The 140,784-nt window shown below is 50.9% G+C and overlaps 4 protein-coding genes across 4 annotated transcripts; 2 read left to right on the top strand and 2 right to left on the bottom strand.

Moving 5' to 3' along the window:
• Positions 1–28,863: 28,863 nt before the first annotated feature.
• LOC135309331 (zinc finger protein 239-like) lies at positions 28,864–38,547 on the top strand. The gene is made up of 3 exons (XM_064435482.1): positions 28,864–29,151; positions 29,306–30,169; positions 38,504–38,547. The coding sequence occupies exons 2-3, from the start codon at positions 29,320–29,322 to the stop codon at positions 38,545–38,547; spliced, it is 894 nt and encodes a 297-aa protein (XP_064291552.1). The 5' UTR covers positions 28,864–29,151; positions 29,306–29,319.
• A 3,410-nt stretch (positions 38,548–41,957) lies between these two features.
• LOC135308417 (neurofilament heavy polypeptide-like) lies at positions 41,958–56,937 on the bottom strand. Its single transcript, XM_064433327.1, has 11 exons — positions 56,616–56,937; positions 55,264–55,487; positions 53,274–53,341; positions 50,903–51,135; positions 50,006–50,106; positions 48,625–48,760; positions 48,014–48,178; positions 47,045–47,136; positions 46,370–46,532; positions 44,850–45,076; positions 41,958–42,987 (listed from the first exon to the last, which is right to left on the bottom strand). The coding sequence occupies exons 4-11, from the start codon at positions 51,065–51,067 to the stop codon at positions 42,147–42,149; spliced, it is 1,890 nt and encodes a 629-aa protein (XP_064289397.1). The 5' UTR covers positions 51,068–51,135; positions 53,274–53,341; positions 55,264–55,487; positions 56,616–56,937; the 3' UTR covers positions 41,958–42,146.
• Positions 56,938–59,065: 2,128 nt separating this feature from the next.
• LOC135309330 (uncharacterized) lies at positions 59,066–139,471 on the bottom strand. Its single transcript, XM_064435481.1, has 32 exons — positions 139,415–139,471; positions 138,985–139,056; positions 138,558–138,614; positions 138,285–138,356; positions 138,096–138,197; positions 137,829–137,936; positions 137,114–137,176; positions 136,954–137,025; positions 136,765–136,854; positions 136,219–136,335; positions 135,829–135,900; positions 135,669–135,740; positions 135,480–135,581; positions 134,914–135,021; positions 134,189–134,257; positions 134,020–134,100; positions 133,831–133,932; positions 133,292–133,408; positions 132,901–132,972; positions 132,741–132,812; positions 132,552–132,653; positions 131,997–132,104; positions 75,087–75,158; positions 74,927–74,998; positions 74,738–74,839; positions 74,193–74,309; positions 73,802–73,873; positions 73,642–73,713; positions 73,453–73,554; positions 64,710–64,843; positions 62,924–63,123; positions 59,066–59,326 (listed from the first exon to the last, which is right to left on the bottom strand). Exons 2-32 carry the CDS (start codon positions 139,040–139,042, stop codon positions 59,128–59,130), a joined length of 2,958 nt encoding a protein of 985 aa, XP_064291551.1. The 5' UTR covers positions 139,043–139,056; positions 139,415–139,471; the 3' UTR covers positions 59,066–59,127.
• Positions 78,883–84,549, top strand: LOC135308416 (uncharacterized). Its single transcript, XM_064433326.1, has 3 exons — positions 78,883–79,001; positions 79,163–79,257; positions 82,614–84,549. The coding sequence occupies exon 3, from the start codon at positions 82,624–82,626 to the stop codon at positions 83,992–83,994; it is 1,371 nt and encodes a 456-aa protein (XP_064289396.1). The 5' UTR covers positions 78,883–79,001; positions 79,163–79,257; positions 82,614–82,623; the 3' UTR covers positions 83,995–84,549.
• Positions 139,472–140,784: the final 1,313 nt, after the last annotated feature.

Here is a 140,784-nt window from a genome sequence, read left to right as displayed (position 1 = left end):
GGCTGACAGTGCCCAGCCTGGCTGGAGCTGTGCCAGGAGGCCCCAGGGCCTCAGGACAAGGTGTCTCCTCCCAGCCCTTGGTGGCACAGACTCTGCTGTGCCCCAGGCCACCAAGACTTGGCTTCTCTTTGTTCCCACCTGTCATCAGTGCCTCCAGTTCTCTGCTCTGCCTGGGGCCTGGGAACACTTTCTCAGTTGTGTCCCACAGTGGGACCCATTAAAAGTCCAAGAAACTTTGGATTTGGATTCTGACTTGCAGTCCTGGAGAGGATTCTTCAGCTGCCTCTGAGGGACTGATGTTCAGGGCCTGAGCACAAAGCCCCAGAGGGTCATTAAAGTCCTGGTGCTGTGTCTGGGCTGCTGAGCTGGGCTGGGCTCCTGGCACAGAGGCAGCTCCTGGTAAGCAAGAAGAGCTTCAAAAGCACATTTCTGTTGATGAGCAGCTCTTCTGCCAGCCCAGCAGGGCTGGGGCACTGCCTGCAGCCACCTGGACACAGCCCAGAGGCACAGAGGGGTTAAACTCAGCCTGGGCTGGGAGCACAGAGCAGAGCTCACTCAGGGCTCACTAGAGCAGAAATCATCCTGGGTTTCAAACAGTCATTCTCTGGCTGTGGAAGAGAAGCTGCAGTTCCTGCAGGGATCTCCTGGAGCTGGCACATCCCACAGCTTTTAGGAGCTTTCAGGAGCACTCTCAGAGCTGCTCCAGGGTAGGGATGTGGCCCCAGGGAAGGGCTGGCTTTCCCTGCTGCCCCAGCCGAGGCACAGCCCAGGGCAGCTCCTGTTGCCAGGCTCTGCTGCAGGGCTGAGCAGCCGCAGGTGCAGCCAGGGGTGCCCAGGGCTGTCCTGCAGAGCAGGCTCCTGCAGCCCAGGGCGCTGTGCTGGGGCAGGGACTCTGCTGCCTGCCAGGGACAGCTCTCAGCCGGCCCAGGAGCTGCTCCCAGCGCTGAGGAGAAGCTGTGGGGGGAAGGAGCCACCCTGAGCAGGGCAGGTGCTGCTGCTGAGAGGGGCTGGGCGGGGCAGGGCTGCTCCCAGCTCCAGAGCAGCCTGGGCACAGCTCCGAAGGACACTTCCCAATGAAGGTAAGCCTGGCATTGCTGGAAAGATCAGGAGCTTTCCTGAGAGTGTTTTCAATTTCCTGCTTGAAGAAGGATGGGAAAACTGGGGTGATGTGAAAAAGATTTTTGCTTTTTATACATTTTTCATATATTTGTAGCCTTGTAAACTACTATTATAAAGTTATAAAACTATAATCCTTACTTAACTCTATTAAACACTTAATTAACTCAATTAAACTACTATTATATGCTTATATAACCATAATCCTTAATTAACTCTGGTAGGTTTCCTAAATTTTTTCTCAGATTTTAGAACAATAACCTGACTTTCTAAATACATTCCTGAAATACTCTATAGTCTTATTATAAGGAAGAGGATCTACAAGACAAATGTTTTGGATTTTGACCAGAATGTGAGCAGTCATAGCAAAAAGTGAAGGCAAAGAAACCCTTGGACCTACTCCAATGGGATGAGCCAGGGGTGTGTAACTGGGCTAACTGAATGTCCTATTGGATGTTCCTGTTAAATACCCTAATTAATCAACCTTAATAATTGTTGAAATCAGGGGCTGGGTGTGCCCCACTCCCACTAAGACACCTGGAAGCTTCCAGTAAATGTCTGGTTTTTACTTTACTGTTCTAACACAGTTGCAAGGGGTTTTTTTCTCTTTTGGTTATATGCAACAGGGGGATGAGAGAGGCAGAACAGGAATTGTAATCTCAGAATCACAGAACATTCTGAGTTGAAAGGGACACACAGGATCACCAAAGGAATGTTTGAACATTTACAGAGACTCCTGAACTGTAACTTTGGGTCATCAGTCTCTGCTGGGAGCCTCCCAAAGGGCCCTCAGCCACTCCTCAGCCCTGGACAGCAGCAGCATCACCTCTGCAGGGCCCAGCAGGGCTCTCCTGAGCTGCCCTTGCCCACCTGCACACAGAGCCTGCCCCAGCCAGGGCCCTGCACACAGGCAGCTTTCTGTAGGGCCGGGGCCAGGGCACACAGGGTGGGATGGGCTCTGTGAGCGCTGGCAGGGACAAGGCTCCTCTCAGGAGGCCCAGGGAGATGCTCAGGGAAGGAGAGGGGCTGAAGAGAGCAGTGCTGGGGCAGGAGGGCACTGTTGGTGTGTGGGAGGTGCCGGGCACAGCTGGGCACAGGAACACTGTCCTAAGTGCCCGGCTGTCTCTGCCCTGCCCTCTCAGGCACAGCACCACAACATCTTCTCTTGTTTCTGCCCTACCCTGGTATTGTCACTGTTATCTGCTGCTCTCAGGGAGGCTCTGGCACTGCAGCAGCTGAGTCCGGCACTGCCCTTGGCATTCCTGCCAGGCAGGGGTGTCCATGGGAATGGGGTGTCCAAGCTTCCCTGGGACCTGTGGGGCTGTGGGCAAAGCAGTCCATGGAAAAGGGGAATGAGCTGAGCCCCCTCCCTGAGATCCCATCATGGGCACAGCCAGGGATCTCCTTGCTGTGCCCTTCCAAGCTCTGAGCTGCCCTCCTGGGTGCAAATCTGTGCCAGAGCCTCTGGCCATTCCCTGAATGTCCCATGGGGAAGGGCAGAGCTGCCACAGCTGGGGAAGTGCTGCTGGGTTTGCCAAGGGAGCCGTGAGTGTTCTTGGCAAAAGAGAGTGCTGAGACCTTGCCCGGTGACCTTGAGTGAGGGTGAGATATTCAGGGATGCCTCTGGTCTGGTTTATCCAGAGTGACCCAGGAGTGTGACGGTGCTCTGATTGCAGCCAAAGGTGCAAAGCCAGGGCAGTTGGGAACAAGCCCATCCAGCCCCTCACCTTCCCTGAGCCACAGGGAATCTTTCGTCTCTCACATCTCTCAGTGGCAAACTTGGAGTGCAGCAGGAATGCTGGGGATTTCTGACCTCAGAGAGCCAGGAATAATGATGTGTGGGTAGGAAAACAATTCCTAAAACCAGCTCCTGCCATCCTTTAGACCTGGGAATGCAGATGCAACCAAGCCTTTCTGCATTAGGAGTGATTCCATTGCCAAATCCTGAATATCCAGCCTTGTCCCTCTGCCACATGGCTGCAAACCCAGGGCAGGATGGCAGGGATGGCTCCTTGAGAGCCCCCATGCACAGCCCTGGCTGCTCCTGGCACACTCAGCCAGCACAGCTGGAGCTCAGGCAGGGACATGGGGAAAGGTTTTCCCAGGGCAGGAACAAGGGTTGGTGAGTCCCAGTGGGACAGTCTGCAGGGAATGGCCCAGGTCTGGTTCAAAGCAGCCTCTCCTGACTTGGCACTGTCCTTTCTCCATGAACAGGTCCCCATGTGCAGCCACAGCAAATGTCCAACAGCAGCTCCATCAGCCACTTCCTCTTGCTGGCATTGGCAGACACGCGGCAGCTGCAGCTCCTGCACTTCTGCCTCTTGCTGGGCATCTCCCTGGCTGCCCTCCTGGGCAACGGCCTCATCATCAGCGCCGTAGCCTGCGGCCACCACCTGCACACGCCCATGTTCTTCTTCCTGCTCAACCTGGCCCTCAGCGACCTGGGCTCCATCTGCACCACTGTCCCCAAAGCCATGCACAATTCCCTCTGGCACACCACGACCATCTCCTACACAGGATGTGCTGCCCAAGTATTTCTGATTTTCTTCTTTCTTGCAACAGAATTTTATCTCCTGACCATCATGTGCTATGATCGCTACGTGTCCATCTGCAAACCCCTGCACTACAGGACCCTCCTGGGCAGCAGAGCTTGTGCCCACACGGCAGCAGCTGCCTTGGCCAGTGCCTTTCTCAATGCTCTGCTGCAAACAGCCAATACATTTTCCCTGCCCCTGTGCCATGGCAATGCTCTGGGCCAGTTCTTCTGTGAAATCCCCCAGATCCTCAAGCTCTCCTGCTCCAATTCCTACCTCAGGGAATTTGGGCTCATTGCAGTTAGTGTTTGTTTAGGTTTTGTCTGTTTTGTGTTCATTGTTTTCTCCTATGTGCAGATCTTCAGGGCTGTGCTGAGGATCCCCTCTGAGCAGGGACGGCACAAAGCCTTTTCCACCTGCCTCCCTCACCTGGCTGTGGTCTCCCTGTTCCTCAGCACTGGGATATTTGCCCACCTGAAGCCCCCCTCCATGTCCTCCCCATCCCTGGATATGGCTCTGTCAGTTCTGTACTCGGTGGTGCCTCCAGCCCTGCACCCCCTCATCTACAGCCTGAGGAACCAGGAGCTCAAGGCTGCAGTGTGGACACTGATGACTGGATGCTTTCAGAAACATTAAACTGCTGGGCAATTTCTGAAAATCACTTGTAATAAAAGTTGTCTTTGATGCTTCTTGTTAGTTTAATTTTGGAGATTTGTTTCCTTTGTTTTATTTTTTTTCATATTGTCCACAAAACAGAGTCATTGTTTGTATAATTTCTCATTTTGTTTCTCTCCACCTTCCCTCTGGCAACAGACTGTGTCAATGAGGGACTGTGCTCTTGGTGGCTTTAAAGGAACTAAAGGATCTCCCAGCAAAGTTTTCTGCAGAGATGCCCTTTTGTTGCCTTCTCTGGAGCTGCAGCAGCAATGTCTGTGTGCAGAGCTGGGGGCAGATCAGTGCTGGCACAGCAGCTCTGGTCCTGCTGGCAACACCATTCCTGATCCAGGCCAGGAGCCACTGGCCTTCTTGGCCACCTGGGCACACTGCTGCCTCATGTCCAGCCTGCTGTCCCTCAGTCTCTGCAGGTCCCTTCCTGCCTGGCTGCTGTCCAACCACTCTGTCCCCAGCCTGTAGTGCTGCAGGGGTTGTTGTGGCCAAAGTGCAGAACCTGGCACTTGGTCTTGTTAAACCTCACCTTGTTGGGTTTGGTCTCTGGATCCAGCCTGTCCAGGTCCCTGTGCAGAGCCCCCCTATTCTCCCACAGATCAACACTCACACCCAGCTTGGTGTCATCTGCAAAGATGTCCTTGGTTTCAAGGGGCCCCTCAGTATCACAGTGGCCTCTTGGTTATACCAGGCCCTGCACTGTCACACTGCTCTCCTTGGTTCCATGAGACCATGCAGAGCAACAATGCTCTCCTTGGTTCCCTGGGTCCCCGAAATGTGACAATGCTCTTCTTGGTTCCATGGGGCTTCACAGTGTCACAATGATCTCGTTGGTGCTGCAGTTTCACAGTGGCCCCTTGGTTCCATGGGGCCCCAGGGTGTCACAATGGCTCCATGGTTACATGAGGTCCCACACTGTCACCAAGGTCTCTGCGGTTCCACAAGTGCCCTCAGTGTCACAATGGACTCCTTGTTTCCATGAGCCACACAGTGTCACAGCGTTCTTCCAGATCCCTTGAGGCCCCTTAGTTTCACAGTGGCCCCTTGGTTACACAGGATCCTCCAGTGTCACAATGTCCCCTTGGTTCCATGAGGCCCTGCAGTGTCAGAACAGCCCCTTGGTTCCACTGGGCCCTGGAGTCTCCCAATGATCTCCTTGGTTTCTCACTGTCAAAATGGCGAAACCCCGTTGGTTACACAAGGCCCTGCAGTGTCACAATGGCCTCTGTGGTTCAATGAGGACCCTGAGTGTCACAGTGCACTCCCTGGTTCCATTTGGCCCTGCAGCACCACAATGGACCCCTGGTTCTCTGGGTCTGCACAGTGTCACCATGGTCCTCTTAGTTCCACAAAGCCCTGCAGTGTCACAATGGCCCCAGAGTGTCCCAGTCATCACAGAATGACAGAATCAAATTGGCTGGAAAAGACCTTTGGGATCATCAAGTCCAAACAATGCCCTAACACCGCCTTGTCACCCAGACCATGCCACTGAGTGCCACTGGAGAAGGACAGTGACTCCACCACCTTCCCCCTGGCCTGCCCATTCCAATGCCCAATCACTCTTTCTGTGAAGAACTTCCTCCCATTGTCCAGCCTAAACATCCCCTCTTGCAGCTTAATGCTGTGTCTTCTTGTCCTGCCCTCCAGCAGATCCAAACTCTCACCCAGCTTGGTGTCATCTGCAGTTTGTGAATGGTGGACTGGATCCCCTCACCCAGATCATCAGTGAAGATATTAAACAGAACTGGGACCAACACAGATCCCTGGGGGACAGTGCCTGGACACCAGCTGGGTGCAGCACCATCCCCACCACTCTCTGGGCCCAGCCTCCAGCCAGCTCTTAAATCTCCCAGCAAGGAGAGAACCTGCCCAAGCCGTGGGCTGCAGCTTTTCCAGGGAATGCTGTCAGAGACGGTGTCAAAGGCTTTGCTGAATTCCAGGCACAAAACATCCACAGTCTTCCCCACATCCACCAGTGGGTCAGCTGGTCATAAAAGGAGAGACCAGGTTGGCCAGGCAGGACTTGCCCCCCCTAAATCCACGCTGGCTGGCTCTGATCCCTCGGCCATCCTCTAGGTGCCCTGTGATGGCTCTCAAGGTGATCTGTTCCATAACCTTGCCAGGCACCCAGGTCAGGCTGACAGGCCTGGAGCTCCCCAGATCCTCCTTCCAGCCCTTCTTGGGGATGGGCTCACATTGGCACCTCCACTCCTCTGGGACCTCCCTGGTGATCCAGAACTGATGGTAAATGATGGAGAGCAGCTTGGGGAGCTCATCCACCAGATCCCTCATCCCCCTAGGATGGATCCCATCTGATCCCATACACCTGTGAGCATCTGAGTGGCTCAGCAGGTCACCAACTGCTTCCTCCTGGATTCCAGGGGGCTGTTCTGCTCCCTGTGCCCATCTACCAGCTCAGGAGAACACTTGTCCTGAGGACAACCTGTCCTAATATTGAAAATTGAGACAAACAAGATGTTAAGTAGCTCAGCCTTTATTTAGATTTAGTTACTCCATTCCCCAGTGCATCCAATAAAGAATAGAGGTTCTCTTTATCCAGTGTTTTGCTATTAATTTATTTATAGAAACTTTTCCTATTATTTTTCACAGAAGTGGCCAGGTAAAGCTCTAATTGAGCTTTCACCTCTTTCCTTTTTTTCTGCATAACCTAACAACATCCTTAAACACTTTCTGAGTTGCCTGATTCTCTTTCCAAGGTTGATGCACCCTCTTTTCCCCCTTGAGTTCTCACAAAAGCTCCATGGGCAGCCAGGCCAGTTGTTTTCCTCTCTAGCTCATCTTTTGCCACACTGGGACAGGCTGCTCCTTCTCCCTTAAGATTACTTTCTTGAAGCATGTCTATCCTTCCTGGACCCCTTTGTTTTTAAGGGCTGTTTCCTTTAAAAAAAATCAGTACCTGATTCGGTACTCCCCAAATCTGCATCATAAACAGGCCAAAGTCTGCCCTACCTCATTCCAGTGTAGAAGTTTTGTTGCTGCCCCTCCTTCTTTCACAGAACATTGAAAACTTGATTATTTCATGCTCACTGTGCCCCAGGCAGCCTCTGACCACCCCATCTGCCACCAGCCCTTCTCTGTTTGTGAACAGCAGGAGACAGAGCTTTCCTTGGCAGTGGGAGTGTTACCAAAATTTGGTAAAACAGAAAACCCCTTAACCCCAATGCAGCATTAAGAAGCAGCATTCTTTATTCAGGCGGATGCACGGGGGAGAGCTCCTCCCAAAGCTGTGCAGGCTGAGTACAGGAAAGTTTCTGTCTATATTCTGTATTTTGCACACATATTCATTGATTGTCCTGGACTAAACACACATACGGTAATCATTTCCCCAAAATCATTGACATATTTCCCCTCCCCTTTACCCATGCATTCTTCTGTCCTGGGGGTCTCTCTGGTGGTCCCTGGTGGTTGTGGACCCCAGTGTTCCAGTGGGCCTGTCTGAGTTGGCAGGACACTGAGGCTGGTGAGCTTCCAGTTCCCCTCCTCACACAATGGGCATTGAGTGATTTCCATAGGCCTGGGGTTTTGGGGAACAAGCTACAGATGTGAGCTCACCTGGTGTAGACAATTGATCATCTGGTAACATGAGGTCACAGAGTGGGATACGACATCGCAGACTGGGGTATGTGAGGTCATTGAGAAGCTATGACAATAACAGGCCACTTCTGTGACATCACAGAGCTGGCTGTGACATCAGAGACCATCTGTGTGACATTAGAGAAGGGGTTGTGACCTCACAGAGCAGACTATGATATCACAGTCCAGGTGTGTCACATGAGCACATGAGCTGTGACATCACAGAGCAGACTATGACATCACAGAGCTGCCTGTGACATCCCAGAGGGGCTGTGTGACATCCCAGGAGGGCTGTGTGAGGTCACCGGGTTACTCACTCTGCCCCAGCTCCCCTCACAGTTTCTCCCAACAAGTCCAAGGCTGTTCATGTCCAGCAGGGTCCCTGTCCCTCGGTATCCCCCCGGTCCACCTGGAGCCACAGCCTCCAGCAAAGGATGTTCCACAGGATCCACCCCAGAGTCTGACATGGAGACAAGAGGCGAGGGCTGTGTGACCAGGACATCAAGGCCGTGGATGATCCAGGTCACTGCAGCCTGGTTTGGGTTCCCCAGGAAAGATGTCTGGCAGCTGGAGCAGGGTTAGGGAAGGGCCTCCAAGGTGGGGCTGGAGCCCTTGGGCTGTGAGCAGAGGCTGAGGGAGCTGGGCTTGTCCAGCCCAGAGCAGGGAAGGCTGAGGGGCTCCTCATCCCAGCCCAGAGCAGTGCCAGCCAGGAGGTGATGGAGAACACAGAGCCAGGCTCTTCACCAGGGGGCCTGGTGGGAGCATCCTGATACAAGAACCTAATTGTGTTTATATCTATCACAGAAACACGTTTTTCTGAAATTAATTCTAGTATGGAAATCACTTGTGGATGGTGGACTCATCAGACACTGCTGGGACGTTGCATATAGCTCAGGGAAGAGTGTGATTGTTATTAAATTGTATCCTGTTCAACCATGGTCTGTTGGCCATGAAGAGAAACATTCTGTGCCTCTGAGTCTTCCCAGTTCCTGACACCCAAAGGACACAAACCTGATGAGTTGTGGTTCCCATTCCAGTGGTGGCATTGCACCTCCCTCCACAGCCAGAGCAGAGCTCCCTTGTCCCAGAAAGTCCCTGGCAATGCAGGGATGAAGGAAAGAGGACAGGCTGTGGGGATCAGGGGCAGGGCACAGCCAGGGATTTGAGGTGGTTGTGAGCCCAGGTCAGGAGTCGGTCCTTGGCCTTGGTGAACCTCATCCCATTGTCCTGGGCCCATGGCTCCACCCTGCCCAGATCCCTCTGCAGAGCTTCCTGCCCTCCAGCACAGCCACACTCCCACCCAGCTTGGAGTCACCTGGGAACTGACTGAGGATGCCCTCGATGGCCTCATCCAGATCAGCAGTAAAGAGATTTCACTGACCTGGCCCCAGTCCTGAGCCCTGGGGACACCCCTGGATGAGACGCCATCCCACTGCTGCTCTGAGTGACAGAGGGTGGATGAGGGAAATGGTGGGGAGGGTGCAGGGACAAAGTCTGATTGATTGTTAGCCATAAAGGACCTTGATTTTCATCTGTATTTAGACTGTATTATGAAGTGCTGGGGGTCTATATCAATTGGGGATTGCTGACATCAATCTATAAACAGGAAAAGAAAGGAGGAAAAACCAGTTCTCTCTGCATTGGTTTCAGTATAGTGTATTCACTTTGAATACACTTCTGAAATCTATCTAATAAGCTATGAAAGAATTGAAAACTTATATTACTCCCACAGGCTTGTCTTGTTTGCGTGTTTTGAACAAATGTTTATGAGCCTTTCTCACTGAATTTCTCAACTGAAAAGCTCAAGAAAGAAAAGGTCTCTGGAGTGGTGAAATTCATCAGCAACCTCCAAGTGGCTGAGGATCCATCTCCATCAGAGCAACAATGAACAGCAATGGGCACAGCTTTGTGGCTGCCCCAGCTTTGGGATGGGCCCTGGGCCTGGAGCCGGAGCAGCTCTTGAGGGCCCCAAGGCCGGGGCTCTTGTGCTGCCCTGGGCACATGGGATGGCAGCAGGGGCTGCAGAGCTCTCAGCACCTGAGCCAGAGGGGAGCAGGGCAGCCAGGGAGCCTCCTTTGGCCTTGGCCCAGCACCTTCCCCCATGGCTGGGGCTGAGTCCTGTGTGAGCTGCAGCTGCTGCTGTGCCCTTGGCAGGGGCTGAGGCCATGGGGCCAGAGCAGCCTGGCCTGAGCAGAGCTGTGGGGCCAGAGCCGGCTGGGCTGGCTGGGGAGAGGCCCTTGGTGCTGCCCAGAGCTCAGGGCAGCTGGCAGAGCTTGCAGGGAGCTGGGCTGGGCTCAGAGAGCCTGCCCCAGAAACCATCAGTGTCCATCTCAGCCTGGCTGGGCGTGCAGGGGCAGGACTCAGCCCAGGCCTTGTGGGGCAGGGCCAGCGCCTGTGCAAGGCATTGAAAACAGGCAAGTGTCCCAGAGAGGAGGCTGCTCTGTGCCCTTGGGGGCATGGACAGAGCAGGGAGGGGGCCCAGGACATTTGTCACCACCAGCCTCTGTGCCCAGCCCTTGGCAGCCCTGGCTGCTGAGCCCAGCTTTGCCCTGGGCTGAGTTTGGCTGTGGCCCAGCTCCATCCTCCTGCGGGGCTCAGGGCCTGTTCCCGGCCATGGCCAGCCCTGGCCGGCCTCTCTGCTGGCCCAGAGGCCGGCAGAGCCCGGGGCAGGGCTGTCAGTGCAGGCCCACAGGTGCCAGGGGCTGTGCAGGAGCTGGCAGAGGCTGCCCAGCAGGGAGGCCATGGGGCACAGAGCCCCAAGGCTGCTGTGGGCAGCACGGCACAGGGGCCGTTCCCAGCCGCAATGCTCCTGGCCTGGGCTGGGCCTGCACAGGGGCTGGGCCACCATGGCTGGGCCAGCACAGGGCCACCAAGGGGCCACGCAGCCGCTGCCGGGGCTGACAGCAAGGCCAGGCACACACAAGCAATTGCTGAGCATGGCCTGAGCTGGCCAGGGCTGACTGTGCCACAGGCAGAGCTCAGCTGCCCTTGGAGGCTGCAGGAACAGTCAGGAGCCCAAAGAGCCTCCATGGCTGTGCTGGAGACCAAGGCTGGAGCAGGGAAATGCAGGGCTGCTGCGGGATGGGGAGGGCATTGAATTCCAGCACACACCTCAGCTCTCTGATGATCCCGGCACCATGCTGGGCCCTGTTTCACACTGGAGCAGAGCAGATGTTGATGGGACAGGAGCCCTGCGGGGCTGGCAGGGACCTGCAGCTTGCAAGGTGCTCTGCTCTCCCTCAGGTGCTCTCAGAGAGATCCAATCCCAGCTGGGCACCTCAGGGCACAAGTGGCACTGCCTGTTCATGGGCACACAACTGATGGCTGCCTGGAAAGGGGCACAAGTGTTAATACCTGTTAGTTTCATAATATACAATCACATCTTTATTATCTGGGTCATTTGAGTACTTTTAAGGAATGGCAAAGTTTTCCCACAAGGAAGAGGAATTTCCTGGAGTTGTACTGATGGGAGGAGGAGAAATACTCATCTTGCCTGGTACTGGTGTCACCAATATTCTGTTTATTATTTTCTCTCCCTCTTCCTCAGATGTTTGCAGCTCTCTTTGTTGAAATGGCCATGTCAAAGGACATCTCTTCCTTTAGAGCAGGTGGATTTATGTACTTCCTAGTGCTCTCAGATTTCTTCTTTCAGGAAGTCTCTGGTCATTCAAGTGCCTCTCAGTTTACTGGTTTCATGCTTTGATCTGCAGGAAGTTTCCCAATCTTTCTGAAGTTCATATAAATATATAATTAATCGTCAGCTTAATTGTGTATATATCTATCACAGAATTACCTTTTCTGGTGTCTTTGTCCAACACTGTTCCTGTACAGAAATCCCTTGGGGATGGTGGACATGTCAGATGCTGCAGGGACATCTCAGAGAGCCGAGGGAAGAACTGTGATAGTGATTAAACTGTTCAAATATTCAACTTGTGTTTGTTGGCAAGAAACCTTTCTGTGCCTCTGAGTGTCACCAGGCCCTGAGACCAAAGGACACAAACCCAATGAGTTGTGGCTCCCACTTGGACCTTGGCTCTGCACAGGAGAGCTCTTCATTTTCTCTCTTTTCTTCCTTCTGGGCAAGGAGGGAGCTCATGACTTCAGCACGTGACTTGTGTGTGCAAAGAACAAATCTAGGCAGAATCAGGGCAGGGAGGGTTTGGGGGGACCTTGGGATCTGTGCTGAAGGTGTTTTCCATTGCTCTGAGACTGTCTGCTGTGGGAAGTGGATTTAATATACAGCAGAGGAATGACTTCTGCATTTGATGGAGCTGTGCCTTCCCTTGGCTTTGTTGGCTGACAATCAATGAACATCCCTCTGTGTCTCGGGCAGCTCCTTCTCCAAGGAAAGCAGGTGGGAGTTGGAGCCAAGGAGCTGAAAGCTGCAGGTGCAGCCTGGGCTGGAGGCAGCTCAGATTGGCACAAGGCTGCTCTGAGTGCCAGGGCTTGGATGGGGGAAATGGTGGGGTGGGGGTAGGGACAGAGTCTGATTGATTGTCAGCCATGGAGGGTCTTGATTTTCATATCTGCATGAGGAGGTACTTGGATTCAATATCAATTGGAGATTGCACATATCCATTTATTAACAGGAAAAAAACCCTAAACAGGACCTAAAAATGTTTTCTCACTGTCCTTGAAAGTAGAATGTATTCAGTTTGAATACACTTCTGAAATCAGTCTAATTAACCACAATTATTTGAAAGGTTTATTTGAAAAAATTGATTTGAAAACAACTATCCCCAGAGGCTTGACTTGTTAAGGTGTTCTGAATGTGAATGAGCCCTGGGACACTGAATTCCTGCACTGAAGAGCTGAAGGCTGAATAAGCCTCTGGAGCAGTGAAATCCAGCAGCAGCCTCCAAGTTGCTGAGGATGTCAGCAGCCCCCACTGAGGCCATCCCTGCCCAGAGACCGTGGGGGAATGGGCAGACAAGGAGAGCATCCCTGGGGCTGGGCCAGCAGAACTCAGAGGCACCAGCGGCTCCAGCTGGGCAATGGAGTGTGGAATGTGGCTGGGAAAGCCCTGCCTGGGCTGTGCCAAGCAGGACAGACAAGCCCTGACCCCCATCCACTAAAAAACTCTCTCAAGGAGATATTTAAAAGGCATTACAGTTGTTTGTGTACTCTGAGTTGGATGCATGGGAACAATACCAACAAGAGATTCTGAGGAGCTCAAAACAACAAAACAGCCTTTACTGGCAACTTTAGAAAATCAGAGAAATTTAGTCAAAATGTTTAATGCATCATTCAATCACCAAAAAACACTTCTCAAAGCAATAATTTGCCCTGTTCGACTTCACAAACTCTAAACCAGTTCAATTTAAAGCTAGTAGAGTTTGCAAGAGGACAAAAATAGAAGAAGTAGACACAGAAAGAGAGAAAGAAAAATAAGATTTATAGAAGCACAGACAGAGCTACCAACTCCTGGACTCTATCAGTTCAGATGGAAATGCCAAGAGGAGGTAGGATCAAGATGTGTGTTTGCCTTGTGGTTCAGCCTTCAATACCCCTTGGTCTTGCTGGGCCCTTCCCCCAGGTGGGACTTGGTGTCATTTGGTCACTCAGGAGCTGGGCTGGGGCTCCAGAGGTGGCTGTGGAGCATTGCCTGTGCTGTGCCAGGGACTGGCAGACACTGCTGGGCTGGGAGAGAGGCTCTGGGGGGAATGGGGTTCCAGGGCAGGGCAGTGCTCCAGGGCAGGCCAGTGCTCCAGGGCAGGGCAAGGCTGGATCTGCCCATTCTTCCCCGACACATTAAATGTTTTGAGCCAACAATCTCCTGCAGTCTGCCACAGGATGCAATGTTGGAGGTGAAATCCCAGTTCTGGCCATGGGCACCTGGAAAGGAAGGACAGCTCTTTTCCATAGGAAGGAAAGCACAGAGCCCCAGTGTTTGGAAGGCAGGTGAGAGTCTCACTAGGCCAGCCAGACTTGTCAGCAATGGCAGATTTTGTCTGGGAGCAGTCTTTGGATGTAGGGAATTTTGGAGGTGGAAGCCCAATCTCAGCCATGGGTGCCTGGAGAAGCAGGGCAGTTCTTTCCACAAGAAGGAAAGCATGGAGCCTTCCCCAGAGATTTGGGGACTGATGAGAGGTGACCCTCATGAAACCGTTGTCAGCCAGTCTTGTCCTGGCAATATTCCTATGGGAATAATCCCTAGATATAAGGAAATCTGGAGATGAAATCCCAGTTCTGGCCATGGATGCCTGCAGGAGAAGGACAGATCTTTTCCATATGAAAGAAAGTATGGAGCACCAGTGTTTCAACAGCAGAAGAGAAGAGGCCTTCAACATGCCATGGTCAGTTGGACCAGTCAGGCAGTCCATGGGAGGCCAAACCAGCCAGACCTCCTCTGTGTTGCCAGGGTTTTAAGAGGCCCTGCAGTATCACCATGGTCCCCTTGGTTCCATGGGGCCCCACATTGTCCTAATGGTGATTTGATTCCATGGGGTCCTGCAGTGTTACAATGGTGCTTTGGTTCAATGGGGTCACACAATGTCACAATGGCTCCTGGGTTGCAGAAGGCCCCGAATGTCACAATGGTCCCAACAATTCCATAAGGCCTTGCAGTGTCACAATGGTCTCTGTGGTTCCCCAGGCCCCACAATGACACATGACTCCTCTATTCCATGAGACTGCAGTGTTACAATGGACCTTTGGACCACGGGGTTTTGCAGTGTCACAATGGTCTCCTTTGCCTCCACAGTGTCACAATGGACCACTGATGACACCAGGCCCCACAATGTCACAATGAACCTTTGGCTCCATACAGCCCTGCAGTGTCACAAAGGCCTCTTGCTTTCACAAGGCCCCACAACATCACAATGGTCCTCTTGGTTCTGTGGGGACCCCCAGGGTCACAATGATCTCACTGGTTCCATGAGGCCTCTCAGAGTCACAATGCTTTGCTTATTCCATGGGGCCTCATAGTGTCACAATGGTCTCCATGATCCCCTGACTCCATTGTGTGTCACAATGGCCCCTTGGTTCCATGAGGCTGTGAAGTCTCTTAATGGTCTCTCCATTGTTCCATGAGGCCTTGCAATGTCACAATGGACCTTTGGCACTATAGGGTCTCACAGTGTCGCAATGGTCCCTTGGTCTCACAGGGCCCCACAGTGTCACCATGCTCCCACAGTTCCATGGGCCCTGTGCTGCTGCATTCCCCCCTCCTCTTCTCAGGCCGCCCTGCCAGCTCAGAAATGCTCCTTGGGCCTTGGCCTTGGCCAACAGCCCCTGGGCTCAGCTCCTCTGCAGCTCAGCACAAACACTGTCTGCTCCAGGCACTGCTGTGCCCAACCAGCTCCTGGTTGCTGTAGGAGCAGCCCTGGGAACTGGTTTTGTTCCCTCAGTGGCACAGCATCCCTGTTCTCACACTGCCAAAGAAAGCTGTTGATGCCAAGTGCGGCCAGGATGAACCATTGCTGTGACTGGAGCCCCACTCTTGGGGCCCTACAAACAGCGCTGCAAAAGGAGCCTCTTGGAGCTCTCCTGGGCCAGCGACTCCCTCTGAGTGCAGCCTCTCCCAGCCGGGAACTCTCCCGTTTGCTGCACTCGGGGATCCTGAACAACGAGGGAGCCTGGGCTGATCTCCCCACTCCTCCAGGCACAACCCTTCACCTGCTGGGGAGATGCCAAAGCATCCACAGGGAGCATTTCCTGCCCTCAGGGGAATTTCTCACAGGTGCCTTGCACTGACTCTTTGTGTCTGTGGGCACACAGGAGTGCCTGTGCTGGGGAAATGTGGCAGAAATGCTGCTCTCTGAGGGGTTGGAGTGCCTTGCATAGCTAAGTCAGTCAGGCCTGTAGGTGAGGTTAAGTCACAAGGTCTAAGCTAAGTTAATTGCTTCTAAGAGTTGCTCTTTTGCTAATTTGTTAGGTTTAATTTAAGTTATTAGCTAAGATGAGTATTGTTAAGTGTTATTCCACTGTTAAATTATTTAGTCATAGGTTATAAATGAGGTTAAAGACTGTTAAGTGTTGTTCTTTTACTAAATTGTTAAGTTTACAGGAGAAGTTAAGGTTAAGGTATTAGTTAAGTCCTGTTAAGTTTGAGCTCTGTTCAGCTTTTAGATCATATTCCTTTTATCCTTGTCCTCACTGTCCTTGTGTCACACACACACATACACAGGGACCGTTCTTGGTTCATTTCTGCTTTATTTGCCTGGATTTGGTTTGGTTTTGTTGTTGCTTTGTTCCCCCGGTGTGCCTGAAGTGTCCAGCCAGGAGCAGAGTGACTCTTGCCAAGGAACTTTGTGGTGCTGTCGCTTAATATTAAATCTGGTTGTTGCTGATCTTTTCCCAGGGATTTTTTCAGCGCTCTCAAGCCCTCGTTCGTAACAGGGTGAAGGAGCCCTGGCCCGGGCTCTGGCCCTGGGGGACACAGGGACGCTGCTGGGGGGTCCCTGTCCCCCTGTCCCACCCCCACAGCCCCAGCCCCCCGTCCCCGTGCCGGGCTCTGGGGTTGATCTCGTGGAACATCCTCTGGGGGAGGCTGCGGCGCCAGGGGCGGGGGGACCCGGAGGGACAGGGGACCCCGCTGTGCACGAGCAGCCTTGGACTGCTCTGGGGGAGCTGTGAGGGGGGCTGGGGCAGAGTGACCTCCCCAGTGACCTCACACAGCCCCTGTGATGTCACACAACCCCCTGTGACATCACACAGGCCCATTGTGATGTCACACATTCCCTGTGATGTCACAAAGCCCCTGTGATGTCACACAGCCCATTGTGATGTCACAAAACCCCAGTGATGTCACACAGCCCATTTGTGATGTCACAGCCCTCATTATGATGTCACAGATAATGTGATATCACACAACCTATCCTGGATGACACACAGCCATTCTATGATGTCACAACCCCTCTGTGGTGTGACACAGATACCCTGTGATGGCAGAATCCATTCTATGATGTCCAGCCTATGATGTCACAGAGCCTACTCTATGAAATCACTGGCAACTCAGTGATGACACACACAGCTGCTCTGTGATGTCACAAAGCCCCTTCATGATATCACAGGGCCAGTGCTGGGATATCAGTCTGTGATATCATAAAGCTGCTCTGTGATGTCACAGAAGATTTGGTGATGTCACAAAGTCACCCTGTGATGTCACAGTCTGTTCTGTGATTGCACACCTGGCTCTATGATGTTGCTCCATCACCTGGTGATGTCACAACCCACTCTCTTATGTCACAGAGCCACCCTCCATGACGGCAGACTCTGCTCCATGGCCTCACACCCTACTCTATGATGTCACAGACAGTTCTGTGATGTCACAACACCCTCAGTGATGTCACAAAACCCTCTCTGTGATGTCATACTGCCACTCTGTAATGTCACAGCACACACTTTGACCTCACAGCCTGCTCTATGATGTCATACAGCCATGCCATGATGTCACAGCCTGCTCTGTGATGTCACACAATCCCCTCTATGATGCTGTAGCTGCTCAATGACCTCACACAACAAACTCTGTGGTGTCATAGCCCAACATGTGACCTCACACAGCCCACTCTGTGCTGTCACACACCCCCTTGCTGACATCACAGCTGCTCTGTGCTTCCATGAGACAGCCACAGAGGTGCCGCTGTGACACAGCCCCCTCTGGGACATCCCCCAGCTCCTGCCAGTGCTGAGCCCCTGTCAGCTCTGTCTGTGCCCTGCTGGTGTCCCTGAGCTGCCCTGGCAGTGCCCCAGCCCTGCTGGGCTGTGCCCAGGAGCTGCTCCTGGCCAGAGCTGTCTCTCTGCAGCGCTGCCCTTGCCAGGAGCTGCCTCTGGGCCAGGAGCCCGGCCCAGCTCAGCAGCACAGACACAGCACCAGGACTTTAATCACCCTCTGGGGCTTTGCTGCTCTTTGCATCACACCCAGTCCCTCTGAGTGTGCTCAAAAAGCTTCTCAAGAACTCCAAGTTAAGCTGAAACATAGACATTTCTTGTAGTTTAAATGGGGTCCACTGAGGGATAAAACTCATGTGAAAGTGTCCCCAGGTTCCAGATAGAGCAGAACACTGGAGGCAGTCATGACAGCTGGGGACAAGCAAGGCAAAGGTGTCTCTGGTGCTGAGCAAACCTGGATGTGTTTCAGGAATGCAAAGGCCCAAGGCCTGAGCCCCAGCCCCTGGCCAGGCAGATCCTGTCCCTCCCTCCTTGCTCAGGGCTCTTCCCGGGATGGGCTCTGGGATGTGGGGATGTGCAATGCCAAGGGCAGCACCATGGGGCAGCCCCTGCCAGGCTGCTGAGCAGGGACAAGGAGGCAAGGAGGCCCCAGGGCTGCCAGGGTCACTTGTCCCCTCCTGGCTCAGGCCCAGGGCCAGCAGCCATGGCCAAAGTGCTGCCCAAGGTGGCTCTGTCAGGGCCTGGCAGCTGCTGCCCATCCCTGTGCCCTGTGCAGCCCAGGCTGTCCTACGGTGTCCCTGCCCTGGCCTCTGTCCCTGCAGGCTGTCCTCATCCCCCGCTGCCCCACCTGGCTGGCCCCTTCCTTTGCTGACAGCTCTGCCTCCTGCCTGCCTCTGCCTGCCACACAAAGCCTTGGGCTGCTCCAGGCTCCTTCTGGGGGATGTGTTGCACCACAGCCCTGCCCTGGCAGGGAAATTCCTTTCTCATGGCATTCAGTCTGGGCCTCCCCAGCTGCCCTTGGTGCCATTATTGCCTTCTCATGCTTATATTCTCTATGAAGAAAAGCTCCAGCCTCTCTGAAACCACCCTTCACTCCCTCCCAGGCTATTCCTGTTCTGTCCTCAGTCTCCACACCTCTGAGCCCAGAGCCATCAGCCTCTCCCTGCTGGTTATGTGATGAGGCCTCCAAACCCCATCTTGGGAGATTTTTCAGTCTTCTCCAAGGTCTGTGAAAATGGAAAAATAGTGGTCAAAGTTATTTTCTCCCAAATCTTGCAGTGACAGGACAAGGGCCAACATCTTTCAACTGAATGAGGGTAGATTTACATTTGTTAAAAGAAGAAAATATTTTACAATTATGAGAGTGGCCCAAAACTGCAACTGTTTTTCCAGAGAATTGTCCAAGAGCAGGAGCTTTGTGCAGCCTGACATAGCGAAACCCTTTCCCCTCCCCAAGCACAGAATTCCTGTTGTGTGGGTTCTCTGCTGTGCTGGGTGCCCTCACAAAGCTTCTGGCCAGAATGTCTGCTGAAGGCAGCCAGGCTGCTGCAGGGCAGTGACCTCACAGCCATCACCATGGCAGCCCTGTCCCCTGGGCCTGGCTCTGCCCTTTCCTCTGCCCCTGCCTTGTCTCTGCTGGCATGAAGAGTTTTGTCATTCATATCTTGTCCCCAGGGTGCTGGGGCCAATGGCTTCCCAGGCAGGCTACTGGAGCAGAAGTGGCTTTTCAGAGCCCGGGCAGAAATGAGCCCTGAGGCAGCAGCTCTGCAGTGCTGGCCACCAGGCCGGGCTGCCAAGGGAGGCTTCTGGCCATGCCCTGCAAGCAGCTGCTGCTGCCAAGGTGCCTTTGGTGCCTCAGGCTCTGCCTGGCACAGCTCCCAGCACGGCACTCTGCCCTTGTGCCCGAGCCCTTCCCTGTGCTGGGGCTGGCCTGGGGCTTTTCCTGCAGTGGGACCTGCCCTGCTGATGGCACAGGAAAGGCAGTTCCTGCTGGAGCAGGAGGCTGTGCCTGCAGTGGGCTCCAGCAAGGCCCTGTTTGCAAAGCCCCCAGTGGGAAATGAAGGAGGGGGTTCATGCTGCTTTTGGAGTAAATAATGCTGAAACCAGCCTGACTGCTCCATTCCAAAGTTCCACATCCTCAGAGGGAGCTGAAGCTGTGGCAGAACTGAAAAAATCCCCAAAGAAAGGAACAACCAAGCAACACCACTGAGAGCTTCTGCAGAGCTGCTGAGCTGGCCCAGCCTGGGCACATCTGACTGACAGGGCAGCACTTGAGACGAGAAAAGCCCCGTCCCAAATTTTAATGGCAGCATCTCCTGACATTTCCCTTCTTGGGGGTGTGGAGATTCCTCCCTGCAGTGGGGACACCACTCAAGGTCATTGCTGCAGACTGAGCCAAAGGGATTTGCCCCTGGTCATTGGTCTGGGGGAGTGACATCAATCTCTGCTTAAGTACTGGTTTTGTTTTAATACAATTGCTTTGAAATCACTTCTGAGTGCCCTATATAAGATAATATGTTATAATATGTTACAGCTCTTATATCTTGGAGTAAATATTTCTGATTAAGATAATTTTGTCTCATCATTACCATAAGAGATATTTATATAAATATCTCTGGTTTGCTATCCTTAATCCTGTGGGACAAATTCTATAAAGGTTTAATTCCAGCTTGAAAATTCTTTCCACATGAATGCTTGAAAAGTCTGGGGATGGGACTGGACAGATGCTCCAAGGCTCCTCTCTCAGAAGGAGTTTAGAAAGCCTGGAGGTCCTTGGGGGTGTTTGGGTGTGGGTATGACAGTCTGGTCAAGACAGAGAAAGCTAAATAAGCTTTCCCATGCATTGGTCTGGGAACTGTTAGGGAGCTGGAGAGAAAGAATTGTAAACAAGTGGTTTACTGAAGGGTGTTATCTTAATTAGCCAGTCATGTGAAATGTGTTGATTAAATGACCAAAGAAGTCCACCTGTAGCAAACCAAGGTATAAAAGAATAGGCTTGAACAAATGGGTGGCTTTTGGCCCTTAGCCTTCTCATCTGAGTCTGTGTCATCTCTGACTCAACAGTGACATTTGGGGATTTATGTGGGCTATTCTTCGCCTTGTGACCCAACAGGAGCTTCTCTAATAAACTTTGCCTGAAGCTGCCACTGTGCCCATGACAAGAACCCCTGTGAGTGTCCAGGACATCCCAGTTCTTTGGCAGCCTGGGGACTTCTGGGATGTTACCATGGAGCCCCTGTGAGTGCCTGTGACAGATGGGTGCCTTTGCAGCCCCAGGTGCCCTGGGATGTCACCATGGAATGGCTGTGACTGCCTCTGAGCACAGGGCTCTTTACCATCCCCAGAAACCCCTGGGAGGTGTCCATGGAGCCCCTGTTTCTGCCTGTGCCATTCCAGCTCTTGAACAGCCTGGAGTCTCCTGGAATGTCCCCATGGAACCCCTCTGAGGGCCTGTGACAAATCTGATCCTTAGCAGGCAACCATCCCCAGCCCCCTGTTGCTATGGTCAGTTTCCATGGCAACCATTCCCAGCCCCCTGTTGCTATGCTCAGTTTCCATGGCAACCATCCCCAGCCCCCTGTTGCCATGCTCAGTCCCTCGGCAGCTCCATGCAGACCCCATGCCAGGGGTGGGTGCCATGGACACCAGCTCAGGCCTGCAGCCAGAGCCCGTTGCCATGGCAACCATTGGCAGCCCCATCCCCAGGGTCATGGGATCCCAGATCCACAGAATTGGCTGATCTGGGAGGGACCCATCAGGATCCTGGAGTCCAACTGCTGGCCCTGCACAGGACACCCCAACAATGCCAGCCTGGGCCTGGCAGCGCTGGCCAAACGCTGCTGGAGCTCAGAGAGCCCTGGAGCTGGGAGCCTTCCCTGGGGAGCCTGGGCACTGCCCCAGCAGCCTCTGGGCAAAAACCTTTTCCTGAGATCCAGCCTGAGCCTGCCCCGACTCAGCTGCAGCCGTTCCCTCCAGTCCTGTCCCTGGGCACCAGAGGGAAGAGGTTCCCACAGCCTCAGCCAGGGACCCGCTCCCAAGGCTGTTGCCATGGCCACCAGGCTGGGACCAGCTGGGATGCTCGGTTTCCATGGGCCGGGGTTCAGGAATGGGATTCCCCAATTTCCTGCTCCCGCTAAAACCACGCTGCTGCTCGCTGCCCTCCCACCTCCCGTGGAAAGAACAAAAGGCAAAGATCCCAGGCTGGGATAAGAACAATTTACTGGGAACAGCAATGAAATAAGGAATAAAGAGGAACAAAAGCAATATTGATAACAGAAGGGATAAGAAAAACTATTTACAGGGAAAACTACAACATCACCACTGAGTGGCTCTTCCTGGCCACGTATTTCCTCCTGCCTGGAAAGGACACCTTTCTCCTCAGGGAGAGAGAGAGAGTCCCTTTCCTGCCCCTGGCAATGACCTGAGGTGGGAGTGAATGTAATGACACGGCTCTGGCCAGACCCTCTTGTTCTTCAATCCTACATCAGGTCACTAGCAGGGGCAGGAAAAGTGGCAAGTGTCTTCCCACCATGGATCACAGGGAACATGGATCAGCAGGTCTCTTCCCAGTGCGGGTTCTCCAATGGGGGATGAAGCTGGAGCAGCACACGAGGCTCTTCCCACACTCAGGGCACTTGCAGGACTTCCCTTACCGGTGACTCTGTTGGTGTTTGGTCAAGTTAGAGCTGTGGGTAAAGCTTTTCCCACACTGGGGACACTCGTAGGGCCTCTCCCCGCTGTGGATGCACCGGTGCCTGGCGAAGTTTGTGTTGCACTTGAAGCCCTTCCTGCAGTCTGGGCAGCGGAAGGGCCTCTCCTCTGTGTGAATCCATTGATGCTGGAGGAGACTGGAGCTGGTCTGAAACCTCTTCTGACACTCGGGACAGTCATAGGGCCTCTCCCCGGTATGGATGCGTTAGTGAGTGATGAGCTCAGAGCTGCACCTGAAGCCTTTCCCACACTCCCCACACTCGTAGGGCCGTTCCCCAGTGTGGGTTCTCTGGTGCACCATCAGCTTGGTGATCCACCAGAAGCTCTTCCCACACTCCAAGCACCTGTGAGGCTTCTCCCCATCAGGAACCTGCTCATGGACCACCAGCTCCAAGCTCTGGCTGAAGCTCTGTCCACCTTCCTGGCACAGGGTGGATCTTTACTCCTCAGAGCAACCTGGGCTGCGTTTGCAGCCCCTCCTCGTGCAGCATCTCTGGGGCTTTTCCTCCCCGTTGGGTTCCTGCGCCGTGGAGCCGCTCAAAACGGCCTCTGCCACGAGGTTCTGCCGCGGGGATTTGTCCTCCCTGCTCTCCATGCTCAGCTCCTGCTCTGGGGGAGGAAGGACAAGGACAGGATGGCATTTGCCTCCGGGCCACAGGCAAGGGCAAGGAGATGCCCCCAGGCTGTCCTGCAGCCGGGGCCCTGCTGGGCTGGGAGATGGAGCAGGAGAGAGGGGAAAGGGGCACTGACTTCCTCCTCGCCTGCCTCAGTGTTCAGGGACATCTTCCTCTTCCTTACAGCCTCACAAGAACTGGCAATGGGAAATCCTGATTTGGTAAAAACAAGGGATGAGGACGATGAGTTTGAAGGTCTTTCTGCCCAAATGCATCTCTACAAGTCACTGGCCATCGGGGCTCCAGAAAAACCTCCCAAACACCAAGATTCAGCCCTGAAAAAGCCTCCCCAGGACTTCCCCACCCCTACTCCGTCCCCTTTGGTGTTCAGGGTTCCCCCTGTCCCAGCTGCTGGGGTCACGCTTGCATTGGGGGTCCCCCTTCTCCTCGGGGCCCGCCCTCCCCAGGCTGCTGGCAGTCCCAGCAATGCCAAAAGCTGCCCCCTCTTCGCTCTGCCCATTCAGGGATGCCGGGGCTTTTTGGGCTCCCTTTTGGGCTCCCTTCTCCCCTCATGCTCTGCTCCGGGCTGCAGGGGCTCCAAGGAGTCCCCCCTGCCCCTCTCCAGCCTCTGCAGGCTCCCGCCCATGGCGGCGCTCCCCCCTCTCTGGGCTCCCCACTTTGGGCTCCTGGGGGACACAGGGCTCTGCTCCTCCAGGCTGCCTCTGCCGCCAGCCGCCACCGCCACCCCCCGATGTCCCCCCGAGGGGCCTTTTCCGCTCAGCCTCGCACTTCATTCTCCAAACATCCCCCCAAAAAACCCAACTGGGAGCAACTGGGAGTGGCTGGGAACATGCTGGTGGTCACTGGAAAAAACTGCGCTTCTACTGGGATCAACTGGGATCATGCTGGAGGTGACTGGGATCATCCTGGCAGTGAGTGCCACTGCACTGAGGCTGACTGGGAGTGCTTGGCAGCAAATGGGATCATACTGGGGAATAATGGGAGGGACTGGCAACATGCTGGAGGGAACTGGCATACACTGGGAGATACTGGGAGTGACTGGAACCAAAGGGAGGGTGAAAGAGAGCAACTGGAACCATGTGGAGCACAACTGGTTCATACTGGCAGGGACTGGGAGCACACTGGGCTCATCTTTGGATCATACTGGGAGGGACTGGACTGATACTGGGAGAATCTGAGAGTGACTGGGAACACACCCTGCACATCATCCCCCATACTGGGCCTGACTGGGAGCAACTGGGATTGTACTGGGACTACACTGGGAATGCTGGCATGTGACTGGGATCCAACTGGAGCTTACTGGGATCATACTGGGGTTGAAAGGGAGTGACTGGGATCACACTTTGGGCTACTGGGAGCACCTGAGAGAAACTGGGATCATGCTGCAAGCAAACTGGAGGAACTGGGCAGGACTGGATGCATGCTGGAGGCAGCTGGGATATTCTGGGCATGACTGGGGGATCACACTGGGAGAACTGACACCTTCCTGGGGCCACTGGCAGCGCCTGGAAATGACTGCAGACATGCTGGGACAAGGTGGGAAATGTTGGGGGGTTGTGTGGATTTTGGGGGGTTTGGATTTTGGGGGTTTTATTGGAACTTTGGGGGGTGTTCTGGGGGTGTTTGGGGGTTTATTAATTTTTTTGTTTTTTGTATTTTGGAAGGTTTTACTGAGATTTTCCTGGGTGTTTGGGGATTCTCAGAAATTCTGGCAGTTTTTATGGGATTTCTAGGAGATTTTGAGGCATTTCACCGGAATTGTGGGGGCTTTTAGTGGGATTCATTGGGGATTTGGTTTTTTTCAGAATTTTCCTGGGATTTTTGGGGTTTTGTGGGTTTTTTTGGGTGTTGCCATGATTTCTTTGGGTCTTGGGGGTGGGGATTTTATGGGATTTTTATTATTTAGGGGACATTTTTGGGGAAATTTGCGAGGTTTCATCTGGATTTTGGGGGTTCTTGAGATTTCAAAAATTTTGTGGGGTTTTATTGGGATTCTAGGGTGTTCTAATGGGATTTTGTGAGATTTATTTCGGATTTCATGAGTTTTATTGGGACTTTTGGGGATTTTAAGGAGATTTTAATGCCTCTCAGCCCTTCCACAAACCCTGGGACAACCCCAAAGGCCCCAGACCCCCAAATGCCCCACAAATTCCACTAAAAATCCCAAATTCCTCAAGAAATTAAAATAAGATCCTCCAAAATCCCAGAGAATCCCACCAAATCGCAGTGAAACCCACCAAAACTCAAAAAAACTCCCCAAAATTTCATTAAACCCCCTGAAAACTAAGCGCCAATAAAATCCCCAAAATCCAAAACTCCCCAAATCCACAAAACCCCCAAAATCCCATAACCCCCCAAAACCCAATAATTCTCTCCAAAACCTCTATAATTCCTCCTGAACTTCCATCAAATACCCAATAAAGCCCTAAAGAAGCCCCAAGATAATCCCCCAAAACCCTCCTAAAATTCATCAAAATTCCCCAAAATCCCAAAAATGCCCCCCAAAATCCCCCCAGACTCTCTGGGGCCGTCCTGGGTCAGGGGCACCGGCCGGTGGAACAGGAGCCACCTCAGGGGCCCTCGGAGCTCTGTGGGGAGGGGGCACCATGGGAGACCCCCAGAAACGGGAGGGGGGGGTGGAACCCCTGTTGTGCCCCCTCGCCCCGAAACCCCCAGACCCCGGTTCAGGGGGGGCCTGGGACCCCCCGGGACCCCCAAATCTCCCCCGGGACCCCTCCAGGAGCCCCAAACCCCCCCAAGGTTGGCCCAGGATCACCCTGGACCCCCAAAACCTTCCCGGGACCCTCAGACCCCCCAGTTCCCCACAAAAGTGACCCCAGACCCACCTGAGACCCCCCCTCAAATCCATCAGAGTGCCCCAAATCCCCCTCAGACCCCTCAATCCCCCCCAAACCCTGGGAAATCCCCTCACACTCCGCTGAAGCCTCCCAGATGCACCTCAGAACCCCCCAGAGCCCCCCAGCTCCTCTCACAATCCCCCAAAATCCCCTCAGACCCTCCCAATTCCCCTCAGATCCCCCTAAACCCACCTGAGAACACCCAGACCCTCTCAAGCTGCCCCCAAAGATCCCTAAGGCCCCCTCACTCACCCCCAAACCCACCGCACACCCCCCTATTTCCCGTCAATCTCCCCAAAACCCCCAATTTCTCCTCAGACCGCCCCAAACCCCCCCAGTTTCCCCTCAGCGCCCTCCTCAGCCGCGCTCGCCTCTGAATCTCCCGCCTCCGCCGCGTGCACGGGCTCCCCAGCCAATAGCGGCGCGCCCCGCCCCGAACCAACCAATGAGGGCGCGGCTCCCCTCAGCAGCGCCCGCCTCCCCGCGGCGCTGCAGCCAATCAGAGGCGAGCCGCAGCGGCGGTGGCGGTGCCGGGCGCTGCAGAGAGCGGGGGCGGCGCTGGGAGCGGCCGGAGCGCTCCGGGAGCTGCTGAGGCGGCCGGGACAGGGCCGGGAGGGGCTGAGAGGGGATCGGGGGGGCGTGGGGGGGTCCGGGGGGGCTTTGGGGAGGGTTCCGGGGTGTGGGGCGGGGTCTGGGGAGGGGTCTTGGCTGGGGGATCGTGAGGGGTCAGGGAGGGTCTGGGGAGGGGTCCTGGGGCACTGTGGGGGGATCTGGGGGTGGGGAGGGGTCCTGAGAGGGGTCTCGAGGGGGGTCCTGGGGGTGCTGGGGGGACTTTGGGGTTCCAGGGTGGTCCTGGGCCAACCTTGGGGGCTTTTCAGGGGGATTTGGGGTTCCCGGGGGAGATTTGGGGATCCGGGGGGGTTCCCAGCCCCCCCCCCTCCCGTTTTTGGGGGTCTCCCATGGTGCCCCCTCCCCACAGAGCTCCGAGGGCCCCTGAGGTGGCTCCTGTTCCACCGGCCGGTGCCCCTGACCCAGGACGGCCCCAGAGAGTCTGGGGGGTTCTGAGGGGCAATTTTGGGGGGCATTTTTGGTATTTGGGGGCAATTTTGGGAGGGTTTTTGGGGATTTTGGGAGGGCGTTTTTAGAGCTTTGGAGGGTTTTGATGGAAGTTGAGGGGCTATTAGTGGGGATTCAGAGAGAATTATTGTGTTTCGGGGTTTATGGGATTTTGGGAGTTTTGTGGCTTTGGGGAGTTTTGGATTTTGGGGGATTTTATTGGGGTTGGGGGTTGATTTTTGAGGGGGTTTAGTGAAATTTTGGGGAGTTTTTTTGAGTTTGGGTGGGTTTCACTTGGATTTGGTGGGATTCTCTGGGATTTTGGAGGATCTTATTGTAATTTCTTGAGGAATTTGGGATTTTTAGTGGAATTTGTGGGGCATTTGGGGGTCTGGGGCCTTTGGGTTGTCCCAGGGTTTGCAGAAGGGCTGAGAGGCATCACAATCTCCTTAAAAGCCCCAAAAGTCCCAATAAAACTCATGAAATCCGAAATAAATCTCGCAAAATCCCATTAGAACACCCTAGAATCCCAATAAAAGCCCACAAAATCTTTTGAAATCCCAATAACACCCAAAATCCTAATGAAACCCCACAAATCCGCCCCAAAAAATGTCCCCTAAAAAAATCTTGCAAAATCTCCCCCAAGACCCAAAGAAATCAGAGCAACACCCAAAAATCCCAACAAAACTTCTCTAAATCCCACCAAAACTCCCAAAAAACCCCAAATTGCCAAAAAACCCAAATCCCAAATACATCCCACTAAATGCCTCCAAAATTCCAATAAATACCTCAAAATCTCCTAAAAATCCCAATAAAACCCCCAGAATTTATGAGAATTGCAAAAACCCCCAACAAAATCCCAGTAAAACCTCCCAAAATACAAAAAAAAACCAACCAAAATTTTCAATAAACCTCCAAACACCCCAGAACAACACCCCCCCCAAAGTGCCAATAAAACCCCCAAAATCCAAACCCCCCAAAATCCAGAAAAGCCCCCAACATTTCCCACCTTGTCCCAGCATGTCTGCAGTCATTTCCAGGCGCTGCCAGTGCCCCAGGAAGGTGTCAGCTCTCCCAGTGTGATCCCCCAGTCATGCCCAGAACATCCCAGCTGCCTCCAGCATGCATCCAGTCCTGCCCAGTTCCTCCAGTTTGCTTGCAGCATGATCCCAGTTTCTCTCAGGTGCTCCCAGTAGCCCAAAGTGTGATCCCAGTCACTCCCTTTCAACCCCAGTATGATCCCAGTAAGCTCCAGTTGGATCCCAGTCACATGCCAGCCCTCCCAATGTGCTCCCAGTACAATCCCAGTTGCTCCCAGTCAGGCCCAGTATGGGGGATGATGTGCAGGGTGTGTTCCCAGTCGCTCTCAGATTCTCCCAGTATTAGTCCAGTCCCTCCCAGTATGATCCAGAGATGAGCCCAGTGTGCTCCCAGTCCCTGCCAGTATGAACCAGTTGTGCTCCACATGGTTCCAGTTGCTCTCTTTCACCCTCCATTTGGTTCCAGTCACTCCCAGTTCCTTCCAGTATGATCCCATTTGCTGCCAAGCACTCCCAGTCAGCCTCAGTGCAGTGGCACTCACTGCCAGGATGATCCCAGTCACCTCCAGCGTGATCCCAGTTGATCCCAGTAGAAGCCCAGTTTTTTCCAGTGACCACCAGCATGTTCCCAGCCACTCCCAGTTCCTCCCAGTTTGGTTTTTTGGGGGATGTTTGGAGAATGAAGAAGTGCAAGGCTGAGCGGAAAAGGCCCCTCGGGGGGACATCGGGGGGTGACGGTGGCGGCTGGCGGCAGAGGCAGCCTGGAGGAGCAGAGCCCTGTGTCCCCCAGGAGCCCAAAGTGGGGAGCCCAGAGAGGGGGGAGCGCCGCCATGGGCGGGAGCCTGCAGAGGCTGGAGAGGGGCAGGGGGGACTCCTTGGAGCCCCTGCAGCCCGGAGCAGAGCATGAGGGGAGAAGGGAGCCCAAAAGGGAGCCCAAAAAGCCCCGGCATCCCTGAATGGGCAGAGCGAAGAGGGGGCAGCTTTTGGGATTGCTGGGACTGCCAGCAGCCTGGGGAGGGCAGGCACCGAGGAGAAGGGGGACCCCCAATGCAAGCGTGACCCCAGCAGCTGGGACAGGGGGAACCCTGAACACCAGAGGGGAGGGAGCAGGGACGGGGAATTCCTGGGCAGGGTTTTCCAGTGCTGAATCTTGGTGTTTGGGAGGTTTTTCTGGAGGTCAGATGGCCGGTGAATTGTAGAGATGGACGTGGGCAGAGGGACCTTCAAACTCAACATGCTCGTCCCTTGTTTTCCCCAAACCAGGATTTCCCATTGTCACTTCTTGTGAGGTAGTGAGGAAGAGGAAGATGTCCCTGGGACACAGAGTCAGGTGAGGAGGAAGTCAGTGCCCCTTTCCCCCTCTCTCCTGCTCCATCTCCCAGCCCAGCACAGCCCCCAGCTGCAGGACAGCCTGGGGGCATCTCCTTGCCCTTGCCTGTGGCCCGGAGGCAAATGCCATCCTGTCCTTGTCCTTCCTCCCCCAGAGCAGGAGCTGAGCATGGAGAGCAGGGAGGACAAATCCCCGCAGCAGAACCTCGTGGCAGAGGCCGTTTTGAGCGGCTCCACGGCGCAGGAACCCAACGGGGAGGAAAAGCCCCAGAGATGCCGCACGAGGAGGGGCTGCAAACGCAGATGGCGGGGATCTGAGGGGGAAAGAGCCAGCCTGGGCCGGGAAGGCGGCCGGAGATGGAGCCAGAGCTCGGAGCTGGTGGTCCATGAGCAGGTTCCTGATGGGGAGAAGCCCCACAAGTGCTTGGAGTGTGGGAAGAGCTTCAGGTGGAACTCCCACCTGATCATCCACCACAGGGCCCACACTGGGGAACGGCCCTACGAGTGTGATCAGTGCAGGAAGAGGTTTCAGACCAGCTCCAGTCTCCTCGTGCACCAGCGCACGCACACAGAGGAGAGGCCCTTCCGCTGCCCCGACTGCGGGCAGGGCTTCAGGCACAACTCCCACCTTGTCAGACACTGGCACATCCACACTGGGGAGAGGCCCCACGAGTGTGAGGAATGTGGGAAGAGCTTCAGGCACAGCTCCACGCTGATCCAGCACCAGAGGACCCACACTGGGGAACGGCCCTACGAGTGTGGGGAGTGTGGGAAAAGCTTCAGCCAGCATTCCAGCCTGATTGTCCACCAAAAGATCCACTCTGGGGAGAGGCCCTACGAATGTTCCAAGTGTGGGAAGGGGTTCCAGATCCGATCCCATCTCTTCCAGCACTATCAGATTCACACAGAGGAGAGGCCCTTCTGCTGCCCCGACTGCGGGAAGGGATTCAGGCACAACTCCACCCTCGTCAGGCACCGGCGCATCCACAGCGGGGAGAGGCCCTACGAGTGTCCCCAGTGTGGGAAGAGCTTCTCCAGCAGCTCTCACTTGACCCGACACCAACGGAGGCACCGGTGAGGGAAGCCCTGCGAGTGCCCCGAGTGCGGGAAGAGCTTCGTGCGCTGCTCCAGCTCCATCCCCCACTGCAGGAGCCACGCTGGGCACAGCCCTGGTGACCCACATTCCCTGTGATCCATGATGGGAACACACCTGGCTCCTTGTCCTTTTGGTTTGGCCTTAATTTTCCTCTGATTCATCTTGAAAAATGCCAATCACTTGTTCTAAAATTTTGAAATTTTAGTAATAATAAAATAGTTATGAAAATAGTAATAATAATTAGAGCTATAAGAACTTGGACAATTAGAATTAGGATAATAAAGGACCATAAAAAGCGTGGAATTACAGACGTCTTGGTGTGTTTTGCTCTCTGCCACACAAAAGCATGCCTCGCAAACAAGGGATTAACCCTTGAAAGCAATAGCCTGTTGCACATTCATATATCTCATGATCACATGATTCAAAAATTCTTTTTAAACAAAGGGTGTTTTCTGGGTATTGTCAACTTCACCCCTCATTTTGTCCATCAATATTTTGGCTCCTCGAAGTCTGTTTTTTTCCAATAGGGAGGCAATAATTATTCTCTTGGGATTTTGGTGTCTTGTTGCTGTTATTTCAGTGCAAAGAATTTCTAGATTATCTTATCCATTCCTTGATCTAGTTAGAAAAAGTATCTTACATTGCAGTTTCTATTTTAATATTGTGTTATAGCCTAAAACTATATTTACCACACTACGTAAAAAGGATTAATACAGTACTACAAATTAATACAACATAACTTTCCAAGACATCACATACAGTATTCCTTTTAATATTTGCAAAGAGTCCGTCATATAATATGCATTTTTCACAATCCTCCCTCTTTCTTTTTATAAATCATTTGGCTTGAGCAATATTCCTTGTTTCTAGCCTTCATTATTCGCTCATTTTTTTCACAAATCAATCTCGCTTCTTTGAAGGGGTCTTCTGAATTTCTTTGTTTCTTTAACACCATAATCCTTTGCGCTGTTTTAGATGTAGTCGTCTTTTGGTCCATGGGCATGGTCACTACTTGCAGGCCTTGAACTGCACTGGTGATGAGCCAAATGAAACAGCATCAAGCAAGGAAGAAATATTAGAGCAGCTATAGCTCATAAAAGGAAGAAGCCTAATTTCTTCTGAATCATGATTTTAAAGGGTCAAGATTTTACTTGAGTGTTTGAACCAGTTCATAATGAAGTTAGATACACCAGCAATAGGTTAATGATTATTAGATGCTTAACCTAAAGCTAATTGTTATATTATGAGCTCATTTGTAGAAGGAAGTGGAGCAAGTGAACCATTAGAGGAACATACTGAAACCAGTAGAACAATGCCCAGCACCTGGACTCTGTGTCAATCCATCATGAAGCAGGGAGCCTTGGATGGTGCCAGAGGGTCACAGAGAGCTGATGAAGACATTCCTGACTTCAGCCCTTAAGACCACTGACCCAATTGGAGACCACCGACCCAATTCCAGAGAAGAATTGCGCAGGCGTGAAGGACTAATGACCTCATTTTAATACAGAGCAGGGAGGGGAGGTGCTGGGTTTTGCATATGTATTATTTTGGGAAATAGAAGGCAAAAAAATCCTTGTACAACACTGTCACACATTTCGGGAACAACTGCCCCGTGCTGCCTGCCAGCGTAATAAACACACCACTTTCTAACTTGGACTAGTTAGAGTCTTTGTGCATGATTTTCAGTTTTAATGATTCACCATGATGCCCCAGAGTGTCACAATGTTATCCTTGGTTTCATTGGACCCTTCATCCCATGGAGATCCACAGTGTTCACTGTAGCCCCCTTGATTCCATGAGGCCCTGCCATGCCGTAATGGCCCCTTGGTTCCAGTGGGTCCTAAATGTCAGAAGAGTTTCCACTGTTCCCTGAGCCCCCCCAAAATCACTGTGGTCCCCTTGGGTCCACAGGGCCCCACAGTGTAACAATGGACTCTTGGTTCCGAGAGGTTTCTCAGGGTCACAGTGATCTCCTTGGATCCGCAGTGTCACAATGGGCCATTGGTTCAATGTGGCCCCAGTGTGCCAAAATGGATTTTGGTTCCATGAGGTTCTGCCATGTCAGAATGGACCCTGTGTTCCATGAGTGTGCACAGTGTTGCAGCTGACTCCTTGGCTCCATGAGGCCCTGCCATCACCAAACCTCCGAAATATCAGAATAAGGCTCCTTAACACTAATTTGCTCTTTAAGAGGGGATAATTTATTCAGGCCTGAGGTTTAGTGAGGGATAACTCCTAACCTTATGTGGACATGTAATTCTACCAGTGTGTGCTTATATAGAGTTGCTAAATGTGTATTACAATTTACCCATCTCCATAAAACCCACCCCAAGTTCCCAGTTTCAGTCCTTCTTTTTTCTCTGCATTCTTTGGCCAGATGTCCTCTTCTCTTCCAACCATCCTTGCTGGGAAAACAGCCCCTGCATGCCTTGTTCCTGTGCTAAAAGTTCACAGGCATGGTAAAAATTGAATTAGCCCTTTTGGTAGCAAGGCCAAGGCTTTGTGTGGCAGGCAGAGGCAGGCAGGAGGCAGAGCTGTCAGCAAAGGAAGGGGCCAGCCAGGTGGGGCAGCGGGGGATGAGGACAGCCTGCAGGGACAGAGGCCAGGGCAGGGACACCGTAGGACAGCCTGGGCTGCACAGGGCACAGGGATGGGCAGCAGCTGCCAGGCCCTGACAGAGCCACCTTGGGCAGCACTTTGGCCATGGCTGCTGGCCCTGGGCCTGAGCCAGGAGGGGACAAGTGACCCTGGCAGCCCTGGGGCCTCCTTGCCTCCTTGTCCCTGCTCAGCAGCCTGGCAGGGGCCACCCCATGGTGCTGCCCTTGGCATTGCACATCCCCACATCCCAGTGCCCATCCCGGGAAGAGCCCTGAGCAAGGAGGGAGGGACAGGATCTGCCTGGCCAGGGGCTGGGGCTCAGGCCTTGGGCCTTTGCATTCCTGAAACACATCCAGGTTTGCTCAGCACCAGAGACTGAGCTTGCCTTGCTTGTCCCCAGCTGTCATCACTGCCTCCAGTGTTCTGCTCTCCCTGGAACCTGGGGACACTCTCTCAGTCCTGTCCCTCACAGGATCTATTTAAAGTACAAGAACCTTCAGTATTTCAATGTCACTTTGAGCTCTTGAGAAGTTTTTTGAGCACACTCTGAAGGACTGAGTCTGATGCAAAGAGCACAAAGCCCCAGAGGGTGATTAAAGTCCTGGTGGTGTGTCTGTGCTGCTGAGCTGGGCCGGGCTCCTGGCCCAGAGGCAGCTCCTGGCAAGGGCAGCGCTGCAGAGAGACAGCTCTGGCCAGGAGCAGCTCCTGGGCACAGCCCAGCAGGGCTGGGGCACTGCCAGGGCAGCTCAGGGACACGAGCAGGGCACAGACAGAGCTGACAGGGGCTCAGCACTGGCAGGGGCTGGGGGATGTCCCAGAGGGGGCTGTGTCACAGCAGCACCTCTGTGGCTGTGTCCTTGAGGCACAGAGCAGCTGTGATGTCAGAAAGGGGCTGTGTGACATCACAGAGTGGGCTGTGTGACATCAGTGAGGGGGTTGAGACATCACAGAGCCAGCTGTGACATCATAGAAGGTGGTTGTGTGACATCAGAATGAGGGTTGTGACATAGAGTGTGACATCACAGATCAGCTGTGTGATGTCACAGATCAGCTGTGTGATGTCACAGAGAATGTTGTGACATCACAGGGTTACTGTGACATCACAAAGCTGCTCTGTGACATCACATAGCAGGCTGCGTGACATCACAGGTGGCTGTATGAAATCACAGGTAGCCTGTGACATCACTGGTGGATGTGTGACATCACAGTGTCTGTGTGACATCACAGGGGCTGTGTGACATCACAGGGGCTGTGTGAGGTCACTGGGGAGGTCACTCTGCCCCAGCCCCCCTCACAGCTCCCCCAGAGCAGTCCAACCCTGCTCGTGCACAGCGGGGTCCCCTGTCCCCCCGGGTCCCCCCGCCCCCGGCGCCGCAGCCTCCCCCAGAGGATGTTCCACGAGATCAACCCCAGAGCCCGGCACGGGGACGGGGGGCTGGGGCTGTGGGGGTGGGACAGGGGGACAGGGACCCCCCAGCAGTGTCTGTGTGTCCCCCAGGGCCAGAGCCTGGGCCAGGGCTCCTTCACCCTGTTATAGATACGTATTAGAATATTGGCTTTTCACAAATATTAAAATGGATTTTATATGTGTGGTGCTAAAGTAACTTTGTTCTAAAGACATAGTTTATATTTCTGTTGTTAATTAAGCTTAGCGAAATGGCTGGTTGTGTTAAAATGCCTGCTTGGATGGGATAACATCCAATGAACACAGGATGAGGACACCTGTACAGATCTGCCAACTGTCAGCACTCAGCGTCTGAAGGCAGAGTGGAGCAAGGCCCAAAAACTGGAGGTGATAAGAATGGACTGAAACCACAGCCAAGGAATCTGCATGCTCTAAAAAAGCAGATCCAAGGAGGAGCCATGCCAAACAGTTCTTGGAACATGTAAACTAGTTTGGGGGAAAGTTTGCTGTGCATGAGGGTGTATGAATATGCAACAGGCTGATGTAAGGGAAAAGGTATTTAAGGGGTGTCCCAGAAGGTAACAGGGTGCTCTTGGCTGAGTGGTGTAGTATGAGAGCAGAACATGCTCTTCTCAAAGAGGTTTCCAATCCAAAGTTACACCAACTGATTTGTGCATTAACATGCTTAATCTCCCACAGAAAGCAACCTTACCATATCATGCACGTGAGGTCACACACCAACCTCCCAGGTATCATCACAGAAGGAAACAGGGAATTACATGCATTGGCCGTGGCAATAGAGACTGCTAATGTCCCTGAGATCTTTGCCCAGGAAAAGTTGTCACACTCATTTTTCATCAAAATGTGCCTGCCCTTATCAGAATGTTCAAGCTTTCAAAAAATCAAGCAAAAGCTATTGTTGCCACATGTCTGAACTGCCAAAGCTACCAGATACCATCTATAGGGACAGGAGTCAATCCCTGAGGCCTGAAGAGCTGCCAGCTGTGCCAGACAGATGTGACCCACTTCCCACTTTTTCGGAGATCAAAATACGTGCACGTATCGATTGATACGTTTTCAGGAGCAGTATTTGCACCAGCTCATCCAGGAGAGACCACACAGCACACCCTTAAACATTTCCTCCTTGCCTTCGCTACCCTGGGAGCACCAAAGGAGATCAAGGCTGATAATGGACCTGCCTATACCTCTTGTAAGTTAGAGTTCTTCAGTGAGTGGGGAATAGAACACAAGAAAGGCATACCTGCAAATCCCACAGGACAATCCATCGTAGAAAGGACACATCAAACCCTCAAAAGAGTCCTCAATCAGCAACAAAGAGAAACAAAAATCAAATCTCCAGTGGAAAGACTTTGCAAGGCTCTCTACATCATCAGCTTCCTAAATTGTACAACAGAGCCTGACCCCCCAATACTTCACCACTTTGCAAATACCACCCAAGCAAAGTTCACTGAGAAACCACCTGTGCTGGGGAAGGACCCAGAAACACATAAAATTTCTGGGCCTTTCCAATTGATTACCTGGGGAAGAGGGGATGCCTGTGTTCTACTACCATCTGCTCCTGGATGGTACTCAGGAAAAAACATAAAACCATACCCAGGCAAGGCAAACACCACTCCCACAAACACTGACAAGAATTCCCCTGAGTCAAACACAAGACCTCCTCTAAACCAGACCAGTTCTGCCTGGAGACGAAGACGTTGCCAAATGTCCACATACAGAAGAAAAGACCATCCCATCACGGGACAGCAGACAAAACAGAAAGCTGAACAACATTCTGCTGCATCAAGCCATAAGCCAGACACAGCCTGAACACAAAATTGTTCTCTGAATTATATGTTATTATCACTTTATATGCTAAAAAGCCCTATTATTCCCCTTTCTCAACTCTTACCAAAAACTCCTAACTTTATACCCACTCCCCCATCCTTAGTTTAAGGAAAAATTAAAAAAAAAAATAAAAGAAAGAAAAAAAAAGGGGGGAGGGGAAGGAACCGAGGAAAGGAACAAAGGAGAAAACCCTAACCCTCCCCTCCCACCATCAAGATAACAAATTTTGCTTATATTCCCTATCAGAAGCCCCATTCCTGTCCAGAGATGAAAAATGTCTCCGTTGGTGCTGTCCTCACTGCTGCCTGGATGTTCCTCACGTACCGTGTGCCATCGGCTGGATCAGCCCACAGCCTGGCCACAATGTCTGGGTAACCTCAGCAAGGACATTCAAACAGGATAACATGTGCTTATCCATGGGAAGCATGGATAACCCACTTCCCACATGTCTGGTAGGAATTCCCTTCGTAGCCGATGCCTGGCCCGTCTATAACTCAGAGCTCCTCCTCACCACAGGTAAGAGACCCAACCTGGTGGATACCTGGGACCAGTGGACAAAAATGCTGCCCAATGCTCTTGAGGAACCCCAAGAATTGGACCTGTTGGGCTCCTCCAAGGCAACATACTGTGTCAAATTTACTTTAGACATCCAAAAAATAATTGGCCAGAAACTGACCAGACCAAAATCAGATACGGGAAAGACACATCACCAATTAACAAAGCCTATAACCCTCCTGATTGGTGTAATTACACTGCTCGTGTGATCTCTGTATCCTCTCTTCACCTCAAAATACTACCCAAGGGAACATTTCTCATCTGTGGTGACTGAGTATGGGCTGGGATCCCCTCATGGCTACAGGGAGGTCCCTGTACCCTTGGAAAACTTTCTACCCTCACATCAAATATAACCTTGCTACATAACTGAAAAAAAGAAAGTGAATGAAAATGCCACAAAAGATCCTACACAGGATTTGATGAAAATTGCAATCCCAAATTATACGATTGGAACAAACCAAAAAGGATTGCTGTCTCCCTATTCCTACCATGGGTGGCTGCAGCTAAAGCCCTTGGTGAAATGAATCACCGTGGGTGCTGGCTCAGTAAGCAAGCCAGCGCTACATCGGCTGCCCTGAGGGATCTTTGAAAGGAAGAAGAAACCACAAGACATGCACCACTCCAAAATCAAGCAGCAATTGACTTCCTGCTGCTTGCCCACGGACACGGCTGCCCAGACTTCTCCTCTCTCTCCCTGCATCTGCCAAAGGCACTCGGCAAGCCAAGAGCTGAAATCACAAATGAGCTGAGAATCACTAAAGAGCTGATCTCAATAAAGAGCTGAGCTTGCTAAGACTGCCTGCAGCTCTGGAGCCTGCCTGAGGGGCCCGGACAGGTTGTGCTGAATTGGACTTCTCTGTCTTGGGCACCCACGGCAGCTGGGGCCGGGGAGACCCCGAAACGCCGGAGTCGCCTCAGGGACAAGGTGGGCATCGGGCACAGCTGGGACTCCATGGTCTCACACAGCTTTCCCAGCCTGAATGATTCCATGAGTCTGGGATTCTATGAAGGCATGATTCAAAACAGATATGAACTCCAAATCTACCATATACACAGATATTACACAGGTCAAAATTTACATGAAAGAAATTTAAGATGATTCTTTAAGATTGAAATAATCGTATGTCAATGTTGCATATAGGTAAAGCCCTATAAAAGCAGAGCCTTGTTACCCTTGTAAAATGATGGCTCAGGCCTGCTGCTTGGGCTAAGTACAGCTAACAGCTAGCCTGACAAGTTCCTGTGAGAAAGGAATTTGCACCTGTGAGAGGAAAGACTTCTACCCACATCTTCTATGCAGGAGACAAGAATGGAAACAGCGTTAGAGAGGAAAGGTTTTGACTGACACCTAGATGAGCAACTACTAACCAATGAACTGAGTTGCAGTAAGTTACTAAGCAATTAAAATCAAACACAATGCCTTCAGAAAACCATAGAAATATGAGCTGTGAAGAATAAAGATGGGCTGTTGTGCATGAAGAAATAAGTGTCTTGTCTGTCTCTACAGCGACATGTGAAGACAGCATTACATGAGCTGCCCTTGGGTTTAACATCTTCAATGAAAAGTTAAACTGGGCCTCTCTGTTAAGAAAGGGTTATTGGTTCAAATGTCCTTGTCCTTGAAGAAAATTCAAAAGCCTTTACAGATTGATTATTGCTTATGTAAACACAAACACCTTCATGTAAACATGTGGAAATATATTCTGATTGAATATATTCAATTATCGTTATTGACAGACCAATGGAAGAGAAAAAATAATCAGATTTTGTAGGCTGACGTCTTCCCTCTAATACCTGGCCTTTCTGGCTGAGATGCCAGACTCATGAGCACACTGCTTAATTCTTTTTCAGTTCAAGATGAGGCAGAGTTGCGAGAAAAGCTGTGCCTCCAATGAGGCCTGGCCTTGTACACATCTAATAAAAATAATATTTCTGAGTTTGAAGTTTCTCAAAAGACAGATCTTGGCCTTGGAAATGCAACTCTCAGTCAGTGACTTTGTTGGCAGAAGGTGCAATAAAATGCAGCTTGTGCCTCTTCTGTGTTTATCTTTTGTGTGCGGGTTGTAGGGTTTGTTGTGTGTTGCTGCTTTTCCCCTGCTCTTTTCCCGCAGTGTTTGGGGAGCAGAGGTGCAGCGGCCCCGGGAGGGCTGTGGCAGCCGAGCCGGGCCAGCCCCGGCGGGCTGGATTCACGGCCGCAGGGCCCTGCTGGGAGATGGAAAATGAGATGATTGGCTCTGGCAATTAAGGGATGAATACTGTGTGAATATTGAGAGAAGCTTTATTGGTGTACAGTTATGTCATTGCAGTTTAGATGGCCTCTGTTCTCCCCATAGCTTCCCTGTGGGCAGCGCCTTCCCTCTCCCCTGTGGGCGGCACAGGCCCCGCTCCGGCCCAGAGCTGTGTTTGTGTGCCTTGAAAACGTGGTGCTCTAGGGTTTTTAAAAGTTTATTTTAGTTTCTGACTAAATTCTGATTGTTTTATGTAGTTTTACAGTTACTGGAGAGATTGAAAAGCGGTAAATGCAGCGCCTTATTACCTATCAAATTTTAACATGGTCTGATCTCTTTAACAAGAATGCTAACACATTTGCCATATAAAATGATGCCAGATACTGTCACTAAAAGCTGTTGGGTTGTTCAGCAATATGCTAAATTGCACATTATTATATTTATTTCCCAGTAACCCTGCACTTTGAAAAGTCTTACTGAATTTCTCTTTCCACGGAATTTGCAGTTACCATGGGTTTTACTCATAACTGATTTACTTCTAATTCTAATATGCTTGTTACAACTTTAATGCCTCCAGTACACCATCATGCTGTTATTTCACTTACAGCTTGTTCACCTTTAAGTTGTCTTTTTGTGTTAATAACCTTAGACTGAGTTACATCATGTCATATCTATAACTTTTAAGAATGTTCATTTGAATTCTGTTAAATTAAGGCCAAATATTGTAACGCTCAGTTACCTTCTTGAATAAGGTTAAGTTTTATTAAGTAAATTTTGGTAGATTTTATTTCTGTTAAGTTTCAGTTTTACTTAGTTTGAACAATGATCTATTCCAGCTTTTTATGGATCCAGTTATGTTCGGTATGAATAGTGATTAACTTTGAGTTCTCTTGAGAGTGCTTTTTGGTCTACTAAGGTGATAATGAAATTATGTTTATTAATTTGAAATCCTTTTAGGGCTGGGTTTTATTGAGTTCATCTTGTTAAGCTCTATTGATGTCGAAAGGAATTTATATCAGGTTTGAGTGTTATTTAATCTGAGGTATCATAAATTTTATGAGTGAGCTGTTCAGTGTTTTCCTTTGTTGCATTTTTTGTGTCATAAATACATTCATGTTTGTATTCCTGTTTTTATAGCCAGCTTTTCATATGTTTTACCATCTTTTGGTGTAATTATCTACAAGACAGGTGTCATTTCAGGATCCTTCTTTTGTTCTCTAGCTGCTCATGTATCTCTTAGACCAGACTACCCCTCTGGCTGGGCTCTGCACTGGGGCTCCATGGTTTGACCCAGTGCTGCCTCATGATTTTCAAGTATTTTTCAGAGTTCCAGGAAATGATATCTCAGCTTTGTCAGAAGCCTCCTCTAAACTGATGGTATTGTGACATCTACTCTAAGCAATCAGATGCAGTCCCAATTGTTATTACAGAACCACTCCAACAGTTTGCTGTGTTTAAAGCATCTCCATGCTGAGGAAATTCTGGAGGAGACAGCTATTGGACGGTTCATCAGTCTTTCACCCCTAGACCTTTACTCCTAAGTGCTATTCTTAGGAGCCTTGTTTAAAATTACATTTATGGAATTCTCTCCCACTTAGAGCTTGGGTGGTGGCCAGGCCTTAGCTCTGCCTGGACAGGAATTAGCCAACAGACCCAGATGTTTTCTGCATCAAAACTAGATTTGAGTTGCTTTGACTTTGCAATTTGAGCGTCTGTACATGACAGTAGAACTATTTTTAAAGGGAGCTTGGGAATTATTATCTGGAAATAATTATCCAAGTCCCCACTGAATCGAGGTTTGTCAGCTGTTTGCAGACTCTGGGATGATGGTACATTATTTCAGCGATTTCTATTTATTTCATTCCACCTATGTTGTTAGTTTTGTCTGCTATTAGAAATATTCCTGATCGTTGTATCCAAATTATTCCTAATTGCTCAAAGTTTCTTGTCCACTACATATATTATTTTGCTACGATGTTTCTTTATACTCATAACAAAAGACATGCATCTCATTCTTATTAAAAAAAAAAAAAAAAAAAAAAAATGAATGCCTTAGAACATTCAAATAATGCAATATGTACATGAGAAATTTGGATGACTAACATTTTGAATCATGCAATATTTACATTAGAAACTTGGAAAAAAGATCATCCCATCTAAATCCCAATGGAGTGTCCCACAGGGAAGCCTAATTGATTCATTAACTTCAGGAGAAGAGATGCCTGTGTTTTATCACCAACAGCTCAAAGCAGTCACCTGTTCATTCCATCAGATACTGATCAGCTCTGAAGAAATGAGGCCCAGTGGAAAGAGAAATAACCTCATCCCCTTGCAGCCTTTGTGGCCAGAACAGGAACAGGAGTAGGACTGCCAAGACACAGCTGTGCCTGGAAACTGACAGAGGCAATTGGCCAACAAAAGCCTCATGGCATCATCATGGGACAGTGCTCCTCCCAACCTTCTTCAGTCCTTCCCTGTTCCAGCTCCAGGAGGACATTCAGTGATGTCCAAGATCAACATTTCCAGCTAATGGACCTTCTCCTACTTCTCAGCTAATTGGAAACAATGGCCATTTCTTTCCATTTCCCTAAGAGACATTGGACATTATTCTTTTGTTTGCTCATGCTGCAAAACCCTGTGTCAATGACTTGACAGAATTGGGTAAGTTTTGTTGATTGTAATTGGTCTTTCATGTATCTTACCCCATATCTAACAGATAACCAGTGATAACCTTCATGAGATCATACCCTCCCAAGAGTGAGCTGTTTCAACATCAGAACATAGGAGCCTTTTTTAAATGAACAAAAAGGGGGAGATGTCAGAGACAGGTAGAATAATGATAAAAGAAAGGCCTTATGAAACCAGGCCTTGTTCTGCTATATTAACAGCTGGCCTGTCATCTCTTCTAAGTGCAGCTAAGCAGTCACAAGTTCCCATGTGAAGTTATTTTGAGAATGAGACTTGGTGAACAATCTGTTCTGAGGGTGAAAAACAAATGCACCTGCAAGAACAAGGGATTTGTCCCATGAGAATCAGTGAAGAGAATAGGTAACAATACAAACAATACAACAGAGAGATTTGATGCACAAGTAAAATATATTTTATTATCCAACAGAATAACTGGCATAACTAATAATAAGAAATCTATTAACTAACTAAAGTTGCACATTAGGTTTGGCAAACGGTATAAAATAAGTTGTGTGAATAAAAGAAAGAGTTCTTCTCCAGCTCAGCTGGGTTCTCTGGGATTTTGGTTCCTCCCTCTTTCAGGCTTTGGCTTCCCCCTTCTTTGGGGCTTTGGGTTCCTTCTTCTTTGGGGCTTTGGTCTCTCTCTTCTCTGGCACTTTGGCTTCCCCCTTCTTTGGGGCTTTGGGTTCCTTCTTTTTTGGTGCCTTGCTTTCCTTCTCTGGGATTTTGATTTCCTTCCTCTCTGGGCATTTGGTTTCCTTCTTTTCTGGAGGTTTGTTTCTCTTCTCTGGAGATTTGCTTTCCTTCTTTAGGATTTTCAATTCCTTCCTCTCTGGTGCTTTGCTTTCCTTCCTCTCTGGGAATTTGGATTCCCTCTTTTCTGGAGGTTTGTATTTCTTTTCTGGGAGTTTGTTTTCAATCTTCTCTGGAGCTTTGGTTTCCTTCTTTGCTGGGAATTTGGATTCCCTCTTATCTGGAGGTTTGTATTTCTTTTCTGGGAGTTTGTTTTCAATCTTCTCTGGAGCTTTGGTTTCCTTCTTCTCTGGGAATTTAGTTTCCTTCTTCTCTAATAATGCTTTGGTGTCCTTCTTCTCTGGGGCCTTGCTTTCCTTCCTCTCTGGGAATTTAGTTTCCTTCTTTTCTGGATGTTTGTTTTTCTTTTCTGGGAGTTTGGTTTCTATCTTTTCTGGGGCATTGGTTTCCATCCACTCTGAGATTTTGGTGTCCTTCTTCTCTGGGGCCTTGCTTTCCTTCTTCTCTGGGGGTTTGGTTTTCCCCTTCTCTGCTTTTGGAGGTTCCTTCCCCACAGAGACACCCTTCTTTTCTTTCTTCTGCTTCTCTTTCTCCTTCTGCCTCTCTTCCTCCTCCAAGGCTTTTGTCTCCTCCTCAAGCTTTGGAGCCGGCCGCTTCAGCTCCCTTCTGCAGACAAAACAGAAAACATGGCTGAGAGTCACCACCAGAACCTTGGGCTCACTCGTCCTGGCTGGCCCTGCACTTCATTCCTTGACCCTGAGGCCAGGCAGAAGCGCCAGACCATTTCCGTGAATTCTCCTCAACTCACAGAGGTTGGGAACATCCCAAGGGAGGGCAGTGGTGGAAGGGCACCTCCAGGACCAGCCAAGCCTGAGCCTTGCCATCAGAAGGGCTTGACTGTGCAAGCTCCCTCTCCAGGCACAGCCAGACACCTCCAGCCCACTGCCAAAGGCTGATCCACCAGCTCTCTGCGCTGTGCCTGAAACCGCCCTTTGTCTCTTGACTTCCCAGTTTCAAGCAGAGCACAGACTGCCAACATCTGCTGATCTCTCCTGCAATTCTTACTCAGCTCATTCAGCCCCCTTCTCCCTGGGCAGAGCTGAAGCAGGATTTCAATGAGTTCGGATTTCACCTGAGGCTTAGAAGCAATTCACATTGATCAGGATGTCAGTTAGACAGGCAGACCATAGGTTAATGATGATGAGATGCTTAAGCCAGAGCTGATTGTTGTATTGCTTACCATGATGAGCTTCTTGATAGAAGGAAGTGGAGTAAGTGAACTGTTAGAAGAACATCTTGAAACCAGCAGAACAATGGTTAGCACCTGGGCTTTATGTCAATCAGTCACTAAGCAGGGGACCTTGGATGGTGCCAGAGGGTCACAGAGACCTGATGAAGACATTCCTGACTTCATCCCTTAAGACCACTGGCCCAATTGGAGACCACCAACCCAATTCCAGAGAAGAATTGCGCAGGTGTGAAGGACTAATGACCTCATTTTAATACAGAGCAGGGAGGGAAGGTGCTGGGGTTGTGCACATGTATTGTGTGTAAGATCTTGGGAAATAAAGAGACGACAAAGAACCTTGTACAGCGCGGTCACGCCTTGTAGGGACGACTCTGGTGCCGCCCGCCGGGGTTAATAAACATACCACTTTCTAACTTTAATGAGTTAGAGAGTCACTGTTCGTGAGCCTCGGTTTTAACAACTCATAGCCTGATCCTAAATGAGAATAATCCCATCAGTCAGAAAGTAAAGGCTGCAGGAACTGCTCTCCTGCAAGACAGGCTCTTGTCAGCCAGATTTCCTGCTGGAAGCCAGCTGTGACCAAGCCAGCTGCTGCTGTCTGCCGTGGAAACCATCTGAAGCAGCCTCGTCCCTCTCCTCCCCATGAAACCAACTTCAGCCTGGCCTGAAGGAAGTCCTGATGCACAGGCTTGCTTTAAGCAGCCTCCACTCCCAGCTCACACTTTGCCTGTGTGTCCTGAGCTGGGCTGCCCTGCTGGAGCAGAGCTTCTCCTGTGCTTGCCCACTGCTGCAGCTGAAGGGGAGCCTCAAGGACAGGAGCTTTTATGGCTGCTGCTCCACCATCAGGAGAACCCTGGCAGATCAGCACTGCAAGGACTTCATCTGTGGCAGCACCAGCACCCAAACCAAGGTTTGGTCTGTGCCCCACGCCTGCCCATACCACAATCCCACTGTTTTGGTGAAGAAGGGAGATGATGAAGAAGAAGCAGCTCAACACCATGGAGCTAAAGACACCAGTGCCAAGGCAGGGCCAGAGCCCGGCTCCCTGAAGGCAGCATCTGAGGCAGGAGGGCTCACCACTAAACTAGAGAAGAAGATGCTCTGTCCCAACAGAAGAAGGTGCTTCCTCTCTTGGGAGCCAGGGAGCCAAGAGTGGCCATCCCTGTGCTGCTTCTGGCCTTTGCTATGCAGCACCTCTGAGCTCAGAGTCCTTGGAGCAGGGAAGCCCTGCAGGGACAGTAAGCCATGGAGAGCAGGAACCCATGGAAGGCTTACTCACCTCTCCCTGAGAGGTGCCCCAGAGCCACAGCTGATCTCCTGGGGGCTCGGGGAGCAGCTGGCACGTGAGGCCTCCCCGGGCACCAGCACCTCGGAGCTGGGGCCTCCCTCCACGTGGCACAGCGCCGTGGCACTGGAGATGCTGTTGAGGTGGCCAGAGAAGGGCAAGGAGACCTGCTGGCTCTCTCCTGGCTGCAGCACACCTGACACTGGCAGGATACTGGAAGCCTGCATGGAAGACAGGAGAGATGGAGGTGTTGAGCATGGAAATGGATGCAGAAGAGCAGCTTGGAGCAAAGTGCAGCTGCAGCCAGAGGGGCCTATTCCCCAAACACTGCCAGAATCACCCTGATCTCATCCTGCATCCATGTCACTGACCAGTGCAGTGACCATGGGGAAAATCTTCTCCCATCCTCACGGCTCAATGCATTCATTAGTACATGACATGAAAGTGAACTGGGATGTCTCCTGGCACTAGAAATTCTCTCTGATGCACAACTTGCCTTGAAAAAGTTTCAAAACTTACTGCTTTTAGAAAAGGAGGAGACTCAGAGTGAGAGCACTTGGAGCTGAGCAAAGGACTCCCAGCCCAGCTCATCTGACTCCTGAGGCTCTTCCCCTCTCTCTCTGATTTAAATGCTGCTCCCTCAAGGTGCTACAGCAAAAGCTCCTGCAAAACCTTCCTCTGGACCACCTGAGGAGTTGCAGGGGGAGCAGTGCCCTCCATAGGTGCTGCACAGCGTCCTTGGGCAGCCCCACAACGTGTCCTGCACGGCCTCTCCAACACCCAGCTGCTCCAGCAGCACTTTGTGCTGGGCCTGCAGGGATGGGAGGCCCCTCTGTGGCCAATGCTCAGGGCCACCAGTGGCACTGGCAGCTCCAGCCCTGCTTGCCACACTGACAGTGTGCAAGGGAGACAGATTCCCTCTTCCCTTCTCCGCTTCCAGGGCAGTGTGCGGTGCGTCCACGCAGCACCTGAATCCCTCCAGGCCTGCTGGGAGGTGAGGGTTTGCAGGAGCTTGTGATGGCACCTGAAAAACAAGCCATGCCCTATGCCTGCAGGAAGAGACAGCCACTTTGCCAAGTCCCAGTTTGTAAGACAGCTTCAGGGCCAGCAGTGCAAGAGCAGCTCTCGGGTGACAGCAGAGAGCTGCAAACAGGGAGTCTGGCTGGGCTGGGAAGAGGGCAAATGGAGATCAGGACTCATCCCAGCTTGCTCTGCCAAGGAAGCTGCAGCTCTTCCCATCATGATGCAGATGAAAGCCTCATCTTGCATTGGGAAGGCAACAAGGCAAAAAATGCCACACTCAACACAGGCCTGTAGGATCTGAGTGAGCTTCTCCAAGGAAAACTCTCCTATTTCTCCCTCCCACTCCCCCATGTCCAGCCACTGGCCCTGCTGCCCAGCCACTGTCAGGGCACAGGACAGCAGGGCAGCAAAAAGGGAGCTCAGCAGGAGCATGACTTGCTGGTGGCAGGCTGGGGAGGCAGCACAAGCAGTAGGTGTACAAGAAAATCTACCTCTACTCCTGAAGACTGGGTCAAATCCTGCTCTTCAGTCAGGGCTGTGGCTGCCTCCTGCTTTCCAGCCTTGAAGTGCCTCCATCGAGACGCTGGGCAATTCAAACATGTTCTCATCTCCTTTGGTGGATGGGGAGTGAATTGAGGTGGGTGAAGCTCATCTCTGGAAAAGAAGATAACTGTGAACCTGTAGTGGGACCTGTAGTGGGAGGGAGGGACACCTGCACCAGCAGCTCCTGGTCAGGATGCAGCCCCTGGCTGGCTGCTGGCACCTTGAACTGAGAAATGCTTGGATCCAGCCCTTCCCAATCCAGGCTGGAGCAGGTCTGCTCTAAAGGCAGCCCAGGGATGACACTGAGCTGCTGCAGCAGCTGCAACTGCTTGCACTGAGGAACTGCTGAGGACAGGGATGAACACCCTGTGGGCATGCAAAAAGCACAGTGGGAGAGGAAAAGACAGAGAAGGCAAGCAAAAAGGGCAGATTTGAGACATCCAGGGGCAGACCCAGGCAGTGACAGCCAGCACAGCTCCCCCAGGGCCCAACAGCAGAAACTCTGCAGCTCCACCAGGTATTTATCAGGAATGTTTCCCTGACACTGCTGGGGGCTTGGCTGACATTTTCCAACACTCCCAGGGGACTCAGGTGGCATTCTCCATGCATCCAGACATACATACATGGGCTGTAGTGCTGGGATCCTGCCAGACTCCATCAGCCTTGGGCTTGGGGAGGTTTCTGCCAGCTGTCCAGAGCTCCATAACTGTTTTCTCTGTCCCAGGAAGCAGGCAAGAAACATTTTTAAAAAAACCCAAAGCAAACCACTACAGGGAAACCTAAAAATCCTTAAACAGCTCAACCCTGCTCTAGTTATTTCTTTAGGGACAGCTACCACTCTCCAGCTGAAATGCTGGGCTTTTGGAGAAAAAAGAAAAAGCAAATTACATGTTCACCTCCAAATTTAAAAGGATCAAGGTAGGAGAACCTTTCAAACTACAAATTATTGGCCCAAAGGTAAAAGCTTTGCAAGAAATCTCGAATTCAGACCAGGCTGACAGTTAAACAACTGGTTCCTCTGGTGGGGAGAAGCCCTCCTCTTTATGGTAAGCAGTCTGAGAGTTGAAAGCAACTGTTCTGTCAAACCTCAGGCTCCCTGGCACAGCCTGCCTTGCCTGTCCTTCCTCTTCACTGATTTACATGCAGTGCCACAATGGCCCAGGTTCAGATGTTTGGTGCCATTCAGGCAATTTGGCATTGTCATTTCCTTATGTTTTAATGTAAGTTTCAATCCTTGCAACCACTCTTCAAATGCCAGCTTTCTTTTCGTTGACAGAAAGCTCAAGGTTGCCAGAAGTATTCTGACATCCCCTTTTGTGCTCAGAGAGATGCCATTTCCAAACAGATGTTTCCAAAGTTAACAGCATTTTCAAGAGTAATGCACTAAAGTGACCCTGGATTCCAGCTCAGACCAACGACATTCTGTGCCAGACACTGAGATTACCACCCGTGAGGCACGAGCTGTTTGTGCCACCCATCCCTCCTGGCCTTCTCCACAGCAGCCTGTGCCTGTTTTCCCCGGCAGAATCCCTGTGCCCTTTGCAGCCTGCCAGGAGCAGCTGCACAGAGGCACACATCTCCCCTGCACTCACCAGTGGGTTTCTCTCATCCCCGAACACGCCGATGAGAACATTGGTGCGATGCGTGCCCAGCGCCTGCACTTCCACCAGCACTGGGATCTCTGCAGTGCTGTGAGGCTGGACAATCCCACAGGGCCTGGGGCTGGAGTAGAGCACAGCAGCGTCCTCCTTGCGTTTCTGCAAGAGACACAATGAAATGCAGCTTCAGAGGCACCTCTGAAGAAACTTTACACTCCCTAACATCCACCGCAACAGCAACTGACACACGTGTTTAAAAATGCCCAGGACAAAGGTAAAAGGCACAAACAAGATGCAAGAATTGTAGGCTTAGCATTCCCAGGGGATCCTGCAAGGAGGCTGCCAGCACAGGCACTGGTGTCTGTGGATGCAGCAGCTTTCACAACCCTCTAAGATCTCCCACAAGAAAACACCCTGAAGACTAGAACATAAGCTGTTCCCTCAGCAGGTTAAACTGCATCCTCAAGTTTACATTCAGCTAGGATCCTGTTCTCAGCAAATCTTTAAGACTGAATAGAAACCAGCAAGGTCATGTCCAAATCCTTTTTTCCCCTAATAAGCTCCTCAATAATATTTGACAGGGGGAGGTGGATGGGATGCCAAACCTGTTCAATGAGCCCGTAGCAGCCAGGCAGGTGGCTGGGATTCCTAATCAGGAACTTCTTCTCATATGGCACCTTCAGGAGGCACTCATCATACTGCAGCACGTGGGGGGACACTTGCAGCTTGGGAACGAGACATCTGGACAAAGAGATGAGCCCAGGGGAATTAGAGATACTGAGAGAATGGAGAACATTTACCCTCAAAGATTGTGAGATGGAGCATAACACACTGGTCACTGTCAAATGGACATTGAACAGCCCTGCAGTGATAAATTGCCTTCTACATCTTCCCACTCCAACAGGTCTTGTCAAGGAGGGGCAAACCCTGAGAGGCAGCACCCAGAGGCTGCCAAGTGCCCCAGGCAGAGCACTTTGTCCCACAGCTGCCTCAGCCCCTCCTTTCCCCAGGAAGGCTTGCAAGGACTCCTGTAACAGTCCCAGTGATCCATGAGCTCTAGGGGAGCCTTCCCAACAAGGAACAGAGCTCACTAAGGCTCAAGGAACACACAACTCCAGTGCCCAGGAAAAATGACTCCCTTCTCTGCCATGGTGCTGTTGCCCTGCCTGGGAACTCAGCTGCTTGCCCCAGCCTTGGAGGGCACGAGACACCAGCTGCCCTCCAGAGTGGCTGATCAGCCCCTCCCAGGCCCTACAGCTCCCTGGCTCCTTCCCTCCACAGCTCCAGGCACTGACTGTCCCCAGCCCACCTGCTTGACAAAATGGCAGCCCAGGCACTGCCTGGATGGCTCTGCCTGGGAGAGGGAACAGTCCCAGGGAACTGCATCCCTCCTGGCATTCCACTGACACCCACAGCAGCACAGCAGGATGGAATTCTGCTGCAGCAACAACCACTTTTGCTCTCAACCCTGAGAACATTCAAGCTCAGAGTGGGAAGCAGAGGGAAGGAGAAAATCTAGAGCTGAGCTGCCACATCAAGGGCTGCTTTCCCCTCCTGAGACCTTGCCCTCAGCACTCTTGCTGGCAGCCACTTCCCCCCTGCCACGTGCCCTCATGAACAGAACCAGAGCCTGGCTCTCAGCAGGCTGCTTGCTGTGTCCCAAACCAATGCACGGTGCTCGCACCCAGCACAACTCCACCTCTTGCAGCAAGAAGGAGAGGAGGCCCTGGGGAAATTTGTTCCACCTCAAGCACCAAAAGCCAGGCCAAGAAATGATCTCATTCCTGGTGCCTTCAGAAAAGGGCCCAGGACCCTGCTGGGCTGGGAGCAGGGCTGCTTTTCACCACAGGCTGCTGTCCAAGCTTGGCTCTTCTCATGCCCAGCTGGCACAACATGAGCTCATGAACCAGCACTTCTCCTTGGCAGCTGCAGCCAGCAAAGCCTGGGCAAGGCAGGGGCTGGGGGAGGCCAGGCAAGGGCTGGTACCTGGCTGTGATGACCAATGATGCCACTCCCTTGCCAAAACCCTCCAGATCCACCAGCATCTTCCTGTAGAACTCCATCACCGAGTTGGAACACAGGGTCACCTGGTGGAAGAGAAGAACAGGAAATTCTTCCTTACAAAAGCTCATTATCCACGTGTGATATCCTCCAGTCCTTGAGGGAAGATTTTGTCTTAATTCTGCTGCTGCTCCATGTGTAGAGCACAGTCTCAAAGCAACAAAAGCCTTCTGGCAATAGCAGATGTGTTAAACACACCTTGCTATCAGGGCATAGCTCAGCTACATTAAAACATTAGACTAAAGCTCTATGAACCACTGTATTCAAATTAAGGCCCCAATTTCTCATCTGACTACAATGACATAAATGCAGAAGAAATCTGACTTGAACACAACAAGTTCAGCTTTACAGCAGGAAGCTGAGGGCAAAGTGTGGCCCAGCAGGTGCTGGGCAGTTCATGGCTGCAGAGTTTTTTGTCTCCACTGGAGATTCCTGCAGTGAACACAAATCCTTCTGCTCCCCAGGAGAGGGGAAATCACACCAAGAAGAAAAGCTAACTGCTTTCTACAATGACATCCCTCTAACAACCACCTCTGCCCTCATCTTTGCTCTGCCCACTTGCAATCAAATAAATGGCTCTCAAGAACCCAAGAGTGACTTCTGGCCTTGACCATATGGTATGTGACCTCAGCATATGATTTTGGAAAGAAAACAGTGCTCCTTGAGGAACATCCCGAGTAAGGCAGCTAGCAGAGGCCTCAGAGCAGTGCAGATCTCTCACTCACACCATGCTCAAAGCTGCAGCAGAGCTAAAGCCCTCCCACACTGCAGTGCAGCTGCAGCCCTGGTGCTGAAGCGTCTCTGGCTGGACTCTGCCCGTACCTGGATGTCCTGGTGTCCCTGGGGCAGGATGGTCCCTCGGCTGGGAGTGATTGTAAACTCCCGGGGCTCCACATACAAGTGAATGCCCTTCCTCCAGGCTGGGTCACTGTGGCAGCGGATCTGATCGACGCTGTCCACGGCCGGCTGCGTGCCATCGAACGACATGCGGAGCTGGAACGTCACGGGCACCGGGGAGCTGTTAGTGAGCCGGCAGCGCTGGGTGTAGGGAAAGCCTAGGAAAGGACACCAACATCCACTGAGGCTCCCACTGTGGCATGACTCCTGCTGGGAATGGCCTGGCACGATGAAAGTGGGACTGGAGTTTAGCTCTGGATTATCTGAACTACAGCTCAGCCAGAAGCTGCATGAGGAATGAATCGTCACTCAGTTCCCTCTGACACAGATTGCAGACTGCAGCCTTGAAAATGCCCACTCCTAGCCCTGCTGAACACTGCAAGCTTCTCTCTTGGCGATGGGGAGGAGCTGCCTCACCTGCCCCAAACCAGCACCAGTGATCTCCCAGTGATGAGTGTGCACTCAGACCGAGCATTTCCTCTGAGAATTCAAGCTGTCAAATTCCCTGTTCAGCCTGCCAACACTCCCACCCTTTTCAAGATAGATAAACAGTGAGTCAGCATTGAGAAGAAGCTACAGCAAAAGAAAGTGAGGATGGAATCAGGAACTAGAACGTGAGGCAAAGCAGCCCAATGCAGCTTCTCTCTGCAGGATCTTTAAGGCATCTCTTGGTTTGGGCCAAACAGACTGAGCACGAGACAGCTCAGAGCCCACTCAACAGGGGGCACGCCAAGCCTTGCTTGGAGATTGGCAATGAGGAACCAGGTCCCACCTCACCCAACAAACGGGAACATCACACCCATGCTGCTCACTGGGATTGCTGCCTGCAAGGCTTTACCCCACTGGAGCTCTGGGATTTGCTTTCCATGCTGGAAAGCCAGAGATGCAGCCACTCATGGTGGGGATGTCCTGCAGAGCCCGGAGAGCAGCCACAAGCTGCTCTGCAGTGGACATCTGGCTGGGCTGGCAGCTCTGTGGGGAGGAGATTTCTCCCCAGGCCTGCTCACCAAGAGGCACTGGAACACAGATGGGGAGAAAAAACAACTGCAGGTGCAGCCCAGAGCTTCTCTGTGCCCATCCCAGTGAGCACTGCCAGCTCCAGCAGTGACTCCAGCAGGGAGGCAAGAGAGGCACAACAAGGACAAACGCAGATGGCAAAACCTCCAATGAGACTGAGCTCACGGCATGCAGACAACAGTCAACAGTTCCAAAGAAGCAAAGATACAAAAGCTGCCTTCAGCTGAAGAGACCTTAGGAATGAAAGCAGATCCAGCAGGATCAATCTCCTGGTTCAGAACCATAGTTCCATTGGTTGCCTTTCTTGTTTCGTTTCTTCAAGAAGGCAACTTGACAAGTGCCTCCATGGTGATGCAGGGGGGGACAGAAGCAGCTCAGGAAAGGCAAGTAGTTTCCTTAAAAAGTCCATGACCTTCCTTGTTCTGGGTTCAGGCTTGGTAGTGAATGCTCCCCTTGGTCTGGGAAGGGGGATAGGGGTTTTGGGGGTTTTGGCCCTGGGGGTGGGCTTTTCCCTTGGGGGTTTTTGGCAGCTGTGGCGTGATGCCGTGGGCGCTGTGCAGTGGGAGCTGAGGCTGGGCAGGGAGCGGAGCTTCCCTTCCTCCCGCTCGGGGATGGGAGCTCGGCCACGTGCTGCTGCGGGAGGTTGTGTGCTTGGCCCCGGCACTGCCCTGGTTGCAACTCAGCCTGGCACCCACCCTGCCTGCCTTCCCCGCTGCTGCCTGCTGCTCTCAGGCACTGCCCACATCCCCCTGCCCTCTGTCCCTCTGCAAAAGGAGCATTTCCCTCCTTCCCTCCTTCCCTGCCGCTGCCGGCTGGCAGGGGATCACTGCCCTGCCAGAGCCCACAGCTCCTCCTGCTGGGATCCTCACTGCACCAAAGGGAAAAAACGGGACTTGGCAGCTGGCAAACATCTGCTCTTGTTCTCTGGGCTCTCCTGATATAGTCTAGGAAAGAACTGTTATTCCTTTCCCCATCGTTTGAGCTCTGTAATTTCAAAGGTATCATCATTTGGAGGGAGGGGCTCATCTTTCCATTCCAGGAAGATTCCCACCTTCCTTGGCAGACATCTGTCTTTTCAAGCAGGACAGACACCAGAAAATCCTGACTTTCTATGCCTTGCTTCTGTTTGATCTGACAATGGCCAAATGCTCCCTGCAGCACCAGCAGCCCTGCAGTTCCCACCCTGAAGAGGCTGCTGGGGCAGAGCAGGAGGGAGGGATGCTTTTCCCTTGGAAGGCACAGATCCCTCCCGCTGTGTCCCAGCCCAGGCAGCACTCACCAAAGGAGATGTCCCCGAAGTCGAGCTCAGGGAGGTCGAAGTGCAAACTGGGTCCAGTGACGCTGCCCCTGCATGGCGAGGACAGAGCAGGAAATGCCTTGGTTCAAGGAATTGCAAAGCTCCGGCTGTCGTGGCTCGGGGGCACAAACCTGGTGTCAGGGCACCATGCCTTTCAAACCAGCACACACCATGTGCTCAGCACAGTGCCCCTGGGCACAGGAGGCAGCTAAAGCCAAGTGGCCAGCAGCCAGCAGCCACTGATGGGCTCTGGGCACAGGGCAGGCAGGAAAAGCCCCCGGGATGCTGCTGGTCCCATGAAGGACCCTGAACACACAGCCAGACATGGCTCCGGGCCTCAGTTTCCCCATCTGCAATGGCATGGACATCAAGGTGTCCCCACAAACTTCTGTAACCAGCCCTGCCAGACACAGGTTCCTGCTTTGCTACTTCTTAGCTGGAACTGCTGTTCCCATGGAGGAGCTTTCTCAGCAGAGTTTGACCCACACCATCATTACAGACACAGTTCTGAGCCATGAACCCAGGGCAGCCCCAAACATCCTCTGAAAAGAGCAGCAACACTTCTACACAGGGGACAGATGAATCCTAGAGGAAAGGACCAGCTTGCCAGCAGTGCACCAGCTGGCACAGCCAAGAGCAACAGCTTCAACAACCAAACAAGGGGGTCCTGAATCTAGCACAGCACCTCACCTGTCCTTGAAATCAGCAGACACACTGCAAAAGTCACCAACACCCACTGAAAGCAGCACTTGAAGCTGCACAACACTCCCCAGTTGATTTCATGGCTGATGCCAATTCATGCCCACTCTGCCTTGTGGTTAAAAATCCAGGCCCAGTGACCTGTGCCTTCTGTTGGATTCACAGCACTGCCCCTGGCTCTGCTCCACACATCTCAACAAGAGACACCTGCCCTTGCTCAAGGAGAAAGCTGCTGATGCACAAACATCCCATCACCAGTTAGGGGAGGGACAGAGGAGAATCAATTATTGGATGGTGGAAGGTTCCCTCTTGATCTCCAAAATAAAAAAGCAGCACTTTTCCTCCAAAAACAAAGCCATCATCATTCTTTCTCCACTGGGGGCAGACCTACTCACCACTTTGCTCTTGCTAAGTAATAACTTCCTTGTTCTTGTTCATCCATCTCCCTTATCTTATTGCCATAATCCAGTGCAGATTGCTTTCATTTCTTCACTGCCTTGCCCCAGTGCCTCCCAAGAGCAGCAGCCCAGCTCCAAAGCTGCAGAGCAGCCAGCATCAGCTCTCCTGCTCCCACTGCATTATCCTAGCAGCACATGGCTCAGGCTGGCAGGGACAGGGCCTCGCGCTGCTGTGGTGCTGAGCACTGAGCTCTGCCTCCCCTATCATCACCCCTTGTCCCTTGTGCTGGGCCAGGATGATCTCTTGCCATGGCACCAGCCCAGGGGATGATGCCCAAGTCCTTGGCACAGTTCCTGCTGCACAGTTCCCTGATTCCCACATCAGCCCTTGCCTGGCTGTGCACAGGAGGCACCAGAGCCCTCTGGGCACAGCAGCAGGGAGCACAGCTTGTCCCCCACAGCATGGCCATGAGAGGGGAGGTGAGCTGCTGCCCATCTGGCATGGATTATTGACAGAAGTTTTTAAAAGCACTGCTGCTGCTGCAGAATGCCCCAGGCTGGCCCATCTCCAAAGCCCTGGGGGCCTTGCTGGCTGTTCAGCTGGGACATCCCAGAGCAGCTGCTGCCCAAAGCTGATCCATCCCACTGCCTGCCATGGCCCAGGGCAGAGGGAGATCCCTGCAGGGAGGAGTCATTCCAGCTCCAGGTACCACACAGGGCAGGAGGCATCCTCCCACTAAAGCAATGCCAGCATCAGAGCAGAGATGAAGACCTCAGCAAACACCTTTTCTCTCTGCTCCACCCCAACAGGGGGCAGGTGGGGCATGTCCCAGAGACAGCTGCAGATGTGCCCACCAAGCTCCCAGGGTCCTTACTTGATGGTCAGGATGGCAGGCGTAGGAGATCCAGCCAGACTGAACCGGAATTCTTCCTCAAACCTCCCCAACACGGTGGCACTGAAGGAGATCTGGAGAGTCTGGCTCCCACCTGCTGCAATGATGCCCTCCTGGGGTGCCAACTTGAAGCCCAAGCCCACCTTTGTGGCCGAAGGGATGTAGCTGAAGGGAGCATCAAGAGCTCCTTGGTTGATCAGGTTCACCTGCAGCAGCAAGAAAGCAAAGTGGAAATTCGTGTGGAATCTTCCCTTCTTGGGAGTTATTGTCTAAGGATGCAATGAACAGCCACAAAAGGCAGAAGATGCTTTGTGCTGCTGAATGGCAGAAGTCAGAAGATACAAGAGGACAAGTTCTGCCTTTGGGTTTTCATGCAAAGCAGTGGCAGCTGCACAGACCTGCAGTCACCCTGGGGTTATCCCATGGACACAGAGCAGTGCACCTCTGGGCAGCATCACCCAGCTCATGGAGACCTGGCCCTGAGAGCAACGTGGGGTGATTGCAGCTGCCTAGTGAATCAGCACTGAGCTGCTGCTGCCCCAGCCTGCACAGCTCCAACAGCACCATCACCTCATTCACCTTTTCCCACACCATGGAAACAAGACATTTATAATGAGGCATCAGCAGCAAAATGTACACACAGCACCATCTTTTGGTATAGAAAACTCGTGGTGTCTTTCTCTTCTACAGTCAAGCTTTTGAAAGTGTTTGCCCTGATGCAGTGCCTCATTTCCTGCCTCTTTTCAGTTGCTCTTTCATGAGTTTTTTACAAGCTTGACACTATTGGGGGGTGGACGCAAATAGGTAGAAAAATCCTTTGCTTTTTTCCCAGGAACACTTTTCTCTTTCCAGAGCCAGAGATGCACCAAGGCTGAAGTGTGGGACTGGTCAGCAAGGGACAGAACTCCCAAGGCTTTGCTGGGACTTCCAGGAATGAGCAGGAGACCCTTGACTGGAAGCTGTTGGCAGTGGACTGAAGCTCAAAGGCAGCCAGTTGGTTCCAGCTGCTTCTGCAGAGCCCAGTCCAAAGGTGCCTTGTGTCTGGCACTGCCACAAAAGCCTCTGAACATGCAGCTTTTGCACCCAGTGCTGGTTGCACCTGCCAAGGGCTTGTTTTGCAGGAAGCCTCCCAGCTGATCCCTAAGGAAGGCTGCCCAAAAGCAGGGGCTGGGCCTTCATGAACAACAGACACACCTTTCTGACCCCCCAGACTGGACTAGCACATCAAATATTCCCTGCTCACAACTGCCCAGCTTGGCAGGAATTCCACAGCTCCACCAGGCTTGCTGCTGCCTCAGGAGCCATCAGCATCCATCCCCAGCCCTGCTGCTCACCTCACAGACATGGGGGGTATTGACAAAAATGTCCCCAAGGTCCAGAGTGTCACAGCTGAGCTCAACCAAGGGTCCTTGGCCTTCCCCTCTGAGCTGCAGGGGCAGCCTATTCTCACGGCCTGGGGAGAGATGTCCATTTCAGTACAAGCATTCCCTCTGTCACACTGTCTTTTCCAGGCTGCCTCAGTGCTAGTCCCTGACTCTGAGCTGGATGCCACCAGCTCCTGATGCTGCAGGACAAGATATGGACCCTTCTCTTCCCTCAACAGATATCCCTTGGGGCTGACTTCTAATTCCTAACCCATTCCTCGGGCTGGTTTCCAATTGGAGCCACCAGCTGGCTGAGTTTCAAACATCTCTGGGGTCCTGTAATGGCAGACCAAGCAGTAATGGGTAGAAATTGAAGGAAAGGAAATTTAGGTTAGATATTTGGGATGATATTTTTTCCTGTGAGGGTGGTGAGACACTGGAGCAGGTTCCCCAGGGAAGTTGTGCAAGTCCCAGCCCTGCAAGTGTTCAAAGCCAGGCTGGATGGGGCTTGCAGCTACCTGCTCTAGGGGGAGGTGTCCCTGCCCATGGCAGGGGCCTTGGCACTAGATGATCTTTAAGGTCCACTCCATCCTTAACATCCTAGGATTCTGTGCTTTCCTTCCCATGCACCTAGAGGAGCTTGGAAATCCATTCAGTAAAGGCACAAAGCTCATCCAGAGCTGGGCAATTACCAAACTACCTGGCCCAGCAGCACAGGACTTTGTTGCCCAAGTCCTCACCTTCTGACCCTCAGCACTGGGCTCTGTTTCCACAGACTGAGAGCTGCAAGGTGACAGCTCCCACACAGGGAGAGAAGCAGCTGCTGGCCAAGGCTGCTCCTTCTACCAACAGCCTGGGCTCAGTGGGGCTCAGCCACCTCTGCTCTGCTGGTGTCTGGCCAGTGGGAGCTGATCCAGGCTCAGGGAGCACATTTCTAACCCAGCTCCTGCCACCTGATGATGGATCCATGTCCAATGGAGCCATCCTGGAGGCCAGGGGCCTGCAGGGGCTTAGTGCTTGTTCACTAAAGCTGCTCTGCTCTGCAGCTCTCTGGCCTTTGAGGAAATGCCAGCAAAGGCATGGCATGAAAACCTCTCCTTGCACTGCCTGGGCTGTGCTGGGATCAGGAACCCAGACACAGCACTCTGAGCCCTGGCCTTGCACGGGACACTCCCTGGGAGCTGCAGGGCCACTGGGGATGTGCCAGCACTGCCCTGCTGGCCAGGGACTCTTCCCAGCACTGCCAGGGCAGCCCAGTGGGCTCAGGCTTGCACCATGGCTGCACTGAGGGGGAGAGAAGCAGGGCACAGGAGCTGCACCTGAGATGCTGCAACAAGTCACACTTTGATACTCCACTGCTTCCAGGGGTTTGAAAGTCATCTTAATTTTGGCCAAACCATCCGGCTCGATTTCTCCCTTCTACAACAGAAACAGCAAAACATTTCTCTTCAAACTTCACATTTCTTGTTTTCAATCATAGTCCTGTCAGCCTTTGTTTAGAGCATCAGTGATGAGTGAACAACACAAGGAGCCCAAGGAAACCCTGCAAAGGCAGCTCAACACAGTGCTGGAAGCTCTCAATGCTGGTCAGGTCCCACTCTCCACAATTTCCTACTGCTCTGACACAAGCTCTTGCTCACATCATGCTGCTGTCAGCTGCAGTGGGAAGTAACTGCCAATGTGCACTGGTGGCTCTTCACAAGGAGAGATCATGATCCCCTCCCCCAGAAATAAAAATATTAGTTTAACCTGTTTTGAAAGAAAGCAGAGGTTGGGATTATTCTGGGCTTTACTCCAAGGGGAGAAGGGATTTTGCACTGTGCAGACACCAGGCATTCATCATCTCTCACAATGCCAGTGCTCAGAATCAGGGCTCTGGCTGCTGGCAGCACGTGGCAGTTTGCTTGCACAAACAGAAAAGGAAAAGGTTTTCTGTCCCTGTGTTCAGGAGAACTCAAAAGGCCCAGTGAAACCTTCCAGCCTTGTGTCCAGGCTCACAGATGGCACTGGAAGGCAGACTCAGAAATAGTGCAAGGCTGGTTACAGGAGGCCATTGGCATTTCTGGGATTAACCTTGGGCTGAGTTTGGCCTCCTTTTCCAGCCAACCATTGCCAGCTTCAGGTCAGTGTGTGAGCTGGCAGTGCTGCAACAGCCTCTGCTGAGCCCCACGTGTGGGGGCAGCCCCTCCCTACAAGAACTGCTCCCTGTGACACTGCAAGGACACGCACGGAGTGCCCTGAGCTCCAGCCCTGGCAGCAGAGCTCGGCTTTGTCAGGCTCCCAGCCCTGCCTTGAGCCTGCAGGCCAGAAATGCTTTGAGCATTTTAGCATTTTTAGGTGAGCTCTGCAGCTGCACCAGAAACTTGATGCCCTCCCTCCCAGCATGTGGGGCCAGCTGAGGATCTGCCAAGTGACCACAGCCAGGGTTGGAGTGGGTGGGAGGAGAAAGAGGGAGAGGAGGAAGAGGAGGAAAATGAGGTTCTCAGCTATCACTTACCATTGGCTCAATGAAAGAAACGTCATCAGAGAACATGGGGTCCTGGTGCACCTTTGCCATCTCCCCTGGGGCTCTCAGGAGGGCAGCACGATCTTCACAAGAGCCCTTCTCCTTCCCTGTTTCTTTCTCCTCCATTAATTTTTCCAGGCACAGCTCTCTCTGTGACTGCCCAAAAAGACTCTGCCTGCAGCCAGAGGAGAGACAAAGCCAGCAGGTCATTTAATAAGCCACAGATTTGCAGAGAGAAGTGTGAGTGCAGGAGAGCAAAGCACCCGGGGAGGAGCAGCAGTGTGACAGATGAGCAATGCCACGACTGACTCTCACCACTAACAGACAAATATCATGTCTATAGGTTAAGAAAAGGTTTTTTACCCCCTGAGTTGTTATCAAGGGACAGCTGGGGTTGGGATATTTGGGAGGGTCGGCTTGTCACCATGGTGACATCTGACCTCCAATCAAGATTGGAGGAAGTGAACTCCACCACAGGACAGCGAAGAAGGGGTCAATGGACAGAATTTTGGGAGAGGCTAAAGGGTTAAAAGGCAAAACCTCCATTGTGTGGGCGAGCACACCTGGGGAAAATCCTTCCATAACATCTTCTCCATCCAGTCTTCTGTTGTATTTTTGATAAGGTTTAATCAACCTTTCTAAACTGAGGAAAAGTGAGTGGCTATTTCTCACAAGCAGCCACTCCCCAGCAAGGGCTGACCCCAAGCCCTGCGGGTCTCAGAGGGATCACAGGATAACTTGCTGTTCACTGGCACAGCAGGTAGTTTTCCTCCACACCTGCAGGCTCAGGAGAGGTTTCCAAAGCCAGAATCCCTCAAGGGAACCTCCTGGCTCAAAGCCTCTGCTAAAACTGAAGAGAATCCACCAGCCACTTCAAGTGGCTTTTCCTCCCACTGAGCTGCTGGGGGAGGCAGATAAAGATTATGGAGCAGGACTTCCCTGGGAAGGGGAGACAGAGCTGGGTTGCAGCTCCGTGTTACCAGCACTGTGAAAAATGCCTATTATATTATTGGCTTTTTGCAAATAGTAAAATTAATACTATATGTGTAATGTTGGAAAGTGATGTTGTATTAGTCCTTTTTTACAGACCAAGGAATAATAACTGTTGAATTTGCAGTGTGGTTCTTTGGTGTGTTTTACCTTGAAAACATCCTGATTGAGCCTAAAAAGGGCACATTTTAGCAGTACTTCAATGAAAGCTACGCTAAGAAAGGGAGCAGTCAAAACTCTGAAAGAGTGCAAATGCACATTAGAGCAATACAGTGACATGGAAACCCAAAAGGAGGATGCCATTTCCAGTCTGAAGGATCCAATCCCAGCTCAATGAAGCACCATGAACAGGAGCACATCAAGGAAGCAGAACAGGAGGTTTCTATGTATTTACCAGCAATGCAGTCTGGGACTATGGGTTGTCACCCACACTGGTAACTGTTTGCTTGGCCCAGCAGAGAAACTCTGTGCAATGTGTTGGAAATAATTATGCAGATGTGTTGGTGCACTTTGGATTTAACAGCAGCAATCAGGATTGGTCACCAGGTGAAGAGCTCTTGCCTGACAAACACAAGACTCTCTGCTTTGATGCTCAGGGAGAGCTCAGGGGAAATGTGCTTCTGCCCAGCAGCTGCTGGCCTTTGTGCTTTTGTACAGCCCCACTGAGGAAACAAAAGTTCCTGGCCTTGGTGCTTTGCTGCTGCTCAATCTGTCACTTCCAAGTGTCTTCTGGGGACTTTGGTGATGAATGCATCACACACAAAAATAAAGAGAACATCTGCCAAGCTGAACTTTGTTCACGTCAGCAGTGATGAACTTGCTTCAGGTTCAGCTCATGAAGGACCTATTGCTGCAATGATGGGCCTGACCAGTTCCCATTACCACTGGTGAGAACATCCCTGCTGGCTGAGGGAGAAGCCTTAGGACAGCAGTGCTTATGTGCTGGATGTGAGGCTTTGGAGAGAGGGGTGGAAAGACAAGGCCCCAGCAGCCCCAGAGCTCCTGCATGTGCTCCAGGGCTGATGCCAGGGCTGCTGCAGCTCTCTGCTGGGGCTCGGGGATCAGTGCCTGCTCTGGGCAAGGCACAGCATTCTGTTCTTATTCTTCTGCCAAAAATTTCACTGGAACAGAGAAGCTGCCAGTTAAGGGAATCCCTGGCCACACTTCAGCACTACATTCCATTCCATTCCATTCCATTCCATTCCATTCCATTCCATTCCATTCCATTCCATTCCATTCCATTCCATTCCATTCCATTCCCACTGCTGCCCCATGTTACATGCTCCTGCCCTCAGATGTCAGGATGGCAATAACACTCCTGGGGGAGACTTCAGGGGTTGCCTGAGAAAGAAGGGATCTTCTTCTTTTCAAATTATCATGAGAAGAGGATCCAGCCCAGTTCAGGACTCAGTTTTCAGGACTGAAAAACCAAGTGCAAATCAGCCCCTGCATCTCCTACATCTCACCCCGGGCTGTACCCACCAGACTCCTCTGTTCCTGCTGTAGCAGTCATCTCTCACACAGACCTGGCTCCCCAAGACCCAAGGACACAAGCTCTACAGCTGAACTTAACTCCTCTGAATTTCAGCCAACATCACTAAGCTGTTGCCTGAGCCCACAGATAGAAGAGCCGTGAAGGAGACATCCCTGACATTGTAATAACCAAATGAAAATACCAGTGCCAATAGATGGGGCTGGCAAGCTAAATTTTTGGCCTTTTATCTGTGAATTGTGAGCTGTTCCTTAAGATAGTTCTCATCCTGTTACATCTACCCTTTCAATGAATCACTACTGCACCCTGACAGGCACTACCGCACTACTGACAGGCAAAAAAGATAAGGTATGGAGAGGGGTTTAATAGGTTGTTTTCTTCTGCTGTTTAACTAGGGCCCTTTGTATGTTTGTTTCCTTGCACGGCATCTAAAGGCAGGTCCAGATCTCCCAATGGCACCTGGCAATCCCCAGACACTGCTCTTGCTTTGAGCAGTGTGTCTGCTCAGATGATTGCCAGAGGTCCCCTCCAAAAGTTATTCTATACTTTTATCTTCTAAATCAGCCCAATTGCTTTTCAAATATTCACTAAATGTCTCATATTTCCTACACACCATGTGCAAGTACCCATGGGCATGTGGTATATTGATAGGCATTAGAGGAGCTCGACCTTCATGAAAGTTCCCAAGGAAGAATTCATGATCTTTTGGCAAACACTTAAACCAAAATGAAAAAAAACAGCAGAAACACAGGAACTTCAGAGTATTCAAAAAGAAATCTCAAGGAAAAGGGGGCACAACCTTATTCAGAGATTTAAATCTCTGTTTGAAATTTTAAACTGGCTTTCAAAGGTTCATCATGGAACACAAGAGGTGACTGATGCCCTCCGCTGACAAGGGAAATCAGATCAGCTTCAGGAACAGGAACTGCACGGGCTGCCTGCAGCACAGCTCATGTTGGGCATCTGATGCAGGGACCCCTGCAAGGCCGCGTGCCTGTGGCCTCCCAGAGAATGGCTCTGTTTGGCTGACAGTGCTGAGAAAGCATTTCAGGAGCTGCTTGTGCTCAGCAGGGTGCAAGCCAGCTGCCAACATGTTCCAGCAGCCTCCAGGAAAGCTGGGACAGAGAAAGCTCAAAGGCTGCATCCTGCTAAGAACACTGAAGGCAAGAGCAGCTGCCATCCATCCTGCTCCCTTCCAGCCAGGGCTGCAGGGATGCTCAGGCTCCTTTTGTTGCTCTTTCCCAGCCCTGTTATCACTCAAAGGTGTTTTGCACAAGGACAGATCCTCACCTCTGGGTGCTCAGCTGGAAACGAGCTTCCAGGTTCCCAGAGTTGTGGAGCAGCAGAGTCTTCTGGCTGCTGCTCTTGACTGGACACCTGGAGAAGTCCAGCTGCTCAGGGAAGTCCAGGACAGCTCGGGCAGCAATGGCCCGAATTGGCACCACTATCCTTCCCCTTGTAGTGATGCAGGTGAGCTCGTGGGAATAATCCTGCAGGAAAAGAAACTGCCTCAGCACAGGGCATTTAGTGCCGTCCCCATGGCAGAAGAAAAACCATTTCCTATAACTCTTCAAGGGCATCAATTTACCTATCCCACCCTAAATGAACATTAAGCTCTACTAATATGTCACATTTTAGAGGCACTAGCGCACTTTGCAAAACCTGTCTCAGTGGCATTAAGCTCTTCTGTCACTTGGTCATCCAGAGAACTGCCCTAGGCCACCATCATTTTTACTCTAAATTTTAATGATGTTCAGTAATTCCTAAGTCCCTTCTAAGGAACATGGAGCTAGGGAACACAGGACATTCCTCTTTAGCTTTCTATATTCCCACTGTTTGAGAATAGGACAAAGTTAAACTGACTCAAAGCAGCAAAAAAAAAAAAGATGAGAAAACAGCTGCACCCACAGAGCTCCTGCACCTCTGGCTTGGTGTAGAAACATAGTTGGCTCAGAACTCCCCTCCAACTTTGCCTCTCCAACCAAGTCAGGAGGAGAACAGTGGTAACAGTGCTAACATTGCTTTCTAGCATGCTGTTGGAAAGAGCCTGTCTTTGTTTCCCTGCAAGGCTTCCTCCCTTCCATGCCACGGCCTAAACCCTTCTGTATGAACAAGCCCCCAGATCACAACACTGACCCCCCAGATCCCAGAACTGAGATCAGACTTGCCAGGGCCTCAGCACTGCTGTTCAAACCTGCACACAAAAGCACCTTTGGCACGCAATGGGTGCCAGCTGACAGAGCAAGCACAGGGACAGGCATGAAGACAGAGGCACAGCAGCGTCACTGCCATGGGCTCTGGGCTCACAGCTCTGCCTGCAGCTTGGACCTGCCCTACACCAGCTCCTGCAGGCAGGTGTCCAAGTCCCCTGCAGTTCAGCAACCTCCTGCTGACCAAGGGCACCCAGCAAAAAAAAAACCTGGCAAAAACCTACTAAAAACTTGGCAAAATATTCAGAAAACCTGCCAAAAACCTTCTAAAAACCAACCAAAAACCTTCTAAAAACCCGCCAAAAACCTTCTACAAACCTGCCAAAAACCTTCTAAAAACCTGGCAACAGTGTGCCTGTGCCAGGCCGGGCTCACGGGCACAGCACATCCTCTGCCCTGGCCCTGCAGCTGCACCATGCTCACTTGCGCTCTGGGACAGCACAGCTGCAAGGCTGCAGAGCAGAGGCTGGGAAAAAGCACCGTCCTTGCTCCAGCCCAGGGGGAGGCAGGGAAGCTCTTGCCAGCCGGGAAGGAGGAAAGCTCTCTGACCTCTTTGTTCCTCATCATCATGAACCCCCTTCCGCTGTACCTAGAGATGGCCCAACATCTATCAACAGCCCTCTGTCATTTTCATCCTGTTCCCTGTGCATCTTCCCTTGGCAATGCTCAGGGATGTGCAGGGAGGGGAAGCAGAGCCTGTCAGGCCTGGCTGCAGTGCCTGGCAGCCCGTGCCAAGCTGGGACTGGCTGCAGGCTGCCTGCCCACAGCCTGGAGCCAAGCTCCCAGCATGGAATGGGCTGCACCCAGAGTGCAGGGAAAACAATGGCTTTGCAGAGAATTCTATGCTTGGGCTCCTCCAGGCTCACCTTGTTCTCCTCGGGGCTGAAGTGGATGCGCACGGGGCAGAGGCGCCTGCTGGCACCGTGTGGTACACACCCCTTGGCCACGCCAGCTGGAAATAAGGGCAGCTCTCCATGCACACCTTCACCAGCCGAGGAATCTGCAGCAAAGACATCAAATGATGATTTTGACACTTGTGCAAACAGGACGACAGGAGACCTGTCCCTGCCCGGCTGACATCCCTCCTTGACCCCTTTTCCAAAGCCCTTCCAGCTGTGCAGGTGCAGGCACATCATTCACAAGGGTCAGCTGGAGTCCCTTCTCTCTGGCTCCAGCATTTTGGCCAGGGCCAGCGGGGCAGGGCCTGGTGGCAAGGAAGGACCAAGCAGGTCAGCACCAGCAGGATGGAGACAGAGCACCTGAATCAAGTCATCTGCACATTCAACAAGGCCAAAAAACCTGCTGGCTCCTGCCTGCACTCAGCCATGCAGTCATGTTCCAGAGGGGGAATGTGCTCCCTGAAAGCAAACCAGCACATTCTCCTGGGGGAAGGAAGAAATTCCCTTCTAGCAGATCAGGTTTGGGTAGGCACATTCTGGGGATACAGTCATGCAGGCAGACCAGCAAGAGAGGAGACCAAACACTGTGGCCTTACTGGGAATAAAAGCAAACCTGAAAAGCCAAAGAAGGAACACAACAAGACAATCCCTAAAACAAGGAGATGGCAAAGAGAATTTAAATGGGCAGTAAAGCAGCAAGGAAGAATCATAAAACCATGAGAGCAATCATCTTGTCAAAAGTGACAGAAACACAGACAGGCTGTGCCTATGGACTGTGGGCTTCAAAGGCATTTTCTGTCTGGAGAAACATGACCAGCACTGACTGACACTGTGCTTCCAGTATGAAAAGCCAATCTTGGCTCTCCAGGGCTTCTTGCTGCCTATGCAGGCAAGCTGGGCTGCTGGGCATTCCTGCCTGCAGCCACAGGCCAGGGTCTGCCCTCTGGCATTCACAGACACAGCAAACATGCATTTTTTAGCACACTGATATCACCAACCCCTGAGCACCAAAATAATCTCAACAAGTCTAAACCGGATGATTTGGACTCCCTCCTTTCTGTTCCCACCAGCCTACCCTTGGCACAAGGCTCATCTAAGAAAAAGTTGCCCTGACTGAAATTCCAATGGTCTCTGTTTTCCTTGTTACACTGGAACACAACTGCTGACATTTTTCAACTTTTCCCCTCTCAACTCTCTTGGGAAATTGCAAAACCATCACAATTTCTTCAAGTGAAGGTGGAAACCTCCAGGAGCACATGGCTTTGCATGTGCTGTGGCTCTCCAAAGGGAAAGCAGAGCACCGTGTTGCTCTTGGAAAAGCTGAGCAGAGCGGGATGAAGCTTAGCAGGAGCCTCAAGTGGCACCTAAAGGGCTCCCACTGCTTCTGCTACATCACTCTGATTCCAGGGCTGTTCCAGAACACGTTTCCTGCAGTGCCAAGGCCGTTAATGAGAAGTGATTCCAGCATCAAGTGGAGCAGACTCAGCCCCTGAGCTCTGACTGTGAGCTGCACAAAGGGAGCCCAACAGGCTGAGAGCAGCAGAGATTCCTACCAGGAGCCAAGATTAACCAAGGACACACAGGAGGTGCTATAGACTCAAGGCAAAGCTTGAGAGCAGGTCAGAACTGTACAGGCCTCAACATTCCTATCAATCCACAGCTTTCAACAGAAGGAAACTCCTTTGGGATAGACACCATCAATGCATGGCCAAAATCAGGGCACAATTCCCAGCACAGGAAGATTTCCATCATCTTGCAGAACAAGGGGCTGAGACATTTTCTCCTGCATGTGCTGCAGCAGATAACTTGCTTTGCTGCCCACTCGGGCAATGACAGCACTCTCCTCTTCTAGCACAGGGTTCAAGCTCCAGGTGCCAGCACTTACCTTGTCCTTATTCGTCACAGACAGCACCATTTCAGAGACCTCCCGAGCCACGAAGTTCTGAAACACCATCTCTGGTGGGGAAACCTGAAACAAGCTCTGTTTCGGGGCAGCTGACGGCAGCTGGAGAGGCGAGAGAGAGCAGGGACAGCTTCAGCTGCTGGGAGGAAGGCTCATGAAGGACAATCTTACACTGACCCCCAGTGAAGTGCAGACTCTGGGGGAGCACATCTGCCCAGGACACACTGGGCAAACAGTGGCTCACCCACCTCTGCTCTGAGCTGATCAAGAACTGCTTGGTCAGCTTCCAGCAGGTTCAAGCCAAGCTACTCTTTTGATTTCTCCAGCTTTCCTTCTCCACAATGCCAGGCAGCACTTTCCTTAAGCACAGCCCTGTACCCCCTGGGGCACGGCCTGAGCACTCATGCAGTAAGTAAAACCCACAAATTTACATCAGACTCTAGGAGAAACAATTCTGGGATGTCCTTTACTCTGAGACAGGGAAACTGAGGCCCACACAACTGCAAATTTCTGTTTGGATCTAGAACTTAGGCCTCAGGATGACGAGAACAGTACCAGAGGAGGTGTCAGAGATGAGGTGACATTTGGCTGAAGCCAAAAGGTTATGAAGTGAAAGGATGGAATTTGTTGGTTCTGTGTGTTATTGGTGGGTTGGATTTGTTCAGGTTGGTTTGTTGGGTGTTGCTGTGAGCTGGCAGAGGGACGGGGTTGAAGACCTGACCAAAAGGAAGGAGGATGAGAGGGGAGGGGACACAAAAGTTGGTGGTCAGAGAGAAGGGAAGTTCCTGAGTGCCCCTCCAAGGGGAAAGGGGACAGGGACTGTCCTGGCCGGGTACAAAGGGGATACAAAGATTGCCATTTTGTTGGAGGCTGTGTTTGCTCCTCTCCAGGGGCAAGGAGACACACACGGCTCAAGTGAATTGTTACTAATAAACAGTTTTCTTTTGCTTTGATGATTTTTTCCTCTTTCTGTGCATTTAAAAGTTACTGCCTTTCTAACAGAGGTAAAGGCAAAAACAAAGTACAACAGAAGTCAGGAAAAGGACAAATGAGGTGAATGCTGAATGTGGATAAGGTTCAGTTATTTCCTCAGCAACTTGGGTAAAAGTGGAGTTGGTATCTCCTTTTCCCATGAGCTTTAACTGGGTGATTTCTTGTCATTCTTGCTATCTTATTTAATGCCATTGTAGAGGCACGTCTGGAATGACACAACAGCAGCAAATGCTTCTGGAGCAGAGACATTGCTTGGAGAAGACTCTGGCCTGCTTTGTCTGCCTTCTGCAGCCACACTGCTGTCACTGCAGAGACACCAGCAGCTCTCCTGTGATTCCAGGGCAGACACAGCCTGCTGAAGGAAGTGCCTGCAGCACACTGTCCCTTACTTGTGCCCTTCCCTGGGGTGTTCCCAAGGCCCCTCTCCAGGCCAATCCTTAACCAGTGTGTTCCATGCCTCTTGCTGCCCATTTCCTGCTCAACAGCCCACCTGGCTCACCTGCCCCTTTGGACTGTGCTTTCTACTGAGCCAGTCCTGCCATAAAAGCAGCTTGAAACACACCTCTAAGTAGGCACTGAGCACAGAAAGCACATCCACTCCCCTCTGCCCAGGGCCACTCCCCTGCACATCTGGCAGCCTGCAAAATCTAACACCCTGTCAGGGTCCAGCACATTGTTCCAACCCAAAGCAGGAATGCAATTGGTTTTGCTAAATCTGAAGGAATTCCTGCAGGTCCTCGGCCTTCCAAGGCCAACGCTGCCACTGTGGAGGGAATCCTGTGACCCCGAGCGTTTGATGGTGACCACACCAAAGCAAGAGGTGGCTCCTTCAGCAGGAGAATGGCACATGCCAATGTTGTGCCTTTGTGTCCCCAGCCTTCCCCCATTGTTTTAGCAATGGCAGCCACACTCCAGCACAGCCCAGCAGCTGCAGCAGAGGTTATCTGTGTTGGCTCAGTGCACATCAGGACTCCCAGTCCACCACTGCCAGCAGCTTGCAATGACAACAGCACCTGGACACTGAGGTGTTTTGCTGGAGGCAAGCCTGTCACAAGCACACACCCTCTTCAAACTTCCCATCAAACAGAAAGGAAAAGAGCAGGAAAAGGCTACCTTTGGACCAGTCTTGCTCAGGTCTATACATGGGCCAGTTCTGGGCAGAATACTCCCCCCAGTGCTGGCCTCCTTCTTTGTGCTGAGAAACTTCTCCTGCTGGAACTTAGAGGGAAGCAGCTGAAAGGAAACAAAAAAAAACAAACAAAAAACCAAACAAAAAACAATAACAAAAACAAAAAACGGCAAGAAGTGTTGCCAGGATTTTTAGTGAAAAAGCCTCTGCTAGGATTTTTCCTGTCCTGAGGAGCTGAGAGCCTCAGGAAAGAAATGTAAACAATGGCTATCTGCTGCTGTGGAATGCCGCGGGTGCATCTTCCATTGGTTCATGTAGATTGTTTTCAATCAGTGACCAATCACAGCCACCTGTGCTGGGGCTGTGAGAGTCACAGGATTTTTGTTATTCATTCCTATTCTATTCTTGTCTTTGTAGCCTTCTGATCTTCTTCTCTCTGATCTTTTTAGTATAGTTGTAATGTAGTATTTTAGTATAATATATAACATAATAAATCAGCCTTCTGATGAAAATGGAGTCAAGCCTCGTGTCCGTCCAAGGGGTTGCAGTTTAAGCAAGAATTGGTGACCCCTGGACGTGTGAAACTGATGGTCACCCCAAGAGTGACCACGGAGTCCAGCCTGGAGCTGAAGAAACGAGACCCTGAAGATGGGCAGAGTTCACAGCCAAGGCGAACAGGAGAACCTGTTGGACTTTCCTGGAGATTGTGTCCAGAGACCGCAGAGCAGCAGAGCTGCACAGCTGGATCCACAAGGACACTGTCTACAGGTACTGTTATTTTTTCCCTTCCTGAAGATCCTGCCATTCGCAAAAGGTGGGAGGAAAGTTGGAAAAATGTACCTTCGGAAGCTCAGGTTCCGTTTACTGCGTCAGAGGAGAAAGTTATTAAACTCTGGTGCAGATGGGGACGCAGGGACAGAATTCCTCAATGTATGTTGGAGAGACGGTGTTATGAGTTCTTCAGATGGGCAAAATTTCATAGATTTATTACAAATGTCGTAGACTCCCTTGATTTAGGTTTTTGGGAGTTCATGGACGCTCTTTTTAGGTGGACAATAGTCCAGCGTGTTTCATCCCCGATGATGCATGCAGTGCACGTACTGATTTATGGCGTTATCTTGAAATGGGGACGGGCTGCAGGGGACATCATGGCTCGGGAGCGCAGTCGCGTTCTGTCCCCGCCAGCTTCGGCACGAGAGAAGCCTCTCAAAGAAGACGAACCGCGAGTTTGCATTCTCCCCGCACTGCCCACAGCTGAGCAAAACTTTTTCTCCGCTCCCTTGGAGCAAACAGATCTACCTTCCCCCCCCGCTCCTTCTCTTGGGGGGGATGAAAAACCGACCCCGCCGCTTTCCGGGCCGGCCCCGCCCGCTTCGCCGCGAAATTCTCCGCTTCCCCCACCCCGGGAGGGAGCGGATCCGGCTCCGCCTCAGCCAGCCCCGCGGGAGGCGCCGGACCCCGCGGCTCCGCCTCAGCCAGCCCCGCGGGAGGCGCCGGACCCCGCGGCTCCGCCTCAGCCAGCCCCGCGGGAGGCGCCGGACCCCGCGGCTCCGCCTCAGCCGGCTCCGCCCGCGGCCCCGCAGCCGCCCGGGCCAGCTCCGCCGGCCCTGATGACTGCGCCTGCGCCGCGGCACCCGGAACCGCCTCCCGCCGATCCGCCCGTGTTGCCAGGCAGCGCGATCAACAACAGTGATTCCCCGGCTGTGCTGCTGCTCCCGGGAGCTGCAGGAGCTGCCTCCGTGTCTTCTTCTTTCTCTGCATCCCAGCCGGCAACTGAATTCGCAACGGTGCAGGCGGCGCCTGCGCGGGCCGACCCCGCTCCGAGCCCGCCGCCCCCGCCTGTCCCGCCGCTCCCTGCCGATCCAATTGCAGTGCAAGAGCTTGCTGAGAATAGTGCTGAGCCCACGGGATCGCCTCAAAAGTCGACACCAGCGCCCGTGCTGCCTGCACCACCCACCCCAGTTGTCCCGCAGGTTTCCGAAACTCCATCATTCACATCAAACCCTGCGAAAAGCCTGTCCTTCCGTAAAAAAAGCATAACCCTCCAGCTGACTGCAGGAGCAGTTCGGCTGGCTGTGTTCAAAATCAATATAGTTTTTAAATCACTTCGCGTATAGTCGAGAGCTTCTCCCTAGAAGTTAAAGTGCCTGCCTTCCCCCAAGCACCCCAGCGGCGTGGGGGAGTTGGCTCCTGTAACATCTACCTCTAGTTCCCAACCCAGTAGAGATAAAAGTAGTGCCAAAAAGCAAAAAGCAGAAAAAATAACATTTACCTTACAAAAACAAGAGACACAGAGCAAAGCAAGCACTGCTCGCTTGCTCTGGAGACAAGAAACCCTCAAATCTAAAATAACAATTCCTGAGAAAACTTCTCCAACTGCCAGTGTGCACCAGTGCTTCTAAAAAAAAAACATTTCGTCATTTCTACTCTCAAAACACTAGCAGCATAGTCCTACCAAGTTCTGAGCGTGCAGAGCCCGCCTCACAAGCTAGTTCTAAGCCGTTTAACTCATTTCCCTGGGCCGGGGCCATCGCCCCGTCCAGTGCTGAGTTCAAAAACTTTGCTTTCCCCACAAGAACCTAGGCCACCATTCTGTGAGCCAAGTCTGAGTTCTCTGGTCCACCCACCAGGACCAGAGCCACCCAAGGGTCCTAGAGACACTCTGCTGCTGCTACTCTACTTCTAATGAAAAAAAAAAAGATAATAATAATAATAAAGAAAAGTGGAAAGAGCTAGCAGCTCAAAAGCACTGAAAAGCCAAAAATTAGCCTCAGCCCAAGCGGTTCAATGAAGGGCTGTGGCCAGGGCATTTCAGAATTTTTCTCTGAATTGTTTCATGACTGTCAATGAATTGTTTGCTAATTCTTGTTTTCTTTAGCAGTTCTTTGTTTCAGAATTCTGCAAGCCTGTTTCAGGACCAAAGGGGACTTCCAGAGATGTCAAAGAAGAACATCTTCAGTCCATGGACTCTGTCCTGAAATTCAGCTGCTTGGACTTGAAACAATGAACTTTCTTTGCATGAGTTTTTGCATTTTCTTATATTTTAAGATTGTTTTAGTGATATGATATAATTAGATGTTTGATAAGTGAAGAATTACCCTGAATGTTCTACAGGTGAAGAGCTTCCCTGACCATTCCACATCAGCAGATGATTGAGATTTTGATTGGCAACAGGTGAACCTCAAGAGGTGTTGTTCTCTCTTCTGCAAGGCACCGGTAGAGGAGATTGCAAACATTTCTTTTTCTATTTAATTTAATAATTTAAAAGGGTGAGATGTTGCCAGGATTTTTAGTGAAAAAGCCTCTGCTAGGATTTTTCCTGTCCTGAGGAGCTGAGGGCCTCAGGAAAGAAATGTAAACAATAACTATCTGCTGCTGTGGAAGGCCACAGGTGCATCTTCCATTGATCCATGTGGATTGTTTTCAATCAGTGACCAATCACAGCCACCTGTGCCAAGGCTGTGAGCAGTCACAGGTTTTTGTTATTCATTCCTATTCTCTTCTTGTCTTTGTAGCCTTCTGATCTTCTTCTCTCTGTTCTTTTAGTATAGCTGTAATGTAGCATTTTAGTATAATATATAACATAATAAATCAGCCTTCTGATCAACATGGAGTCAAGCCTCGTGTCCTCGCACCAGGGGTCCAAGTCAAAGCAACACTCGGCAAAAACCCTGGGAGGGGTGGCTGGAGCAGCACATGGCCCCGGGCCTCTCTCCTTCACATACAAAAGAAATCCTCACAAAAACCCCGGGAAAAACTGCAGCACGCAGTGCCACAGCTTTTGCTCCCTCCCTCTGTCCCTCCTGCCCTCCTTCTGCCTCGACACCTCCCACAGCCCAAGGGCAAACAGGCAGGCCCTCTCAAGACACACTGCAGCCTTGCTCTCCCCCTCTGTCCTTTCCCCACCGTGGGCACCCCGTGCAGTCACTCCCAGGTTTCAGGACATGTCTCCCACGGAGGGACCCCAGCAGGACTGCTCAGTACCCGAGTGCCCTGAGCCTGCTTGGGATAGTTCCCCTGGGCTGTGCCGCTCTAGTCCAGGCTGTGCCTGCACTGCCAAGCAGCAGAGAGGGCAGCTCAAGCCTCAGCAGGGCTCAGGCCCAGAGGCACAGCAATTACCTCCTGTGCCTGTGCCTGGCATCACCTCCCTTCCTGCAGCAGAGGCTGGCACGGAACCACTGCTTCCTCTGGGGAGTGCTTCCATCTGCACAGGCTCTCCTTTAATTTCTGGAGAATGGAAAAGAAACAGCTGGATCAGATGGAAACATTCCTCACTGGGAATGGGGAAGGTGACAATTTCAGGAGGCATCACTTGTGAAAGGAATGGATGAGGATCAGAAAACAACCAGGATTTTGGGACAACCCAGGGCTGCTTCCTTCCCGAAACAGCCCCAACATCTGATCTGCCTGGACACCAGGAAATTGCAGGGAATCTGAGCGTGGGCATGGACTGTGGGGCAATAAGGGCTGCCTGTCAGCTGATGCCAAATGCCTTCCTGCAGAGGCTGGGCTGAAGCTGCAGCCAGGCCAGGCTGGGAAACAGCCCTGCAGGGCGTGAAAGCAGCAGCAGGGCAGCGAGGCTGCCATGGATCCCTTCCCGCTGTGCCGGGCATGGCATGTCCAGATGTGCAGCCAAAGCCCCCGTCTGCTGAGTCCCAGGGGAAGCATGAGGGAAATGCAGCCACCTTGTCCTCCCTGCAGCACATCCTTCAGCATTTGCCACGTAATTTCTAATGGATTCTGGAATTTCTTGCCTGCCATGTCTTTGATCTCTTCTGGTGGAGGACCTTAAGAGAAAGTAGTTCCATTTCCCAGGAATGGATCCCACAAAAGCAGGGCTCAGCCTGTGGGGTCAGCAGGGACACACTACTCACCCCTGCCATGGGAGCTGGGCTTTTGTGCAGCATCCAAGGTAGGAGTTGTTGAAGGCGTCCCTGCAGACACATCTGTAACACAACATCCACAGAAGCTTCTGTCACCTGCTTCTTACCAGTCAGTCAAACATTACGCCGTGGTGGGACAGTGAGAACACACCTGCAGAATGCCCGGAGGGCTTCACAACTTCAGAGCGCCAGGCTAATGGAGAATTCTTCCCAGCATCCCAGTCTGGAAGCAAACCAAGATGAGAACTGTTTCCATTGTGTGCTAGGGCTGGCTCTGGCCCTGGGCTGGCGGCAGGGCTCCCGCTCGGGGCTGCTCCTGTGCATTGGGCCTCTGGGCACTCAGGGCCAGCTCCGCAGCAGCTGCAGCGCCAGGGACGTTGCTGCACCAGTCCCGTTTCCCCGGGGCTCTGAACCAGCTCCAGAGGCCTGGAAGCCGAGGCGCCTCCAGCTTTGGCTGCTGCCAGGCCGGGCAAGGGCAGGCCCTGGGGGAAGAGCTGCTGCCACACAGCCCTGGCCAGGGCTGAGCCCGGCACAGCAATTACCTGCTGTGCCTGTGCCCGTGTCTGGCTTTGCCTTCTTTCCTGCAGCAGGGGCTGGCATTGAAGATGGAGTGCTTCCTTCAAGAAATGCCACCTTCCACTGAAGCCCTATGTCCATCTCTTGACAAAAGAAGGGAGACAGCTGCATCAGATGGAGCTGTTTCCAACTGGGTGGTGGTATCAGTGGTAATATTTGTGAAATTTAATTAGCAGGAAAATGGTCAGGTTATGGTGGCATGATGAGAGCACTTCCACCTCCAAACAGCCACCCTTTTCCTAATCTGCAGGGCTGGATATAGTGGGGGATCTCAGGGTGTGTTACAGTTTGGGCTGCCTGTCAGCTGATGCCAAATAACTGCCTACAGAGGCTGGGCAGAAGCTGCAGCCAGGCCAGGCTGGGAAACAGCCCTGCAGGATGTGAAAGCAGCAGCGGGGCAGTGAGGCTGCCATGGATCCCTTCCCACTGTGCCGGGCACGGCGTGTCCAGATGTGCAGCCAAAGCCCCCGGCTGCTGAGTCCCAGGGGAAGCATGAGGGAAATGCACCCACCTTGTCTTGTCTGCAGGAGTTCCTTCAGCTCTTGCCTCATCTCTTTGGGTGATTCCAGGGATATCTTGTCTGTTCTGTCTTGGATCTTCCCTGTTGGAGTACCTTAGAGAAAAATATTTCCATTTCCCAGGAATGGATCCTACAAAAGCAAGGCTCAGCCTGTGGGGTCAGCAGGGACACACTACTCACCCCTGTGATGGGAGCTGGGCATGAGTGCAGCATCCAAGGTAAGAGCTGGAGAAGTCCTCCCTGTAGACACATCTGTAACACAAAAGCCACAGAAGCTTCTGTCACCTGGTGCCTGCCCGCTTGTCTACAATTCTTCCTTGGTGGCACACTGAGAACATACCTGCAGGAGGCTCCAAGGGCTTCAAAACGTTATTCATCCAAGCTGATGGAGAAGCCTTCCCAGCACCCTCATCTAGAACGGAGCACAGATGAGAACACTTTCCAGGGTGTGCTGGGATCCCCTTCTGCCACAGAGAACTGGGCACTGCCAGGGGGACGGCTAAGGCTGTAGGAGCCAGATGTGAATAGACATGGCCAAAGGTGCACAGGGGCCTGGGGAGCTCTGGGCTGGCTCCTGGTCACTCTCCACACTCTTTCCCTGCCCACGGCAACATCCCTGGGAGGGGTGGCTGGAGCAGCGCAATGGCCTCAGGCCTCTCTCCTTCACATACAAAAGAAATCCTCACAAAAGCCCCGGGGAAAACTGCAGCAGGCAGTGCCACAGCTGTCGATCCCTCCCTCTGTCCCTCCCGCCCTCCTTCTGCCTCGACACCTCCCACAGCCCAAGGGCAAACAGCCAGGACCTCTCAAGACACACTGCAGCCTTGCTCTCCCCCTCTGTCCTTTCCCCACCGTGGGCACCCCGTGCAGTCGCTCCCAGGTTTCAGGACATGTCTCCCACGGAGGGACCCCAGCAGGACTGCTCAGTTACCCGAGTGCCCTGAGCCTGCTCGGGATAATTCCCCTGGGCTGTGCCGCTCTAGTCCAGGCTGTGCCCGCGCTGCCAAGCAGCAGAGAGGGCAGCTCAAGCCTCAGCTGGGCTCAGGCCCAGAGGCACAGCAATTACCTCCTGTGCCTGTGCGTGGCATGGCCTCCCTTCCTGCAGCAGAGGCTGGCATGGAGCACCTGCTTCCTCTGGGAAACTCCGCCTTATGCCCAGCCTCTCCATCCACTTTTGGCAAAAGGAAGAGGTGTGGGATCGCGTTGGTTCGCTCTCTGCACCCCCAAGTTTATGTTTGGTATGGTCTTGGGATGTACACTCCTCCTCTCTTTGTCTATCATCCCTTACCCCTCCCAGTTATAGGAATGTATCCATTTAACCTCCTCCCAGACCCCTGTCCGTCACTCAGTAGCCAGACCCACCTTCTAGAATCTTCCATCAGATCTGTCAAGTGATTGGTTCAGGGGCCTGGGCCACTCCCTTTCCCTAGTTCTATTTGTTACACAAGTTGTCAATAGGTTGCATGTTACACCCCCCCGAACCTCTGATTGGTTGATGTTCTCGCTTTAAAAAGCACTGTCGAGCATTGTTCGAGGTCTTCAGTCGGTTTCTACCCTGGTGAATAAACCGGACTGTGTTACCCCTGGAGATCGTCTCTGTCTATTTCTGCGGATTGCAGTCACTGCCTCTTCGCTGTGAGTCCTCGTCACCTCAAGGCTGAAAAGCCTTAGGCGCTCTCCCAACCCCGTGTGGGCATAGGAGTACGCCCCTGTGCTGCCGGTGTCGCTGGCCACAGCCAGCCGGGATTTCAGTTGAGGCCAGCCGCCGCTGCAGTTTGGCGCCCAACGTGGGGCTGCCGTGAACACCTCCGGAGCCCACGGACGAGGATTCCAGAATCCCAGGACGCAGTCCGTTGGATTTGGATTTATATCTTCTTGGTCGTCAAACTACCTCTGGGTGAGCAGACCCCGTTTTAGTGGGTGGCGCTCCCCGAGGATTGGGATTGGCAGCTCCTAGCACCCCAGGAGTCGGTCCCGCCGCAGAATCCACCCTCCTCGGACCCTTCCCTGGACCTACCACCGAGTGTGAGTTTCCTTCCTTTCTCTTCTTTCCCTTTCATCTCACCCCCGTCTTTTTACATTTCTGTTGTATTTTAGTTGACGGTTTCGTCCGTCCGGGCCGTTTTGCCGGTCCCTTTAGATTAAAATCCTGCAGGTCATTTTCACCAGCTGGCGGTGTCCGGCGACGGGGTTCGGTTTGGTGGTCCCTCTTTTTTCTTCCCCTAGTTCTATTTTCCGAGGTTGGGCGGTTTGGGTTGTGATTTTAACATTCTGAAATGGGTGCCAAGGTTTCCACAACCCACAGGAGACTTGTTGAAAAAGTTAAAGGGGTTCTTGTTGTGGGGGGTTTTGAAAATATTAACAAAAAAGAAATAAAAAGGTTAGTCGCTTGGCTACTCTCCCAATTCCCTGCGACCACCCCTGAGCAGATTGTTAGTCATGTATTTTGGTCCCATGTTTGTCTTAAAGCGGAAAGCATGTGCCGCTCAGGGGATTCGCAAATGCTCAAAATCGCGTTTTTATGTTCCCAGCTTCGGGACCTTTTAAAATCACAGGCAGAATTGAGGAAGCAGTCGAGCACAAGTTGTCCACCCGGTTTTTGCGGTTCTCATTCCCCGAGCCCTCACTCCTTACCCTCTACCCCGAAATCTGGGATTTTGAAGAGAGCATCTCGTGAAGGCAGCACGCAGGGTTCATACCATCTCCCTGGCTCTCTTCAGAATGTCCACTCCCCCCGCCGGAGGAGTCCTGGCCAGACTCCTCGGGATTCGTCCTACCCTCCTTTTTCCCCAGTTCGTGTTCTCCGAGGTTCAAAGCGTTCTGTTCGGTTTTACCCTCCTCCTTCTCCTTCCCCCTCAGATGATTCACTGGCCCAAGATGGCGTCAGTGAATCACAAAATGGCGGGTGCCGCATGGCGTTTCCCGCCAATCCTCCTTCTTCTTCCCATAATCCTTTTTTCTCTCCCCGAAATCCCTTCAATCATTTTGACTCCTCCCTTTCTCCTCCTTCCGCTCCGCCCCTGCCTTCTCCTCCTACTCCTCCCAGTGTAGCGCCGCCCTCGGAACCAGCCCCTCCCATGTGCCACGCCTCAAAGGCGGGGACACCTCCATCTGTCTCCGCCCCCGTCCTTGGCCCCTCCTCCTCCGCTCCAAGTTCCGGTTCCCACGGTATCCCTTCCGGTTCCCACAGTTCGGCGGCAGCTGGGAGGGGGGTTGGGAGCCGGGACCCGGGGCCGCTGCCCACCCTGTCCGCGGCTCCGGTCACTTACCACCCGGGGGCGGAGGGGAGAGTCCAGGCCCAGTGGATCCCTTTCCCAAATTCGACAATCAAGGAACTGTGCAAGGCCCAGAAGGATTACTCACGGGAGAGTGAATTCTTCCGGGGTATCCTGAGGGCCACACTCACAGATGCGGTGATCATCCCTGCCGATCTGCGGCGGATTTTTTCGTGCTTGTTGAATCCCACTGAATTCCTCATTTGGGAGTCGAAATGGAAAAAGGAAATTAGTAAAACGTTACCATCGCTGTGGGACAATACAAGCACCGGCGTAGACTCAGAGGGGGGAATTTTGACCACCGACCACCTGAGTGGGGAGGGGGCCTGGGCGGACGGAAATTATCAAGCATGGTACATCCCCTCAGATGCGTTGAAATCCACTACCTTAGCAGCACAGAAAGCCTTTTTTAGCCTAAAATCACCGTCTACTCCTTCGGTATCATATTCCAAAATTACCCAGTCAGATAATGAACCTTTTCTTTTATTTGTTGAGAGGCTTCGAAAGGCCATTGACCTTCAAGTTAAAGATGAGAATACTCGAGCAGGAATCTTAACAGAAGTGGCGGCCACCAATGCCAACGCTGCATGCAAAGCCGCCATTCTTAGCCTTCCTCTCGACCCACCACCGGAACTCCCTCAGATGCTGGAAGTTTGCGAAAGGAAGGTTGCCGTTCTCCCAGAAGAACCTGGCCCAGCCCTTCGGCCTCCTGCTCGTCGTGTTGCTGCTGCCAATTCCGAGGACATTGCCGCTGCTGTCACTCCCGCCTTCCGACACACTCCGCGACCAGTCCGTCGACCACCGTCTGGCACCGATGCACCGTGCCATCTTTGCCAACAAACTGGCCATTGGATGCCTGATTGTCCCTTGCGGCAAGAATTCATAAATTTCAAAAGCCATCAGAGGCCTCAGGGGACAAATCAGCGTCCAAAAAACTAATTGCTGAGCGCGCTTCCTCCCCGCGCTCTGAAACAAATAGGGTAGGCAGTTGGCCATCTGGCGGGGAGGGAGAGAGAAGGGAGGATTTCCATCAGGCTTCCCAACAGTGCCTGCCTGAGTCACAACACCTGTCTGGGTTGACCAAACCATTCTTTATGTCGCAACCGGTTTTGACCACTTTTTCGAATTTTTCTCCTTACAGACTTCAACTCACAAAATCACTTTACCTCACCGACTCGGACTTCCACGACGTCTCCGTTTGCCCAAACGTGCCAGGTACCTGGTGGTGGGTCAAAAGTAAGTACGTTGTCGTCGGAGACACAAAACACACGCCAGAGCATGTCACCATCCTACCTGGCCTCTTGACATCCAACATCCAGCAGTTCTCCGTTGCACTTTACTGCACACGCCCCCCCGTCTTTCTGCCGAAAGGGCAGGTGATAGCACAAGCTATCCCTGTCCCTGAGTTAGACCTACCTCACACTTTACCATCACTACAAGGATCACATACCGTGGCTTGGTCCCAAGTTGTGTCCAGGGACAAGCCACGATTGACATGTTGCCTGCAGAAAGATGGGGATGTTACCACACTCAATGGGCTTTTGGACACTGGGGCAGACGTGACGATCATTCCCGCAAGGCAGTGGCCGTCACAGTGGGAACTGCAAGACGTGGCAGGACACATCCAGGGTGTAGGAGGGGTCCAATTAGCGAAACAGTCCAAGAACATCGTGCAAATTATGGGGCCCGACGGGCAATTGGCATCTGTCCGCCCGTTCGTTTTAGATTACGCGGAACCCCTGTGGGGAAGAGACCTCCTTGCCCAGTGGGGAGCCACAATTGATCTTCCATCGGCTCCCCAGGTTTTTCGGGCAGCGGCCACTGAGGAGCGCCCTACCCAAAAATTAGTTCGGAAAACAGATATTCCAGTTTGGGTAGAGCAGTGGCCGCTTTCTAATAAAAAATTAAAGGCGCTCCAGGAGCTCGTGGAGGAGCAGCTGCAGAAAGGACACTTGGTTGAAACCACATCACCTTGGAATTCACCAGTGTTTGTTATTAAAAAACCTAATAAAGATAAGTGGCGGCTCCTTCACGACCTTCGCAAAATTAATGATGTCATCGAGAATATGGGGTCTCTTCAGCCAGGGATGCCGTCCCCAGCGATGCTCCCACAAAATTATCATCTGGCCGGCATCGACATAAAGGATTGTTTCTTTCAAATTCCCTTGCACCCGGATGATGCCCCACGTTTCGCCTTCTCGGTACCTACCATCAACCGAGAAGCCCCAAGGAAGAGATACCACTGGCGAGTTCTCCCGCAAGGGATGAAAAATAGCCCTGTCATCTGCCAGTGGTACGTCTCTTCCTTGCTGTCCCCGGTACGTGCAGCAACAACGGAGACAATCATCCATCACTATATGGATGACATTCTAGTCTGTGCTCCGACCAAGGACGTACTTACTCACGCGCTTGACCTGACAATCAATTCATTGGTTGCTGCAGGTTTCGAGCTTCAACAAGAAAAAATTCAACGGATGCCGCCCTGGAAGTACCTGGGCCTTGAAATTGGCAGACGCACAATTGTGCCCCAAAAATTATCAATTCGGCCTCACGTTCGGACCTTAGCTGATGTTCAGCAGCTGTGTGGAGCCTTGAACTGGGTGAGACCTTGGCTGGGCATCTCTACAGAAGACCTGGCCCCCCTTTTCAATTTATTGAAAGGGGGAGAGGAGCTAAGTTCTCCGAGGACTCTCACCCCAGAGGCACGAACAGCATTGGAAAAGATTCAGGCGTCCATTTCTGAACGGCAAGCTCATCGATACATTCAAGAATTGCCATTCAAATTTATCATCTTAGGAAAATTGCCACACCTCCACGGGGTGATTTTTCAATGGGATCAATCATTCAAAAAGGACCAAAAGGTTAAGGATCCCCTCTTAATCATAGAGTGGGTTTTCCTTAGCCATCATCGGTCCAAAAGAATGACACGGCCACAAGAACTGGTGGCAGAACTGATCCGCAAGGCTCGTCTGCGGATCAGGGAGCTGGCAGGTGTGGACTTCGAGTGCATCCACATTCCAATCCAATTAAGTTCGGGCCATTTTACGAAGGCGATGCTGGAACACCTACTGCAGGAAAATGAGTCACTGCAATTCGCGCTGGATAGCTACTCCGGACAAATTTCCATTCATCGTCCGGCCCACAAATTTTTCAATTCGGATGTTCAATTTCATCTTTCATTAAAATCTGTTCAGAGTCGAACTCCTTTGGAGGCTTTGACCGTTTTTACTGACGCGTCTGGAGCATCCCACAAGTCAGTGATGACTTGGAAGGATCCTCAAACTCAGCGGTGGGAGGCTGATATTAGAGAGGTCAAGGGATCACCTCAAATAGCTGAGTTAGACGCAGTCGTCCGAGCCTTCGAGAAGTTCACTGAACCTTTCAATTTAGTCACTGATTCGGCATATGTAGCTGGAGTGGTGTCCCGTGCGGAGAATGCGATCCTGCAGGAGGTGTCCAACAGCACGCTGTTCGTTTTGCTCTCAAAACTTATTAGGTTAGTCTCCCACCGAGAGCAACCCTATTATGTGATGCACGTGAGGTCCCACACAGATTTGCCAGGGTTCATTATGGAAGGAAACAGGAGGGCCGATGCCCTTGCTTCTCCTGCCCAAATGGCCCCGCTCCCAGATGTGTTCGAACAAGCTAAGATCAGCCACCAGTTGTTCCACCAAAATGCCCCCGGCCTGGTTCGTCAGTTTAAGATCACCCGAGAACAGGCTAGGGCAATCGTGGCCACATGTCCCCAGTGCCAAAATCACCAGCTTCCGTCCATCACTTTAGGCACCAACCCCCGTGGGCTGAGTAGTTGTGAGGTGTGGCAGATGGACGTCACACATATTACTGAATTCGGACGACTCTCTTATGTCCATGTATCTGTAGACACCTTTTCCAATGCGATTTATGCCTCTGCCCACACAGGGGAGAAGGCTAATGATGTTAAGAAACACCTGTTGTTGGCTTTCTCCGTGCTGGGCATCCCAAAGTGTATCAAAACAGATAACGGCCCGGCGTATAAGTCCAGGGAGGTTCGAAGCTTCCTGCAGCAATGGGGAATAGAACACAAGACTGGCATCCCCTATTCCCCGACAGGCCAAGCCGTGGTGGAAAGGGCCCATCAGAGCCTGAAAAGGGTCTTAAGTCAGCAGTATTCGGCAATGAAGGTGGACCCCCCACAGATCCGCCTGGCAAGAGCTTTATATACCATCAACTTTTTAAATTGCTCTTTCGGTAACCTGAACCCTCCTATTGTGCGGCACTTTGGGCAAAATGACACCTTAAAACTCAAAGCCCGACCACCGGTCTTAGTTAAAGATCCCGAGACGTGGAAGACGGAGGGGCCCTTCGATCTAGTAACCTGGGGGAGAGGATACGCTTGTGTATCCACCCCCTCAGGATTGAAATGGGTCCCCTCCAAGTGGGTCAAGCCTTTCGTTCCCAAGAAACAAACAGCTTTGGGTGTTGTGACGCAGGTCGAAGAGGCCTGTTGAAGACGGAAGCGGAAGCCTTTTTCCGGGGACCTTGATCTCTCCCCAAGACCAAACCAACTCTTTTAATATAATCAATCTCTTTTATATGTCTTACCGTTGTAGAGCCCAGAATATGATAACCCAGACAAGATCCATCCTGCCACCGGTCGCCATCGCCATCATTGCCTTCTGGTGCGCGACCCTGCCAACATCACAGCCGTGGGTTGTTCCCCAACCCAAGAGGAATGTGTGGAAGACTCTTGCCAGCGCCCTCGGCCAAGACAGCATCTGCCTAACCACCGCGTCAGCGACAGACCCCTTGTCCACCTGCCTTGTGGGGATCCCAATCTCTCCAGATGAGTTACCCGATACCCTTTATCCTTCCCTTGAACCCTTATTTAATAATAAAATCAATTGCCCCTCTAATCTCTACCCCAATGTCGCCTGGAGAAAGTTTTCCAATCGTTTAAATCAATCAAAGTCTGAACCAACTGAATTCACGTTACTCGGTTCCTCCACAGCCCATTTTTGTTTTCAGTTCTTCCCATTCCCGGGTCAGGATGAGAAATCATATACACCAATCATATCATCGAATCACACCGCCGGGAATTGGTGCTCTTCCCTGTCCCAAATTACAATCCCCATCACCTTAAATGATAAACCTAAGTCCCTTCCCAATGGTTTGTTTTTGATTTGTGGAAACCGAGCTTGGCAAGGCATCCCCTCTCGCCTTCTCGGAGGTCCGTGTACTATAGGCCGGTTGACGCTGTTTACACCCAGCAAAGATCAAATTGTTAATTGGCCAAAGATAAAGGTCACACCAAATTCGAACCGCACCAAAAGAGATTTGAAAAATTTGGATAATACGTGCGACGAAGAAATTGTGCATTGGGGTAAACCAGAAGAAGTAGCATGGATCACCTTCCTTCCTTGGGTGGCCGTTGCTCAAGCTCTAGGTGAATTGGGCCACCTAGAGTGCTGGGTGGCAAAACAAGCAAATTTAACATCAACTGTGCTCAGTGACCTTCTAGAAGACGAGGAAATAACAAGGCAGGCAACATTGCAAAACAGGGCAGCAATAGATTTTCTGTTGCTGCTCCACGATCACAAATGTGACGAATTTGAGGGGCTCTGTTGCTTGAATCTGTCATCGAAAGCCGAGGACGTCCGAATCTCCATCAGTAAAATGAAAGACATGATAAATCAGATTAAGGAAGAGTCTGCAGACTGGTTGGGGAACCTGTTCACAGGATGGGGGTTGTCTGGGTGGGTGTCCTCCGTTCTAAAAACTGTTGTCTTAATCTTATTTATTCTATTGTTAATATCTGTTACGGTATGCATTGTTTGGAATGTCTTAAAAGGACTTTTGTTGAAGTTAACGTCCCCTGTGGAGATCAACCGAGTAGTAGCAAGAGAAGAAGACGAACTATATGAAGAAGATTTTGAAATCCCGCAAGACGCGGACTACCCCGGTTGGAACTCTTTCTCAGAGGACAGTTTTTGATTTATTACGTTTCCTTCTTTCAATTTTCTTTTAAAACAAAAAAGGGGGAGATGTGGGATCGCGTTGGTTCGCTCTCTGCACCCCCGAGTTTATGTTTGGTATGGTCTTGGGATGTACACTCCTCCTCTCTTTGTCTATCATCCCTTACCCCTCCCAGTTATAGGAATGTATCCATTTAACCTCCTCCCAGACCCCTGTCCGTCACTCAGTAGCCAGACCCACCTTCTAGAATCTTCCATCAGATCTGTCAAGTGATTGGTTCAGGGGCCTGGGCCACTCCCTTTCCCTAGTTCTATTTGTTACACAAGTTGTCAATAGGTTGCATGTTACACCCCCCCGAACCTCTGATTGGTTGATGTTCTCGCTTTAAAAAGCACTGTCGAGCATTGTTCGAGGTCTTCAGTCGGTTTCTACCCTGGTGAATAAACCGGACTGTGTTACCCCTGGAGATCGTCTCTGTCTATTTCTGCGGATTGCAGTCACTGCCTCTTCGCTGTGAGTCCTCGTCACCTCAAGGCTGAAAAGCCTTAGGCGCTCTCCCAACCCCGTGTGGGCATAGGAGTACGCCCCTGTGCTGCCGGTGTCGCTGGCCACAGCCAGACGGGATTTCAGTTGAGGCCAGCCGCCGCTGCAAGAGGGACAGCTGGATCAGGTGGGGCTGTTCCCCACTGGGGAGGTGGCGCCTTCAGGAGGGAATGCTTGTCAAAACATGGCTAAGAATCAGGAAATCCCTATAAACATTTTGGGAAGGCCAGGGCCCTCCCTTCTCCAAACTGGTGCCCTTTCTGTTCTACCCGGCGACTGGAAAATTGCAGGGGATCTCAGGCCTGTGGTGCAATTAGGCGGCCTGTCAGCTGATGCCAAATGCCTTCCTGCAGGGGCTGGGCAGAAGCTGCAGCCAGGCCAGGCTGGGAAACAGCCCTGCAGGGCGTGAAAGCAGCAGTGGGGCAGAGAGGCTGCCATGGATCCCTTCCCGCTGTGCCGGGCATGGCGTGTCCAGATGTGCAGCCAAAGCCCCCAGATGCTGAGTCCCAGGGGAAGCATGAGGCAAATGCACCCACCTTCTCCTGCCTGCTGCATTTCCTTCAGCATTTGCCTCATGTTTTCGGATGGATCATGGGGTTTCTGGTGTCCTGTAGCTTTGTTCTTTCCCCTCGGAGGACCTTGGAGCAACAGAATTCCATTTCCCAGGAATGGATCCCACAAAAGCAGGGCTCAGCCTGTGGGGTCAGCAGGGACACACTACTCACCTCTGCGATGGGAGGCAGGCTTCCGTGCAAGAATCAGCAAAGGAGCTGGAGAAGTCCTCCCTGCAGACACACCTGTAACTCAACAGCCACAGAAGCTTCTGCCATCTCTGCTGATCTGCACGGGCACCACTGAGCCGCAGGAGGGGTGAGGGGATCACACAGGGCGAGGGCACACACGTGCATGGTTCTGTGCTGGCACCTGCAGTGATGCCCCCCTGGCCCAGCTTTGGGCTCTGAGCTGGCAGCTCTCCTAGGGGAAAGGCCTTGACCTACCCTCAGCATCTCCCACAGCCTCAGTCCTGGACGTGGCTTGGGAAGCTGCACCACCTTCACCAGCAGGTTCAGCTGCAAAGAAAGGCAGGACAGAAGACCTGTAAATCCACCAACAGAAACACCAGCCAAACCTCACTAAAAAAGTCACCACTACTCCTTGAAGTAAAATAGACTGATGCATGTTCAGACCTAAGCTTGTAAGCTGTAAAACCCATTGTTAGGAGAAGTAAAATATTTTATTTTAAACTGTATTATTCATGAGGTTGTTTTAAGTGAACTGAATATTTAAGGTGTGATATGCAAATTTATTTCAAAAAATAAAATATTTTTGTGCTTTTGTTATAACAGAGAAAAGAAATAGAAGTAAAAGCTAATGAAACACTGTAAAGAATATATTAGAACAATAATATGATTCGTGAAAAATCGGAAAAAAAAAAGTATATAAGATACAAACCAGATTTAAGTTCCAAGAAACACAAAAAGTAACATTAAATCAGATAGGATATAACAAAAGCCGTTAGATATTTAATAAGGATCAAATTAAAATAAAGGAAAACAGCCAAGTATAGCTGAAAGAAAGAGAAGTGTACAGACTAATTACAACTTTACAGCTAAAATGTCAAAGAAATAAAACTATAACAATTAGAAATAAGCAGATGCTATCCTAAATCCTGAAAAACAATTTAAAAGGCTCTTATAAATCTTATGAAGTAAATACTGAGAATGAGACGAATGACATCAGTGACTAGATCCCAAGGTGTAAGCTCTGCTACCAAGAAGATACACGTCTTGGCCCTTTGGCTGCAACCCAAAGGGGCTTTGAGAGAGCTAGAGAGTTAAAACTGCAGAGGATTATTGTCACTGTATCAGTCATCCAAGCCCAAAAAGAATAAGCCATATGCACACTCCCAAGTTAGTGTAGTACGCTATAATTTTAACAAATTCAGAAGGTGCACTATGAGTAGTAAAAGACACTGGAATAAAGAAAATGTGAAATATAGCAAAAAGAGTAAAATGGCAAAATTTGTAAGCAATATATTAAAACTTTTTGTTCTGGAAGAGCTAGAGAAGAAATAAATCCTGAGAGTAGAATAAAGCAAATTGCTCAAGAATTAGAAAACAAGAACATGAGACAGTTATAAAGACACATTTTAGCAGGCAACATAAGAAAACATGAAAAACTTATTTTACAAATATTACCAGCCTTAAACGACTATGGAGTCAAAATATATCTAAAGTACAATAAGCACATGCATTGATATAAAAAAAATATAATTGACAATCCAAAGAAAAGAAATTAAATATTTAGAATAATCTACCTTATGAGAAGAGCTGTTAATTTTATACCCTGACTAGTAGTATGAAAGTGTAGTAGTCAAGTTTTATAAATACTAAACATAAAATTAGAAAATAAGTAAGCTTTGTCAAAGTGTACCCTAAAAGTACAAATTTAATAAATTAATAGAGAAAGGGAGGGATTCTGATAGATTGTATGCACAAATTCATGCTGAGACTACAGTAATCTCACCTAATGAAAATCCTAGCATAACAAAGGAGGGTTCTGGGCAATCAACATGCACCAAAATCCTAGCCTGAATATTCGTCCCCAGAAATGCTGATTCCAGAAGATTATTTGTCTGACCAAACCTCAGCAATGTGCATTCAATTTGCATCATCTATAAGATAAATGTGTGCCTCCTAGAATGCATATTGCATTTTCCTCTAACAAAGTGAATCTTTTACCAGTTTTGGGGAAACTCTCAGCAAGAGCAGCAGCAAGAAAGGAAAAAATACATGAATATTCAAAAAGGATAAAAACAACCATAAGAAAGCAGAAAAACTCCTGCCCTCCACACCGCTTGGAGCTTGGAAATGACCAAAAAAACTTTGAGAGAGCTGTCCCTTCGTGATGCACAGGGGAGAGAAATGCCCCACCTGTCTCATCTGACGCTGTTAGCCTGCTTCAGGGCCAATCTGATATTTGCTTCTAGATTTTCTACGACTGAATTTTAATTATGGAATAAATTCTCCTTATTAATCAAAAAAAGCTAATTCATTTAAAACATGCGAGACTCCTGGAACCCTCATCAGGCAACCCAAAATATCCCTTTGTGCCTCTTCAGGTCCAGGCCCAGATGATCCCACAGAAGGAAATGTGCCCTCAGCCCAGGGACGCTCAGCATGGGCTCCCCCATCCCCTCGGGGCCCCGCCGCTGGGCACAGCAGCCCCTGCCTGGCTCCTGCCTGCCCACACTGTGGCCATCCAAGGCTGCTCCTGGGCATGGAGCTCAGTCAGTGCTGGTGCCGGGTGGGCTTTGCTGCTGCTACCACGCAAACATAACTGTGAAAACTCCAACTCTTTATTTGAATATAAAATGTGGGCCATGCCCTGCCCTGCCAGACAAGGGCTGCCCACCTTCAGTCCTGGCTGGGGAACAGGACCAGGGGGCTCAGGGGCAGAGGTTCTCGTTGAGGAGCGGTGGGTTTTGGGATGGCCTCGTGACACTGCTGCAGCCATGGCAGGGCAGATAGGGGCAGAAGTGGAGAGCTGAGGTCATGGCTCAAATTCTCGCTGCCTGCGTTGTTAGGCTGGTCTTCTGGAGATGGAGAGGAGCACCTGTGAAGAGAGGAGGTGGCTGAGGCCCCAGCTGCCAGTGGCACACAGGGACCCTCCTGCACAGCTGGGCCCAGTCCTGGCCTCCACGGCTGCTCCTGGACATGGAGCTCAGGCAGTGCTGCTGCCAGGTGGGCTTTGCTGGTGCTACCTCCCAGGCACTCGCGTGACAACTGCATCTCTTTATTGCAGCAGAAGAGCTGATTTGGGAAGTGCTGTGCTGCCCCATTTCTTCAGCCCCACTAGCTGCCCACACCCACAGTGGCACTGGGCTGCCCCCAGAAAACTGTCGAATCTGTGCTGTGGCTGCAGGGCACAGCTGCTCTACAGCACAGGTGGACTGCCTTGGGGTTAGGACTGCAACGAGGGTAGGAACAAGGAACGGGGAGAGGTCTGCTCTATGTTTTCCGAAGGTGATTATTCTACAGACCATCAGGGGCAGGCCAACGCTGCACTAAAGGCATACACCAACTTACAATCTTGGCAGGGTCCCAGGGGAGGATACAATCTTTAGCCAATTGGGAGAAACTGAGGGTGGAACACCAGGTGGGGAATACAAGGTTTAAACCAATTGGGGATTACAGGGGAGGGGAAGAACTTAAACAAACCAATGGGGTTCCGAAGGATACAAAATTGATAGGAAAATTTCAAGAGCAAGGGGCAGGCTTGGTGATGGAGAAGGAAGACTTGCTCACCATATGATGATCGACAAGTCTCGTCTTTGTTCTCGAATCACCAATTATTATACACCTTTTAATTAGCTCATGCATAGTGCAAAATCCCAGCTCACCATTGGCTAACTAGCTATCAGCTATCTACATGCTGTTTTTGGTATAACTATTATCATTTTCCCAGGCTGTCCCGGTCTACCACCTGCTCGGTGCATTACTTCATCTGTGGGCCAAAGACACAGTTTAATTGGAATGGCAACTCCCCTCATTTTCTATCTTGGTCAAATTAATCTCACTGTGAGCTTTAGCTCAGAGCCAGCTTGTTACAAAGCTCTCAACATTTCCCCCATTTTCTTTTTGGGCCGGAAGTGTTGTTTTCCAAGCCCTTTTCATCATCTGACTCACTATTCTTTGTATGCAATTAAGCAAGCATGGTAATACAAGCATTAGCAATACTATCACACAATATCTCTATAGCATATTGATACAGAATGATCTGATAAATTCATACAACACATACTCTCAAATTCTTCACAACTATGGCCTTGAGCTAATAACAAGAAATCGATTGCTGCTCTATTCTGTAATACTGCATGATTTACACTTTGTACATCTTGAGACAGCATGTCCACTACCTGGGAGGTGGCGTTCAGTTCGTCTTTGGCCCAGCAGCCTAATTGCTTGGCCAAATTCATGGCCTTATTCGCTGCCCCTCCAGGTAAAAGTGTGGCTACTACTACCTGTTTCAGCTCGCTCCAGAATGTGGGTTGCCCTATTTGGCAGTCCCTCTGGAGCGAAGAGAACAGGACTTAAGTTGCTTGATGCAGTCGTCTAGTGCCTCCTCAACCCCAGAGTCCAGGCATGGCTGTGATTGAGGAGCTTTTACTTCTACCATAAGGTCCTGACACCACTCGATCCAATCGTCAGGAAGATGAACACAGGCACGTCACGCGTCGTTAGAGCAGGGCTGGAGGCATTGCAAATAGGGCCGCAATATCAGCGTCAGTTTGTTGTGCACCTTCTCTTTGTCCTCCGGTGAAAAGGCCGCGACGGTCTTCAACATGTGGCACAGCTCGAGTTCACTTTGCGGGGATCCACAAGGGTCCTGTTGGAGAGGAAACACAAAGATATCCCTTCTCCCAGTATAGTACCCTGGCAGCTACTCCTGCTACATAAAGGGAGTCAGTCACAATATTCAAAGGACCTTTTAGATTCATCATTGCCCATACTACAGCTAAAAGTTCCAATGTCTGTAGACTGTCCCTGGCATCTGCATCCAACAAATGTTATCGCCACTGTCTTTGCTGTTTCCATGTCACGGCTGCTCTCCTGGACTTTTTACCAGCGTCCGTAAAGGCCGTGATAGCCCCCCTTAATGGTGACAAACTCCGAATGGGCTTTGTTATCTAGTCCCATTCTGTCATCCACTGGAGGGGACTAGGATGCAGTTTCCCAGTCTCCACAACAGCTCCAGCTCCTAAAAGGGCTTCCTGGAGCTTCCCAGAGTTCACCAAATACCAGTCAAGCGTGTCCTTTTTGATGGGCAATGGTATTGTGGAAGGCTCCGCTCCTGTAACTTGGATTGCCCTAAAACGTCCTTTCTTTATGAGGGATGCAATAATTTCAATTTTCAGTCTCACAGTTCTCTGTTGCTGTAGCGGTGGAGAGAGCCACTCCAATAACCTGAGCTCCCCCGTTTTCTTTTCAAGCTGAGACAGGGCACCTGTTAAAACAGAAACAAATCCCACATCCCTGCAGGACTGAAGAATTTTCTCAAAATCCTGGAGGTGAAGAATGGGTCCTGGTTTCATTTTGCAATGTTACATAAAGAAATGTTAAGATAAGAGTAATTAGGGATCAATTTAGATAATACACATAATCAACAACACATACAAGATCAAAAAATTACTAAACACTATAACACTGAACTCTTATCCCAGAGTCTGCGACAGCTGATAAACCTTAAAATGACAGAGAATTGGAGAAATCATGTCCAGATTCATGTTTCTCCAAATCACCTCTGAAAATGGCTCAGCCGTCATAGATGGTCAAATTGCCAAATCAAAAGGACTTGAATACTTTTTGATGCAGAAAACATCTGGGTTGATTGTCAGTCACTCCATCCAAATAGAGTTAGAACTTGGCCAGAGCCCAAACTCTAATTGGTGAGTGTCACTTAACACATTTTCTAAACAGGATTTTTAAAAACAACTGTTATAAACAAGAAACCTTAGGGTTACAAACTAATTAAACTAGCAAATAATTGAATCCTTCTGAAGTTTCTGTCAAGACAGAGATTTTCCAAACACAGCAAACTTCTTGAATTCTCTGCTGGAGTATTCCTGTAATAATAATTAAAAGAACTACAAAACTGGCAATTTGGATAAAAACCCTCAGAAACATCTAAATAGTTAGGAAATAAAAAGACAGGATCTTAAAGATACATGTGTCTTGCAGGTGATCACACAAAATAATAGAAAAACACATGAAAGCTGGCTGTAAATACTACAACAATACCTTAATAATAATTCTTATCACAAAAATCAGAAAATTCCTTAACAAGAAGTGCTTGAAGGGGTTAAGACAACCTTCCTAAAGTATTCATCTAGTATTAACAACAATTACCATTTATCAGCATTACCTACAAAAACTAAAAATAACAAAGATTATAAACTTAATATCAATAATTCTTAAAACTTTGAAACTTGGATAGATATTTTAAAACAAAACTGAAAAAGATGACAGATAATCTTAAACACAAATAATTTCACTTAAAAAAAGGATAGTACAAAATAATTAGCACATTTACAAAATAATTAGCACATTTACATCCATTTATCTAATGCCATCTCTTAATGAATAGAAGAGAGCAAAGACTATAAAGCCCATAGTATACAGAAATATTATAGTTTAAATCTTCTCATATGTAGTCCAAACAGAAGCTAGGAAGTTTACTTAGACTCTGTCCCCCTAAAAGGTTGTTCTCGCCTCAGGCAAGGGAAAGGTAATAAAGTCATCAAACTCAAAGCCATCAAACCCAAATACTCAATCACTTTTAGAAAAACAAACACATTTACAAAAAAAAACTGGTAAACAAACTGTAAAGTCTGTGGAACAGTTGGGTGAAATGCCCCGTGTTTGTGAATGCACTGTGTGAATTTTCAGAAGTTTTCTATCCTGATCTTGAAGGAAATTCCTGACCTGTTTTTTCTCAGACACTTGTTTGAATTGCTGCGATGGGCTGTCTGCTGTGGTTGCCAGGCAGCTGTGACAGGGCGGTGCTTTGAGGAATGTCTGCCTGCACCCGTCTCCTGTGTGCTCCGGCACAGCCTCAGTCTGCGCTATCCCGGGGGTGCGGAAAGGAACGCTCTCGCCCGAACCCGCGCAGCCCCGATCTCCTTTGGGCTCCGCTCTGCTTGGATCTCCGCTCGGGCTGGTTCCCCCTGGCTCTGCGCCAACACCCGCAGCCAGCGGGAGCATGTCCCACACCGCTGGTGCTTTTGTGCGCTTGCAAAAAGCGAAAAAGCCCTCCTAGCTCCAGCTTTCGGGTTTTGCGTTACTGGTGTTCGTCTGCCGCCGCTAGCACCGGCACTGCGCTTAGTGCTGCCGCGTATTCGGTTGCCACGTATTCGGCCCCCGCGTCTCGCCTTGGCTGGCCCGGCCCTGGCTGGCACCCCCCTCGCGATCTGTGCGCTTTCCCTACGGACAGCTGCTGTGCGAGTTTTTGTCACCATGCGTCACTGGACCCGCGGTGCGCATAACCGCCGCCGGCACCGAGCATGCCGCCGCCGCAGCGCTCGGTCCGCTCCGCCGCCGCACCGATGGGACCGCCGCCACCATATGCGTTTCCCTCATGGTCCCGAACTTACGCCACTCTGTTAACTCATGTAGTGTACAAGGATCTTGAGAATCTCCTTGTGCACACCGACAAGCTAACAACTGTGGGAGCTCTTTCTGCAAGTCTATGTCCTTAATCTGTTGCTTTTTTAGAAACCAAATAAATAAATCATATGCTGCTTGCCTTTCCATTTCTAATCAGCGCTGTTGCAAGGCTTACAGACTTCAGCAGCACGTAGGCTAGGACCACCTATATGGCTCCTAAGGCCACGAATGCAGTGGTTCGTTTGCCGTCCCCCCCCTTGCTTCAGAAGGACCCGCTCCTACTTCCCTATCCGTGGCAGCCGTGTCCATCCGTAGTCGTCGATGTCGGGGTCAGCCATTTGATGGAGAAGGAAGACTTGCTCACCATATGATGATCGACAAGTCTCGTCTTTGTTCTCGAATCACCAATTATTATACACCTTTTAATTAGCTCATGCATAGTGCAAAATCCCAGCTCACCATTGGCTAACTAGCTATCAGCTATCTACGTGCTGTTTTTGGTATAACTATTATCATTTTCCCAGGCTGTCCCGCTCTACCACCTGCTCGGTGCATTGCTTCATCCGTGGGCCAAAGACACAGTTTAATTGGAATGGCAACTCCCTCATTTTCTATCTTGGTCAAATTAATCTCACTGTGAGCTTTAGCTCAGAGCCAGCTTGTTACAAAGCTCTCAACAGCTTGGAGAGGGACTGACATGCAATGGGAGGAGGAACAGTGAACAAAAGGGCAGGTCTTTGGGGAGATGGACAAGTGGAGCAAAACCAATACATGGGGTAAAGGAGGAACCCCTTGGTAATAAAATATGCTATAACAATAGAAAATAAGGGGAGGGGTATAAAACTGACTGCTAGGACCGAATTACAATCAAAGACATGAACTGCAGTGCCGAAACTCTGAGTTGAGGTTCAGTTGAGCACTTCCAAATAATTTCCTGGCAGAAACAGATAGCCAGACTTGCCCTTATCACATGCAAACAGAGGGTTCCCCAACAGCAACCCATTCTGAGGCTCTTCTGGGCATGGGAAACACGTGTTGTGGGGTCGGCCGCATCTGTGGGAGCAATGGGGAGCGTGAGCCCGTGCTGTGCTGCACTGCTGAGCTGGCAGCACGGTGGATACGGGCAGGACGGTCTCTGTTTCCCCCAGAGCTGGGGCCTGCAGGCACCTTGCCGGCCCTTGACACAGGCTGTGCCAGCCAACAAAGCCCAGCAGGCCGGGAGGAGAGCCCGGGGGCAGCGCAGCTGCTTGGGCAGTGGCTGCTGCCAGGGACACAGGCCAAAGCCATCCCTGAGCAGCCACTGCCACCCCTGGCCCTCCCTAACAAATTCTAGGTTACATCTGTGAATTGCATGCTGCACTTTCCTTCATGTTTTTCCCAATACCAGGAAGTTTCTATATATAGTAATGCCCTTGAGAATCTCTGATTATTTTCAGGTTTTATTTTCTTTTTTTTTTTTTTTAATTGAGACAGATGAAACAGCCTTATTGGTTTTAGTTTTGGCAGGTCTGTTTTTTTTTCTTTGCATGATGGTTTACTTATTATCTACATTTAAGCTTGTTTTTATTTATGGGTTTTTTGTTCCCCAAGCAATTATTTTGTCAGTCTTTTGTTCACTTCTTACTTAATGTTCCATAGATGAATAGTTTGGACTCTCTTTTTATAGGAATATACAGATCTGAGAAAGCTCTATTTTTAATTTTGATAACATTCTCTCTCCCCGCTCCTAGCTTTTACAATGATCGTTTTTGAAACATCACTGAGGATAGGTAGAGTTATTTGGGAAATAACCAGTAGGCTTGGCTTAACCTGGGTATTGGTTTATTATTTTCAGTGCTATAAACCTACATTGCTTCAAGGTTCACAGCACGGTCCTGATTTGTGGCTCACTGCATGGATGACTGTCTGAATTAAAAGAATGTTTGTGAGGCAGCTGAAGAGCTTAGACCTCAGAGATTAAAATTCCTGGGAGGAGGAGGTGGAGGAAGAAAGGATAAAATCCTGATTCAAAGGGTTTTTTCTCACTTCTAGTATGCCAGAAGTATGGTAGACTACACCTGTATTCAAATGGCATTTACTTACAGAACAACTCTCTACAGTGTCAGACTCCAGGAGAAATGACTCAACACTTTGCCTCCCAATGCATCAGCTTTAATTCTAGTGAAAGGTAGGCCTTAATTACAGTCCGATTAGAGCAAATCAACAAAGCAGTCTAGCCATTGTGTGAATGGCAAGAGGAATTTGCTTGTGAACAGATGAATAATGTCCCACTCAGTAATGAACAAAATTTGCCTTGACTTGGAAGAAAGTATACAAGGAGCAATGCAGTGTTTGGGGTTTATCCAGGGATAAATGGGGCAAGAAGCTGTAACAACTTACCTGTTTTACAGAACACAAGTACTGATATGGCCAATAATGCACCCACATGAAGGGATCTTCAGGACATTCCTATATTTCTTAACTGGAAATGGGCAGCAAAATGCTGGCATTTATCTGAAGTGGAAGCCGTGTTCCTCTCCTGTTTCTCCTTGAGCACACTGTGTGTTATGTGCAGACTTCACTGCCCAGCCCATCAATCCTCTCATGGCCAATTGCTAAATGGCACAAGTACCAAAATACAGGTGCCAGCACAATCAGCCCAGCACTAATGCAGCACTGCTTTGATGGTGCACAGGAGCACAGAATGGCTTGGCTTGGAAGGGACATTTAAAGGCCATCTAGTCCCAATGGCCTGCAGTGAGCAGGGACACCTTGAACTAGGTCAGGTTGCTCTGAGCAGGAGCTTGAATGTCTGCAGGGATGGATGTCCACCTCTCTGGGCAGCCTGTGCCAGGGTTTCAAAAGCAATAGTGTAAAATATGTGCTTCTTTCATCTAGTCTGAATTGACCATCTTTTAGATTAAAAGACCCTCGGTCTGGTCACAAAAGGCTCTACTAAAAATTCTCCCATTTCTTTACAAGCCCCCATAAGGCCCTGAAAGGCAGCAATCAGGTGTCCCTGGCGTCTTCTCTCTTCCAGGCTGAACACTGCCAGCTCTCCTAGCCTGTTGCCAAAGCAGAAGGGCTCCAGCCCTCAGAGCATTTTGTCCCTTCTCTGGACTTGATCCTTCCTGTCTTGGGGACCCACAGCAGGATGCAGTACTCTGTCGTGGTAGAGACCGAGACACTACAAAGCAACACAGTCCATTTCCAGAAGGCTTCAAACCCTGTTTTTATTCTAGCCTGCATACCTTTTCTACATTCTTACAAAGCTCTTCTTGGAATAGGCCATTGCAGGTTTCTCTTATTTATCCTTCTTTCTTTCTTGGTTTCTATGTCAATGACATAGAAAATTGGCAGAAAATTATTTCCAGGGTTAACGTGGATCCTCTTATCAAACATCTTGATGGCTCACAGAGGCCACTGTAAAACCTCCTCCACAGTACTCCAGGTGGGGTCTCACCAGAGAAGAGAGGTGGAATCACCTCCTTCAACCTGCTGGGCAATCTCCTTTGGATGCACATGGCTGCCTCACATCCAGCCTCTCTTCTAGCAGCAACCCCAAGTCCATCCTGGCAGAGCTGCTCTCCATCCCTTCATGCCCAAGCCTGTGAGATCAGCTGAGCTGGGACTGTGTCACAGCCCTTGGGCAGAGCAGCTGGGCAGGATGAGCTCACTCCCGAAGAAGGCAGATCCACCTTCCCAAATAATTCCACTCTGGCCATGATGTCAGAGCAGGCTCTGAGGTCCCAGAGCCCCGTGGTTGCACAGCAGCACAAGGAGCCAGCAGTCAGTCCCTGAGCACAACTGTTGCGGCAGCAGCGGCGGTGGCAGCAGCGGTGCTGACGTTGGGACAGCGGTGTCGGGACAGCGGTGGCAGCAAGAGCTGCGGGACTGGCGGAGGACAAGGCACCATGGCCCTTGCTCTGCGCCTCCTACTCCTGCTGCTCCTGGCCGTGGCCCTGCCTGCCAGGGCTGCCCAGGCTGCCAGGTTTGTTTTTACCCCAACTGGCTTCAGCAAGGGCATTGAAACAATGAGATGGAGTTGGATATTGGCTGAGTAAAGAAACTAATGCCACATCCACTGCAATCAGTGATATGCTGACAGATGTTACTAGTGTTAGACATGCTACCCTTCAAAACAGGGCAGCAGTAGATTTTCTTTTACTGGCACATGGACACGGTTGTGAGGAATTTGAAGGATTCTGTTGCATGATCCTGTCAGAGCATTCTGAATCCATCCAAACAGCATACAAAAGCTGAAGGATTTGACAGCTCAAATTAAAGAAGATGGTCTGTCATAGTTAGATGATTTGTTCCAAGAATGGAGCTTTGCACCTTGGCTAAGGGAACTCTGTAAGATAGGTCTATACGTGCAGAGTGTTTTGGTGGCCATACTAGTAGTGACACCTTGCAGACTTCGGTGCGACAAATGATGGAGAAAACTATCAAAGAAGTTTTTATCATACAAGAGAGAAAAGTAGGAAATAGATTCACAGAAAGTTCTCCAAATCTTACAGAGATGGTTGATGAAGGTATAGCCATAGCAAAAGGTTTTGAATTAAAACCTTAGAACAGGCAAGATTTTTTGAACAATGACTTGTAATTGTTATCAGACATGACTTATGCCCTGTGAACTGACTGGACTTTCACAGCATTAAAATTGCTGTGTTGTAATATAGCAATACTTAATGTGAGCAAAAAGGAAGCTTTAAGCAAGTCACAAGCAGATATATTATAGGAAATCTACAAAACGCAAGGGAGTTAATAAAGGAGACAGTTAGGAAAGTTTCTTTTTAGTTGAACCAAGAGGGGGAATTGTGGGAATCCATAGAATCTGAGGGTTTTGGGAAAGCTGCAAAAGGCAAGCCTCAGTGACAGCAGAACTGCAATTACAGCTAAAAAGTAATCATAAGATTTGTCAGCAGAAAAATTGTATAAGAAGTAGGCAAGTAAAGACTTAGAGAGCAATGGTCTATGTATTAACACTTTTCTAGAACAACTCCCTAACATGCAGAAAAGTCTATCTAGTTGAACGTGAGGAAGTTCTAAGCTTAATAATGAAGTTCTGTGCGTTGTATTTTAAGCAGATATTGTATTTGAAATAAGCAAGCATTATTTTAACCAAAGGAATGTGTTCTTATAGTAATTGGATGGAACTACTGTCAATAGGTTTTGGGTTTTGTGATTGGCTAGGAAACTTTTAAAGTAAGTTGCAACATTAAGTTCTTGGTCTGCTGCTTGGGATGTGAAATGCTTGCATCTTCCCATTGTCATAACTACATAATGAGACTAATGCTGGAAAATGAAACGGCTCAAGGCACATTCCTGAGTAGTACTGTCCTGTTTGTGATTTCTACATAGATTCAGATCCAGCAATAAGGGGCAGCTGTCCAGCTGAGCCCAGCTGTGCCAGCAGCTCCAGCCGTGCTGGGGAGCCTTGCCAGCTCTGGGCCCTGCTGTGCACGAGGGTCCCTGTGTGCCACTGGCAGCTGGGGCCTCAGCCACCTCCTCTCACCACAGGGGCAGCTCTGGACAGGAGTTGAAAGACGGTGGCTGCACCTCACACCCAGACAGCATGAGCAGCTCCTCCAGCAGTAATAAGGGCCTGGACAGCCCTCTCAAGTGCTCTGTGAAGGGGACCCCAGAACAGCCATCTGCAAGGGAACCTCCTCCTACCCTGTAGATCCCACAGCCACCTGCTCTCCCCATGGGTCTCCCCAAGATGCCTTCATCCCTTTTTTCGTCTCCCTGTATCCTGTCCCAGCCATTTCTCAAGTTCTTCTAGAGACCCCAAGACTAGCCGAGCAGCCCCCAGCCTCTCCTGAGACCAACACATGCCTTCCTCTGCCCCTGAGCTCCCTGGCCTTGCCCTCTAAACAACACTGGAGTTAAGCACTGCTGCCCTGCCATTGGGCCATTGTGAGTCAGTGAGGAGCAAGGAGTGCAGCTACCTGAGTTGCTGCTGAGTGGCTGATTATAAGAGGTGTCTGGGGAGCGGGGCGAACAGGAGCGAGCAAACAGGGGTGTGGTGAGTCTCTGGGGCTTATACAAGGCAGTTTGCGCGACAGTTCCCACAAGCAGGGCAAACAGGCAGGGTTGCCAACTTTCTTGCTAGTAAGGAGTCCTCTGTGTTGTTTGAGGTTTTTCTGCTGCCTGGTTGTGTTTGAGGTGTCTGTTAGTAATGGTTTCTACACAGTCAAAAACTGTGGCTGGTGTAAGTGTAAGTGAGTGAGTTGAGCCCTCCAAAAAGGATGTGTCTGTACAGACCCATCCGAGCCCAGAATGTTTGAGCTTATCGGTGGCTTCAGGGAGTGTTGTGGAGGAGACCTGCCTGCGGTGTGAACAGGTGAATGACCTCCTTTCACTGGTGGCTGAGCTTAGGGAGGAAGTTGAAAGGTTAAGGAGTATCAGGGAAAGTGAAATGGAAATAGGTTGGTGGAGCTGGGCCCTTCTATCTTTAAGGGAGGCCTCTGACCGAGAGACTGAGGACTTCTATGCCTCCCGCTGTCAGGCAATAGAAGGGCACCTGGTGGATGAAGAGGAGTGGAAATGGGTCCCCATTTGGGGAGGTAATAACAAAAACTCCTCCCCATCCCCATCATCCTGGCAGGTCCCACTACAGAATAGGTATGAGGTCCTGGAACTAAAGACCCAACTAGATGATTTAGAAGAAAAGTGTCTGCCCAGTGAGCCCTCACATGGCTGGAGCGCTGCACTGGATGGCTACAAGCTCTTCAGAAGAGACGGGAAGGGAAGAAGAGGTGGAGGGGTGGCCCTTTATATTAAGCAGACTTTTGATGCTGTAGAAATTGAAACTAAGGAAGATGGAGTTGAATGTCTATGGGTAAGAATTAAGGGGAAGGCAAACAAGGCTGACACCCTACTGGGAGTCTGTTATCGTCCACCCAAGCAGGAAGAAGAGGTAGATGACTTATTCTATAAGCAGCTAGGTAATGTTTCAGGATCATCAGCCCTTGTTCTTGTGGGTGACTTCAACCTACCAGACATCTGCTGGGAACTTAATAGAGCAGTAAAGAGGCAGTCCAGGAAATTCTTAGAGTGTATGGAGGACAACTTTTTGTCGCAGCTGGTGGGTGAACCCACCAGGGGAGGGACTATGTTAGATCTGCTGTTTGCAAATAGAGATGGGCTGGTGGGAGATGTGGTGGTTGGAGGTCACTTGGGGCAGAGTGATCATGACATAATAGAGTTCTCAATATTTGGTGAAGTCAGGAGGAGCACCAGTAAGACTCTTGCACTGGACTTTCAGAGAGCAGACTTTGGCCTGTTTAGGAGACTTATTCAGAGCGTCTCTTGGGAGGCAGCCCTTAAAAACAAAGGAGTTCAGGAAGGGTGGGCATGCCTCAAAACAGAGATCTTGAGGGCACAGGAACAGACTGTCCCTGTGTGCCGAAAGATAAGTCAGTGGGGTAAATGTCCAGACTGGCTGGGCAAGGAGGTTTAGGAGGAACTTAGGAATAAAAAGAGGATGTATCAGCTTTGGAAGGAGGGTCAGGTCTCTAAGGAAGTATTCAAGAGGGCTGCTAGAGCATGCAGGAAAAAAATTAGGGAGGCCAAAGCTCAGTTGGAACTTAGAATGGCGACTTCTGTAAAGGATAATAAAAAATATTTTTACAAATACATTAATGCTAGAAGGATAGGTAAGACCAACCTTTGTTCTTTATTGGACAAGGGAGGGAACTCAGTATCTGCAGATGAGGAGAGGGCAGAAGTGCTTAATGCCTACTTTGCCTCAGTCTTTAGTGGGAAGATGACTTGCCTTCAAGACACCTGTCCGCCTGGGCTGGTTGATGGTGTCAGGGAGCAGAATGGTCCCCCCCATTATCCAAGAGGAGGCAGTCAAAGAACTACTGAAATGCTTGGATGTTCATAAATCTATGGGACCTGACGGAATCCAACCCAGGGTAAGGGGAGAGCTGGCAGATGAGCTTACAAAGCCACTCTCCATCATTTACCAACAGTCCTGGCTCACTGGTGAGGTTCCAGATGACTGGAAGCTGGCCAATGTGACACCCATTCACAAAAAGGGCACAAAGGAAGATCCTGGTAATTATAGACCAGTCAGCCTGACCTCAGTACCTGGCAAAATAATGGAACAGTTTATATTAAGTGCCATCACACAAAATTTATAGGATGGCCAGTGTATCAGACCCAATCAGCATGGGTTTAGGAGGAGTAGGTCATGTTTAACCAACCTGGTCACCTTCTATGACCATGTAACCCGCCTAGTGGATGCAGGGAAGGCTGTAGATGTTGTTTATTTGGATTTCAGCAAGGCCTTTGACACTGTCTCCCACAGCATACTCCTTGATAAACTGGCAGCCCGTGGCTTGGACAAGAGCACTCTGTGCTGGGTTAGGAACTGGCTGCATGGCCGGGCCCAGAGAGTGGTTGTGAATGGTGCTGCATCCAGCTGGCGGCCAGCCACCAGTGGTGTCCCTCAGGGGTCTGTGCTGGGGCCAGTTCTGTTTAATATTTTTATTGATGATATGGATGAGGGTTTAAAGTCTTTTATTAGTAAATTTGCAGATGACACTAAGCTGGGAGCATGTGTGGATCTGGTAGAGGGAGGGAGGGCTTTGCAGAGGGACTTGGAACAGTTGGATGGATGGGAAGAATCTAATGGGATGAAGTTTAATAAGTCCAAGTGCCGAGTCCTGCACTTTGGCCACAATAACCCCCTGCAACGTTATAGGCTGGGGACGGTGTGGCTGGACAGTGCTCAGGTGGAAAGGGACCTGGGGGTGCTGGTTGACAGTCGGCTGAACATGAGCCACCAGTGTGCCCAGGTGGCCAAGAAGGCCAATGGCATCCTGGCCAGTATCAGGAGTAGTGTGGCCAGCAGGAGCAGGGAGGTCATTCTTCCCCGGTTCTCGGCACTGGTGAGGCCACACCTTGAGTACTGTGTCCAGTTCTGGGCCCCTCAGTTTAGGAGGGATGTTGAGATGCTTGAGTGTGTCCAAAGAAGAGCAACGAGGCTGGCGAGGGGCTTGGAACACAAGCCATACGAGGAACGGCTGAGGGAGCTGGGATTGTTTAGCCTGGAGAAAAGGAGACTCAGAGGTGACCTTACCACTCTCTTCAACTTCCTGAAGGGTGGCTGTGGTGAGCTGGGGGTCGGTCTCTTTCTCTGGGCAACAACAGATAGAACAAGAGGATACAGTCTCAAGCTGCGCCAAGGGAGATATAGGCTAGACTTAAGGAGGGAGTTTTTCACAGCAAGAGTGGTCAAACACTGGAATCATCTGCCCAGGGAGGTAGTGGAGTCATCATCCCTGGATGTGTTTAAAAAAAGACTGGATGTGGCACTTTGGTGCCATGATCTAGTTGAGGTGCTAGAACATGGGTTGGACTCGATGATCTTAAAGGTCTCTTCCAACCTAGAAATTCTGTGATTCTGTGATTCTATGAATCGGTAGGTGATGGCCCCTTCTTCTGTTGCAATAGAGAGTTGGAGCTGTCACCTCAGTGTCTGGGTGGTAGCAGCAGCAAAGCCCACCTGGCAGCAGCACTGGCTGAGCTCCATGCCCAGGAGCAGCCGTGGATGGCCACGGTGTGGGCAGGCAGGAGCCAGGCAGGGGCTGCTGTGCCCAGCGGCGGGGCCCCGAGGGGATGGGGGAGCCCAGGGGGCAGGCAGCAGCATGGGGCTCCTAAGAACAAGCGACCCCATTTTGCATTTCTTTTTAATTTTTAGAAATGAGAAAGTTTTAGAAATATTTTAAAATGTATTTACTGTAGAGAGACATCCCTAAATATTTCTTCCTGAGTACTGCAGTAGTTCAGGACTTTTCAAGGACTAAGGACTTCACTCCTAAAGCAGTTTTAGAATCCTGAAAAAGCAACCCTATTTTATCTTCACTTCTAATTTTTAGAAATATTTAGAAGTACTTCTTGTAGAGACAGTTCACCACATGGTTCATCCATTTTTCTACAATATGTTTCTATTTTTGAAAGTAATTTTACAGTTCTGCAAAATTTTTTGCACTTATACAATAAAAAATAAAGTGGCATTTCAGTGGTAATGTTTACTCTGCAAAGAACTAAGACACCCTAAGACACCCAGCCTGCTGCAGAGGCAAAGATCTTTTCCCACAGGAACTTTGTACCTAGTCACAACCACGTTACTTAAAACCTTTTCCCAGATATTTCCTGGGATTGTTTACCAGCTCACCTCTTAGTCTTCAGAGGCAAACGTTGAGCACAGTGGGAATCTCTTCAAGTCACCATCTTTGTTTGCTTCTGCAAGAACTGCCTAAGTTCGAGAGCAGGGGCTTCTCTCAGCTTCCTGCTGCCCCCGGGCTCTCCTCCCGGCCTGCTGGGCTTTGTTGGCTGGCACAGCCTGTGCCCAGGGGCGGCAAGGTGCCTGCAGGCCCCAGCTCTGGGGGAAACAGGGGACGTCCTGCCCACATCCACCATGCTGCCAGCTCAGCAGTGCATCTCAGTACAGGCTCATGCTCCCCATCGCTCCCACAGATGCAGCCGGCACCACAAGACGTCTTCCCCATGCCCAGAAGGGAATTGGTTTCTGCCAGGGAACACACTGCTGGCTAGAGTTAATGCCAAGCCTGGCTTTTCTATGGCATGCAGGGCATTGGGGGACCCCTGTAAGGATGGCACTTGGCCGGAGTCCCTCATGAGGTACACCAGCTGGAGGGGGGTTTTGTAGGTGTTGGGTTTTGCAGGAAGGCATGCAGGGCTTTGCGTCCTTTGTAAGTGGTGCATGGGGCTGGGGTTCCTCGCGAGGTTCTTAGGGGACTTGAGATCTCTTCTGTGGCGTACAGGTGACTGGAGACATTTGTAAGGCTGGCAGGGGCTTGAGTACCTCGTAATTAACGTGGCGCTTTAGTGCTTGCCGTCAAGGCCTGTAGAGGAGCTGAGTCCTTCCTAAGATGGGCAGGAGGCTGGGCTCTTTTGTGAGGCACACAAGGCTGCCCTGGGGTCTCTGCACTGGTGTGCACGGATTCCCTGCCAGGCACACAGGGATATTTTGGGGTCTCTACTAAGGTGTGCAGGCATCTCTTATGAGATGTGCAGCGGGGTTTTTCAGTCTCCTCAGCGCAGCAAAGGGCCACTCTGGGTGGAGGCTGTGCAAAGTGGGCAGAAAGCTTCCTGCCAAGCCTTGCGGCCGGCGGGCGGGCGGAGCCCATCCTTGGGGGTCGGGCGGGGCCTCTGGAGCCGCCGCACCCTTGTCGGGCAGGTCCCGGCCCCGGCAGGGAAGGGCCGCGGCCCCGGGCTCCGGCGGCGCTGCCGAGCAGCGGCAGAGGCACAACAAGGGCCCCGCTCTGGCCTGGCCCTGTGCTGCAGCCGAGCACAGGCACAGCCACGGCCGCTCCCTGCGCCACAGGCGGCACCGGGGCTGCAGCTGAGGCCGTGCCTGCTCCCACTGAGGAAGGAGCTCCTTGCAATGCCCACTTCCCTAAAGCACGTGGGCAAGCCAGCATGGCATGGAGACGCTTCTGAACTGTGCTGCCATGGATACTGGGATCGAGAGATGAATTGACTGGAGGTCCTGGCTAGTCACAGTGTGAAGATCATGCTGCATGCTGGAGGCAACTTCTCCATGTCCCTTTCCTGAGAGAACAATCACGGATTAGGAAGTGTGGCCAAGAGCAGCCCCAGGGGCACGGGGCAGAGGCAGAGCAAGGTGGGGAGGAGAAAGAGCAGGGCCGAGGTTGCCCTTGAAAGGCAGAGGCGCTCTGGGGCCCGCTCCTGGCCAGGGAGCCTGCCCAGAGCCGTGCCCTGCTGGCCGGGGCCTTGAGGGGCAGCTGTCCAGCTGGGCCCAGCTGTGCCAGCAGCTCCAGCCGTGCTGGGGAGCCTTGCCAGCTCTGGGCCCTGCTGTGCACGAGGGTCCCTGTGTGCCACTGGCAGCTGGGGCCTCAGCCACCTCCTCTCTCCACAGGAGCGTCTCTGCAGCTTCGCAAGACCGGTCAAAGAGTTCCATCAGGGAGACCTGTACCTGTACCTGCGCCTCTCATCAGCCATCCCCAAGCCATGTCCAACATCCCTGCCACAGCTGCATTATCAGCTTGTTGCTAGGGACATACTGCCACCACCCTGAACAGGAGCCTCTGTCCCCAAAGGTGCTGGCCCTGGTGTCTTTTGCAGTGAGCAAGGGAGTGAGGGAAGCCATGGCAAACACTAGCAATGTCCGTTGCTTTTACTGTGGCCAACTTGGACATTTCCAGAAAGACTGTCCTCATCTTCCTGTTGGGCAATTTATTCACTATGTTCCACCTCCTAGGCCTCCTCCTTTCCAACAGCCCTATCAGCCCACATACAACTTTCAGCAGCAATATTATAAGCCGATCCAGGGAAACGCTTAGCAGAGCGTGGGGCCACACCACGCGACAACAGCAAATTACGGGCCTTGCCTGCAAAGCCCACCTCAGCTGCCAGCCATCCAGTAGTCCCCCGCCCCAACTGGGTCCTCGCAGAGGACCGCAGTCACAAGGACGGACTCTGGTTGTTCCGCAGAACCCGGAACATTCCCCAAAGCCTCCGACCAGTGTTAGTAAGTTCTGTCCATCTGCTTTTCCCTGATGAAGATCTAGTTTGAGTTCCAGCTGGGTACCTTGAGCCCCCTTTCCACGATCAACCAACTACAGTCCTGCTGTTTGGGGACAGTGAACACACTCCAGATCAGATAAGTATATTACCAGAAGTTGTGACTGTAAATCCAGGCAATGAAATTACTGTGTCAGTTGTTTGTTACAATCCACTATTTTCACTGTTCAAATTCTTACCTTTTGCACAAATGTTAATTTTACCCGGCCAGGATTCAGAGGTTGACCCTGATTCAAATTTTGATGCGTTTGCATGTCACTAGAATTGTAAAGACAAACCCCTGATTGATTCTTGTATTTCCAAAAATGGGAAATCCATTGAACTTCGTCTCATGGCTGACACAGGAGTGGACATTACTCTCCTCCCCAGAGCAAAGTGGCCCCGCGACTAGGCGTTGGTGTCCCCTTGTGGCACAATCTCCGGTGTTGGTGGAGCTGTCAATTCCATGAGAAGATCTCATCTGGTAAGCATAGAGGGGCCTGAGGGGCAAGTCTCCATCATCCGACCATTTGTCGTGTCATCCAATATCTCCCTATTAGGCAGGGATGTTTTATCCCAGTGAGGTGCCCGCCTTGATATCCCTGACCCCAAGTGGGATTTTTAGCATGGGCCACTGCAGAGCGAACTTCCCCACCACTGAATTGGAAAACCAATGTTCTGGTGTGGGTGGATCAGTGGCCCCTCCCATCAGACAAATTAAATGTGCTCATTGAATCGGTCGAGGAGCAAGTACAACTCGGGCATTTAGTTCCATCAACTAGCCCGTGGAATACCTCAGTTTTGTCATCCGAAAGCTTGGCAAAAGCAGTTGGCATCTGCTCCAAGACCTTTGAAAAATTAATGAGGTTATTGAGGATATGGCCCCCTTCAGCCTGGCCTCCCCTCCCCTTCTATGCTTCCCCAAGATTGGCAGCTTGCTGTCCTTGCTATCAAGGACTGCTTCTATAACATCCCACTCTACATAGGAGATGCCCCCAGATTTGGATTTTCAGTACCATCTCTGAACAGAAGTGAGACTTTTAAAAGGTATCAATGGGTATCAATCCTCAAGGATTGAAAAACTGCCCCGTGTTATGCCAAATGTAGGTTGCTCAGGTTTTATCACCTGTCAAGAAGCAGTTTCCTGAAGCAATTATAATCCATTACATGGATGACATACTTATTTGTGCTGCCACCAGAAGTTGCCTTAGTGCCCCTCTCAAAAAGACTGTTTCTACTATTGAGAAAGCAGGTGTTGTAATTGCTCAGGACAAAATACAAATGTCAGCACTGTGGACATACCTTGGGTATCTCATCACTGGGAGAACTGTAACACCACAGAGTTTTTCTATTAATGAACAGCCACAGACTCTAGATTTTTAACGCATTTGTGGGATCATCACTTGGGTCTGGCCTTTGCTCGGCTTGACAAGGCAAGAGCTGGCTCCACTCTTCTCCTTGCTGAAGAAAGACACCGACCCCACAGCCCCACGGACCCTGACACCAGAGGCAGAGGAATCATTGCAGAAAGTAGCAGAGGCAATGAGGACACCACAAGCTCATCGAGTCAGAAAAAACCTTCCAATTGAATTTGTCATCCTGGGAAAGTGCCCACACTTTCATGGGCTCCTGTTTCAGTGAGACATGACACAGAAAGACCCACTCATCATACTCGAGTGGTTGTTTCTCCCACATCAGCCTGTGAAAACAGTGTCCACACCATCAGATTTACTGGCAAAATTAATTGTCAAAAGTCGCCATCGCCTCCAAAGCCTCTCAGGCTGTGATCCCTCATGCATTTACCTGCCTTTGAAGTTAGATCAATTGGACTCCTTGTTACAAACAAATGAAAACATCCAAATTGCTTTAGATAGCTATCCCAGGAAAGTCTCAATTTACTACCCAAAGCACAAATTATGCAAAGATTCATTCCATTTAGTTCCAAAAACTTTCAGAAATCATCTTCCTATTTAAGGATCTGTCACAGTGTTCACTGATGGGGCTGGCAGGTCCCACAGATTGGTATTTACCTGGAAAGACCTGAACACTCAAAAGTGGGAATCTGATGTTCAGACCATCTAAGGTTCTCCCCAAATTGCGGAGCTTTTTGCAATTGTGAGGGCCTTCAGGAAATACCAGCAATCATTTAACTTAGTGACTGATTCATCTTATGTTGCTGGGATAGCTGATCGAGCAGAGCATGCTCTACTCAAAGACGTGCAAAACAAACAGCTGTTTTCCTTGCTTTCAGAATTAATCTGGCTCATCTCTCATGAAGAGCAACCTTATCATATTCTACATGTAAGATCCCACACTGACATGCCTGGCTTCCTTACTGAGGGGAACCAGAGGGCAGATGCATTGGCAATGACAGTCACCACCACAATTACTTCACCAAATTTACCTGACATTTTTAAACGAGTACAATTTTTTACCACCAAAACACGCCAGCCCTGGCACATCAGTTGAAATTGTCACAAGAACAAGCCCGTGTCCTTGTAGCCACATGTCCAAATTGCCAATCCCATGCCCTTCCAACAGTAGCAACAGGGGTCAATCCTAGGGGACTGAATGCTCTGGACCTGTGGCAGTCAGACATTACTCATTACCCAACTTTTGGGAAATTAAAATATATTCACGTATCTATAGATACATTTTCTGGCACAATCTTTGCATCTCTGCATGTAGGAGAGAAAGCCAAAGATGTCACCAAGCACTTTTACATGGCCATTGCTACCCTAGGAATTCCAAAAAAGATTAAGACAGATAATGAACCAAGTTACACCTCCAAAGCGTTTCAAAATTTTCTCTCAGCTTGGGGAATTGCACATAACACCGGCATTCCTCACAACTCTCAGGGAAAATCAATAATAGAATGGACACACAAAGAAATTAAGAAACTACTAGATTTACAAAAAGATTCTGCCCTTTTAATGGCACCTCAAGAAAGACTCTGCAAAGCACTATATGTGCTCAATTTTCTTAATGCCATTCAAAAGAGCCAAAGCCTCCAATCCTTTGGCATTTGCATAACAACACATTTGCCCATCTCAAAGAACGCCCACCTGTGCTCATCAGAGACCCTGAGTCCCACCAAATTAAAGTCCCACCAATTAGTCCTTTTCCACTAATAATCTGGGGCCGAGGGTACGCGTATGTTTCAACAGAAACAGGGCCGAAGTGGATTCCAGGGCACTTTGTCAAACCCTACCAGGATGCAAATCAGCCTGCTGACCTGCCCAGGAAAAGCCAAGCTGCATCTGATCAGCCAGACACCGCAGCAGATGCAGTCGCTTGGAAGCGTCGGAAGAAGAAGACCAGAATTCCCAACATTGTAGCACGAACTCTCATCCCAAAAAGATATTTTCCCCTCTCATACCTTGCTGCAGAACCCCTCCTTTCCTCCCCAACTATCCCTATCCCTTTTCCCATATACCTTGCCCCCAACCCATCCCAGTAGTCCCCACGCCTCTCTTTCCTGCTTGTGTCCTATTATTATTAGAAAAGGGGGAGGGTGAGGAGAGTGACTGAAAAGAGTGTACGGAAATTTAATGTTATATGTTTCTCTTGCTATTTGCTACAGCAAAATCACCCTGGAAGGCCACCCTTGAAAGAATGAAATTCAATCGAGTGCTTTTCACTGCAATCACCATTCTGCTCCATCCGTGGACAGCAGAAGGGTGGATGGTGCAACAACCGACAGAAGATGTATGGCAGACTCTGGCGAAAACTCTGAAACAAGATAAGATCTGCTTGTCAATGGGCAGTGTGGACAATCCTCTATCTGCGTGCCTGGTGGGAATGCCTCTGTCGCAAAAAGATTATCCATATGCGGGGAAGAAACCAAATCCAGTTGACACCTGGGACACCTGGACAAAGATTTGACCACATGCCACACAAGAGCCTCAGGAGTTAGATCTCTTGGGCTCTGCTCCAGCTACATACTGTGTTAGGTTTTTCTACCTACAAAACACACCCATTTGGCATGACTCTGCAGTCTCAGGCACAATAACTCAGAAAGATGTAACACCTAATAGCAGAAAGTATAATTCAGCCACATGGTGCAACTATACCTCTAGCACACCACCTGAGTCCAGTGATGTTCCCAGAGTGTCACCAAGAGGCGTGTTTCTTATCTGCGGTGACAGAGTGTGGGCAGGGATCCCATCAAAGATCAAAGGAGGTCCCTGCAGCCTCGGGCAGCTGACTGTCCTCACCCCAAACACATCACAAATTATAAATTGGCAGAATCAAGAACGATTGCCACCCAAAAAGAGATCTTACAGTCAATTCGACCCAAATTGTGATGACAAAATTTACGTTTGGAGCGAATCCAAAAGAGTCTCTGCATCCATTTTTCTACCTTGGTACGCAGCTGCAAAGGCTCTCGGTGAAATTTCCCACCTGGGGTGTTGGCTCAGCCGTCAGGCCAAAGCTGCCTCCACAGCCCTGTCAGATCTGCTCACAGAAGAAGAAACCACCAGGCACGCCACTCTACAAAATAGAGCTGCCATTGATTTTCTCCTTCTGGCGCACGGTCACAGCTGTCAGGACTTTGCTGGTCTGTGCTATTTTAATTTAACATCTAAAAGCACCTCCATACATGCCAGCATTCAGCAAATTTGAAACCAAGTGCAAGACCTCATGACGGAGACCAGAGACATCAATGTAGTAGGTAAAGCACTCACACAGTGGGGAATCCCCAGGTGGCTTGTATCAATTCTCAAAAATTTGGTGTGGATTTAAGTTGTCATTTTCATGATAATAGTTGCCCTGAGTTGTTTGAAAAGAGTAATAGAAAAGTCACTTGGAAAAATTTATTTAATAAAGAAAGAAGGGGGAGATGTGGGGGTCATGGGTGAGAAAGCTATCTCAGGAATGCCCTGGGAAAGCACCATTGTTTAAGTCAGGGAAAATTCATTCCTTTCCCATGGTTCGAATGCTGTACTTCCTTTCCCATCCCACTCATCCTGTACCCTTTGTATCTTTCATTAGTTACTCCTGTGAAAATTTTCCCCTCCCATCCCCCTCCATGTAGCTGTGCACAAAATCTGTAACTTTCCCCAGAGATCTCGCACTCGCCCTGGTATCCCTCTGCTGGTGTTACCATCCCTGCTGTCCCTTTGACTCACCGTGTGTCCCTCAGCCTACCCTCCGTGTTTTCCTATCCTTTTTGGACCCTGCAATAAATCAGTTGAAATTATCCAGGACTCGAGCTGCCCTCCTTCTATCTGGTGAAGAGAAACATCTAGCCTGGGTTGAGCGGGTGAAAATCCTGACCCCGGCAACCTTGTTCTTATCAATTCCTATGACATCACACACACAGTCCTTAAACACACACAGCCATCATCTATATACACTAGTACCGTTTCTTGGTTGGTATCTGGGTGGATCTCAAAGTGGCAAATGCCTTGGTCATTGTCAAGGCATATGTCTTGAGCACTAATCACATTACTGTCACAGATGAATCCCTGTTGTTCTTGAGCAATGCAAGGTTCCAAGTTTACAGTTTGCCATCTCCCCTGGATTTTCCAAGCCCATACCCTGTATTCTGAGGGGTATAATGCTGGCTGCTCGTGACTGAGCCCTAAGGCAGCAATGGCGTGAATAGCGTGAACTGTGCCATTGCGCAGAGTGAGCACGAAGGCTGGAGCTGTGTTAGTGGGGGGATTATATGTAAAATTACCATGGCCCACCAAGACTGGAAATCTTTCTCAATGTCTGTAGCACTGCCCCAGACCACCTTTAGCACTTCAGTGGGAAAGTCCCCTTCACTTCCTTCTCTTATGATTAAAGCAGCTGTTGACTGTACCCATAATTGTGTTTGTATATAGCTGAGGGCTAAAGATATGTTATCCTGTGCCCCCTTTAATGTGTCTGCTAGCAAGCTATGGTCTTGATCTTCAATATCTCTCCATTTCGGCAGCACCCTCAAGACTTGCCACTGGCTGTTTTCCTATGCCAAAAGAGATGACTGTAAAGGCTGTTTTAATTTTATTGGATAGCTAGCTGCTACAGCTAATTTGTTCATTAATATTTCTGAGTCAATCCTATTCAAAACCCCTAGCCCAGTCCCTAACATCTTGGTTAAATCCCTTTGCATTCTGTCTCTGAAGTGTGCGTGTTTTTGTAGCCATCTTGTCCATCCCTCGAAGGATGACCTTATGAAGGAGGAACAAGGTGGCTGAACTGTCGAGATAGTAGTTTGCATTAACAGTTCGAAATGTCATAATCCTGGATTAAATAACTGTTGTTGTTGACCCGTATTCCTTATTATGTATGGGCCAATTTCATAAACTCTAGGTTCAAGCTTAAATGGCATATTTTGGGTTTGTCCTTGAGTGCTGGGGTGGGTTGTAACAGGCTTAGCTATAGCATTTATTTTAAATTTGAAAGACAGCCCAATAATGTTGCAGGCCCAGAAGCAAACCATGTTGACAGTTTGTCTTAATGTGAAGTTGTGCCAACAGTCCAATTCATTTGGACGATTGCAAATCTTCCAGTGCTTATTTACACTGATTTGGGTTGCTTTAATATAGGTAGTCCCAATAATCATTCTACACCCTATCTTAATTACCTTCCCCATGGTCCCTTGAAGTGACCACAACCTCTGTTTCTGCCATTGCAGCGTTTTTTATATTCACTTTTTGCACATGACCACAGTTCTTAGGTTTAAACCTTTTAAATGGGAAGGTTTTCCCATGGATCCGGTGTATTGAGTAAGGGCTTGGGACCAAGGCCATTCAACATTGTTCTGGCTAGGAGTACTTTCTAATTTTTGGATTACAGCAATGATTGAAAACAATACTTCAGCACAAATCCCCCCCACCATGATGCATTCATTTCATACGGGTAAGTTTCAGTTTCAGTTTACCATCACCCAGTGTTATTCTCCAAGGGGCTTCTGGAGCTTTCTTAACACGGCTGTGGTGGATCCAAGCACTTTGTTCCTTAGTCTTGATTGCAGTGAAGCTAGTAAGGAGCACTTGGTATGGTCCCTCCCATTGTGGTTGCAGGGCCTTCTCTGTAAGAGACTTAACATATACATAGTCTCCAGCCTGCACATCATGTACTGGTGCATCGAGCCCTGTACCCCGAGTACCGGGGGTACCTCCAGGCCATCATGCTCCACTGGCTCCCCTTGGTTTCCACTGAGGAAGGAGGCTGGATTGACAATATTAGTCACCACAATGTCCACAGCATCTTGCTCCACCATAATAGCTTGGTATTTCTGAAATCGTTGTGGGAAAAGCCAATGTCCGCCTTTCACCTCCAGCACTGCAGACACCATGTGAGACACTGGCACAGTCATTTTGTGGCCCAGGGTGAATTTACTTGCCTCTTGGATATTCAGTACGACTCCTGCAGCAGCTCTGAGGCATTCAGACCACCCTTTTTGCTGCTGCATCCAATTGCTTAGAGAAGTAAGCAACTGGTCTCCGGTATGGGCCAAGGTCCTGTGCTAATATTCCCAAGGCCATTCCTTGCTTCTCATTGGAGAACAAGAGGAAAGGCTTACTCATGTCTGGCAATCCCAGAGCTGGAGCTGACATGAGGGCTTTTTTCAGCTGGTGGAAGGTCTGCATAGCTTCCTTTGTCCAAAGGATTTCCCTGCTTTCAGTTGCAATAAGTTCATATAAGGGCTTAACAAACAGTCCATAGTAACAGATCCATAACCTGCACCACCTCATCATCCCCAGGAAAGTTCCTAGTTCTTTTGCAGTCTGAGGTTTTGGGGTCTGGCATATTGCCTCCTTCTGGCTTTGGCCCAGGGTACATTGTCCAGTACTGACTTTGTATCCCAGATAAGTTAATGTCTGTTTTACTGCTTGAGCCTTTTTCTTTGATACCCGGCACCCTTGGAGTCCCAGAAAGTTCAAGAGGCTTACCGTCCAGGCCACGCATGCTTCACTTGTCCGTGTGGCTATGAGGATGTCATCTTCGTAGCAGCTTCGCTTCCTCTGGAGGGGCTTCCCAGGCCTCTAATTCCTTTGCAAGTTGTTCTCCAAACAAAGTGGGTGAGTTTTTAAATCCCTGTGGGGGTACTGTCCATGTAAGTTGAGTTCTTTGCCCACTTTTAGGACTTTCCCATTCAAATGCAAAAATTTTCTGGCTGGCTAGGTGGATAGGAAGGCAAAAGAAGGCGTCTTTAAAACCTGAAACGGTAAACCAAGTTAGTTCAGGTGTTAAGCAATTTAATAACGTGTAGGGATTGGCCACCACAGGATAAAGATCCTCAGTTATCTTGTTCATGGCTTGCAGATCCTGTACTAACCTGTATGACTCATCAGGTTTGCTGGCTGGTAGGATAGGGGCATTAAAATCAGATTGACATTCTTTTAATAATCCTAGATGTAAAAAAGTTCTCAATTACTGGGCTAATTCCTTCCTTATCTTCCCTCCACGGGGGATACTGTTTAACTCTGACAGGTTTCATTCCCTCTTTTAGTCTGATCTGAACAGGCGGAGAGTTTTTTGCTCTCCCTGATACATCAGAGGCCCATACCCCAGGGAACACCTGATTCATTACGTCTTCATCGATTTCAGTTTCCCTTGTGACTTGACTAGTGGTTAATATCAAACTCAATATTTCTACATACTTTTGATCATTTCCCTCCAGAGTAATTTCCCCATTTTTGAATGCAATAGTTGGCTGTCATTTTCCCAGCAAATCTCTGCCCAGAAGTTGCTCAGGGGAGTTGGGCATATATAGAAATTTGTGGATCCCCCACTGCTTTCCCAGTTTGTATTTTAGTGGCCTAAAGAAAAATGCCTTTTCAGTTTGGCCAGTCACTCCCATAACTGTAGCATAATCATCGCCTACAGGCATCAAGGCTGTATTTAGAACTGAGTACCTTGTCCCAGGAAGGTACTCGCTTCTAAAGGTTGACTAGGAATTTTCCTTCCTTTTCCATTTCCCCCAGCTTTAGTTTTACAACCAGAGAGCCTGCTGGGGTAGTCTCCTCCAGTCCCCCCTAATCGTCTTTCACAACAACCCCTCCTCTCGTTTGATTCCCTTGACCATTCTCTTTCTGCTCTGGACAGTCCTTCTTCCAATGGCTCTGTTTCTTACAGTTTGCACATTGATTTCTGCCGGATTGAGGAGGGCCTTGCCTGGGTGCTCCCTGCCCGCTTTCACGTCTTTCTTTCTGTTCCTCCTGCACTATTGCTATTAAGTTTTTCATCCCTTGTTTATCCCCTTCTTCTCTGTTGCTAAAGACTCTCCAAGCCTCCTCCAATAAGTTTCTAAATTCCGTATATCTTCTTCTCAGACTTTTTAGAGTTTGCACTAAATATCCCCCTTGGACTGTCCCAAAAATAGATTAATTAGTTGTTGTATCCCTCTCGGGTTTCCTGCACTCAGGATGACCCTCCCCGAGAGTTCTTTTTTCCCAGCCCAACAGTGGAAGAAAGAGTCGGAATTCTTCAGCTCTGGTTCACAAGGTTGTTTATTGTCTCTTATCTAAACCATTCTTTTTCAGACCTGCAGAGGTCTGATCTGCAGGTCTGTCATGGGCACGCTGCCCACCCCTGGGCTGGTGTCTACATTTTATACGAGGAATTACATGTACTTTATTTGTCATTGTTTTCCAATACCTATCACCTCTGTTAGACTGTCTACTTCTAGTCTAAACCAATCCAAATGTGCCACCATCACCAAGAAGATGGAAGCTAGGAAGAAGAAGGAAGAAAAATAGGACAACGCCCAAATCCCTCCATCTTGCCTCCTAGACCCCCTCTAGTAAAATCCCTGAAATTCCACATTTCACCCTAGGATTAATTCATTATCACTCTACTTAAACTTCCGTGACTTGTGATTCTTCATACAAGGTTGGTAATTTGCTCCATGGGTTAAGATAGAAATCCCAAGTGTCTCTGGCTTCCTGCTAGGATTCCCCAGCCCTCTGCCAGGGGCACGTGTCATCCAGGGCACCCAGAGGGGCGTCCTGGGTTCCAGCATATCCCCAGATCAGATGCCGGGTCCAGTGGTGTATAGCGTCGCATTGTGTTTCTCAGGTGGTCTAGGAACTCTCTGGGGGATTCTGAGGGTGCCTGTTTAATAGCATATAAAGCTGACCAATTTATAGTTTCAGGCGTTGCTCTTTCCACTCCCAATGTAAGACAATCCTGATAATTTTTTAGCCTCTGTCTTTGTACTGGTTGGTTCAGGTTCCAGCCTGGGTCCTGGAAGTGGAAAATGTTCCTTTAGATCCCCTGGTTGTTGTCTAAAGTGGTCTGCTACCAGGTTCCCGGCTGTCTTTAAAACCATCTAGCTTTCTGTTTCAGTGAATGTGTATAATAACAATTGAATATCACCCCAGTCTGGATTGTGCTACTTCATAATGTATCCTAGATGTTTAGCAGTGTTTATTTGATCATTTTGGTAATTTCCTGCAATCCTTTTCCAAGCTTCCAAATCAAGGGTGGAGAAGGGCACCTTAACTAATATCTTTTCTCTGCCTGGTTTTACTGTCTCCTGCAAAGGGGCCTGCAGTATTTGTCCTCTGGTTCGGGATGCTATTGGGCTGCCTGGAGGGGTTGGAGCTGGTGTCTTCTCCAAAGGAGGAGGAGTAGGAGTAGGAGTAGGAGTAGGAGTAGGAGTAGGAGTAGGAGTAGGAGTAGGAGTGGAAGAGGTCAACTTGGTGGTGTAGGTGGTGGAGGTGGTGTAGATGGAGCCCCTCCCAAGTCTCTACCCCTTCCCCTCTGCCCTCCCAAATGAGGGCTAAATAGGTCAGCTAGATCTTGTTCTTGTTCCTCTAGTGCTGTGCAATAAACTTTATCTGTCCTGCTGCATCTCTGTCTTATGCTACAGGCCGAGCAGCCCCATTTCAGTTCTCCCATTTTGCTTCTGTTTTCTCTTTCAAGAGCCAAAACGAGGGGGTCAGAGGGGGCTCTGATGCCACAGTCCCTTTGCCAATCAGGGTTATTTTGGAGGGAGAAAAACATATCACAATAAGAAACCTCCTCCCATTTCCCTTCCCTCCATAGACACAACATTAGCTGTAACAGGGTATTCTATTCCAATGTACCTGTAGGAGGCCACCTTGCCCCATCCTCCAGGTGATAGAATGGCCACCAATGGGAGCAATATATAATTAGGCTTTTTAAAATTTTGAGTGCCCCCTTTGCCTGTTATTTCTCTCCAATGTGCTAAGACACACCCTAATGGGCTGGCTTTAGGTACTTCCTAACTCTGCCTTGTTCCCATGATGTCTTTTTAGAGCAAGCTTTAGCTTATTCAGTTCCCAATGTCCAGATGTGAGTCTCAAATCAAAACTCCTTTTTTTCCCCCCTTCTTCTGAGTTATTTTTAAAAAGTAATAATTAATCAAATAATCAATGTATAGAAATATTTATAACCAATTTAACAATCAATAATATTTTAATTAATTAAATGTTATTTACATTAAATACAACTTAATTTAATAATTAATATATAACAATCCACCATTAACTTTTCCTTGTTTGTTGTTTTCTCAGTCCCACACAAAGTTACAAACTCCTATGGGTACAATCCAAACCACTGGGGACAAAAGAAAAGGAAAAAATTCCTTAATTCTTCCTTTTGATACGGCTGTGCCACTCCTTTATCCTTTCCCAATCCTCTTCAAAGATGTCTTGCCATGTCTCAGGGTCTAGGTGACTTTTTCCACAGATTAAATTCACTATTTCACACCTTGCATGTATCTTGGCAGTTCAGGGGTACCTGCATGGCATGCAGGTCTCTGTCTATATGAAACACAATACCACCTCCTCTGACACTTTCTGCACTGAAGGAGAACCCAAGCTGTGTGCCAGTCTGGCTCCCAGTGAAAAGCTGTCAGTCTGCACACAAAACAAGGAATCACCCCTTCAAGCCCCCAGGTCAAGGCGTTTCTAAGCAGTCTTTCAGCTGCGGGGTGTTCCCAGTCAAAGGCTCGATAGCAACGTGTTGAACTGCGATATATCCCTCCCAAGAACACTCTGTCTCTCCCTCCGTCCTCCCGTTCTATGACTCCCCAGCCCCTGACGGATGAAGAGACTGACTCGGTTCAAGCTGAAACCACCTGTGTAGAGCATGTCTCGGAGGCCGGGCTCTCCCAGCCCAGGCTTGAAGTTAGGCAGCCACCGTGGGCAAATCACCTCTCGCTTGTAGGAAAAAAAAAAAACAAACCCCAAAACAACCCCAGCAAACCCCTTAATGCAAAGGCTCTCCTAGTAACAGCTGTCAAGACTGAAGGGCAGTGTTATCGCACTGCAAACACTTAACTCTTAGCCCAGGCGGGCTTGCTGGCTGCCTTCAGGTGGTTCCTGCCCCTTACCAACCAGCGGCGCTTGCTTGCAAATGCCGATTTGTACCGTGCTCCTGGTAGCTGTGCTATCAGCTAGCAGTGTTCAAAGCAACCCTACAAACCGCAGCTTATGTCCCGAGTGCCTGCCAGCCGTGCTGTCGGCCCGCTGCGCCAAGAGCAATTTGGCAAGGCCTGGATCATGGCCCTGCACCGCGCTGGCCCCGCTCGTTGGAGCCGCCCTGCACCACGCATGTGCTGCCGGCCAGGGGCTGCCTGCGCTGGGCATGCGCTGCTTGCTCTCCCAGGTGCTGCCGGCTGGCCGCCGCTGCCCCGGCTTTGCGCCGCCTCTGCCCGCCGCGCCGACCTGCGCCATGCTCATGGCGACCCGGCGCCCTTGAAATGTTCTTTGAAAAACCACAGTTACCCGAGAAACTAAACCAAGACCTCACTCCCCGCAGCGTGTTTCACCGTTCACTCACACACGCAAGCATGCACGTCCGGACATGATAACCATACACAATCACAGGTTCAAACCAACGCTCCGCCAGCTGCTCTGTCAGCTGGGGACCCCCCACCACCGGCCTCTCCCCGGCAGACGATTGCTTGCAAACTGCTTGTGCAAAACTGCACACAAAGACGTCTCTTATGTGACTTATCAGTAGCCAACCCTAAAAAAAGGACAGGAATACATACCACTTCTGTCCATCAGCTTGGAGACAGAGGAGCTCCTTAGTCTAGGCTTCCTGCATTCCCTGGTCTTCTCCTGGTGTTATGAGTAAAAAAGTTATCTGTGTCTATGATATTTTATTAAAAATCCTTTCCTAGGATTTTTCCCCTCCTGAGGAGCTGAGGGCCCCAGGAAAGAATTGCAAACAATAACTATCTGCTGCTGTGGAATGCAACAGGTGCATCTTCCATTGCTCCATGTGGATTGTTTTCACTTGATGACCAATCACAGCCAACTGTGTTGAGCCTGTGAGCAGTCACAAGATTTTTGTTATGCATTCTATTCTATTATTCTTCTTTGTAGCCTTCTGGTCATTTTTTCCTCTCTGTTCTTTTAGTATAGTTTTAATGTACTATTTTAATAGAATATATAATAAATCAGCCTTCTGAAATGGAGTCAAACCTCGTGTCTCCACACCTGGTGTGTTCGCCCCCACAAATTATCCTTTTTTTTTTAAGGCTGCAAAGTTAAACCGGTTGGGCCAGTTGCTGAGAGTTGAAATGTTGACTATTTGTTGTTGATAGCTTCATGTTGCAATCTCCTCTTGTTAATAGTTTTTCTTCAATTACCTGTTAATGGTTAGAAATCAAGCGCAGTTGTCCCCCTGCTGCTTCCCAGGAGCCTGAAGGTAGCAGGGGGAGGTGACATCAGAGCTAGTATGCAGATGAGAATGCATTTCACCAAATTTTGCAATTTTCCAGGAAAAAAACTCCTAAAAACAAGAAGCCAACATGGAATAAAGAAACCTAAGTAATGTCTAAAGATGAGGAACTTAATCCTTAGTATCTGCTAAGATCCTTTTCATTTTCACCCTAACCTGAAAGGATGTCAGCTAGAAAGAGGACCTGGAATGTTAGAACAAAAAAGTGGAATTCCCACTACTCCCTCGAGGATGGAAGCCCCAGCTCTGCCTGCATACAAGCGGGCACAGCTGCATCATCCTCCTCCTCCGTGCCACTCCTGGGAGCAGCGGGGGTGCGGGCGACCTGTCGTTTCTCCCCAGCCTGAGCTGAATGTTTTTAATAAAGGCATTAAAAAGGAGAAAGATCTCCTGCCCTATTTATGACACTGGTATTGTCCTTCATAGCAAGAAGCTTCAGAAATTTGCATTTTTCTATGCCCTTTGTACCATGGCAGAGGTTTCTTAAGTAAAAGGTTAAAATTCAACACATAATTCTACAATTTAAAATTTAAATGTTTAGTCCATATATTGCTAACTTAATTGAACCCCCCAAAACCTCCATTTCAACAGCAGCCCCTGCCTGGCTTCTGCCTGCCCACACCGTGGCCATCCACGGCTCCTCCTGGGCATGGAGCTCAGTCAGTGCTGGGGCTGGGTGGGCTTTGCTGCTGCTGCCACCTGGATACTGGGGTGACCACTTGTCCTAGGTTGCAGTGTAAAGATGTATTCTAATGCCATCCTCAAGAGCTGCTGAAACCAGGAGGGGCATTGTTTCTTCCTTACCTCCTGTTAATGGGCCCATCAATGTCTTGCCACATGACTCAGAGATAACTCCCTCCCAGAGCCATTTCTGTTTAATGGCTAATCAAGGACCCACAGCATGAGGCAGAATGATATCAGCCCACTGTGAGATGCTCTGCCCATGGGGGAGGAGCTAAGCATCCCCAGCTGGATATAATCTGGGTTTTGGGACACAACAAGCAGTCTTTCCACTGGATTCCCAGAGGAACCGCCGCCCTTACCCAATGCTTTTCCAGAGGATGAGAGCTACCAGATTGTTTCTACAGGATCACCACTTCCACAAGTCCATTTCATCTGGACTGCTACCACCACCCTAACTAGCAGGGTGTCAGGCTGTATTCTGACCCTGTCAGTGGTTTTCTTTTGTATTATTGCATGTGTTTTGATTTTTTTCCCTTTTCCTAATAAATTGTATTTCTGACTTGGACCCTCTCACTGGTTTTGCTTTCAAACCACAACACAGATCCTTCTCTTTATTTAAACAGAGGAATAGGCCATTGCCTACTCTGCAAGCGGGGTGGGTGGAGGGTGGGGGTGGGGTGGGGTGTCACATTCACTGTTGCTTAGCGGGCAAGGCCAGGGGGCTCAGGGGCAGAGGGAGGGATATGTTGGTCTGAGGAGGTGCTGGACGTTGCTGGGCTGGTCCTGGGGTCTCTAGAGGTACTCGAGTTGGCTGGGATGGGACAGACAAAGATAAAAAAAGGGATGAAGGCAGCTTGGGGAGGCCCATGGGGAGAGCAGGTGGCAGTGGGATCTACGGGGTAAAAGGAGGTTCCCTCGTAGACGGTTGTTCTGGGGTCCTCTTCACAGAAGACTTGAGAGGGCTGTCCAGGCCGTTCCTGCTGCTGGAGGAGCTGCTCACGCTGTCTGGGTGTGAGGTGCAGCCACCGTCTTCCAACTTCTGTCCCGAGGTGCTCCTGTGCAGAGAGGAGGTGGCTGAGGCCCCAGCTGCCAGTGGCACACAGGGAGCCTCCTGCACAGCAGGGCCCAGAGCTGGCAAGGCTCCCCAGCACGGCTGGAGCTGCTGGCACAGCTGGGCCCAGCTGGACAGCTGCCCCTCAAGGCCCCGGCCAGCAGGGCATGGCTCTGGGCAGGGTCCCTGGCCAGGAGCGGGCCCCAGAGCGCCTCCGCCTTTCAAGGGCAACCTCGGCCCTGCTCTTTCTCCTCCCCACTTCCCTCTGCCTCTGCCCCGTGCCCCTGGGGCTGCTCTTGGCCAGGCAGCCTCAGTGGGAGCCAGCACTGGCTGCTGCCCCAGCGGGGCCCCCAGGACAAGGCCCAGCAATTGAGAGGCCACTGGAAGCACTGGGCAGCAGCAGAACCCTCAGCAGAGTTATTTGGACAATCATGGACTGGCCACAACCCCACTGCAGTCTCAATGGGAATGTTCTCTGACCATGTTAGACTTTGAAAAGAAGCTGTTTGAGGGGGAGAGCAACAAAACACTCACTGTTTTCTGTTCCAGGAATACCCGATTCCAAAGCAGCACAACATGAAGACAAGCTCCAAACAAAGGACGCCTGCCAGTAACCATAGCCAGCAGCCTGTTCCCTGACAGAAACCCCTTCCGAGGCCATCCTGGGCATTGGGAACAGGTCTTGTGGTGCTGCCTGCATCTGTGGGAGCGATGGGGAGCGTGAGCCCGTGCTGTGCTGCACTGCTGAGCTGGCAGCACGGTGGATATGGGCAGGACGTTCTCTGTTTCCCCCAGAGCTGGGGCCTGCAGGCACCTTGCCGGCCCTTGGCACAGGCTGTGCCAGCCAACAAAGCCCAGCAGGCCGGGAGGAGAGCCCGGGGGCAGCGCAGCTGCTTGGGCAGTGGCTGCTGCCAGGGACACGGGCCAAAGCCATCCCTGAGCAGCCACTGCCACCCCTGGCCCTCCCTGCCCCGTGACAGCTCCCCCAGCCCCAGGGGACAGGCTCAGGCCCTGTCAGGACCCAGCGCAGCCCCTGCCCAGTCGGGAGCCAGGGCTGGCTCTGGCCCTGGGCTGGCAGCAGGGCTCCCGCTCAGGGCTGCTCCTGTGCCTCGGGCCTCTGGGCACTCAGGGCCAGCTCCGCAGCAGCTGCAGCAGGAGGGACGTTGCTGCACCAGTCCCGTTTCCACGGGGCTCTGAACGAGCTCCTGAGGCCTGGAAGCCGAGGCGCCTCCAGCTTTGGCTGCTGCCGGGCTGGGCAAGGGCAGGCCCTGGGGGAAGAGCTGCTGCCACACAGCCCCGGCCAGGGCTGAGCCCGGCACAGCAATTACCTGCTGTGCCTGTGCCCGTGTCTGCCATCGCCTTCCTTCCTGCAGCTAGGGCTGCCAATGAGCCACTGCTTCTCCCTGAGTGTTCCTCCTCCTGAACAGCCTTTTGGTCCAGCACTTGAAAAAGGAAAAAAGGGACAACTGGATCAAATGGAAATATTCCCCACTGGGGAGCTGGCACCTTCAGGAGGCAATGCTTGTCTAAGTCACAGATAAAGATCAGGAAAAAGCCCAGGTAATTGGGGCTGGGCTGTCGGAGAAGGGAGACTGGACACCAGTTGGTCATCAGCAGATCTCGTTTATTGTGCATTGTACAGCTGGTTATATACCATTCTTAATTAGCTCATGCATAGTACAAAATCATAGCTTATGATTGGTTATATCGCACTTACATCATAACCGTGAACTTTTGCACTTTTGCGGTTTTTATCAGGCTCTCACTTCCTTCTCGACATCCTGTTTACCACGTTCTTGCACATGTTCCTTCCTCACAAGGACACCCTGTCCTTCAGGCTACCTCCGGCCTATATGTCCTCTAACTTGAACAGATTCGTCTGACTATGTCCCTTCTCTGCGAGCCATTCCTTTACGAGGCTCTCCACACTTCCCCCGTTTTCTTTATGAGCAAGCATTGCTACCTTTTGTTGATCAAAGGCGGACATGATCATTCTCTGCATACACTGCAACAAACAAGGCAAAAACATTAAAATGCTTAAGGCAACTATAGCAATTAATATTATAAGCTGAATAATATGTTTCAGCCAACCGGTAATTCCTAGCCCCTCGAAGCTGAGCCCAAAGAACGTGTCATCCCTTTGTAACAATTTAGTATGCTCTTGAAGCTTTTGAATCTTGGCATGAATAGATTCTGAGCTGTTATCTAGAGTCATGCAACACATACCATCGAAATCCTCACATCCATGCCCATGTGCTAAAAGCAAAAAATCTATAGCGGCTCTATTTTGTAACACCGCATGTCTGACAGTATCCACGTCGTTAGCCAAAGCGGAAAGAATTCCCGAGGTGGCATTAGCCTGTTTTGCAACCCAGCATTGTAACTTTTCTAATTCAAAAAGCGCATGGCCTGCAGCCAAACCTGGCAAAAACAATGAAGCTACTATTTGTTCGGCTCTGTTAAATAATTGAACATTATCATCACACGAGGAATCGATAACGCTTCGTTTTCTGCGAGTAGTGGTAACCCGGGTAGAATTTACCTGCATTGCTTGGAGCATTTCTTGTGAAGGAAGAGCTACTGTCAACTTGCCAAATGTGCAAGGGCCTCCCACAGGCTTCTGAGGGATACTAGAAAAGGCACGATCTCCACAGAGTAAAAATATGCCGGGGGGCAGCTTTCTGGGTATAGTAGTACCTGGGGCTGGATGGGATTCATTGCGCGCCAGGTTTTTGCACCACCGAGAGTGGTTTTGCCATAGTTCCCCTTCTGGTTTAATACTTGTGGTTCCAGTAAGATTACACCAAGCCCCATTACCCTCATTACAAAACCACCTAGAACTATTAATGTATATACAAGCTTCTGCATGCAGTGTACCAAGAATCTCTAACCTTTGTGGTGGGTTACCATAGGGGAGACGATCGTCCCAGGTGTCATAATCCTTTATACATTCCATGATTCCCTTTGTGTTGTTGCACCGTGCAATCTGTCCTCTACTTTGACTTGTCAAAATTTCTGCTTCAGTATTGTTTAAAGGAACTCCTATTAAACATGTATGAAAGGGATCTTCTGGTCGAGCCAGCGACACACAAAAATTAGTGCGATTTAGGGCCTTGGCAAGCGTAACCCACATGTTTTGTCTTGGAAACCAGCCAGCTATCTTAGAATGATTTTCCTCACCAGTAGTATAGCTTAAAATAACAGCCAAGCAAAGTATCCACACAAATTTGCCCATTGTAACTAGTTACCTTTTCGCTTATTGCTGTGTTTTGGGGATGCTTTACCTACATAAAGGCGTTGCACTTTCGCAATGCAGCGGTCTAAAGCAGTATCAGGGTCTTCCCAAATTGGGCCAAGGTAAGCACGGTAAAAACAAGCAAGATGCGGCACCTTATACTTACACCGTGCAGCAAGTATATGTGAGTTTACCAATTTTTGGCATCTGTGTATCCAACCTTTAACCGTCCACCGTGCCCAAGCTAAGATGAGCTGTTCTGGCGCCTCGTATACTCTTCGCGCCTGTGCATATCGTACTCCTGATTCTCGTTCAAAAGCTAGGCCCCAATCATCCTGCCTCAAATCATTCCCTTGACATTCCCCACACCATAATCTATAAATCAAATTCTGTTCTGTCCAAAAAACTCTATTGCACCCTCCACAATGGAATGCTATCCAAGCTTCACAAAGCGGACTTTCACAGCTACAACAAGGAAGATGCCTTAGTGGCTGGAAAGGTGCAATTCCCTGGTTCCCGTATTGGCCTAACCAATATACCCAATTAGACGGCGTAGTCAGCAAAGCGTCCTGTGCGTTAATGTTATAGTTGGCCAAAGTCCGCAAGTAAGGCTGTAGTATCAGCGACAACTTCTGCTGAGTCCTCTGTTGGTCCTGCTGCGACAGTCTCTCCCACTGTTCGATCATTTGAAGCAGGCTTCACCCATTTAGCGGGAACCCATAGTGTTCCTGTAGGAGTGGAAACACAAACATAACCTCTGCCCCAATATACTACTTCGACAGGGCCATTCCATGTTCCTGTTTTAGGATCCCGGTAGCGGACCCATGCTTTTTGACTTGTTTTCCCTTCAGACTCTGCCTTGCTTGTATGACGTACAGCAGGGGGCTCAGCTTCTTCCCCAAATACACACAAATGATTCATTACATACAGGGCTTTAGACAGCCTTTCCTGTGGATCAACTATTTGCTCATGTTTTAACAGATATTGCTTAAGTGTCCTATGTGCCCTCTCCACTATGGCTTGTCCTGTAGGAGAGTGTGGTATTCCTGTAACATGTCTGATACCCCACTGCCTCATGAATTGACTTAAGCTCTTACTTGCGTACGCCGGTCCATTATCTGTTTTTATTTCCTCTGGTACTCCCATAACTGCAAAACAACTGGTTAGGTGTCGGATTACATGAGAAGCTTTCTCTCCTGCCTGTGCTGTAGCCCACACATATTTACTATAGGTGTCTATGGTTACATGTATGTATTTCAGCCTCCCAAACTGTAGCACATGGGTAACATCCATCTGCCACACTTCATTACTCCGTAATCCACGAGGGTTTACTCCACACCCCAGCCCTACTCCGCCATTGTGAAAACTGCATGTTGGGCAGGCTCTAACTATAACTTTTGCCTCTGACATGCTAATTTTAAATTCCCTTGCCAGTCCCTTAGCGTTTTGATGATACCTATCATGGGATTCTCGGGCACTAATCATCCTATCATCCGCCACAGTGGTGACTAACTTATCTGCTCTAGCATTGCCCTCACCGAGGCCAACATTCCACTTGTGACTCCTAATATGAATAATGCAATAAGGTGTTGAACGGGCTGCCAAAGCTCTTTTAAGCTGCATCAGCAATTCATATAATCTCTTATTCTGGACCTCTTTTACAGAGGCATCCTCTACCCTCCGTGCTACCCCGGCAACATAGAAGGAGTCAGTAACAACGTTCAAGGGCCCTTTCAGTTCACTTAAGGCCCAAACAACGGCAAGTAGCTCCAGAGTCTGTAAACTGTCCTTAGGGTCAGCTTTTAGGACTTGTTTTTTCCATCGAGATCCCTGCTTCCATGTGATGGCCGCCGTCCTTGACTTCTTTCCCGCATCAGTGAAGGCGGTAATAGCACCTGAAATGGGCTTTTCTTCTCGCAAAGGTCTCGTAATCCAGTCCCATTCTTTTAACCAATGAAAATGCTTTGGGATAAGCGTCCCTGTAAAAATGTGCGCTCCAGACCCCAAAAGTGCTACTTGTAGTTCCTCTGAATTGTTCAGGTACCAATCCAAATCTTCTTTCCTCATGGGTAAATAAATGGTTACTGGCTCTGCCCCGGTGACTTCTACAATTCTACTCCGTCCCTTACGCACTAGGGCAGCAACCTGTTCAATTTTTGTATTAATTGTCCTTTTCGCTTGCAATGGCGGGGAGATCCATTCTAGGACCCTAATCTCCCCCGTTTTCTTTATGCATTGTGTTAAAGCACCTAAAAGATGTAAAGGGGTATTCCACACAGTAAGGGTGATTGGAAGTTCCGGATCGCGACGAGAAACAAAGCCAAGCTCAATACAACGGATAATTTCTTGCAAAGCGGTTTCCTGTTGTGGTGTAGGATGAACGGGCGCTGCTGGATCCGTACCTCTTAGGAGTGGACGGAGCTGATCCAATAGAGAATTCGGAATTCCAATAACGGGTTTCAGCCATTGAAGATCTCCCAATAACCTCTGAGCATCGTTGAGGGTGGCAATCTTAGTCGTCAAGTGCAGCTTTTGTGGCCGAATTATCTGGTTTGTAATTGACCATCCGAGGTATTTCCATGGGGTAGATTGTTGTATCTTTTCCTCAGCTATCACAAGAGAGGCCATAGCCAGCGTGGCCTGAATGTCTTTTAATTGTTGCGGTGTAAAAGGAGTTGGTTGAGCGAATAAGATGTCATCCATATAATGATAGATAATGATATTTGGCCATTGCACCCTCAGCGGTTGTAATGCTGCATCTACATAAAGTTGACATAAAGTAGGAGAGTTACGCATTCCTTGTGGAAGAACAGTCCATTCAAAACGCTTGTCTGGCTCTCCTCGATTAATCGCCGGTAACGTAAAAGCGAAACGTTTCGTATCCTGAGGATGTAGGGATATAGTAAAAAAGCAGTCTTTTAAATCAATGATCAAAAGAGGCCAGTCTTGAGGGAGCATGGCAGGATTTGGAAGGCCTGGTTGTAATGCCCCCATTGGCTCCATTTGTTCGTTTACTGCCCTCAAATCGTGTAAAAGGCGAAATTTGCCTGACTTCTTTTTTATCACAAAAATTGGAGTGTTCCATGGGCTTGTGGATAGCTTCAGGTGTCATTGTTGAACCTGTTCTTGCACTAGCTGGTGAGCATGGAGAAGACTTTCCCTTTTTAACGGCCATTGCTTAACCATTACTGGCTTATCAGTAGTCCAAGTAAGTGGAATCGGGAAAGTCCAAGCAATGGCGATTACCCCAAAGGGTGCTCATTGGACAGAACCACCCCTAGTTGGGCTAGAATATCTCTGCCAATGAGGCAGTGGACCGTGGGGGGTAACGATACTATTGACAGTACCGTTACCAAGGTCTGTCCATCCAAGGTAATCTTAACTGGAGGTGTTTTTTGTGCCAATGTGTAGCCCCCAACACCTGTCACTGTATCTGCTGTTTGTGTTGCGGGCCAGTCTGGTGGCCATTTTTCAGGGGAGACGATGCTTGTATCTGCACCAGTATCCAAAAGTCCCCAAAGTTCAAGAGATTGGTCCCCGTAGGTTATTAACACCTTTCTTTTTGGACGGCTGTGCAAATCTATTGTTAGCAACGCTAATCCAGATGATCCAAACCCTTGATTGCCGCGAGAGCATTGCGTACGTGGCTGCAGCTCTTTTGTTAATTGCGGTAGCGGAATAAATTGTGCAATGCGTTGGCCAGCTTCTATAGTCAAGGGAGGAAAAGGAGTGTAGGCCATAATCATTATGTCGCCTGTATAATCCACATCAATGACTCCAGGTAATACAAACAATCCCATAATAGAAACAGAAGAGCGGCCTAACAGCAATCCTCCGTGTGGTTGTCCATTAATCAAGACGGGGCCGCGCACGCCTGTCGAAATTTTTACAGGGCGCGATGTCATTAGGGTCGTTCTTACTGCTGCTGCCAAGTCGAGGCCGAGACTCCCTGTGGTGGCTGGTTGAAGGCAGGAGGTGGCGCTGATGTCACGGCAGCTATTTGTGTCGGGGCGCGGTTGCCATTCGCGCTCGGCCGCCAGTTTCCCGGTCTCCGGCGACAAGCAGACGTGTTGTGCGTATTGGATTGGCAGTTCTGACACCAAATTCCTGTGGAACGGCAGTCTCTGCGCATATGACCGCCTCTTCCGCACCGATAGCATCGTAGGGAAGGCGGTTTTCGCTCAGTGGAAGCGGCCAGTGCAGGAGCGCGGAGTGGAGCAAGAGCGGCTAACACTTGTGACTGCGCAGATTCTGCTTGTTTTTGTAACCCTAAACCTAACTCCTTTATCGCATTAACCAGAAAAGCTTGGGACCCTGTTGGCTGTAACGCCATTCTCTCCAGGGCCTCTTCGATGGTCCAATTAGCACCTAACGTTGATAAAACTCTCCGTGTGGCCTCATTGCTATTCTGTAAAGCACATTGTTTCAACAATGCCCCCTTCATGTAATCTGGAACTCCGGCCCTTTCTATAGCTGCAGCAGCTTTATCAACAAAAGACCCAAAGGTTTCCTCTCTTCCTTGTCTGATTCCCATATACATAGGGACACCAGAGCTGTCCTTCACTTGATCAATAGCATTTCTCACTAATCTCATAGCCTCCCTCACTTTATCTGGTCCAGAAATCATCTGCGCCTCTGCCCTGCGGTAGGCTCCTAGTCCCATTAACTCTTCTATCGTCACCCCACGCAGCGGGTCCCCCTGAGCTCTCTGAACGGCAACTGATTCATTAACCAAGGCTTGCCAATGGGCATTGAATAAAAGTTGTTGATGTTGGGTAAAAATTAACTTAGCTATGCAACGCAAATCGTTAGGGAGCAGTAGCTGCGTCTCAAACAAGTAATCCAACATTTGTTTGACAGGTTCGCTCTTAAAGCCAAATTGACTCACTGTTTGCCGCAATTGAGCTAGCAATTTCCAATCTAGTGGTGTATATGTACCAATTTGTACGGGTTGTCCTTGCTGATTTACCCCTTGGTTATAGGTCACAGGAAAAGCCCAACTGCGCGCTGCCTCCAATATGGAATCATCCCCCTGTTCCAGCCCGTGTTTGGCTAATGCGTTCCAGGCTTCTCTCCGCTGCCTAGCCATTTCCTCCCACAAGTCGCTCTGCGCCCCAGGGACAGGATCTGGCTCCGGCTGAGAGACCCGAGCATTAGACTCAGGGCTGCAAAGCAGATCGAGCTCTTGACTCAGAGGGGATGTACTCTCTTCGCTGATTTTCGGCGGGTTAGCGGCTGTGCCCAGTTCCTCAGAAAGAGGAGGCGCAGAGGGTGGCACACCTGCCTCAGGGACCGGCAATATGATCTGCGAAACACTAGGCGCTCCAGATTCACCCGCAGTGCCATATTGGGTGTTTCTCTTATACGCTTCTACCGCTTCCAAAGCGGCTCTTTTTTCAGCTTGTTGCTTTAACAATGCATTATGGACAACCCGCCAAATCTTACCTAACTTCTTAGCGGTCTTATCATCCTCTAAAACTCCTTCCCAAAGTAAATCTCCCAATTTGCGCCACTCACTAAGTTCATGTACTGTATGAGGATTGGCAAACACACCCTTCGCGTACCCCCAGGCAAGCAACCCCGGAACCTCTTTCCTTACATCTATGTCTGTAACACCTCTTTTTTGCAAAGTGGACATAAATAAATCATATGCTGCTTGCCTGTCCATTGTGTCGTCAGCGCTGTTGCAACTCTCCGGCTCCGGCAGCACGTAGGGCCCAAGACCACCGCTGTAGCTCTTGGGGGTGCCTTCCCTCCGTCGTTTGGCACCGACCCGGTTGCAGCAGGTCCCACCGCTACTTCACCGACCGTGGCGTGTCCTCCCCCGTTTTCTTTAGCGCAGGGGCGACGTCGGGGTCACCATTTGTCGGAGAAGGGAGACTGGACACCAGTTGGTCATCAGCAGATCTCGTTTATTGTGCATTGTACAGCTGGTTATATACCATTCTTAATTAGCTCATGCATAGTACAAAATCATAGCTTATGATTGGTTATATCGCACTTACATCATAACCGTGAACTTTTGCACTTTTGCGGTTTTTATCAGGCTCTCACTTCCTTCTCGACATCCTGTTTACCACGTTCTTGCACATGTTCCTTCCTCACAAGGACACCCTGTCCTTCAGGCTACCTCCGGCCTATATGTCCTCTAACTTGAACAGATTCGTCTGACTATGTCCCTTCTCTGCGAGCCATTCCTTTACGAGGCTCTCCACACTGGGCCAGTGCACTCCCTTGTGCAAACAGCTGCACCGCCTGATCTTCTCAGAGACTGGGAAATGGCAGGGGATCTCAGGCTCACAGTACACTTGGGGCACCCTATCAGCTAATGCCAAATTCCATCCTGCAGAGGCTGGGGAGGAATTGCAGCCAGGCCAGGCTGAGAAAGAGCCCTGCAGGGTGTAAAAGCAGCAGCGGGGCAGCGAGGCTGCCATGGATCCCTTCCTGCTGTGCCGGGCACGGAGTGTCCAGATGTGCAGCCAAAGCCCCCGGCTGCTGAGTCCCAGGGGAAGCATGAGGGAAATGCACCCACCTTGTCCTCCGGGTGCTTTCTTCTGTGTTTGTGTCAGGAATTCATCTGAGTCATGAGACATTTTGGCTGCAGTATCTTGGGTCTTCCCTTTTGGAGGACCTTAAGAGAAAGTAGTTCCATTTCCCAGGAATGGATCCCACAAAAGCAGGGCTCAGCCTGTGGGGTCAGCAGGGACACACTACTCACCCCTGCCATGGGAGCTGGGTTGGGGCCAAGCATCCAGCCCTGGAGCTTGAGAAGTCCTCCCTGCAGACACACCTGTAACTCAACAGCCACAGAAGCTTCTGCCATCTCTGCTGATCTGCACGGGCACCACTGAGCCGCAGCAGCGGTGAGGGGATCGTGCAGGGCGCGGGCACACACGTGCATGATTCTGTGCTGGCACCTGCAGCGCTGCCTCCCTGGCCCAGCTTTGGGCTCTGAGCTGGCAGCTCTCCCAGGGGAAAGGCCTTCACCTACCCTCAGCATCTCCCAGACCCTCAGTCCTGGATGTGGGGCCTTCACCGGCAGGTTCAGCTGCAAAGAAAGGCAGGACAGAAGAGCTCCTGTGGCACTGCAGGAGATCCTCAGGCTGCCCACAAGGCTCAGCCCCGGGGCACAGCCCTGGGCCCGGCCCCTTCCCTCTCTGCTCTTCTCTTTGACTGCACAGAGCACACAGAAGGACACACTGGCACAGCACACGGGAGGAGGACTGAAAGATCAATGCTCCTTCCTCCCACTGACAGCGATCCTGAGGGATCCCTCAGGGATCCAGAAAGGAGAAGGGAAAGATTCTCAGAATCCTTCAGCCTTTACATAATGTTAAGGGAAATGGTTTATAAATGAGCTTTTGTTGCATTGATCCTGATTATTCACTCAGGAAAGGCAGAATGAAAACTTGCCTCCAGCATCCTCCAGGAACTTCAAACCATCCTTCATCAGGACTTCCTGAAAACCCATGTCACGATTCCAGGCTAAAAGGGAGCAGAGATCAGAACCATATCTGTGGCATGCTGGGATCCCCTAATGCTACAGGGAAAAGGGCACTGCAAGGGGGTCGGCTAAGGCTATGGGACCCAGATGGGAATGGACATGGGCAAAGCTGCACAGGGGCCTGGGGAGCTCTGGGCTGGCTCGTGATCACTCTCCACACTCTTTCCCTGACCTCAGCAACACCCCTGGGAGGGGTGGCTGGAGTAGCCCAGGGCCCTGGGGCTCTCTCCCTCAAACTCACAGAATATCAACCCTAAAGCCCTGGGGAAAACTGCAGCAGGCAGTGCCACAAGTATCCCTCCCTCCTACACTCCCTCCTGCCCTCCTTCTGCTGGGACAGCTCCCATATCCCAAGGGCAAACAGCCAGGCCCTCTCAGGACACACTGGAGCCTTGCTCTCCCCCTCTGTCCTTTCCCCACCGTGGGCACCCCGTGCAGTCACTGCCAGGTTTCAGGACATGTCTCCCATGGAGGGACCCCAGCAGGACTGCTCAGGACCCGAGTGCCTTGAGCCTGCTCGGGATAATTCCCCTGGGCTGTGCCGCTCTAGTCCAGGCTGTGCCCGCACTGCCAAGCAGCAGAGAGGGCAGCTCAAGCCTCAGCAGGTCTCAGGCCCAGAGGCACAGCAATTACCTCCTGTGCCTGTGCCTGGCATGGCCTCCCTTCCTGCAGCAGAGGCTGGCAGGGAACCACTGCTTCCTCCGGGAAATGCTTCCTTCAGCACAGGCTCTCCGTTCATTTCTGGAAAATGGAAAAGAGACAGCTGGATCAGATGGAAACATTCCTGCCTGGGAATGGGGAAGGTGAGGCATCACTTATGAAAGGAATGGATAAGGATCAGAAAACACCCAGGATTTTGGGACAACCCAAGGCTGCTTCCTTCCCCAAACAGCCCCAACATCTGATCTGCCTGGAAACCAGGAAATTGCAGGGGATCTGAGGGAGGGCATGGACTGTGGTGCAACTGGGGCTGCCAGTCAGCTGATGCCAAATGCCTTCCGGCAGAGGCTGGGCAGAAGCTGCAGCCAGGCCAGGCTGGGAAACAGCCCTGCAGGGCGTGAAAGCAGCAGCGGGGCAGCGAGGCTGCCATGGATCCCTTCCAGCTGTGCCGGGCACGGCGTGTCCAGATGTGCAGCCAAAGCCCCTGGCTGCTGAGTCCCAGGGGAAGCATGAGGGAAATGCACCCACCTTTTCTTTTCTGCAGACATTCCTTCAGCATTTGCCACATGATTTCTAATGGGTCCTGGAATTTCTTGCCTGCCATGTCTTTGGTCTCTCCTGTCAGAGGACCTTAAGAGAAAGTAGTTCAATTTCCCAGCAATGGACCCCACAAAATCAGGGCTCAGCCTTTGGGGTCAGCAGGGACACACTACTCACCCCTGCCATGGGAGCTGGGCTTATGTGCAGCATCCAAGGTAGGAGTTGGTGAAGTCGTCGCTCCAGATATATCTGTAACACAACAGCCACAGAAGCTTCTGTCATCTGGTCCTGACCAGTCAGTCAAACATTACGCCTTGGTGGGACAGTGAGAACATACCTGAAGAATGCTCGGAGGGCTTCACAACTTCAGAGCGCCAGGCTAATGGAGAATCGTTCCCAGCATCCCAATCTGGAAGCAAACCAAGATGAGAACTGTTTCCATTGTGTGCTAGGGCTGGCTCTGGCCCTGGGCTGGCGGCAGGGCTCCCGCTCGGGACTGCTCCTGTGCCTTGGGCCTCTGGGCACTCAGGGCCAGCTCCGCAGCAGCTGCAGCGCCAGGGACGTTGCTGCACCAGTCCCGTTTCCCCGGGGCTCTGAACCAGCTCCAGAGGCCTGGAAGCCGAGGCGCCTCCAGCTTTGGCTGCTGCCGGGCTGGGCAAGGGCAGGCCCTGGAGGAAGAGCTGCTGCCACACAGCCCCGGCCAGGGCTGAGCCTGGCACAGCAATTACCTGCTGTGCCTGTGCCCGTGTCTGTCTTTGCCTTCTTTCCTGCAGCAGGGGCTCGCACCGAAGATGGAGTGCTTCCTTCAAGAAATGCCACCTTCCACTGAAGCACTATGTCCATCTCTTGACAAAAGAAGGGAGACAGATACATCAGATGGAGCTGTTCCCGACTTGGGAGGTGGCATCAGAGGTAATATTTGTGAAATTTATGGAGCAGGAAAATGGCCAGATTACAGTGGCATGATGAGAGCACTTCCACCTCCAAACAGCCACCCTTTTCCTAATCTGCAGGGCTGGATATAGTGGGGGATCTCAGGGTGTGTTACAGTTTGGACTGCCTGTCAGCTGATGCCTTCCGGCAGAGGCTGGGCAGAAGCTGCAGCCAGGCCAGGCTGGGAAACAGCCCTGCAGGGCGTGAAAGCAGCAGCAGGGCAGCGAGGCTGCCATGGATCCCTTCCCGCTGTGCCCGGCACGGCGTGTCCAGATGTGCAGCCAAAGCCCCCGGCTGCTGAGTCCCAGGGGAAGCATGAGGGAAATGTACCCACCTTCTCTTGTCTGCAGGGGTTCCTTCAGCTCTTGCCTAATCTGTTTGGATGGTTGCAGGGACATCTTATCTGTTGTATCTTGGATTTTCCCTGTTGGAGTAACTTAGAGAAAAATATTTCCATTTCCCAGGAATGGATCCTACAAATGCAAGGCTCAGCCTTTGAGGTCAGCAGGGACACACTACTCACCACTGTGATGGGAGCTGGGCTTGCGTATAGCATCCAAGGTAGGAGCTGGAGAAGCTGGAGAAGTCCTCCCTGTAGACACATCTGTAACACAACAGCCACAGAAGCTTCTGTCACCTGGTTCCTGCCCGCTTGTCTACAATTCTTCCTTGGTGGCACACCGAGAACATACCTGCAGGAGGCTCCAAGGGCTTCAAAACTTTATTCATCCAAGCTGATGGAGAAGCCTTCCCAGCCTCATCTAGAACGGAGCACAGATGAGAACACTTTCCAGGGTGTGCTGGGATCCCCTTCTGCCACAGGGAACTGTGCACTGCCAGGGGGTCGGCTAAGGCCGTGGGAGCCAGATGTGAATAGACATGGCCAAAGGTGCACAGGGGCCTGGGGAGCTCTGGGCTGGCTCCTGGTCACTTTCCACACTCTTTCCCTGCCCTCAGCAACATCCCTGGGAGGGGTGGCTGGAGCAGCACAGGGCCCTGGGGCTCTCTCCGTCAGACACAGAGGAAATCCTCCCTAAATCCCTGAGGCAAACTGCAGCAGGCAGTGCCACAATTATGCCTCCCTACCTCCTTCTGTCCCTCCTGCCCTCCTTCTGTAGGGAAACCCCCCAGATCCCAAGGGCAATCAGCCAGGCCCTCTCAGGACACACTGGAGCCTTGCTCTCCCCCTCTGTCCTTTCCCCACCGTGGGCACCCCGTGCAGTCACTGCCAGGTTTCAGGACATGTCTCCCATGGAGGGACCCCAGCAGGAGTGCTCAGTACCCGAGTGCCCTGAGCCTGCTCGGGATAATTCCCCTGGGCTGTGCCACTCTAGTCCAGGCTGTGCCCGCACTGCCAAGCAGCAGAGAGGGCAGCTCAAGCCTCAGCAGGGCTCAGGCCCAGAGGCACAGCAATTACCTCCTGTGCCTGTGCCTGGCATGGCCTCCCTTCCTGCAGCAGAGGCTGGCATGGAGCCCCTGCTTCCTCTGGGAAATGCTTCTTTCTCCCCAGGCTCTCCTTTGATTTCTGGAGAATGCAAAAGAGACAGATGGATCAGATGGAAACATTCCTGACTGGGAATGGGGAAGGTGACAATTTCAGGAGGCATCAATTGTGAAAGGAATGGATAAGGATCAGAAAACACCCAGGATTTTGGGACAACCCAAAGCTGCTTCCTTCTTCAAACAGCCTCAACATCTGATCTGCCTGGACACCAGGAAATTGCAGGGGATCTCAGGGTGGGCATGTCCGGTGGTCCAGTTTGGGCTGCCTGTCAGCTGATGCCAAATGCCTTCCTGCAGAGGCTGGGCAGAAGCTGCAGCCAGGCCAGGCTGGGAAACAGCCCTGCAGGGCGTGAAAGCAGCAGCAGGGCAGCGAGGCTGCCATGGATCCCTTCCAGCTGTGCCAGGCACGGCGTGTCCAGATGTGCAGCCAAAGCCCCCGGCTGCTGAGACCCAGGGGAAGAATGAGGGAAATGCACCCACCTTGCCTTCTCTGCAGACGTTCCTTCAGCATTTGCCACATGATTTCTATTGGGTCCAGGAATTTCTTGCCTGCCATGTCTTTGGTCTCTCCTGTCAGAGGACCTTAAGAGAAAGTAGTTCCATTTCCCAGGAATGGATCCCACAAAATCAGGGCTCAGCCTTTGGGGTCAGCAGGGACACACTACTCACCCCTGCCATGGGAGCTGGGCTTATGTGCAGCATCCAAGGTAGGAGTTGGTGGAGTTGTCCCTGCAGACACGGCTGTAAAACAACAGCCAGAGAAGCTTCTGTCACCTGGTTCTTACCAGTCAGTCAAACATTACACCTTGGTGGGACAGTGAGAACACACCTGCAGAATGCCCAGAGGGCTTCACAACTTCAGAGCGCCAGGCTAATGGAGGAACCGTCCCAGCATCCCAGTCTGGAAGCAAACCAAGATGAGAACTGTTTCCATTGTGTGCCAGGGCTGGCTCTGGCCCTGGGCTGGCGGCAGGGCTCCCGCTCAGGGCTGCTCCTGTGCCTTGGGCCTCTGGGCACTCAGGGCCAGCTCCGCAGCAGCTGCAGCGCCAGGGACATTGCTCACCAGTCCCATTTCCCTGGGGCTCTGAACCAGCTCCAGAGGCCTGGAAGCCGAGGCGCCTCCAGCTTTGGCTGCTGCCGGGCCGGGCAAGGGCAGGCCCTGGGGGAAGAGCTGCTGCCACACAGCCCCGGCCAGGGCTGAGCCCGGCACAGCAATTACCTGCTGTGCCTGTGCCCGTGTCTGGCATTGCCTTCCTTCCTGCAGCTGGGGCTCGCATTGAAGATGGAGTGCTTCCTTCAGGAATTGCCACCTTCCACTGAAGCTCTATGTCCATCTCTTGACAAAGGAAGGGAGACAGCTGCATCAGATGGAGCTGTTCCCCACTTGGGCGGTGGCATCAGAGGTAATATTTGTGAAATTTATGGAGCAGGAAAATGGCCAGATTCCAGTGGCATGATGAGAGCACTTCCACCTCCAAACAGCCACCCTTTTCCTAATCTGCAGGGCTGGATATTGTGGGGGATCTCAGGGTGTGTTACAGTTAGGGCTGCCTGTCAGCTGATGCTAAATGCCTTCCTACAGAGGCTGGGCAGAAGCTGCAGCCAGGCCAGGCTGGGAAACAGCCCTGCAGGATGTGAAAGCAGCAGTGGGGCAGCGAGGCTGCCATGGATCCCTTCCCGCTGTGCCGGGCACGACGTGTCCAGATGTGCAGCCAAAGCCCCCGGCTGCTGAGTCCCAGGGGAAGCATGAGGGAAATGCACCCACCTTCTCTTGTCTGCAGGGGTTCCTTCAGCTCTTTCCTCATCTGTTTGGATGGTTGCAGGGACATCTTATCTGTTGTATCTTGGACTTTCCCTGTTGGAGTAACTTAGAGAAAAATATTTCCATTTCCCAGGAATGGATCCTACAAAAGCAAGGCTCAGCCTTTGAGGTCAGCAGGGACACACTACTCACCACTGTGATGGGAGCTGGGCTTGAGTGCAACATGCAAGGTAGGAGCTGGAGAAGTCCTCCCTGTAGACACATCTGTAACACAACACCCACAGCAGCTTCTGTCACCTGGTTCCTGCCCGCTTGTCTACAATTCTTCCTTGGTGGCACACTGAGAACATACCTGCAGGAGGCTCCAAGGGCTTCAAAACTTTATTCATCCAAGCTGATGGAGAAGCAACCTCATCTAGAACGGAGCACAGATGAGAACACTTTCCAGGGTGTGCTGGGATCCCCTTCTGCCACAGGGAACTGTGCACTGCCAGGGGGTCGGCTAAGGCCGTGGGAGCCAGATGTGAATAGACATGGCCAAAGGTGCACAGGGGCCTGGGGAGCTCTGGGCTGGCTCCTGGTCACTTTCCACACTCTTTCCCTGCCCTCAGCAACATCCCTGGGAGGGGTGGCTGGAGCAGAGCAGGGTCCCGGGGTTCTCTCCGTCAGACACAGAGGAAATCCTCTCTAAACCCCCGGGGAAAACTGCAGCAGGCAGTGACACAGGTATCCATCCCTCCCTCTGTCCCTCCTGTCCTCCTTCTGCTGGGACAGCTCCCAGATCCCAAGGGCAATCAGCCAGGCCCTCTCAGGACACACTGGAGCCTTGCTCTCCCCCTCTGTCCTTTCCCCACCGTGGGCACCCCGTGCAGTCACTGCCAGGTTTCAGGACATGTCTCCCATGGAGGGGCCCCAGCAGGACTGCTCAGGACCCGAGTGCCCTGAGCCTGCTCGGGATAATTCCCCTGGGCTGTGCCGGTCCAGTCCAGGCTGTGCCCGCACTGCCAAGCAGCAGAGAGGGCAGCTCAAGCCTCAGCAGGGCTCAGGCCCAGAGGCACAGCAATTACCTCCTGTGCCTGTGCCTGGCATGGCCTCCCTTCCTGCAGCAGAGGCTGGCACGGAACCACTGCTTCCTCCGGGAAATTCTTCCATCTGCAGAGGCTCTCCTTTCATTTCTGGAGAAGGAAAAGAGACAGCTGGATCAGATGGAAACATTCCTCATTGGGAATGAGCCATGGATCCCATCCCGCTGTGCCGGGAACCATGCGTTCAGATGTGCAGCCAAAACCCCCGGCTGCTGAGTCCCAGGGGAAGCATGAGGCAAATGCACCCACCTTTTCCTCCCTGCAGCATTTTCTTCAGCACTTGCCGCATCTGTTTGGATGGTTCCAGGGATATCTTCTCTGTTGTGTCTTGCATCTTCCTCTTCGGAGGAACTTAGAGAAAAATATTTCCATTTCCCAGGAATGCATCCCACAAAAGCAGGGCTCAACTTGTGGGGTCAGCAGGGACACACTACTCACCCCTGCCATGCAGACTGGTCTTGTTGGCAATAACCACCAACGTACGTATGAATCTCCTCCCTGTAGACACACCTGTAACTCAACAGCCACAGAAGCTTCTGCCATCTCTGCTGATCTGCACGGGCACCACTGAGCCGCAGCAGCGGTGAGGGGATCGTGCAGGGCGCGGGCACACACGTGCATGGTTCTGTGCTGGCACCTGCAGCGCTGCCTCCCTGGCCCAGCTTTGGGCTCTGAGCTGGCAGCTCTCCCAGGGGAAAGGCCTTCACCTACCCTCAGCATCTCCCAGAGCCTCAGTCCTGGATGTGGGGCCTTCACCAGCAGGTTCAGCTGCAAAGAAAGGCAGGACAGAAGAGCTCCTGTGGCACTGCAGGAGATCCTCAGGCTGCCCACAAGGCTCAGCCCCGGGGCACAGCCCTGGGCCCGGCCCGGCCCCTTCCCTCTCTGCTCTTCTCTGTGGCTGCACAGAGCACACGGAAGGACACACTGGCATTGCACACGGGAGGAAGATTGAAAGCTAAATGCTCCTTCCTCCCAATGACAGTGATCCTGTGGGAGCCCTCAGGGCTCCAGAAGGGAGCAGGGCAAGTTTTCCAGATTCTTTCAACCTTAAGATTATGTTAAGGGAAATGGTTTGTAAGTGAGCTTTTGTTGCATTAATCCTGATTATTCACTCAGGAAAGACAGAATGAAAACTTGCCTCCAGCATCCTCAAAGAACTTCAAACCATCCTTCATCAGGACTTCCTGAAAACCCATGTCATGATTCCAGGCTAGAAGGGAGCAGAGATCAGAACCATTTCCATGGTGTGCTGGGATCCCCTTCTGCCACAGGAGACTGGGCAATGCAGGGGTGTTGGGTAAGGCTGTGGGAGCCAGATGTGAATGGACATGGCCAAAGGTGCACAGGGGCCTGGGGAGCTCTGGGCTGGCTCCTGGTCACTCTCCAACCTCTTTGCAGGCCCTTTGCAACATCTCTGGAGGGGTGGCTGGAGTAGCCCAGGGCCCGTGGGGTCTCTCTCCCTCCCACAGAGGAAACCCTCCCTAAAGCCCGGGGCAAAACCATCCCCAGCGCTTCCCAGGGAGCAGGGAGCGCTGTGCCGGGAAAGGGCAGCCAGGCTGCCGGCTCACCTGCTCGCCGCGCTTGCAGCAGAGCAGCCTGGGCAGCCCTGGCAGGCAGGGCCACAGCCAGGAGCAGCAAGAGTAGGAGGCGCAGAGCAAGGGCCATGGTGCCTTGTCCTCCACCAGTCCCGCCGCTCTTGCTGCCACCGCTGTCCCGACACCGCTGTCCCAATATCAGCACCGCTGCTGCCACCGCCACTGCTGCCGCAACAGTTGTGCTCAGGGACTGACTGCTGGCTCCTTGTGCTGCTGTGCAACCACGGGGCTCTGGCACCTCTGGCACCTCTGTGACCTCAGGGCCTGCTGAGAGCTCAGCCTGCTGTGACCCCAGAGCCCTGCTGTGACCTCATGGCCTCAGCTGTACCCCCAGAGTGTGCGCCCGTCCACATGAATGGACTGCCCTGATTGTAAATGGTTTGCTTCATCAAAGGGCCATTGCTCAGCAAAACCTTTCTTTTGCCTGCTGACATTGCTGGTCAGGCTGCGTCCCTCAAGATGCTCTTGATTGTTGCAGTTCAAATTTATTTTATTGATTTCATTTTAAGTGTTGTTTAAGGGCTCTGTTGTGCCCCCATTTTTTTCCTGAGTTGGTTCACCTGTGGGTTTTACCCTCCCTCCAAACTGTCCCTCGTGTCCTTCCCCACCCCTTGTTCCAGCTCTTTCCCTGCCTGTCAAGGCAACCCAGCCCCTTGGTTCCCCAACCTTTGGGCCAATCCCTGACTGCAACTCCCCTTTGGCATTCCCCTACTCCTGGGAGCCCCACTGGCCCTTGTGACCCATCCTCTCCACCCTCCTACCCCAATTGGCCCCAGACACTTGATGTAATCCCCTCACTCCTCTCCTGAGCATTCCCTATTGGTTCATTGTTTGCATCCACCCCATGACTTGTATGTGTACAAAACCCCTTGGGCAGTACAGCTAGGGGCTTCTCATCCTGTTCTATTCGCCTGGACTAAGGTGTTCCTTGCGGAACCTGAAGACAGGGAGCCTCCTCCTTTCTCCTGTGCTTCGTTCCTGTCGTGGCTTGTGTCTGGCACTGGAGAGCAAGTGGCACTAAAGGCTCTGCCTCTGGTAAATCCCCATAGCGAGGCAGTTCCCGACTCCTGCCGTAGTGCCGGAGTTGTAAGAGCTAGCCCAGGTTCCAGCACTCACTTCACTAATGTACCGAATGCCCCTTCTGCAGTGCCTGCTCTGGTGCTCTGCCAGCTCACACAGCAGAGTGTGATTCACATACTGCAGCCCAGAGTCAGGTTGTTGCAACGTTGAAATGGGTGTGGTTGGCAGGATGGCTGGGCATAAATCACTACAGAACTAAAGCAAATGCGTGCACGGTCCCAGGCTGGACTTGAATAGACACAGGAATTGTGGAAAGATGAGGA

The sequence above is a fragment of the Passer domesticus genome, chromosome 10, assembly GCF_036417665.1.
Source record: "Passer domesticus isolate bPasDom1 chromosome 10, bPasDom1.hap1, whole genome shotgun sequence".
NCBI lineage: Eukaryota > Metazoa > Chordata > Aves > Passeriformes > Passeridae > Passer > Passer domesticus.
This window is presented reverse-complemented; position numbering and strand designations above follow the sequence as displayed.

Excerpts from the sequence above, each read along its gene's own strand:
- LOC135309330 (XM_064435481.1), bottom strand. The coding sequence starts at position 139,042 with ATGGGTTTTCAGGAAGTCCTGATGAAGGATGGTTTGAAGTTCTTTGAG. Across the intron at positions 137,937-138,095 it reads AATGCTGCAGGGAGGAAAAG|AAATGAAAGGAGAGCCTCTG; the intron begins GTGGGTGCATTT and ends TTCCTTCTCCAG. Across the intron at positions 136,855-136,953 it reads GCCCAGCTCCCATCACAGTG|GGAAAGTCCAAGATACAACA; the intron begins GTGAGTAGTGTG and ends TTACTCCAACAG.
- LOC135309331 (XM_064435482.1), top strand. The coding sequence starts at position 29,320 with ATGGAGAGCAGGGAGGACAAATCCCCGCAGCAGAACCTCGTGGCAGAG. Across the intron at positions 30,170-38,503 it reads GCCCTACGAGTGTCCCCAGT|TTCAAGATGAGGCAGAGTTG; the intron begins GTGGGAAGAGCT and ends ATTCTTTTTCAG.
- LOC135308417 (XM_064433327.1), bottom strand. The coding sequence starts at position 51,067 with ATGTCGTTCGATGGCACGCAGCCGGCCGTGGACAGCGTCGATCAGATC. Across the intron at positions 48,761-50,005 it reads TCATTGGTCATCACAGCCAG|ATGTCTCGTTCCCAAGCTGC; the intron begins GTACCAGCCCTT and ends CTCTTTGTCCAG. Across the intron at positions 48,179-48,624 it reads GCTACGGGCTCATTGAACAG|AAACGCAAGGAGGACGCTGC; the intron begins GTTTGGCATCCC and ends TGTCTCTTGCAG.
- LOC135308416 (XM_064433326.1), top strand. The coding sequence starts at position 82,624 with ATGATAACCCAGACAAGATCCATCCTGCCACCGGTCGCCATCGCCATC.